At 25.5% G+C, this 144,179-nt stretch overlaps 4 protein-coding genes across 5 annotated transcripts in view; 1 reads left to right on the top strand and 3 right to left on the bottom strand.

Moving 5' to 3' along the window:
- The window catches only part of LOC145838590 (ATP-dependent RNA helicase DDX42-like), a 14,740-nt gene extending 5,633 nt beyond the window's left edge, over window positions 1–9,107 (bottom strand). Inside the window, exons 1-6 of the mRNA XM_082946207.1 lie at window positions 9,003–9,107; window positions 6,995–7,062; window positions 5,859–5,972; window positions 3,291–3,368; window positions 3,024–3,150; window positions 551–851 (exon numbers count right to left, since the gene is read on the bottom strand). Coding sequence (XP_082802333.1) covers window positions 551–851; window positions 3,024–3,150; window positions 3,291–3,368; window positions 5,859–5,972; window positions 6,995–7,062; window positions 9,003–9,057 — 743 coding nt within the window. The 5' untranslated portion in view covers window positions 9,058–9,107. The remainder of the gene's footprint in view (window positions 1–550; window positions 852–3,023; window positions 3,151–3,290; window positions 3,369–5,858; window positions 5,973–6,994; window positions 7,063–9,002) is intronic.
- Window positions 9,108–37,779: 28,672 nt separating this feature from the next.
- LOC145837830 (glutathione hydrolase 1 proenzyme-like) lies at window positions 37,780–43,924 on the top strand. 2 transcript variants are annotated; one of them, XM_082945283.1, is made up of 8 exons: window positions 37,780–38,040; window positions 38,519–38,597; window positions 39,179–39,274; window positions 40,060–40,207; window positions 40,397–41,271; window positions 42,128–42,269; window positions 42,588–42,729; window positions 42,869–43,924. In XM_082945283.1, the coding sequence occupies exons 1-8, from the start codon at window positions 37,807–37,809 to the stop codon at window positions 42,983–42,985; spliced, it is 1,833 nt and encodes a 610-aa protein (XP_082801409.1). In that variant the 5' UTR covers window positions 37,780–37,806; the 3' UTR covers window positions 42,986–43,924. The 2 variants fall into 2 exon arrangements, with proteins under 2 accessions (XP_082801409.1, XP_082801408.1); XM_082945282.1 differs by having other exon boundaries at window positions 39,155–39,274.
- Window positions 43,925–60,590: 16,666 nt separating this feature from the next.
- LOC145838280 (eukaryotic translation initiation factor 4H-like) lies at window positions 60,591–74,285 on the bottom strand. The gene is made up of 7 exons (XM_082945849.1): window positions 74,235–74,285; window positions 67,953–68,100; window positions 67,693–67,741; window positions 62,620–62,684; window positions 62,285–62,393; window positions 61,945–62,124; window positions 60,591–61,490 (listed from the first exon to the last, which is right to left on the bottom strand). Exons 1-7 carry the CDS (start codon window positions 74,264–74,266, stop codon window positions 61,255–61,257), a joined length of 819 nt encoding a protein of 272 aa, XP_082801975.1. The 5' UTR covers window positions 74,267–74,285; the 3' UTR covers window positions 60,591–61,254.
- A 10,020-nt stretch (window positions 74,286–84,305) lies between these two features.
- LOC145838886 (neurexin-3-like) lies at window positions 84,306–105,507 on the bottom strand. The gene is made up of 14 exons (XM_082946506.1): window positions 105,333–105,507; window positions 105,117–105,251; window positions 104,657–104,804; window positions 104,113–104,260; window positions 103,565–103,756; window positions 103,221–103,343; window positions 98,796–99,013; window positions 96,583–96,748; window positions 92,113–92,289; window positions 91,717–91,811; window positions 91,478–91,520; window positions 91,112–91,313; window positions 90,733–90,863; window positions 84,306–84,415 (listed from the first exon to the last, which is right to left on the bottom strand). Exons 1-14 carry the CDS (start codon window positions 105,413–105,415, stop codon window positions 84,306–84,308), a joined length of 1,971 nt encoding a protein of 656 aa, XP_082802632.1. The 5' UTR covers window positions 105,416–105,507.
- Window positions 105,508–144,179: the final 38,672 nt, after the last annotated feature.

The following is a 144,179-nucleotide window of genomic DNA, read 5'->3' as shown; positions in this document are numbered from 1 at the left end:
TTATTATTAAATAACTTGATTTGAAGCCTACATTCAAGATCAAATGTACTTTTTTTCGCTATGCTCGCAATCTTTAGTCTTTTTTTTTTTTAATTTAAAAATGTTAAACGAAATTTAAATTACGGATAAGTTCTAATTAAATAAGTACAAATAAGTTTTACTATAATTTTCTAATTTTATTTAGGTTTTTTTTAAAGTTTTTTTATTTAGATTTTATAAAACTTAATAAAAATTATAAAATTATTCAAAAAAAATTTTTATCATCATGTTGTTAAATTAATAACCTAGTTATAATTTTTCAGAGTTGCCACTTTTTAAAACATAATCAGATATGATAAACTACCAAAAATATTCCGAATTATCATTAACTAGACTCAATCAATTAATATTTTAGATTAAAACTACTAATAAACTGCTTCACTGACCTAAATTAGTTTTATCACAGACCTGTGTTTAACAACTGCTGAATTTGAAATATAAACTTTTCGTGCGGTGAAGTTTATTGTTTATTAGATAATTACTTTAACATAATAAAAAGTAAACTAATAACCTAATAGCAGAGATCAGTTTTTCTGGGAATCCAAAGTGAGCGAAGGAGCTGACAGGTTTGGGACATTTGGTGCCTTGAACCTTGATGTTCAGTTTGTGCCTGAGGTCTATAATTTGCAGCAAGTTCATATTGTTTATCTCTTCGTGTTCATTGTAGAAGTTCTTTTTAAACGGCTTGTAGTCGATTTGTGAGTGGTAAACTACTGGTAGAGGGTCGATGTTCTTTTTGTTTGTTGTTGAAGGAATTTCGTTTCCGTCCTCATCGTATTCAACTCCTTCTTCGCCCTCAGTAAACATCTTGCCTGTTGAGAAATGAAATTTTTCTTATCAAATAAAATATTTTAAATAAAAAACGGAAAAATATTACACCATGCCAATTATTACCATATAATAAACGAGAAAATCAAAAATTATTACTAAAAGAGATGTTAAATCACAAGGGATTTTAAAAAACTATTTAAATTTTAAACGTAATATTTGATTACTTTTAAGACCAATAAATTACACATCATAGCCGTTAAAGTAATCTAAAATAAGGTATACCAAAGACTGTCTTGGAAAGTCAGAGGGCGATAAGCTGCAAGAGGGGAAAAGGGTGAGGTAAGGGGCGTGACTACTTAAAGGGCCATAAAGAGTACTTAGACCCATTTTACGAGAAATAAGAAACTTGCACAAGTAGGGTACATAAACAAAATTTTGCAAATCTAAACTGTCATTCCTCGATTTAGACTGACATTTTCCGCAATCTTTGTTAGTCTAAATAATAGAGGACTTAAAAATATAAAAAATGATATAGCTTATTAGTGTAGTTGTTATGATGTAGCTTATTAATGTTGGATTTTTAACTTTTTTTTAACTATTGTATTAGATATGGCCCTTTAAAAAATATCATAACAATTTGAGTTTTCAAGACTTTACTTTTAGAATGATGGCTCTCTAAATCTTGAATTTTAGGATTAACTTAATCCACAGAAAAAAAATACTAAAAACAAATATTTTTTTCATAAAAAAAAACAAAAACAAAACTATTACAGAAAGCAACTATGCTTGGTCTGATAACTTTACTTCCAAAAGATTTTTTTTAATTGAAAATTTTGATTTAAGTCCCATAAATTTTCAAGAATTTGTACTGACAAACCCTGAAATTTTGCCAATATTGCCTTAATTTTAATATAACTTTTATTTTACTACACCATTCAATATTTTTTTTCAAATTAATTCACAACTAAATAACCTACTCAAACAAAAAAACTATATTCAAACTTCTTTTTAAAATTCGAAAAAAATTGAAGAATACAAAATGACAAAAATAAAATTTTCATCAGTGCGATACAATTGTAACAAAATAAAGAAAATTTTTAACTTTTATAGCCTTATGATTGCATCAGAAACTAGTTGATCAAGCAAAACACAAAACAAAAAAGTAATTTAAATTCTAAATAAACGTAATTAAATATAACATGAGAGCACTAATTAAGTAAACAAGGATAATGAATAATCAAAATTTTTCTACTTACATAACTTTGGTTTATTTAAATGAAGGTATATGGCTTCAATTTTGACCAGGTCAAAAATATTATTACATTTAATTATTGCAATTATTATGTTGAATTTGGTTTAATCATAACTTTTTCCACAAATTTAGATTTTTAACTAAATGTTCTGATATTGAAGATCTATTCATTGCATTTGAAGTTGCTTTACTAATTGTCTTTGGCTGATTGTTAATGTGTTCTTATACACACTTTGAAATGTGCTTTTTAATTTTGGTTTCAAGGTGCATAGAGGTTTGACCAATTTAACTGTTTGAGCAACAGCATTCAAACGTGTAAACCATGCAACTTTTATGTTTATTAGATATGAGGTTTTTACCTTTAGGACTCAAAACAGGACTTGATGAGAAAATAGCTCTAGGCTTAGCAACACAATACACTTTTTCCGTTAAATTCTTTATATTTCTTTCAATCTGAGTCGAGTTTTCACCTGCATAAGACAAAATTAAAAGAACTGGACATTTCTCAGGACCATAAGGTTTTATGTAATTTAATCTGCTAATTTCAGTTTTAAAAACTTTATCAATCAAAGGACTAGGATATCCGTTCTTTATTAGCATTTCTTTTATAACATTAAGTTCAGTCTCAAAAACTTCTGGAGAAAATATTTTTTAGCTTTGTTAAATAAGGTTTTAATTTAACCATTTTTTCTCCTCTCGCTACAAAAATATTGGAAATTTAGATATTGACCCGTGAATGAAGGTTTTCTAAACACCAACTTAATAAATTAATTTTCTTTTCTTTTGATCGAAGAATCCAAGAACAATAACTGATTATTTACTTTAGTTTATTTGGTGAACAGGATAGCAACATCTAGAGAATTCAAATTCTCTATCAATAAAGAGCTGAGTTTTTCACTGTCACTAATAATAAATTAAAATTATTATTAAAATATCTGTAAAAATATTAGAAATAGCTTACCAGCATCAGGATTTTCTTCCATGTATTTATAGTACAACTCTTCATCGTCCAGTTCGTCAACATCTGCTCGCACTCCCTTCGATTCCTTTCCTTTCTTTTGCTCTTTCTTTTCTGATAAACTTTTGACCTGAAGAATTCAAAAAAAAAACATTTTTTTGTTTAAATTAACAATTTATTACTTTTAACACCAAATTTATTTATAAAATATTTACTATCAATTTTATAACAAAAACTTTATATTAATAGTTGATACTTTTAATATTAAACCTCACTGTCGATTCCTGCCATAAAAGCTTCAAGTGGATCATCTTCTTCCTCTTCTTCTTGTTTTTTCTTCATTTCTCTCTATAGTATCATGAACAAGTCAATAACAATAACAGATTACTTTTAACACTTAAATAGCTGTTAGAAGATACTTTTAAGTTTTAAATAACACTTTATATTAAATGCAGATTTTCCCTGTTTTTTTTTTAATAAAATAAAACAAGTAATATAATGTGATTTAAATTTTTATCACTCAAAGTATATTTTTATATGATGTACTTGCTGTTTGTATATTTTAAAAAAATTACATTTAAATTAAGACAATATGGGCTTCACCTGTTTTTTTACATAAGTCTGTCTTATATTGTACACTTTTATCTCAGTTACTAGATGCTTTTTACAGCTTAGAATTTAAACTAGTTTTTGAAATATCAAAGTTGGTGAGTTCAATAGGTTCCGTATAGAAGGTACAAACTAAACAGGCAAAAAAAAACTTTATTTTATAGGACATAGAGACAAGCAAATTTCGATTCAAAAAACTTCAGACTGCTGACCTGAAAACATGTTAAATTTTTCTACCAGGAAGTCAGCATCAATCAAGGTTTGGGTTGCAGTATCAAAACTGGGAAACCTCCTTTTATTTTTGTGAAACATAACATACACAAATATGTACATCGATAACATTTGGTCCCTGTCTTGTGTGACTTATAAAAACCACTTTAAGAAAGAATACTTTACTTTCTAACACAAAAAGGCTCCTTCACACCTCAAACAAAGCAAAAGTTAGGTGTGAAGACTATTTTACACGGTCTTAGAGCTAGGAATTGTAGCCTGATTTCAACCCATTTAACTTCTTAAGTGTTTGATCCATGTTGAAAACATGAGTCTTTGTGCTAACCACACACAACTTTGTAGTCTTTGAAAGAATCTTTGAATAAAGCTTAGGCCAAAATACTGAAGAAATAGTTGGTTGTGTACAGCAGTTGAGAGTTTCAAAGGACGAATTAAGCAAGTAATTGGTGCTGAAGTGAGGGCATATTGAAAAATGGAGTGTGTTACTGTTTCGTAAAATTTCGAAGCAGATATGATACATGCAACTTCTACTTTTTGATTTTTTTTTTAGGAACATTTTACCAAAACTGTATACTAGTTTTATAGAAAATTAATTTCCCAGCTTTTAACTTTATGATTATTCACTCAAACAAAATTCTATAAAACTAAACAACTAACAAATTCATTCAACGTATACAAAAAAATACTAAAGTTTTAAACAAATAACTTGAACTCTTAAACATGTCTTTAAAGGAAAATGTGTTTCAAAGAGTTATTTTAAAAATTAGCTTTAATTGAATTAGTATTATTGATCGTGCAATACTTATATCATTTTGAATAAATTTTAATGTAGTAATTGACCCAACGGACATTATACTTTAAGTTATTTGCACATTGGTAAAAATATCTAATAATTTTTTTTTCAACAATATTCCATTGAATGAATTTTTTCATACAATACAAAGAAAGCAGTATCTGTATTGAACAAAGTTATGCTGTCCACATATGTTATTATTTTAGTTAATGTTTTTTTAAGTCTTATTGCAGTTAATTTTATAAAAAAGCAATCATTTTCAAAGTGTATATACAGATAATTTAGGAAAAAAAATTAGGGTTTGTTCAAAATATTTCATTTTTATTGATATAGAGACTGTATTTAATGCTGTCAAGAATTATTTTAAGAGTGCACAACTGTACAAATTCTAAAAATATATACAGGGTTGCCAAATGTTTTACAAAAATTTTCTCTAGGTTTTCAAAATTTCTCCAGGTTTTTAAAAGTACACACTTTTGGGTCAATTTTTAGCTTACAGTTAAGTTTAAGGTAAGAAACTGCGTTAAATAGTATAAAAAAGATGATGACAAAAATTTTGATAGATATGTTGATTTTTTGAGTCAAATCGAAATCTTACCACTTAACAAGTTAATTGTTAAAAATTTCAGGTTTTTTTAGCAATTTTTGTTCAAAACTCTAGGTATTTGAAGGTTTTTTTTTTCATTTCTCAAATTCTAGGTTTTTTCAGGTTTTTCAGCCCGAACTGTCAAATTCCAGGTTTCAAGGATTTTTGGCAACCCTGTATATATATTTAGTGCCACAACTCAAAAAGTAAAACATTTGTGAAAAAATATATATAACAAAAGTTTGTAGGTGTTGTTAATACCTAAAGACCATTTTCTCTTTTTGTGAAGTTTTAAATACTTTTTGAGATATGTCTAAAATTAGTTTTAAATTTTAGTTTTTTTAGTAATGTTTTTAAATCTCTTTTATTATTTATTTTAGTTTGTTTTTTACTACAACAACCTTATTAGTTAGATCTACAACCGCTTTTTTTTTCAATAATGTATTACTTTTTGAGATATGGTCTTATAACCATCTTTTTAAGAGTTTGAACTATTGGAATTTCGAGTTGTCCAAGTTTAAATTGTCATGTATCCGTATTTAAGTAGTCTCACCTTTAAAAATTTTTGAATAAAACTTTATAAAAAAATTACTAAACTATATAAAACTATTACAGTAACCTTTTCTTCTTCTGAAAGAAAAGGGTTAGCATCAATTATACTGGATTTATCTTCTACAGTACTAAAGTCATCAACATCATCAAAATAACTATCATCATTGTCTGAATAGTTTGACTAAAAAGTATTTGAATTAAGAAACAGAATAAAGTTATCATAGTAATCAAGTACCTAGCTTGGTACTATGCTGAAAATATAAAGCATTTTTATTTTGTGCAAAACAAATACATTTTTTATTCATTTGCTTAGAAAAGCTGTATTTTACTAGCAATAGAATACATAAATGCTTAGTTTAGTAGTGCTGAGAGATAATTTTAAGTTATAAAAGTGTTTCATAATTCTTTAGGAATTTAATTTTTAAAGGTTGTTAACAACAAACTTTAACTTTATTGATATTTAAATTTTATGATTCTGTATTTTACACAAACAAACAAAATTCTTAAATTCAGTGAAGAAAACTATAAAAATATAGAAGGAAAAGTTGGAAAATTTTTGATTAAAAAAGCCGTCTGAAATTTTGCTCTAAATATTTTTTTAATGTTTTATTTTGCAAAAATAATTCACTTCACAATTTAATCAGTATTAAATTTGAAAAAAACGAGAAGTCATGTAATGCTGCAGATTTGAAGAAATGTACAATGTTATGTGCCTGCCATATACCACTTTTGTACTACTACATACATTTTAAAACATATTTTCTTTTAATCAAAATCAAATTTTGCTATAGATTTTACCATTTATGTATACCTTAGGTAAATTGATTTCAATTAGAAAAAAATCTCTAATACTACTAAAGAAGTCATCTTTTGGAACGAATTTTTACTTAACATAAAAAATATTGACTAAGTATTAAACTTTTTTTTTGTAGTTTTTAAAAACAGTTATAAGTATTTATAAATTTAAAAATTCCTTCCATATACTGTTTTAAACTTAAAGAAAGGTAGGCTGAAAAAGTTTTGAAAATAGTTGGTCAAAAATTGTAGGATGAATTTTATGGTAAATAGTCATTTTTTGCCTTTAAAAATAATTTTAATTTTTAAGCAAATTTTATTGGTAACTGTGTGTAGATTATCTAAATAAGACTTAGTTATTTATCTGATATTTTTTATTAAAAATAATAATAGTTTTTTTAAACTTACTTTCCTTTTTTGACCAGCCCTTTGAAAATTAGTATAATTTGACGTAAGACCAACATCTCTTTTGTAACCTTAAGTATAATTTTAATGTTAGTATTTTATATTAAGTCTCAATTCTTAATAATTATTAAATTCAGTTTGAAAATTTAATATATTTTTAAGTTCAAGATAACGAAAAAATTAAATAAGTAAACTATTTGTAAAGTTTTAAATTCTTATTAAGGGCATGGCAGGTGAAACATTTTCTTTGAACTTTAGTTTATTTTCTTACATTTTGTACTTTTTTACTTTATAGATCACAATAAAAGCTTCCGACTTAATGATAAGGAAAATGATCAATTCAAAATGTTAAATTTTATTAACAAAACAATGTTTCACTTGTTGGCCTGGTGAAACAGGTAAAAATACTTCAGGTATTAGCAAACAAACACAAAAAAGTAATACCAAGCCATAAACAATATCTGACAAACACAATGTATTATCAGACAAATTAAGTGTGTTAGCAGAGAATTATAGTGTATCATTACTACTATTGGGTTTACACTCTTCAGAAATAAACTAGTCTGAGTGACTATTATACTACTAGTCAGGGTCAGGCTAGATCAATTTTAAAAACACTAAAAATAAATGGCTTTTAGTACAAATTCGTCAAAGCATGTGTATCATTAAACTTGACAATATAAACGACACTTGATCAACTTTAGTGCTTCCTTCTTGACTTATACTTAAACTTTTTTTTATAATGATCTACAAAAATCAAAGAGTAAAAACTTCTTTAATCTTTTAAGTCGTTTTGAATTTTCCAGAGAGACGTTTTAAAACTTAAACAAAAACTTGTCCAAAAAGGGTTATTCTGCTAGCCAAAATTAAGCAATCTTGGATTAGCGCTTTTCATTATAAGCATTTATTTTTATTTTCAACATAAATAGTTGTATAAAATTAAATTTAGTTATAAATATAAACATAATTAAATATTATATATAATACAAATTTGTAAAATATTATATAAATACAAATAAATATAAATATAAATAGTTGTCAAGTTAAATGATACACATCCTCAAAGCTGGTGTGTATTTAGGACTAGAAAATAATTGATTCTATTTTGTTTAAAAAAATAAAAAATACTATCTTTTTCAATCTATTTTTCATAGTTAAGCTTTAATATGTCATGCAAAAACTATCAAAACAACTAGTAAAAACACTTATGAAATTTCTGTAGTTTAGTTTGTTTATAAAAACTTTCATTTATGTGAAAATTATTGCAGTTATATTTTAAAAGCTATTAAATTACAATATCATTACAAATATTAATCGTGTTAGTAATGACAATTTCTAATAAAAAATTAATTGACATTATAGAAATGTCATGGTAAATAAACATTATTACTTTTAATTATACCATTAGCTTCAAAACTTTATAAAAAAACAAAACATAAAATAGTACTGCATTAATGTTCTGGTCAATAAAACGTTAATAGTTGAAAAAGCACCGTTGTTTTCTGGTAAACACATTAGAACAAGAAGTTGACACAGTTATCTTAAACTTCAATAAACAAGTAAATAATAAAATAAAATCTGTGGCAACCTGCTTTACTATAACTATATTTATTTAATGTTTTTAGCTAAAAATAGTTACAGTAAATGAGTGGTGTGAAGCTAGATGACAAATTTATTTCTTTTTTTACATTCTAATGGATATTAAGAAAGATTTTTATTTTATTTTGAAGAACCTATAAATCACAGCATATTATAATATACAAAATATATTCAAACTAACTCACAGAAAGCAATTGTAAATTATTTTATCAAACAGAGTTAAGATAAAAGAAAACTTGCAAACTTGGAAATATGGTTGAACAAAAATTGTAAAACTTTGTATTATTATTGTAAAAAATATTAGTTTTAATCTCTACCTCTTTTAAGACAAAAGTTTTCACAGAAACTATTAAAATTCAAAAAGCAATTAAGCAACTGTGCTTAAACTAAAAACAAGAGAAATACAACTTACCCTGTGAATTATACCCAGACTGGTTATAATTACTAGGAGGTGGATACCTGCTCATGATGAAAAGTATAAAAAACTTGTTATTTTCAATGGTCTAAAATATAATATACATGATTAAATGTAAGTTTTATAAGCTATTCAAATATAAAATTCCCTTTCAAAAACTTTTTTAAAACGAAATCAGGATCTTTGTCTGGTGCAGGAATACCTAGTGCTAATTGTATGATATATGAAACATCTCAGCTACAATGTTAAGTCATTAGCAAGAACAAAAATAAATAACTTTATTTTTTTAATGTGTTTCAAACTTTTTAGTTTATTTTTTAATCAGCTTCTTTTATCTAACATAGATATTTTTTTGAGTTTTGTTGAAGGCGAGGTTTGATGAAAATTTATTTAACACGGCTATAAACCAAATGAGTAGAAATAAATATATATATCTATATAAGATAAAAAAAATTATACAGTAGTCTTTCTTTATTACTCTAACACATGTCTCTGTGGTTTAACGGGTTGACAACACACTTCAATGGACCTCTGTAAAAAAAACACTGCAAGGAAAGAATAGAAGCTAAAGTAGGTATATACATGTGTTTATTAAAAATAAAAATAAGTACTATAGATTATTGAAGATTAACTGTTAATAATAGATACAATATATATTGTTAAATCCGACTGTTATAAAACTATATAATATTTGTAGTTATTAAGTCTAAATTAGATAAAGTAAAGTAACTAATTAACAAATCATAATATAAAATTACTTACATGAAAATCAAGAAACTACTGATCCAAAATATTTAGTCGTTACTAATCATTGAAAAAACATAAAATAATTACGCCACACAATATTACGCTTTTATTTATTAACATTTAAAACTAGTCGATTAAGTTACACTATAAACTAGAAAAATTGTTCATTATGTTTGGAAAAAGTAGTAAGGCACTTTAATTAAAAAAAAAAATTTTGCAATTATTGTGAAATAATAAATAATCTATTGTAAATAAAAAGAAGTAAAACAACAAACTTGAATTACTGAATCAATAAATTAGTTAACATTTAAGGTAACTAAAGCTATAGAAACTTAGAATAATATATATTTGTAAAATGTTTATAATCATTAAATCTAAATTATAACGAAAGTAAAGTTAGATACAACTTAAAATAACAAGTTAAACTTAAGTTGAAAAAAATAAAGCACAAAAAAACTTAAATTGTTTTTAAGCTTTCAAAGCCCTGACCAATAATTAAATTACAGCGCAACACATAAACACCACAACTTCAACTGCATGTATATTACATATTAAGTAAAATAATTAATTGTTGCTTTAGAAAAGAGCAGTCGAGTATTATAATTAAAAAGATATTATACATACACTTTAAATATATATTAAATTATATAATAGAACAAATTACGAATTCGTGTTTAATATGAAAGTTAAAATATAAAACATAAAACAACAAGGTGGCTAAGTATAAACCTGTTGTAGAAGTTCCTCAAGCCGATCTATTGGGCATATTAAGTAAAAAAGCACGGTTTATTTGTGATTTGAATACAGGTTTCCAGTTAAATTTGGAACTTAAAACATAAAGTAATGTTTTTTTTTTCAATTCTTTCAAGACTTTTTAATGCAAACTCAATTTCGATAAAAGACCTGATCAGTACTTATATAAAGTATCTATAAAGATATGTGATAGTCATGGAATACAGTGCTTAAACAAAAGAATACATAAAGGAATATGAAAAATATATAGTCGAGTAAGAAACAAAAATAAAGTTTAAAGAATAAAAAGTGACATGTATAAAAGTAAATATACAGTGATTATGTATTAACTTTAGATATACAATTATATTAATATATATGTAGTGAGTATGTGTGTGTATATGTGAAAAAGAAATGAAAGGTGAGAAAGCGCAAAAATGTTATTTGAAGAAAATCCGTCCGTTGTGTACACAGTTGTTTAAAATTTCAAGTCTTTTATTTAGTAATTGTTTACTATCTTCTGCTACAATTGCCATTCGTTCAAGGTTGCATGTTTGGCAGATTTTACTTGCGGCTCACGCTACTGATGTTGTTGTTGGTGTGGTGAAGGATGCTCCATTCCATTTCTGGTTTGGTACCATACCTGTCAAAATACTGCCAACTGAAATCTGACAATCTTGTGCTGTCTTTTTGTTTAGATGCTCAAAAGTATACTTATTTCCGGAGTGCCTAATGTCTATCTTTAAAATGACCTCCTGTCGAACCGATGTATACTTTATCCTTATTATAAACATCTTTATTTTATTATTTTCATCATTAAAATAACATTTAACACGCACCTTATACACGACATTTTTAATTAAGCATGTTGCAACAGGAAGTTTACTTTATTTGACTTACGACAGTTTCAATTTTAAATTCGATTTACGACAGTTATTTTACTTGTTTTTGGATTTAAAACCAGGTGTAACTACTCTATTGATATAAACATTAATGTCATTATTATGAATTTTATTATGATTTTTACCATTATATGATGATTATTATTATATATTTTTTTATTGTTATTATGATTATTATCAATACTATTGTTATTATTATTATTATTGTTGTTGTTATTATCATTGTTATTATTAATATTTTTATTAGTTTTAAGTATGTTAAACTAGATTTAAAATCACTTTTATCAATACAATTTCGTATTAAATTTTTATTTTGATAATTATTTTTGCGCTTGATGACAATGAACTTAAGCGTTTCTGAGTTATTGTTGGGATAGCATTTTATATGGCAGGGGTGGTCAGAATTTATATTGATAAAGTTATTTAAATGATTCCATTTTCGGTAAGGGCGAAAAGTACCATCAGATAGGTTTAAGGTGATATCTAAAAAGTCACTTACTTTATTGCCTAGATCTAACGTAATCTTGAAATCTATATCTGAAATTACCTTGAATACTTTTTTCCTTGTTCTTAACTGGGAAAGGTTTTGTTAGATCTATAACACCTTACCCATCGTATCAGTTACAAACCACAGTTAGTGAAAACTTTTCCCAGTTTACTAAGAATATATAATCCGACGAGGTCGCAATTCTCTGCACCATGGAAACTTCTTATAGGCACATCGAAAAAGTGTCGTTATTTTTCTTTTTCCAAACATTGTTGTCTGAAAAAAGTAAGGAATCACAAGCATATAAAATAACTTCTTTATCGGAATTTGCAAAGTTTGAGTAATTAGAAGCATAATTTAAGAAATTTTTAAAAGGTGTTCTTTAGTAATAGATAGATATAGTTCAACTATATCAAAACTAACAAAACGCTTAAAAAAACCGTTGCTCTTATCATTCAACGGCGAAAACCACTTTAACAGCTTACCGGTATTTTTCCATTAGATCAAACTGGTGGCGGCTCGGTTCTTACATCATTAATAATGCTTGCTAAAATTACTTCAGATATTTTACCAATATCTGTTTCGCTTGTAATAATTAATCTGCATTTTATAGTTGCTGAAAAGTTATCCTTATGGTCTTTTATAGTTATATACCACTTAGAATTAGCTAATTTACGGATACGTTTACCAGATATATCATTCTTAACTAATATTTCATGAGCACGAGAGTTAATTCGTTCGACTGAGTTTTTATCTCATTTTTGTTGTCTTGTGTGATGGAACTGTTGAATAACTTAGAGTTGTTTTTAGATCCGACTTCATATAAATTGTTTGATTTATCTGCAATAACTATTAATTTCGTTTAATTTTTTTATTGAATTTATTTGACTGCGTAGATTTCTTTGAAAATTGTTAAAGTTTTGTTTAAAGCTAAAACTGTTAATTAATTCAAACGATTCCGATTCAAAAGACAACAGTTTAGGGCACACTGGGACGCATTTATTGGTAGTGAATGGTAGTCTACCAACTACGCTAAGTTTACAATTATTTAAGAGATAATTACTTTTTTATTATTATAATTAGGCAGCTCTTACTGCTGGGTAATTTTTAACACTTTACAAAGTGCTTTTTACCAGTTTTGACCCTAATCTTTACTTTTAGTCATTAATTTTTTTTATCTTGTCAATATTTTATTTTATTAACACTTTTTGTTATAATATTACTGTTACCCCTAACTTTTATCTTTAGTCGACATTATTTTTGGTAATTACCTAGGATGGTGTCGCACCAAAATCAAAGTGAAAAATAGTTTAAAATCTTTAAAAGTTATATCTTTAAAAATTTTAAGTTTTTTTTTATGCATTTAAACAAAATTTTACTTACTACTAAGTTTAAAATAATGCAGGCACACTTATTATTTATTTATATGCGGTGTTTTTAGGACATTTATTAAATACAAAATAACTATAATTATTTACAGATAGAAATAAAGAAAAGCTGTTTAAAACAAAGATGGAATACTGCAACTTCTGCTGACCTTTCAACTACTTTCGATATTTTAGCTACATGCAAAACTTATGACACAAATAAAAAATTCTCACTATGAAAGAATTATTTATTTTACACTGAAGTTACAATAGTAAAACAAAGTTCTTAACTTTTATAACTTAAGCAGAATATATCTTACTATTTAGATAAAAATTACTTATCTAACACTTAAGTAAATAAACTTAAACAACTAAAATAAACAAACTTTTTATATAAACCGTTTTATTAATAAATAAATAAAAACCTTAACTAATACTAGAACTTTTTAAACTAAGATATATATTTTTCTTTTTTCAAATTGATAAACACATCGATTAATGCTTTACAAAGTTCTATCGTTTTAATTGTAAAAAGAAATAAAGTGTAAAGAAGTAATCAAAAAAAAAAGGAAAATATAGGTTAGCACACTTATTTTATGACATTAGCGGGGATAAAAAAAACAAAATCACTACATTATTAACTTACCTATAGCTAGTTGTTTATTATACCTTAAAAAGTCTACTTGATAAATACACTTTTTATATAATAAGAAATATTATCAGTGTACGACTCGATAATCGAAAGGTTTTTTCGTACACTAAGTCCTTATACCAAACTTTTTAAGCGCTTTTTTTAATGTTCAATAAACATATATATATATATATAGAATTAAGTTATTTAACTTAATAAATTAAATTTTTCACACTGAGCCCATTTTGAGGGCTTTATTAATAAAAAAGTTTATTTAAAGATGCAAAACTCAAAGGACTCGAGTTTCGTGACTATTCACTCATCAGCTTCAAAACAAGTTTAAAATAAAGCACAAAACAAAATCACTAATGAAAGTAAAAGATTTTTTGCATAAATAGATTATGACGTAATTTTGAAACTATCAAAAACCATGCAAAACGGCTTGTGCAAAAATTAATCTACCAACAGACAATAAACTAGCAAAAATTCATATAATTTCAGTGAGTAACTATATATTAGGACAGATAATTGAAGGAGATAAAGATAAAATTAAGATGCAAATTGAAATTTAGTTTATTTTAAGATGAAATTAAAACTTGTTAAACTTTAAAAGCGACTTTTTTATATGTCTACAAGACGATACAAACTCGCTTCTTTTGTTTAAACATCTCTTGTCTTTCAGTGCATACACAACGGCTGATGCTTCTTTGAGACACAGCCTACATATTGGGCTATTGCCGTCGGCTATAGGCTGTGCTATTTTTATAACTTCCCAGGATATTTCGTAGTCAATGCCGCTGCGCTTTAAGCCACAAACATACTTCGAAAGTTCAGTGTCATTTTCATATATGCCGCCTTTAAAAGATTTTTTATGATTGGCATACCTGAATCTAAACTGAGTCGAGCACAAGCCGACATAGAACCTCGTCTCAACGCCAGAGTTAACTGTGGCCTTGTAGACGATGTTCTCTGAACGGCAATTACCCCCTTTCAAATTAAATTTACAGCTACCAGCGCAGCCGCATTGACTTTGAATTCCTGAGTTTTGATTAAAAATTTTTTTTGGTTGTGTGCCTTAATGATATTCTCTAAATTTGCCGTGCACGAATAACTTATTCGCATATTATGTTTGTTGAAAATTTTTGTTAGCGGATTTTGTTTATTGAAGTGTTTTTTGACTAGATTTATAAATTTTCTTCCAATATTAGTTTTTACAGAATTACTAAAAGGAGGGTTGTACCAGATTACATTTCTTTTTCTTTTGTGTTTTTGATTATTAGGTTGTTGCTCAGGTTTTTAAAATTTAAGTTTGTTGTCGTATCCGCATTTTTTCATTATTTTTTCATATTCATCTTTAGTCTTTAGAAAATTTTCTTCTTTGCTTGATCGTTTATTTAGGCGTTGATTTATTATGTTAGGAATTTGTTTTATAATGTTTTTAGGGTGGCTTGATTGTTTGTTGACATACATAATTTTAGCGTTTTGTTTCCTGTAAGGCATAAAAGAGATATCATTCAAGTTGAGCTTCACATCTAGTAAGTAATACACATCAGCCGTTGTGTATGCACTGAAAGACAAGAGATGTTTAAACAAAAGAAGCGAGTTTGTATCGTCTTGTAGACATATAAAAAAGTCGCTTTTAAAGTTTAACAAGTTTTAATTTCATCTTAAAATAAACTAAATTTCAATTTGCATCTTAATTTTATCTTTATCTCCTTCAATTATCTGTCCTAATATATAGTTACTCACTGAAATTATATGAATTTTTGCTAGTTTATTGTCTGTTGGTAGATTAATTTTTGCACAAGCCGTTTTGCATGGTTTTTGATAGTTTCAAAATTACGTCATAATCTATTTATGCAAAAAATTTTTTACTTTCATTAGTGATTTTGTTTTGTGCTTTATTTTAAACTTGTTTTGAAGCTGATGAGTGAATAGTCACGAAACTCGAGTCCTTTGAGTTTTGCATCTTTAAATAAACTTTTATATATATATATATATATGTATATATGTATATATATATATGTATATATAAATTAAGATAACTACAACATGACAAAAAATGAAAAGTATACAATAATTAATAAACTTTATCTCAAGATCAACAACAACAGCATCCGAGACAACCTACGACTGCTTTCGTCCTAATTAGGACTCATCAGGCAGGCATAGTCGCGAGAAACCGCTGTTGTAATCTTAACCAAGCGAGCTTAACTACGAAGTACTGAAGCGACCATTTGTGGGTAAAGTTGAAAAAATTGCTTTGCCTGCCTGACGATACCTAATTAGGACGAAACCGGTCGTAGGTTGTCTCGGATGCTGTTGTTGTTGATCTTGTGGTAAAGTTTATCAATTATTATTGATGGCGCAAAACATCTCAATTCTGTTGATGATTTCTGTACTGTAATCACTACTGGTTTAAAAAATGAAAAGAAAATAATCAACTTCCGTTACAATGATGACAGGTCATCGTATAACTCATTTGTGTCTTTAACTAACTCAGACGGCCAAGTATTGAATTACAAACATGAAGCTATCAAACAACGAACATTTTGTTGACCCGGAAAACGAAGAGGTCCACACTCAGAAAGATGAAAGGTTCTGGGGTGACCTCAAGACAAGGGGATAAAAAGAGTGGTCAAAAACTTTGAACTAAATGTACATAGGTTTTGTTCAAACATTTCCAACAGCCATTTCACAATTTAATGTTGAAATCAGGCAAAGCCTTTCCTTTTTCTAGATTTATTGTTGAGCCATAGTTTTTTCAAATATTTTTTTTTGATTTTGATTATAAGGTAAACTTCAAGCTTACTAGTTAATTTGTAAACAAAGTGGTGTTTTAATATTAATTCCTTAATTTTCGGTTACTTATAGTATTTTGTTAGTAAGCAAGTTACTTATTTGTTATTTTTTGTGTTCATTTATAGCTTTGGTAAGTTAGTAAAAAAAAAAAAAAAAATTAAGTTGTCAATTGCTTATCATTAAAAGTTTTAGTTTGTTTATCAAGCAGACTTTTTTTAATGCATAACAAATAACTACTCATAGGCAAGTGAACTCATCATGTGGTGATTTTGTTTCATGTTATCCTCGCAGATTATATTGTAATACAAGTGTGTTGTTTATTAACTTTTTAACTACTTCTTTATACGTTATTTCTTTATACAAGTAAAACGATAGAACTTAAAAAAGCATTAATCCATGTGTTTCTTAACTTAATAATTTTATCTTAGTTTGAAAGCTCATGATATTAGTTAGGGATCTTTTTTCATTTATTAATAAAACGGTTTATAAAAAAAGATTGTTTATTTTAGTTGTTTAAGCTTACTTAATTAAGTGTTAGATAAGTAATTTTTATGCAAATAGCAAGATATATTCTGTTTAAGTTATTAAAGTTAAAAACTTTTTTTAATTATCGTAAATTCAGTTTAAAATAAATAAAAACTTTTAAAGTGAGAATTTTTTATGTATGTCACGATAAAGTTTTGCATGTAGATAAAATGTCGAACGTAGTTGAAAGGTCAGCAGAAGTTGCAGTATTCCATCTTTGCTCTAAAAATCTTGTCTTCATCTCTTTCTGTTAATAATTATAGTTATTTTGTAATTGATAAATATCTAAAAAACACCGTTAACTATAAATATTAGTGTGCGTGCATTTTTTAAAACTTTTTAATAAAATAACATTTTATTGCGTACCTTACATACATAAAATAAAATCTTAAAATTTTAAAAAGTTAATTAAAAATGTTTCGTACGTTGGCGCGGGTGGCGTACCTTACGCGGTGCGTTGCGTACCTTATTATAGGGGTTTACTTTAAATCTAGAGCTTTAAAATTTTATGATTTTAAAAGATTTAGGCTATAACATTAACAATACTTAAGTCAAAGCTTTAAAAATGAAAACATATTTTTTTTATATACTTTAGATTTTAGAAAATTACTGCAAAGTTTGAGTTTGTTCTAAAGTGAAAAAACTCTGAAAAAAGTAACTTTTAGCCTTTCCTTGATTTATAATTTAAACAGTTTTAAAATCTTTTAGTTTAGCTATACAAATCAAAACATACTTTTCCAGTATACTTCTAACCTTATTGAAAGTTTGAGTTTATTTATAAACAAAATATAAAACAAAAAACTTTGTGATTAATGCTGTTAAAACTGCAAAACATTTAAAGTAAGTAGCCTGCTTCTAGTTAGGCTACCTTTTACAAAGGTGAACTATAATGACCTTTTTGAGTAAGCTAATCACAGTAGCCTATAAAAAGGTAGTCTAGAAAAGTAGCCCAAAAAGACACCAACCAATTGTCACTGTGTTTATTTGACCCTATGTGTAGAAGTGTCTTGGTGCTTATGTGACCCATCCCCATTTAAGACAGTTTTATACCTTAAATTAAATTTGTAGTAAAGTTAACCCAAAAAACTTATTCTTTAAAAAAGGTAGATTAAATTTAGAAACCTGGATAAGTTTTTCAAAAAACCTTTGGAAACCTTGATAAGAGTTATTATTCCCTATTTATAGCAAATAATAGTCCTAGCTTCAGCAGATATGAATGTACTTAAATAATTTTTTATTATTTATTTGATCAAAGGTTTTTTTAAAACTTTTATATATTCATAATGAATAACTTTTTTTAATTTTAAAGCTTTTTACATTTTTTTGGGTTACAATTATGTAAAGATTTAAAATTTAAACTTAACTTTAGCTTAACTGCCAACTTAACTCTTAGAATTAGCCAAAAGACTTTACTTTAAACAAATAGTTAAGTATAATAAAGGTAATAGTAAAAAGTTATGGAAAGTTGTAAATAATATTGTCTCCACTAAATCTACTTCAAGCTGTAAAATAAATGGTGTATTTGACAAGAGTGGTAAGATTGTGAGTGACCTGAAAAGAGTAACTGATTTAATGAATAAAACTTTTGTTAATATAGCTGACAAGTTGTTAAATGAGAGAAAGAATGATTTTCATAATAATCTTGAGTTTTGTATTAGTTCAGTATGTAATGATTTGTATTCAAAGAATTTACTAATAGTGAAATTGAGATGTACATTAGGAATATGAGACCAAATAAAAGCGTGTGCGATCCGATGTGCCAAGTATACAATTTGTAAAACTAAGTCCAAAAGTTATTGCTCCTTATTTATGTAGACTGTTTAACAAATGTGTAGAGTATGGTGTGTTTCCTGAGTCACTTAAATATGCTGAAGTGGTACCAATTTACAAGTCTGGTAAAAAAAGTGATGTTAATAACTATAGACCTATTTCTCTTTTGTCTTGTTTTTCAAAAATTTTTGAGTCCTTAGTGTGTGAGAGGTTGAATAATTTTTCTTTGTCTAATGATGTTTTGCATAAAAATCAGTATCATAAAAATCTGTCTAAATATCTTTTGCAAAAGATATTTATCTTTTTAACACGATTCTATAGTTGGCTCCATATTCAAAGGCTAAGATTCATATTCAACACTATATTTTAATTTTTACTGATAGTATCCTTGTAATATTTCGTACAGCTAATCTAATAAACCTTTTCTCTTTGGATTATAAGTTTCAAAAAATAAAAACAATTGTTGACGTCATAATCGGCTGTTTAAGATGAAAATGCTGTATAACCATTATTTATCGTACTCTATTTGAAATATTTTAATTTTTACTGATAATATCCTTGTAATATTTCGTACAGCTAACCTAATAAACTTTTTCTCTTTGGATTATAAGTTTCAAAAAATAAAAACAATTGTTGACGTCATAATCGGCTGTTTAAGATGAAAATGTTGTATAACCATTATTTATCGTACTCTATTTGAAATATTTCAATTTTTACTGATAATATCCTTGTAATATTTCGTACAGCTAATCTAATAAACCTTTTTTCTTTGGATTATAAGTTTCAAAAAATAAAAACAATTATTGACGTCATAATAGGCTGTTTAAGATGAAAATGCTGTATAACCGTTATTTATCGTACTCTATTTGAAATATATTAATTTTTACTGATAATATCCTTGTAATATTTCGTACAGCTAATCTAATAAACTTTTTCTCTTTGGATTATAAGTTTCAAAAAGTAAAAACAATTATTGACGTCATAATCGGCTGTTTAAGATGAAAATGCTGTGTAACCATTATTTATCGTACTCTATTTGAAATAAATCAATTTTTACTGATAATATCCTTGTAATATTTCGTACAGCTAATCTAATAAACCTTTTTTCTTTGGATTATTAGTTTCAAAAAATAAAAACAATTATTGACGTCATAATAGGCTGTTTAAGATGAAAATGCTGTATAACCGTTATTTATCGTACTCTATTTGAAATATATTAATTTTTACTGATAATATCCTTGTAATATTTCGTACAGCTAATCTAATAAACTTTTTTTCTTTGGATTATAAGTTTCAAAAAGTAAAAACAATTATTGACGTCATAATCGGCTGTTTAAGATGAAAATGCTGTGTAACCATTATTTATCGTACTCTATTTGAAATAAATCAATTTTTACTGATAATATCTTTGTAATATTTCGTACAGCTAATCTAATAAACTTTTTCTCTTTGGATTATAAGTTTCAAAAAATAAAAACAATTGTTGACGTCATAATCGGCTGTTTTAGATGAAAATGTTGTATAACCATTATTTATCGTACTCTATTTGAAATATTTTAATTTTTACTGATAATATCCTTGTAATATTTCGTACAGCTAACCTAATAAACTTTTTCTCTTTGGATTATAAGTTTCAAAAAATAAAAACAATTATTGACGTCATAATCGGCTATTTAAGATGAAAATGCTGTATAACCATTATTTATCGTACACTATTTTAAACATCTCGCTAAAAAATTTCTAAACTTATTCTTTATTATAACTAACTGATATAAAAGTTTATCACCTTTCTCTTACGAGTTTACGTTATAGACCAATTTATATTAGACGGATTTCCAGGAACTTTAGATATAAACTTAGTTTTAAGGACGGATTTAAAGTCTAAGTAAAAAAAAAATACGGTTGAAACTAGATCCGGTTCCATGTAGTAACCTTTGATTTAAAACTATTGAACAAAACTCATATAAAACAATTTGTACTATTTATTTTGTACTATTTAATTTGTACTTATTTAGTCTAAAGAAAACCAAAGTAAAAGTAATGTTGTAGTTCATTCAAAAATAATGTGCCATTTTATGTATAGTACAAAAAGTTATTTTCTTAACTATTTTACTAAAATTTTTTTTATTATTACGTCACTATAGAAATACTAATATTTCCGGTTTACCATAAACTAAATGTTACATAAAAGTTATATCTATCAAATACTTACCTATCTTAAGTAACAAAAATGAAAAAAGATTCACCTATATCTAGACTTTTTAAGTCTAACAGGTCTATATTTGTTGATGCTGCAATAGAAGCAATGTTTTTAAAAAATTTGAAAGTAAATGAGAATGACGCTTTTAATTTGTATTTGAATAACATTTACAAAAATCGAACATGGACAAAAAAGCTAAATTATGACTATGTTAAATGTCTCAAGATTATATGGAAAAACAACAAAGATAGTTTAACAAAAGAAGTTTATCAGAAAAAAAAAGAGAAACAAAAGAAAAAGAAAAATGCCATTTTTTAGAGCAACGGCTCGTTGCAAACATTCGAGCTGCAAAACAAATCACACATTCACAATGAGAAAGTTGTAAGTTTTTGTTTTTTCTTTATTATTTTTTTAATACTATATTGAGCAGTTGTATATTTGCACAGAAAAATTGATGGTAAAACCTACATTGAATGTGTTTACACCTATAAAGGAAAAATATCACATCAGGTTGAAGAGTCTCATTCGAGACTCTTAAATAAGAGTAAACGAAGACGTGTCGCTGAAAAAGTAACTAACGAAGGCCAAACGCAACGACAAGTTGTAGAAGACAGCGTTCGTGTAGAGGGAGTAGAGGAACAGCTTCGTGGTGGTAACTCCACTGCTCGGTTATTAAAAACACATTAGTACTTAAAAATATTATTTTTATATTAAGTTAAATAAATTTATACATATTTTTTTAACTGTTCTGACATTTTTTAGTATTCACAATTGGCAACTAAGTCAAAACTTGTCTGAGCAACAAAAAAGTAAACACTACGACTGGTTTGATTTAGTTGAAGCAACTAAAGAGTTTTTTGAGAGAAATGACAACTCGAGTAAAATTCTGAAGGGATATATTCAACAGTTAAACAAAAAAACTTTCGGAATGTACATGTTTACAGAAAAAGGTATTAAAAATAAGTCATTATTAAAGTATAACACTATCTTTAACAGTAAAAGGTTAAATTCAAATGTTTTTTTTCTAGGTATCAAGATTCTGAAACACCATCTAAAGTCAGAAAACCTAAGCTTATACATAGACGCCACGGGTAGTGTTGTAAAAAATCCATCAAAAATGAAGGGAAATTTTTTTTACTACGCCATAGTATTGCCTGGTGCTGGAAGAGGCAGACCATCTTTGCCAGTAGCCGAAATGCTAAGCAACGGTCACACAGTGCCAGATGTTTCAGGATTTTTAAGAAAATGGCTATACAATATTAAAAAATTTTCAAAGCTGCTGCCATATAAAATTGAAACAGACTTTAGTTGCGTGTTCATACATTCGGTATTAAATGTTATGAACACAGAGTCATTAGATGACTATTTATTAAGGTTAGTAACTGTTGTAAAACTACTTTTATAAACTTATTTATCTTTAATTCTTTAACAGATGTTACAAAGGTGAGTACAGAAACGATAAAGTTATCGTTCACGTTTGCGGTGCTCATATAATGAAGGCTTTTATTTAGTATCAAGTTTGTATTGTGTTGTATTTAAGCAGTGTGATTTTTGTTTTTTTTTTTTGTTTACCGCCTGAAAATACTTTTTTACAATATCATTATAGTGTTAAAATTAGTTTCATTTTTTCTTGTTTATTTAGAAATCATCTTGAAAACAAAGAAAAGTTGTTAAAAACAGTAAATACATTCAAAGCTATATCAATAAACCATAATGAGCAGAAAGACGGAGTTAGCTGTGGGCTTCATGTAGTTGAGGTAGAAGTATAATATATAAATAACATGTAAACAAAATTATAGATGACAGCGTATGACTTAATTTAATAAAAAAGTAAGATTCTTTTAGTAATAAATTTAATGAACAGGCTGCAGAAGAAGTATTTCTCACTTATCCACAGCTTCCACTATCAATACAGCTAACAACTGATCCAAATAAAAATCATGAAAAAAGGCTTGAAGTGGCAACTTGGTTAATAAATGAAGGAGGTAAAATTACTTTTTACTTCGAAGTTACTTAGTTTTTTATTTTTATAGTTTAACATATATACTTAGCTTGTAATACATAACACTCATATTAACTAAATTATTTTTATTTTTAGTCATAAACACAACTATCTGCTACAAATGCTTTATCCATACTCCAAGTTATAGGAATTGTAAAGAAGATAATTGTGATTGGGTAAGCTGTTTACATTTTTATGCTTAGTTGATTTTCGTTTTAAAATAAAACCTAATAAAAGTCAATATCAAGTTATTTAGACAAGCAATTTTTAGGTACAATGCGACAACTGCCTAAAATGGTACCACAAGTGCTGCCTTAAAATGCTGCCAGAACAGTTTAAACAAATTAAAGACTTAAAATTGTATTGGAGTTGCTCATTATGTAAATTTATGTAAGATGGTGATAAGTCACAATGAAATTGTGATACGACGTAATGACAGCATTTAACTTTCTTTTTAATATTCTGTGTAGAATGTTTTTTGATCAATACAGTTTTTCTATCTTTTTTAGAAATTAAAACAAGTTTATGATTAGAATAAATTTAATTAGTTTCGCTTATTGTTTTTTTTTTCGTTGAATACTAATAAAAGTACAACAACAAAAAAAATTCTTAATTTATTTAACAGTTAAATACAAAGTACATTTATTATAAAGTTAAAATAATTACATTGTATTAAAACAGTTAGTTGAATATACAAAACAAAAACTTAGTCGATTTTTCTACGAAGGTCAAGAGGTCGACTGGTTTTTTTTTATAGTGTTTGTTTTTATTTATTGAAACTTATAATCCAAAGAATAGAGGTTTATTAGATTAGCTGTGCGAAATATTACAAGGATATTATCAGTAAAAATTGAAATAAATCAAATAGTGTACGATAAATAATGGTTATACAACATTTTCATCTTAAACAGCCGATTATGACGTCAATAATTGTTTTTATTTTTTGAAACTTGTAATCCAAAGAAAAAAAGTTTATTAGATTAGCTGTACGAAATATTACAAGGATATTATCAGTAAAAATTGAAATATTTCAAATAGAGTACGATAAATAATGGTTATACAACATTTTCATCTTAAACAGCCGATTATGACGTCAATAATTGTTTTTATTTTTTGAAACTTATAATCCAAAGAGAAAAAGTTTATTAGATTAGCTGTACGAAATATTACAAGGATATTATCAGTAAAAATTAATATATTTCAAATAGAGTACGATAAATAATGGTTATACAGCATTTTCATCTTAAACAGCCGATTATGACGTCAATAATTGTTTTTATTTTTTGAAACTTATAATCCAAAGAAAAAAGGTTTATTAGATTAGCTGTACGAAATATTACAAGGATATTATCAGTAAAAATTGAAATATTTCAAATAGAGTACGATAAATAATGGTTATACAGCATTTTCATCTTAAACAGCCGATTATGACGTCAATAATTGTTTTTATTTTTTGAAACTTATAATCCAAAGAAAAAAGGTTTATTAGATTAGCTGTACGAAATATTACAAGGATATTATCAGTAAAAATTAATATATTTCAAATAGAGTACGATAAATAACGGTTATACAGCATTTTCATCTTAAACAGCCGTTTATGACGTCAATAATTGTTTTTATTTTTTGAAACTTATAATCCAAAGAAAAAGGTTTATTAGATTAGCTGTACGAAATATTACAAGGATATTATCAGTAAAAAATAATATATTTCAAATAGAGTACGATAAATAATGGTTATACAACATTTTCATCTTAAACAGCCGATTATGACGTCAATAATTGTTTTTATTTTTTGAAACTTATAATCCAAAGAGAAAAAGTTTATTAGGTTAGCTGTACGAAATATTACAAGGATATTATCAGTAAAAATTAATATATTTCAAATAGAGTACGATAAATAATGGTTATACAACATTTTCATCTTAAACAGCCGATTATGACGTCAATAATTGTTTTTATTTTTTGAAACTTATAATCCAAAAAAAAAAGGTTTATTAGATTAGCTGTACGAAATATTACAAGGATATTATCAGTAAAAATTAAAATATTTCAAATAGAGTACGATAAATAATGGTTATACAGCATTTTCATCTTAAACAGCCGATTATGACGTCAATAATTGTTTTTATTTTTTGAAACTTATAATCAAAAGAAAAAAGGTTTATTAGATTAGCTGTACGAAATATTACAAGGATATTATCAGTAAAAATTGATTTATTTCAAATAGAGTACGATAAATAATGGTTATACAGCATTTTCATCTTAAACAGCCGATTATGACGTCAACAATTGTTTTTACTTTTTGAAACTTATAATCCAAAGAGAAAAGGTTTATTAGATTAGCTGTACGAAATATTACAAGGATACTATCAGTAAAAATTAAAATATTTCAAATAGTGTTGAATATGAATTTTAGCCTTTGAATATGGAGCCAACTATAGAATCGTAAATTGAGATGTACATTAGGAATATGAGACCAAATAAAAGCGTGTGCGATCCGATGTGCCAAGTATACAATTTGTAAAACTAAGTCCAAAAGTTATTGCTCCTTATTTATGTAGACTGTTTAACAAATGTGTAGAGTATGGTGTGTTTCCTGAGTCACTTAAATATGCTGAAGTGGTACCAATTTACAAGTCTGGTAAAAAAAGTGATGTTAATAACTATAGACCTATTTCTCTTTTGTCTTGTTTTTAAAAATTTTTGAGTCCTTAGTGTGTGAGAGGTTGAATAATTTTTCTTTGTCTAATGATGTTTTGCATAAAAATCAGTATGGTTTTAGGAAAAATAGTACAACTGAGCTTGCTGTGAATCAGATTGTGGATGAGTTGATTGAGGCTGGTGAGAAAAAGTTAGTTAATTGTTCTGTTTTTTTAGATTTAGCAAAAGCATTAAATACGGTAAATCATGAAATACTCTTGTTAAAATTAAAAGGTTATAAAGTTAAAGTATCTATGTTAAACTTACTACAAAGCTACTTATATAAAAGAAGCCAATCGACTGTTATCAATAATGTTGTGTCTGAGCGTGAAATTGTGAATGTTAGTATACCTCAAGGTTCTTGTTTGGGTCCTTTGTTGTTTCTTGTGCATATAAATGATATTTTTTCTTCTACTGAGATTAATATGAAATTGTTTGCTGATGATGCCTGCTTAAGCTACCAACATAGTGATCCTGCTTGTGTGAACAGTGTTATTAATGAAGAACTGAGAAAAGTTGATGTATGGTTGCAGGATAATAAACTTTTTATTAACTATTCGAAAACTAAATTCTTGCTTTTTAACAATACTTCTAAAAAATGTGATTTTAAAGTAAATATAATTGGATTTGCTCTTAAACAGACTGAAAGTATAAGATATTTAGGTGTAGTTTTGGATGAAAAACTGAATTGGAGGACTCACTTAAGATCTCTCAAATCAAAGCTGTCTAAAAGTTCTTTTGTGTTGTCAAAATTGAGGTACTATTTGGATGTGAGTACACTTAAAATGGTGTATTATAGTTTGTTTTATCCGCATATTCAATATTGTATATCTGCTTGGGGTGGTGCTGCTGAATGTTATTTGAAACAAATTGTTACTATGCAAAAAAGGATAGTGAGGTATGTTTGTGGTGTGCCTGCTTTGACTCCAACAAACCCACTGTTTGTGAAAACTGGTCTGCTGAATTTGGATGATGTGTTTAAATTGCAAGTTTGTAAATTGATGCAAAATAGTATGACTGGATTTGATGTTGAGCATAAAAGTTTTACTCTTGCTAGTTCTCTTCACTAACATAATACAAGATTTTCAAAAAAATTAAATTTCATAACTGTAAGACCTAGAACACAGGGTTTGTGCGCGTCAGGCTAAATCAGGCTAAGTCAGGCTAAATCAGTTTTTTTTGAAAAAAGTTGAAAAACGTCAGGCTAAATCAGTTTTTTATTTAAAAATTTGAGAATCTCGATTTTTCTCAGTTCAAATGCTTGAAAATTTTTGATTAAAAAAAATTGAGAAATCTTTTTAAGATCAAATTGAGATGTGAATTTATTTCTAAATAAAAATATAGTTATTAAAGACAAAATCAGTCAGTATTTGTAAAAATAAATGCTTATAATCTTTTGTTGAATTTAAAAAAAAAATTATAAAATTTTCATTATTTTGTTTTGAGTAGATTATATTCTTCATAATTATGAATATTTATAAAAAAATTCAGTTTAAATTTTACTGTTTAGTTCAATAACTTTGCTGTTTGTTTGAATTTGTTTACATCAACAATGTTTTTAAGAGCTTAGTCGGTTGAACTGTTTTGATTTATAATTTAAAGTCTTTATACCAAATACTTTTTAGATTAAAACTTTTAGCAGTTTATTCATATATTTTACTGTTTATTTAAAGTCATTAGAGATTATCACAACACTAAAACTTAGCTTTAAGATATAAGTACTAAATTTTTTTGGGAGTACAAATTTTAGGTACAATTCATTTTTCTTTACACGAATAAAATATTAAAGGTTTTTTTAACTTAAAATTAAGCTTTTTAAATCTGATACGACATCAACAATCAGTGTATCTATTTAGAGTTTAGGATTTATAATTATGCATCAATTTTAAGTATTAGTCAAAATACTATAAATTTTATTTATTTATTTTAATACTTGTGTAAGCGTTATATTTTAAATGTTAAAAAACACGACAATGCAGGTCGTTTTATTATAAAACTTCTTGTTATAATGTTTTTACTTAGTGCTTAATTAAATTGAACAATTGTGTTTAGTAATATATATTTAATTTTTACACTAGTAATAGATTATATATAACACTTATTTTAAAACTTATCACTGAATTTGTTATGTTAAGGGCATAGGAAGTCAATCACCTTTTTCACAATTTAGTCATATTTTTATTGAGTTGTAACTAAGCTATGAGTTGCTTTTTGCAGATTTTTAAAGCTAAAAACATTTTTGAGATAAAGCTGGTTGAAGTCAGAGACTACAATAGTACTAATCAAGACCCCCCCCCATTACCTAAAATGACTTCTAAAGGGGATTTTCTTTACTTTGAAAAAATGTCAGGCTAAATTGGTCTCAGTCAGGCTAAATGAAAAAAATTTCGCGCACGAACCCTGAGAACAAGACTTGGCCTAAACTCCATTAGGTATTTGGGTCCAAAGTTGTGGTCTAGTGTCCCAGAAAATTTAAAAAAATTAAAAAAAGATAAGTTTAAATGCGGTTATAAAAATTTTCTAATAACTTGCTACAAGAAGTGAAACTTGAGTGCTTATAATCACATGCCTGAGTATATTGTTTTATTGTCTTTTTTTGTGTATTTTTGTATAAACTAAATTAATTATATATTTAGTTTTCCTCGTTGATTTCTGTATAAATTTAAGTTAAATATTTTATGTTATTTAACGTATTTTTAATATATAAAGGAACATTTCTGTTGAGATTTTTTACTTTTTCTAATACAAGTTTGTTAAGAGAGAAATTATTTGTCAAGTTTTTAAATATTGATCAAGATTTGTGTTAACTTAATGCTAGCAATAAATTACATAAGATTTTCTTTTAGAGTTTGTTGTTTTGTAGCTATTGTTTATAAATTACACTGCATAATGGTATATTGCTGCTTAACTTTTCAATGGCTAGTTGTGGAATCACTTGGTGGCAGTGATATCATAATTTGGGGAGCCGATCATTTCTAACCCCCTATCATTTCTAACCCGATCACTTCTAACCCGATCACTTCTAACCCGATCACTTCTAACCCGATCATTTCTAACCCAATCACTTCTAACCCGATCACTTCTAACCCGATCACTTCTGACCCGATCACTTCTAACCCGATCACTTCTAACCCGATCATTTCTAACCCGATCACTTCTAACCCAATCACTTCTAACCCGATCATTTCTAACCCGATCATTTCTAACCCGATCACTTCTAACCCGATCATTTCTAACCTGATCGTTTCTAACCCATTTTACTTATGTTACGTTTTTATTTTTTAATCTAAATTTCATGCAAAAACAAACTAGTCTTAATGAAGTTATTAAAATAATAAAAAAAGAATTAAACTTCTAGTTACTTTAAACATAATGATTTTATTGTTTTACGTAAAAATATTTTTAGAATAAGTTTTAATTTTAGTATTAACTTAACATAATTTTAATATATTTTTATTACCTCATTATCATGCACATATTTTTAGTTTTTTTCTATTATTTTTTTTTTGTTTTTTCAATACACTTTAAGAGACGTTTTTCGTTATTCATATACAATTTTGTTTACCTTAAAGTATTTTGAAATCTTATTTGTAGGATTTTAAAATAAGCAGTGATAGTTATATCTTAGTTGAATCTTATTGTAATTAACGTGACTAAAATAGTTTTAACATAAGCAAATTTTAAAAAGTCAACTCTTAAAATTGTAATATTCAGATACAAAAACTTTTATATTACGTTAAAAAACTGCATTGAAAGTCTTACGTAAATGTTTTGTTATTGCTTACTAGTGTATTAACCTTTTATAGTAGGGTAGTTTAAAGTTTCATCTTAATAACTTATACAAATTGTTATGCAACTTGCATAGGCCTATTAAGATAATGGAATTCAAACAAACATTCGGAGAAGCTAAAAAACTTTTATTATATTAAGTCGAAAAGTATGGTTTTTAATAGAAACTAGCTATTAAAACAGTTATGTCATATAACTAAACCGCAAAAGTTGTTATGTCGATTGCCGTCTGGATTTCACATCATTAATAAATTCCTACTTAGTTTTAGAGTAAAAAAATATGTTTAGCACTAACAGTTAAACAGACAAGTTTATTTGTATAACAAGTTCGAGGGTAATTAAATCTCGCCTATGTTTTAATTGCGACTTAAATTAGTACTTTAATTGACAAACACTTCTTTAAAATTACTTTATTATGAGCAGTTGAAATAACGTAAGTAAAAGCAAAATAAGTATTAAAAATAAAACATTTTGAAATAGAATAATAAGGTAATTATAGTTGGATTAAGTATAATTATGAGCAGAATTTTATAAAAACTCCATTAAGTTCTTTGTTTGTTTTAATCAAATATTCTAAACGATTATTACACAAAACATATTTATTTTTTATTCATTACAGTAAAGCCAGCTTGCAGTCTATTGACTTTATTCTCGGTGGTTTTTTGCACCTCTAATTTTCTATAAAAATGATGAGTTTTTTCTTAATTAAAAATTTAAACCTATATAATCAAATACAATACATACTATATAATACAATACTATATAATACAATACAAACTGGTTTTATTATTTTGTTATAAGTTTTTAAGTTATATAGTTTAATCTAGTAATTAATACTTACATTTCAAGTATAATGATCGCTAAATATTCTAAAGTTTTTGTGTTTTTGAAAACATGTAAAACAATAACTTTCAAAAGATATCAAGAAAATTATTTTAGAAAAACCTACTAGTAGTCGTGAGAATAATCGTGTTTTTGCAAGTTTAAATTTTGAATACTTTTAAATTTTTATGAAAAATGTAAATTTATTTTGTTTCATAAATTTTATTTCAAAATAAAAAGTTAAAATGCGTAATAATAATTTTTCGACACTAAACTTTCATAGTTAAGTTTATTATAACTAAATATAATTTAATTACAGTTGATCTTTATATACTGTTTACCAGTTGATTTAAGAATAAAAATTAAATTTAAGTTCGAGTAAATGACAAGTTCTGAATATTTAAAAGACCTTCTACCTTTACTTTTGGCTTTGTATTAAACAGTACACACTTTTGTTTAAAAAACTTAGAATTTAATGATATTAGTTTTAAATTACTAAATTTTATTAACTATATTAATTAAAGTACCATAAACACTGATATTAATATTTTAAAAAGTTGTATTTCATATAAATTCTCCCTGAATTTTGAGGCAAATTGGTAATCTGGTTTCTACACTTAAAAAATATATTAACCATATAGAATCATTTCAAAAGAAAGTACAGAATAGACTTTAACCACTGCGATACTCATTATATTTCTTACATTGACGACTATCAAAACTTAATATTTAATCTTTAGAATACAAAAGACTTATACTTTTCCTAAAGCTTTTTAAAACTAATTAACTACACTTAATAAATAATCCAATTTTAAACCTTATTGTCAAAACAATAAATGAACCAATTAATATCAACAATTAATTTTTAACAAAAGCTATCTGAACATTTGGTTTTATTTTAAACAAAAAAAATTATACTTCAAAAAAAAAAAACAATTTTGTTGAGATTATTATTTTTAAAAACAAATCCTTATCTTTAAAAAATAATAAATTAAGGGCATAGGGGGGGGTAAACACCCTTTTTTGGTTTTTGATCTTATTTTATATAGTTTTTACTAAGCTACAAGATGCTTTTTACAGATTTTAAAAATTCAAAATAATTTTTTAGATATAGCCGGTCAAAGTCGGAGGCTACAATAGGATCCTTATGGGAGGCGCAAACTAAAACGGCAAATAACTAGAAATCACTAAAAATCTATCTCCTCCTACATTTTTTGAGCTAACTACCTCAAATTTTCAGGAAATGTTCCTTGCAATATTTAGAAAATTCTGTCGGAACAGAATTTAAAAAAATTAAAAAATAAAAATTTTATAATAAAAAAACTAAAAAAAAACTGTTTTTTTTGTTTATTTTTTTTATAATTTTTTTTTTTTTCAATTTTTTAAAAATTCCTTCCGACAGAATTTTCTAAATATATCAAGGAACGTTTCCTGAAAGTTTGAGGTAGTTATCTCAAAAAACGTAGGAGAAGATAGATTTTTAGTGAAATAGTCTATTTTTGCTGTTTTAGTTTGCGCCTCCCATAAGAAACCTATTGTTGCCTCCGATTTTGACCGGCTATATCTCAAAAATTATTTTGAATTTTTAAAATCTGTAAAAAGCATCTTGTAACTTAGTAAAAACTATATAAAATAAGATCAAAAACCAAAAAAGGGTGTTTACCCCCCCCTATGCCCTTAATATATTAATACAGATCGGCTAAATAAATTTCGGGTTAGATATGATCGGGTTAGAAACGATCGGGTTAGATATGATCAGGTTAGAAACGATCGGGTTAGAAATGATCGGGTTAGAAATGATCGGGTTTAATCGGGTTAGAAGTGATTGGGTTAGAAATGATCTTGTTAGAAATGATCGGGTTAGAAGTGATCGGGTTAGAAATGATCGGGTTAGAAATGATCGGGTTAGAAGTGATCGGGTTAGAAATGATCGGGTTAGAATTGATCGGGTTAGAAATGATCGGGTTAGAAGTGATCGGGTTAGAAATGATCAGGTTAGAAATGATCGGGTTATAAATGATCGGGTTACAAGTGATCGGGTTAGAAATGATCGGGTTAGAAGTGATTGGGTTAGAAGTGATCGGGTTAGAAGTGATCGGGTTAGAAGTGATCGGGTTAGAAATGATCGGGTTAGAAGTGATCGGGTTAGAAGTGATCGGGTTAGAAGTGATCGGGTTAGAAATGATCTGGTTAGAAGTGATCGGGTTAGAAATGATCGGGTTAGAAATGATAGTGAGTTAGAAATGATAGTAAACCCATAATTTGATTGTTGCTATTGCTGTTTTGTTTAGAACGTCGGCAGCACTTGCTTGGGGATTTGAGCTTCAGGATTTTCCCACACTTTGTGGTTTTTAGTGTTGAGATTTTAACCTTGTGAGTGTTTGCCAAATGACGTGTCACCAGGGTTTTTTTCAATAGAGGGTTAGGATTAGTTTTTTTTTTTTTTTATTTTTGTTAGTTAAAAGTTCTACTTTTTTTTGTTTATAGGTTTAGTTTTATTTTTTAAATAAATGGTAAAAATTTTTCTTAGTAAAATTAAAGATAGGGCAGGTGGAATAACACGTGATGAGCTCAAACTCACTTGCATGACCTTCAGAAAACGTTTATTCTTGTAGAGGGGAGAGTGAGTTAATTCTGATGTTTTTCTACTTAAAAAAAAACTTTGTAGTACAGACTAAAATAATTTTTTTGATATAAAAAATAATACTTTCCTTAAAAAAAAAATAGGGGATAAATCAATTATCTAAAAAAGTTAGTCTAAATTTAATATAATAATAAGCTACCAAATGTGTTTTATTGTTTTTTAACTTAAAGTATATTTTAAAATTAAGGGAGAAGAAATAAATAAAGTATCATTTGCTACCCTAAATATACTTCTAAATAACTTGTAGGGTCAGATTTTTAAACTATTTACTGGATTTCTTTTGCACATTTAAAATAACAAAATTAAGAGTATTAAATTTAACTATTAAGAAGAATAGAAGCTAAAGTAGATGTATACATGTGTTCATTAAATAAAAGTAATTTCTACAGATTAATGGTTAATAATAGGTGAAATACTTAATGTTATATCCGACTGTTATAAAACTATATAATATTTGTAATTATTAAGTCTAAATTAAGTAAAGTAAGTTAAAATACACAATAAAATAACAAATATACTTTACTTAATTTAGACTTAATAGTTACAAATATTATATAGTTTTATAACAGTCAGATATAACATAAAATATTTTACCTATTATTAACAATTAATCTGTAGAAATTACTTTTATTTAAATGATCACATGTATACACCTACCTTAACTTCTATTCTTACATTATTTATTTTTTTACAGTACCCAGTTGAAGTGAATTAATCTGTTAACACACAGAAACATATGTCGGTATAATAAAAGAAGTACTGTACAATTTGACTTTTAAATTTAATTGCAAATTTTTGGTAATTACCTAGGATGATGTTGCACCAATATCAAATTGAAAATATTTTAAATTCAATGTCTTTTTTAACCATAATTATATGCTATAAATCAATGTTTAAAGTATAATATGTTTAATCTAAAAAGGTACTTTATTTTAAACAAGCTATATAAATACATAGTAAGAATTTAGTTTGTTTTACAATATTGTAATCAATATAAATCATTGTATTGATATAGTGGCTTTATGTTGTCAAATAAAAGTGATTAAATATTTAAGTTTTATTAGTTAATAATAAATAAGTATATTTTTATTTATCTATTTATAAACTATTTATTTTTGCCAAAAATCTGTTCCCTTTAAGGTGATTGTAATATTTAAAACGATACTCAATGTTTGAAGTATAAGACAAATTTTAGTAAATTTTACTAAAAACTGAGAAAATTGGCTTGAAATGTTTAATTTTTCATACTTAGGAATCAGAAAATTTTAGTAAAGCTGATTGTATCTCAAAATTTAATTTAAGTTTTTCTGTTCTATAAAAAGTATCATACAACATAAATTATTTAAGCTTTAAAATATGGACCAATCTTATTTTTTGTAAATAATAAACTGTTGGTCTCCCCTATGACCTTAGTTTACAATTGTTAGTTTTCTAAGAATTTTTATTGCTAAAATATGTTTTTCTTTTACAGATATTTTGTAAAAAGACTATGGTTGCTTTAATACTGTCATCTAAAAATTTTTCAAGCTTCCTTAAAGATGGTGCATACTCTGATTTGAGGAAAAATGAACAAACAGATGAAGTCCTTGAAATTTTAGTAAACTATTTGGCAATACCAAATTACAGTTCTACATTTTTTAAGCCATTAAACAAAAATTTAAGATTAGTTAATACTGTCATAAATTTTAGTTTAGATAATCATATACTTATAAAACTTATAAAGAAAGTTTATAAATATGAATTACATGGTACATTACTAAACACAATAGAAGCTAAATCAATTTCAAAAGATAAAGAAGAAAATTCTAACATGCTACTGACTAGTTTGTGCTTACTTACTGTTTTAACAATATATTGTCAATCAAAAAACTTGGATGTTTTTACCAGAACTTTAAGTTTCATTAAAAAGTTAGCTGAAAGTGATTTAAGCACAAAATTTTCTAGTAAACAATTGTGCAGCTTAGAGCAATGCGTACACTTAATTGAGAAAAAATTAACATGTTTTACAAGCTTTTCTAGAGAAAAAATATTCAAAGCAAAGAAACTTTTTAAAGTTCTTGAGTCTTGCAATGATAACTTTTCTGAAACAAATATAAACCTTTCAAAACAGCTAAGTATACTTGAAAGCTTAAATATTGAACAAAGAGCTACAATATTTAACACTTCATTTTTGAATGAATCATTAAAATTGATTTCAGGTAAATTTGATATAGAAACAAATAAACAGGTAGTTTATGCCTTGTACCTTTTGCAAAGTTCTGGGAATGAAAAGAGAAAAATGTTACACTTAAATGTAGACCTGTCGGAGTCTGCATTAAAAGTAGCATCTAAAAGATATACTGAAGCTTCTAGTTATTTAGTACATTTTTTAGTTTCAGAACCTATTAACTTGGAAAAAGCAGAAAATGTCTTAGATATTTTACTTACTAATCCAGTAGGATTGTATGATCGTAAGTTGCTAAAAAAGTTGGTGTTATTTAATAATAGTCTCACTTTAAAGCTAGTTAAGAATAAAAGTCAAACTACAAGTAATCTTTTATTACTGTTAAAAAAAACAAGGCATATTTTTTTTGAAGTTTGTAAGAAATTACCAATGGCTTCTAAACTATTTTTATTTGAGTATGGTGTACAATTAGCAAAAGAACTTGATGTTTATGTAAAAATTGATTCCCAGCTTGATCTTGCTTTACCTATTTCAGATTTATTTCTAGGTTATAGAAATAGTATTATAAATAGTTTAATAAAGCCTACTTATAGCCTTGACCATACTGATTTTCAAAAGGTTATTTCAGTTGCATGTTTGTATCCATATGAGACTCTTAGCTTAATTTTGAAAACTGAAATTGGTAATAGAGAACAAATTGATTTTAGTACTAATATACTAATGACTTTAAATGCTTTTTTGGATCTTAAATTGCCTTGTGGTAGTAATGCTTTTGTAGAAGTTTGCATGAAAATAGGTCTTCATCCTACTAGTACTAGTCCATTAAAAGAAAGTTTTAGCAATAATGACATGTGTATACTAGATAAAATAGTTAGATTGCTGTGTAGTTTAGTAAGCAAGTTAATTGCAGCTAATAAAACAGTACAAGCAAAAACTATTGCACATAGCATATATTATAATCATATCAAGCAACTATTTGATAACCATTTGTACTGCAACAATCACACAAATAATAGTTTTGCTATAAAATGTGCTGTTTTACTATTTAATAAGTTTTTCAAAAGTAAGCTTGTTGCATTTGTTGATGAAATGAAAGACATTATTTTGTTGACTTACATCACTGCTAAACTGGTAGACTCTAATGAGTTTGAAAATACTTTACAGTCACAGATACTCGAAATTACAGAATTTTTAATAGAGGAAGTTAAGTTAAAAACAGTTTTTAATGACAGAAAAATAATGGAAAGCTTGCTTAAATGGTTAAGCTATTGCTTGGAAAGTCTTCAATGGACTACTCAACTATGTTTTATTGATATATTTAACAACGGATCACTATATCAGCACAAATTTCCTCTACCTAGGTCATTACTAAGTGTATGTAGATTACCCACTAACTGCCAGTTTTTTACCTTTGATGTTGTAAAGCAATATCCTATGACTAATTGGTTACTTTCAACCATTCAATGTCCCCAAGTTTTTCCATATACAAGCTGGCTAGAGGAGGAAGTCAAAGGAAGTGAGCGACAAATTAGTGCAAGTTTTACTATTGCAATGTTACAAGTTTTACCTGATTGTATTGAAACTCAGTGGATGACAACTTATCATTGTGTTGAAACTCTAATAAATAATAACCTTCTAGTTGTAGATTGTGATATTAATATACTTGGACATTTTCCTTTGTCAAAAGATTTTAATTACATTCCAACAATGCTCTCAATAAAGTTTTATGTTGACCTCTTACACAAACCTTTGATTGTTCATCAAAAAATTTTCGAATCTACTATTTTACCTTTGATTGATGACAGTTTTGTTAATAATTGGTGTATTGTTATAAAAGAATGTATTCTAAAGTTTAGAGTTCAGCAAATGAAAGAAAAAAGACTTTCATTGATTGTTTTCATTTATTGCTTTGCTATGTATACTATCCTAGATTTTTTCAACGAAATTAAAACTTACGGAGTAAAAGAAACAGTTCTAAATCCCTTGTTCACACTTGTAAAAGATATAATTAGTGGTCTTAAAACTTTTTATGAAACTTTAAGTGGTGATGAAGATAGAAATTTTGTAAAACAAGAAATTTCACACTATAAAGAATCACTTAACAAACTGTTAATTTCAAACAAAAAACTGAATGAATTATTTTTAGAGATTGCAAATAAGCTTTTTTTTTAGCTGCTGTTAAATTATTTTTTGGTTAATTGTGACTGACTATATAATTACTTAATTTTCGTTCTATTTTTGTAAAAAAATAATTTTCTTTTTGAAATAAATGATTGAAGTAAACTCTTTATAATCAATTTTATGTATTGAATAATACTAAACTTTGTTTTAAAACTTAAACAATTTGTTTTGTTAAAACTTTGTTTACTTTGTATTAAGCTTATGAGTAGAAAATATCTCTCACTATCACAGTTTATTAGAATATTTTTTAGATTTATTCATGATTTTTAGTTAATTGACTCAAAAAGGTCGCCAATAGACTAATTTTTTTAGTGTAAAACGTTTTTTATTTTGTTAATGGAGGAATATGAACTAAATGAAATTGATTTTAGAAGTGATAGTGAAGATGAAGAAGTTGAGTATGAGTTGATTGATTCATCAAGCCACCTTTTGTTGAGACCAAGTAAAAGTATTTTAAACAGGAAAAAAAATTCACCATGGAACTCGGGTTGCATAGTTCGTCTTATAATGCTTTTTTTCATGCTTATGATTGCAGTTGGCTTTGGCATAAACAGCATGTCTCCAATACTTGTAAGTTTAGTGTAATGTGATAGTTTGTTCTACAAGCCTTAAAAATTTTGGTGCACAACATTTTTAGTTCTGATAATTCCAAATTGTAGCAAATTATCTTTTTTTGGTATGTTTTTTCAAGTTATTTTACTTGTCATTATTCTTATAAGTTTTATTTACTGGTGCATTTATTTTTTATTTCAAATCAATTAAGGTATGAATAAAAAAATTTTAATTTACCAGAATATGGCTATTTTTAGCAACTTCGATTTATCACTTTTAGTCTAAATTTATTACAGTGTATTATTATTATTATTGTCTTTTTTAATTGGAACATATTTAATTTGTTTGTGATATGTTCCCTTGAAAAATTTCTCAAAATTTTAAATTGTCATAACAGAAAAACTTTATGCATTAAATAATATATCTTAAGATTTTCTTGTAAATAGTTAATAGTTATGTAAGTTTGTGAAAAAATAAAATACATTTATAACATTAGAATCACAATGAGCCAGTTCCTAATTATGACAGTCCAAATCATCATCATGAAATCTACAGAACTGCAGCAGTTGCTTCAGGTTTTTCTTCATTAAAAGAATTAAATATGCTAAAAGTAATCTTAGAAGTTACCTATATTTTAGATACTTTATACTTGAAAAAATTAGCTTTCAAATATTTTTTTGATATCAGCTACTTTAAATGACTTCGTTACCTTTTAGAAGACTTACTATATTTTTTGCTTACTGTTAATTTGCTAAATTAATATATTAAATCTAAAAATTAAATAAATCCAAACACTTTACATTAATGCTAACCAAGTTCTTGGTTATATTAAGAATTTATCTTCAAATAATTCACGTAATTATTTCGTCATAATGTAAGCCTGAATTTAAAATATTTTGATTAAAAATATTTAAGTATTTAAAATAGATAATATATTTCTTAATATAAAACATATATATTTAGGAGAAAAAAAAGAAAATTTAATTGTACTAAGGATATTTGGTTTAAACTTCTTTACAATAATTTTATTTGCTTCGCAATGTGTTGTAATATATTTTATACTTAAGCAATGCACCAAGATTAGTTGAATAATATATTCTCTTCACAAAAATTTGTTTTATAAATTATCAAGACCATCCCAACTGTTCAATGATAGGAACTAAGATATTAAAAGAGGGCGGCACAGCAGTTGATGCAGCTATATCATCAACATTATGTCAAGGTGTTGTTGAACCACATAGCAGTGGGTTAGGTTTGTTAACGTTTAATTTGTTTTGCAACTTAAGAGATTTTGATATTTCAAATTATTCGTATTTGACTGTATTTTTTTTAGTAAATGTCAAAATTCAAACAACGTTACAATTACTGGACAAACTTGTATACTTCAAAACATAGTTTGCAAAATTTACAAAAACAATAACTAATATTATTTATTAATGCTTAAAATATAAACACCTAAGACTGGTATAGATTTTGGTACTTTTTTGGTAAATTTGTTTATATCATATAAAATACTCTGTGTTTTGTACTTTGTTGTTATGAAAAATGCAAAAACTAAAATGATATATTGTAATTTATCATTATCACTTTATTCATATTAGTTCATTTCATGGTATCTAAAAATATTATTACTACAACAAACTAACTAAAAGTAAATTAAAATACTCATTGTCTTATTAAAACTTATGTCTAACTTAATTTACACAGAAAATCAATAAATTAATATCACATATATGCCCTTAAGATACCTATTTATTAATTCTTAACATTAATTAAATATCAATATGATATAATGTAAAGTAAACATGTTTGGATTTTTTGTTATACTGTTGCATTTGTTATAAAACAAAACTGATATTTAATATTTAGAACTTATAAGTTTTCAACATCATTATGTTTGTCATAAAAGTTTGCATGATTATATTACACATTTAATTAGGAATATTTAATTTATTGAGTTAGTATATTTTAGTATATTTGTTATTAATTTCTTAAAATAAATTGTTCGTACTGTTTTTTTACAATTAACAATTATAGGAGGAGGATTTTATATGGTGTATTTCAATTCAAGTAGTGGAATTAAAACAGTAGTAGATGCAAGAGAAGTCGCTCCAACAAATTATTTTGAAAACAAAAATAAATTTTCACAATTCTTTGGAGTTCCTGGACAGCTAAATGGTTTAAGGTAATTTAATTTTAATCTATTCAAATTAACAATTTTATATTGGTATACTTTTAGATGTTTATTTGAAACATTTAACTTTAATATTGTTGTTCATAAATAAAAATAATAACTGTATCATGAAAGATAATATAAAAAGAACTTAGTGTTATTGTATTTTAATTTTAAAAAGCTTAACATATTTTTTTTCAGTTACATTTATGATAAATATGGAGGTGGTGTATCTTGGAGTCGTCTTATTCAACCAAGTATTGATCTAGCTGAAAATGGCTTTACTATCAGTAAGAGTCTTGCTCATGCTTTGAAAAATAATGAAAAAAATATTCTTAACTCACAAGTATTGTGTGATATTTTTTGTGAAAGAAGCAGAGCCAGCGTTTTGCAATCTGGTAGTGTAGTACGCAATGTACTTTTAGCAAAAACTCTAAAAACAATCAGTTTAAAATCCAGTAATAGTACAACATACTTTGAAGATATTTACTTTAGAGTAATAAAAAATCTAAAAGACTCTTTCAACTTCAGTTTATCTATGCAAGATTTAAAAAACTACGAAGTTAAAGAAAACCCTCCGTTTGAAGTTTACCTGTCCTCAGTCAACAAACAATTATTGGTACCTTCAACACCTTCTGGAGGGCCTTTACTAGCTGCTATTATGACTATTTTTGACCAATTTTCTCTAAATAGCACTTTTTACAAAAACAAGCCTGAAGTTTTTTGGCAAAGCGTTGTTGAATGTTTCAAACACGCATTTGGCTTTAGTCTTGGTCTAGGTGACTCCAGTTTTGAACCAAAAGTAAAAAGTAATATATTTAACTACTTTAAAAGTGAATCTCTTAGCAATTTCAAACGTAAACTAAATGGAACTCGAGAAGCTGAATTTTATAAAGTTAACAATTTTACATTTAGCAAAGAAGAAAAAAATTTAGGAAGTCACATATCTGTATTGGGCTTAGAGGGAGAATCTGTTTCTATTACTTCATCAATTGGTTCATCATTGGGATCTTTAATAGCTTGTAATAACACTGGAATTGTTTTGAATGACGCACTAAGAATGTTTTCAAACTTAGGTAAGGTATTTGGTATACTACAAATAAAAAAACACAAAATTAGCTTAAATTTTTAATGTGATTTAGTTTCAATATTTTAATAAAACATAATTTATTACTTAAAACAAATATTTTGATAAACTGGTGTTTTAATTTTAGTAAACAAAGATAACATTAGTTTTTTAGATGTTTCTTGCTGAAAATAAATTCATTAAGGGCATTATTTTACAAACTTAACATTGATTGTCATATGAAATGTTATTACATATTCTATAAGTTTTTGTTTTTGAATAAATAATTATAATTAACTTGTTAAATGTAGTCAATATTTTAAAAAGTTTTTATTAAAACGTATACCACTTTTTATAAAAAAACTAAAAACTCATTTGATATATCTCTACTTGTTCATTTTTGAGCAAAAATCTTTGAATGTTCATGAAATCTTCTTTAAATAGTTTGAAAAGATTAAAAAATTGACTTTATTTAAAAACAAAGATTAAAATGTTAGATAAAAAAAATATCATTTTCATATTTTTTGAAGTTGAAAAAATATGACAGTACAAAAATGATTTTAATTGCAAAAATTAGTTATGTTGATACTGTAAATAAAAATTAAAAACTTAAAAGTTAATAAAGAACATAGACTTTAAAAGTAGTCTAACAACTTTTTAGGTTTCGCCTGCCATATAAACCTATTAAACTTGTCGAATTTGATTTCTTATATCTCAAAAGTTGCTTTGAATTTGCTTAGCGCTTATAAGTTTGTGATAACCGAAACAAACCTCTACAAAATTATACAAACTCGTTAAGAAACAACGTGTACCCTCTTTCAATACCCTTAATTAATATTGATATAATTTTTACTTAAATATTTTAGGTTTTAATCAAGTGGAAAGCGGTAAAAGGCCTATTACATACATGGCACCAGCTATAGTGGCTAGTAGAAATACATCTTATTATATGATAGGTTCGTCTGGTGGAAAGCATTCACTTACAGCGACTGCCTCTGCTTTAGTACGGTTTGTCAAAATACTTTTTTCTAGTGTAAACTTTTGAATGGAGTTTATAACTTAAAATTTATATAAGACTTCTATTTTTAAAGCAAAAACTTTGAAAAGAATAAGACTAGTTTCCCTATATTTTTAAGAATATATTCAAGTTATTCTTAAAGTACTTACAGTTAACTAATTTGTATGTACTTTATTTATATAACTACACTTGACTTTAACCTAGCTTGTTTAAAAAGTAGCTGAAATTTTGTTTTCATTTTCTGTAGCAACTTCAGGCATTTGAAACTTTAAACTTTGAAGTTATTTATGATTTTATATTTTTAAAAGGTTGCTATATCTTGGATACGATGATCCCGACAAAGCAATTAAGTCTCCTCTGTTTCACCATCAACTCCGTCCTAATTACTTGTATCATGAAGAAGGTTTTGATGAAAACATCTTGCAATCTTTACACAACTTTGGACATGAGGTTTGGATGACAGTGTTTATTTCATAACATGTTTAGTAGTAATTTTAACTTAAAATCATAAAATCTTGATTTTTGACAATAGTTTATTTTATCAAATTGAATTGATTTTTATGTATGAAACTAAATAAAATAAATGCAGTTAAAAGAAATGACAGTTTCACCGTCTCGAACGAATGCAGTCAAAAATCATGGAAATCACATTCATGCGTATTCTGATATTAGAGGAAGTCCAAATGCAATGGCTGATGGATATTAAAATTATTTAAATTGTCATTTTATTTTGCACAGGTAGCTAACTTTTATAGTTTTTTTATTGTTGCAAGTTGAAATTTCTAGTTTAAGGGCATAGAGGGTTTTTCAAACTAAAAAAGTATTGCATTGAAACGGTTTGAATATAAGCAATAGAAATACTTCAAAATTTAAAGAAAATCGGATAAACAATGAACGAGTAGATAGGTTTTTAGTGAAACCGTCAAAGTCTTTTTTTTTGGTTTGTGGCTTCTATAAAGATCCTATTAAACTCACTGACTTTGGTCGTATATTTTTAAATTTGTTTTTAAGTAGTTGAAAAGTATCTGATAGCTAAAATAAAACTTTGCAAAATAAGGTCAATTCGTAAAAATTTAGGTGGACCTCTTACGCCCTTAATTTGTTTTTATTTTGCCTCTTTATATATTTCAAATATTTGAATGTGAGATATGAGGTTTATAACTCAATAGTACTTAATATTGTAAGGTAGTTAATTTTTGACTGTATAAATAATTACTTTTGAGATTTTTTTATAGTTTTGCAAAGTAGCAGTAACGTTGCAATTGTGTTTACACCTCTTTGACCTCTTTTTTAATATGTAGCTTTCAATTAACGTACTCACAACCATTATTCAAAGTATATGCATTTTGTTTATTTTAAATCTGATCGTGACTTCAAACATTTTTTTTTATTGATCAATTGTTTTTTTTTGAGTAATCACAACTAACAAAACGTTAATAATACATAAATTCTGTAAAACTTAAGATTAAATAGCAATATATTGATATAAAAACCATTTAATTGTTGACAAGTGATCCTCAAATAAAAGTGTTAATGAAATTTTTAACAATCTGAAATCATGAACCTATTATATGGCAATTGTGTTAGTAATTAAAACTTTAGAATAACATTCTTTTTTATCTCTTTGCTGTTACCTTTCTTAATTTTTTTTGTGAGCCTTATATTTTGTTTGGTCAATTTACTAAAAAAATAAACGTCATTTATTGAACTACTTTACGAGGAATGGTTAATTTGAGATTTTTTGATAGGTTTAAATATATACTAAATAGAAATCACCGTATCATTTTATTTTTTTTAATATGAAGTTGACATTGAAAGTAATTTAAATTGTAATTTTTAAAGCAAATGATTGAATATTTAAGGATATTGTAATGAGCAACAGCTAATTAAGGTGAGAAAAGAAAGTCAGGTGTTATCATTCTATGAAATATTTGCTCACAAGCTACTCAAAATTATAGCTTTGGATTAGATGAATAAGTGTAGAACAAATATGTTAAGTGTAAATAAATTTTTAAAAATATTTCTTTGCAACAATTAAATCATTAAGAGCATGCAATATAACATCAAGGGCAAACAGTTTTCAAAACTTGTAATGGATTTGTATGGTTACTAATACCTTAAACTAAATTTATGTTATTTATTTATGCCCTTACTTGCAATAATTTATTACGTTTAAAAATCTGAAAAAGTTGACACAGAATTTAGAGTACTGATATGGCCTACTTTTGGAGACCAATGATTTTGCACGATAAATTTATTATACTGTAGCTATTGCAAGCTCGGTGCTTTCTTTATTTAGTAAAATAAGAAGTGGCAAGAACTATATAAACTTTTTAAATTCTCAAAAGACACTGTTTTCAATTTATTATTTTTTATGATTGCAGAAAGTCACTGTTCTTCTAAGTAACCTGGGTGTTGTATAGTGTGTATAACATTTTCCATATGTGCGTTCAGTTTGTATGGTGTTTTGTGCAATAACTTTTACCATATTTATATTATCAAAAAGTTCAGTCACCAAACGTTAATAAGTACGACTAAAGTTTCACTACCTTATAGCAGATCTTCAGGTATTTAAGTCGTACCAATAAACGTAACTGAATGTTTTGTTAATATTCTTGCTAAGATTAAACACTTTTTTGATAATTCAATAATTTGTTTCAAAGATATACATAACTCAAATAACAAAATATATTTCGTGCTTAAATCTTCAGTTGTTTACTAAGCAATGGAAATAAAGTTTCAAATCCTACCATACTTTTTTTGTAATCTGATATCGTAAACTTGCCCCCAGGTCTAATCAATGGTTTAGATATGAAAACAACTATCGGTTTTGCTGAGTGATAAGATTTACTTCTTAATTAGTTGATATTTTTCTCTATAAATCTTAGTTCTTATTGACAAAAGGTAATATAATGTAATCGTACATTTTCTCGGTCCTGCTGGCTTTGTTTTGTTTAAACTTTTAAGGTGTAAATTAATAATTTTGTTTACTAGTTCTTGTGGACTGTATTTTTACTACTTAGCAAACAACTGAAGAGTTAAATCAGAAATATATTAAAATTTTTTTTTTTAAAATATCCTTTATGAAACAAAGTAAAATACTTTAAGCCTTCAAAAACATATTTTTTTTATTGGAAGCAAAACGAAAACAGAAAAGTGGTAAGAATAAATAGACAAATAAAAAATAGTTTGATGTAGTTTCAAAGTTGATTAAGACCGAGAATTTTGGTATTTGTAGAATGTAGAGTACAGTGAACCAGCAACTTGATAAATTAGAAAGAATTCTCTGAAAATTAGTAGCCAGAAAGCTTAGATTCTAGCGCATTCAGAACTTCAAACTAAATTTTTAAATTCAATTACAACAGTAGTTATGCGGGTTTAGTAAGGCGATTTAAAGGGTTTTATATAGATCAAATTTAGATATTTATAAAATTATTTTACTTTAAAGTATAATATTTCTTCGTATTTTAAAGTTTTGATTAAAAAACTTATATAATTGTTAAATTAATTCTTAGTTTTTTTAGCTAAAACATTTTATTCAATTTTTGTCGTTTATCAAGTAAACCATGAAAAATTAAGGTAATTTTTTGACAATCTGGGAATATATACGTTTATATATTTAAACCTACAGTTTTGTTAGATTTAAATTATAGAAATATTTCCAGATAATCCGGAAAATATTTAATTTTTTAGACATTTCTAGCTAAAGTATTCTTCAGAAAAACTCTATAGGAATTTTTTGAAGTTTCGATGATTAATTTCAGAATAAAAAGTTCTTTTTACAGTTGCTAAATATATACAAAATGTTATTATTTTAAGCTTAAAGTTAGCCTATTTTTTATTACAACAAAAAGAATTAAAGCAAAAATTTTTCAGAAAGCTTCTACCTAAAGCCTGATAATCTTTGTTCTTATAGGAAATTTTTTACTTACTTTGAAAAATTTAATAACTTTGAAAATATTTACAACTATTGATTTTGAAAAAAGTTTCACTCCATATGAAAAGTTCAGCGCTATTTTGGTCCTTCGTGTAGAGATGACGGCCTCGCAGTTTTACAAAGATATTCAAAAATCTTTGTAACAATATCGAATGGAAAAGTTTAAGTAACTGGGGTTTCAAAATAACGGTAGCTGCAAGAGTAATAAAAACCGATTTTCTAGACATAGAACTAAACCTTAGTTATAAAACATGCATTAAATTAAAAACAAATTCATAACTTTTGTGTGTAAGTAACTAATCTTTTAACTAATAAACGAAAAAAATACACATCTTATTACAACTACGTATAATATTTAATAAAAGAGAAAAAAATTGAGTAACAAAGAATCCTTTAACCGCATAAAACAAAACTACTAGACAACTTCAAATTGGCTAACGACGAATTTTATTTAAAGTACCAAAAAACAGACAGCAAATATACAAAACAAACAAAAAGGAATACAAACTTTAATCAACGTTTTTCACTAATTGTGGCTAAAATAAAGAAGTTACAAAACCCACAGTGCATCCTTGCTAATCCGGCCATGTTGGGTAAGCATTTTGGAACTATGACCGGATAAGAACAAACTATATTTTTAATAATCTATCTCTTTTATATTATGCAATGCATATAACAAAACTCACTCTATATTTTCTTTAATTTTTTTAAACTTTTTTTCCACGAACCAAATAACTAAAACAGACATAAAAAATACGATAAAAATCTTTAACTAAAATTTGTAATCAATTTCGAGGAAAAACAAGTTACATCATAAACAAGGCTGAGAAAGATCATGAAAACTTGTAAATTGGTATTAATACATATGTTTATTGACTAAGGAGCGAAAACTATGAATTCTAGTTTTAAAATGTATAAGAATGATGAGGTAACATCAATCTGCTTGGATAAAATTAAAACTTAGTCCTGTATTGCAAATTGCTAATGGTTTCACATTTAGTTATTGAAACTGAAGAAGACATTTTAACGTAGTTAGTAGACTATTTTCATAATGGATTTTAAGTTTTAAAGTAAAAACATTAATATTATCTAATTTAGTTAAGACAAGACGTTAAAAGTTTCCGTGATGTGCGACTCAATAAATGAAAGGTGCTTCGTGCACAAGGTAATAGAACCAAATATTTTGAGAGTCTTTTTTGTCGTTCAAAAAAGCTATAACTAAATCTGTGTTAAACTTAAACCGGCTGGATTAGCGAGGGCCGGATAAGCGAGGATGCAATAACCAACACTTCGACATAACCATCCTTGTAACAAAATATTAAACAATCAAAAACTTTAATAAAAACTAAAAATAGCCTGCAGCTTTAGAAACGAACAATACCCATAAATTACAACTGCTTAGCAAACAACCTTATTTACAAAGCTACAATGAAATAAAAACGACCAAAACTTATTTAGGCTCGACTATAAATAAATGCAGCTTAGAGTTATCAAACTATATAAGAAAATTAGATTATATGAACAAAAATTACGACTTGAACTTTTCCGAACTATACTAAAACGCAAATCAAATTTTTTTATATTTTACAGTTTATAAAAGAGACATAAAAGATAAACAGATAAGCATTGCTTAACAATGGAAAATAAAGAAAAATACCCTGCCTTAACAACTAAAACATTTATTTTAAAAGAGTTGTTAACTTAAAATAAAATAAGTTAAAACAAAAAACACAGCACTTGTACTTGTAACTAGTATTTCTAAGATAAGCTACGTAAGGACTATCTTTATTTTATTAGTTTTTTTTACTCTTGTGCAAAAATGATCTAAATGATTATTCGTGCAAAAGTGACCCCTCGTGCAAAAAGGTTCTTTCATGAAAAAGTGTCTTTGTGCATAATTGACTTAACTAACCCGATCCTTAACTGTACACAAAGGTGTTTCAATATTAATTGATATAATACCATTCTTTTCAAACGGTCATATTTAGTTTGATAATAAATGGTAATACTGAGTTACCTAATTAGCATATATATTTTAACTCATCCGACCATCAATGGATTATTTTCTTAAAAAAACTTACATCAAACACAAAATGAAAATTTAAAAGTATATATGCTTCAATTATAAAGTCACTCAAACTTCATTTTTAATGTTAAAAGTTGCTTATTTCATCAGCATTTTTAAGAATTAAACAATAAAACAGAAGCATTTTTGCTTTAATAAGTTACGTAACACCAGCGGGCTGTGAATTTTTTTTTGAATTTATTATAAAAATACTTGCCTGTAGACTATAAATTTTTTTCTACTATTTAAGTTAAACAAAAATTGCTTTTTGTACTAAATATCTGTAGTAATAATTAAAATTTTAAACATACGACTTAAAAAACTGTTTAAACGTAAAACAGTTCGCTAGCTATAAACTAATTATAAATGTTGGTGGTCTACAAAATGACTAAAATGAAAATTAAAAGTATGGTTTTGTTATTTAAAAGCATAACAACTATTTTTTGTAATGATGTACAAATTTTTAGTTAACCAATGATTTTTTCACATGTTTCACTTAAAAAACATTGTAATTTTAACAACAACACTTTATAAATATTGACGAAGTATTCAACGAATTTAATTCAATTTGACTAAAAAAAGCGATTTTATACTAAATAAATTGGTAACTTGTAAGTTCTAAACTTCTCCATTAAAACTTTGGAATTTTCAAAACATTATAGTGCTGTAGATTTTTTATAAGTCTAAGTGATTCCAAACTTTTGCTTTCCAGCACCATAACATGATACTTTTGTTGAATTATTGCTGAAAGTTATAATTGTATTTGTTACCAAAACAGCTACTGATGTGTTCAAAAGCGATTCCTCTTCTATTATCGATAGTGTGGGTAGTCTAACTTCGGATTTTTTTTTGGAAAGTCTATCGAAAACCTCTTAAGTGTTTGTTGTGCCCCCAACAGCAAACAACTTCAAAGCTATCAAGCTGTGTTTAATATCCACACTGCAATAATGCTAGGCATTAGTGACCTTTCGTCGGCTACATGGTCGTACTCCTCAACAGAATTTGTTGTTACAAAGAAACCGTCTTCATCAACATTCTTGCCCCTTGAAGCTACGACTCTTCCTAGAAAAGCTGTGAGGCAGCTGAGCCATCCCTTGCTACTTCCATTTCTTTTATTTCACTTATATTTTTGGTTTTTGTGTTGAATAAAGCACACAATCTAGTGATGTCAGTGAAATCCCCATTTATGCCTCCTAATAAATATATGTTATCAACGGACGAACATACGCTACACTATGCAATTTTATAAGGGATAAAACCTACATTTCCAAACTGTTTGGTAACAAATGAATACTTGTCAGTTGATAGTGTTTTTCTTTTTCAATATAAAAATAATGTCAAGATATGCTTAATTTTTTTTACACAGACTACACTTAAACCATCATTATATTAAAAACAATCAGAAATAATTTCGAAACTTTTAAAATTTTTACCATCATAAGTTTTAATGGGCTAATAAACCGTAAAATATATCTTTTACTAGCTCACATCTGCCTGCCAAAAGAACATTTAATTTTTTCTGACAGCAACGCTTCACTTTGAAGTTTATCATTGATTTGTTTTGATAAATTTTGTCATTTTCTGTGAAATTTCTTAGATCAAATTTCGGGTGTTTTTAATTCTAAGGAACGCGCAAGAACTTCGTAAAGTGCGAGGTTTGTCTAGAGCAGCGATTTATTAGCTTGGGGTAAATTTCCTTGTTTAAAGAGTAATTTTTTTTTATTGCTAGTTATAAAAAATAAGTTTATTAATTGTATTTTTTATTTATAAGTTTGTATTTTAATGTTTTCTTTTTTATGTTGAACAAAGTTTTTAAATTTTACGATTTTTTATATTAAACAAGCTCAAAGTACAAAATATCCTGTTTTTTTCTCAAAATTAAAAACTGTTTTGTATATTGGGGGGGAGGGGGGTTAATTTGGTAATAACATTCCAAAAAGGGGTAAAAAATTAAAACAAGTATTGAGAACTGCTGGTCTAGAGTTTCAACCAATTCATTATCACGAGTCAATGCAAAACTAACTTTCAATAAAAGTTCATTTGCAGCCGTCAGTTGCCTTAAAAACTTCAACTTCTGAATCAATATTAAGCTTGGAGCTTGAAAGTACTTTTTTCACGTTGTTACTACTCAACTGAAAAAAGTTGTGAGAATCACAAAGTATTGTAAGGCAGCGTTCAATATATCTTAAAGTTGTATTTTCAAGTGCTTTTATTTTAAAATCTCCTGCTAGTTCGTAGTTGAATGACATGTTTTTAACTGATACTTCGGCACTAAGTTTTAAAGCTAATTGATTTCCTGCTGCTTTTTTAGACTTATTTAGCTCAAATTAAGAGAATGTAGGATTTTTTTTTCATTCTTGTGTCGTACACTCGAGGACGATATTTGTCCAGTGGGACAAGACCTGTCATGGAGTGCAGAGTATTGCGGGTCAATAGGCCGGGGAGCCTTGGTCTCGCTGTCGCTTACTGACTCGTCTTGTAAAGTTAAGCTAACTCTCATTACTAGTGGTATTACTGGCCATGATGTAAGTTATTTAGGGAATAGGGGAGCTAAAGCCACGCTATTGAATTACACTGACGATATTATTTAAACAGGGTAAAGGGGTGATAAGCCACACTATTGAACTGCGGGTATCAAACTAATATAACTTAGTTTGATAGGAAAAATGTTAATAAGTGAGAGAGACTGCTTGCAAATTATTTACTAAAATCACAATGATTTACACTTATTAATAATGGTAGCAAAAACTAAAACTTATTTAATTATAGCAGCAACTAAAGTTTTGAATTTCAGGCAAATATTCTTGATTGAAATAATTAAAATTGCCAATAATCTTATTCGTTTCTTTAAAGCAATCGGTACTTTGGTTCAGTTTCTTTCGCAAACGTGATTTGATTTTCTATAATTTGTTTGACCAGAATGTAAGTAAGAATTTAGTTTTGTTGATGGGAGTATGGTCGTGAAAAATTGTCCAACGATGTATTAATTGGGCTCATATCATTAAATGGTATTAGTTCATACTTTATATCCTCAACATAAGTTAGGAGTTGGTGCTCCTCAATTCGTATTAAGGAGCTAATTATTGGGCTGCAGTTTAGTAGCACATATTTCCATAAATGTCCTAGAGGTCTCCTACTGCTCAGCCCAGGTTTATTAACTAATAAAGTTGTTTTGGTTTGTTAAAGACATAAATTTTGTACTATTAATTGGTAATTTAAAAAATTAAGTAATTTCTTTTTAATAGTACTTTTTAAGTTCACAATTTTGGTACTTTGTTACCAAAAGTATGAACATTTTGAACTGATAAAATTAATCTTGAAATGTAACTTTTTACACGACTAGTTTTAGTTTAAAGATGATAATAGAGATTTAGCATGTAGTTTCTATTGTTTTGTTTACAATAAAAAAAATCAATACCCTTGCAAACAAGAGTTAAATTTTCAAAATACTTTTCTTCGCTAAATATTGTTCTTATAAGTTGCAAAGCCTTTATAATTTAAATAAAATATTCTTGTTTTGGTTTTTAATTACTAAAAACAACTGTATGTTAACACTTACAACTTGTTTTGTGTTTTAAAGTCACTAAATTTGTCAGAAGGAGAAAGGTTTTTTATTTTATAGAAAAAATTTAGCTTTTAGTTTAATTTAAACGCTAAGGAACCAAAAAACTCAGCTTATTAAAACCATTTATCTGTTTTCGAAAACTAATCAAATTTTTCGATTGTTAAAGTGTTTTTTATTTTTTAGTTACTGTGAAATAAGTATAAAAGTTTATTGCAGTTACATACAAAACTTAATTACCTCATGATGTTAACTTTTTAAGTAATAGCAACGGTTTAAACTTTAAAGATGTTTGTAAATTAATAAAAATTAGTTTTAGGTTATATACAATTAACTGCTTCGTAAACAAATTTATAATATAAAACTTTTTTGTAAGAAACTAACTTACGTTAGTGTTATCCATACTAGCTAGTTTGAAAACATTAGTTCAAGAAATAATTTAATAATTGTATAACTTACGATAAAAAGATAATCAGACATAAGATTTCATTTTCTTCAAATTTTCTTTAAGTAATTAATATCTTTATGTTAAAATAGATTTCTAGTTTAAATTGCATACAAATAAGATTGCAAATAACTAACATAGTTTATAGTTTATTGAACAACAAAAACAGATGCTCAAAATATTTGGTCTTAGGAACTGGTGCACGAAAAACTTTTCGGTTATCGAGTCGCACACCTCTTGGAAACTTTTTAACGTCTTGTCCTCAACATTATCACTTAAACAGAGAAAATTTTAAAAATGTTATGTTGGTTTATTTAAAACTATGTTTTAGCGAGTAAAGTAAGAACTGTTAACCAAATTATGTATAGAATATTAACTAGACATACTACTTTGGTGGAAAAGGGTTAAATTATTTGCCTACATAAAATTTAATTTTCAGAGTTTTAAAATATTTTAGTAAGCACAAGCTCATAACAATTTTATAAAATACTACACAAATTTAAACTAGAATTTATACATGCAAATCAATGAAAATATTAGAACAAATATTAGACAGGTCATATTACTATATGTACTAGTTTTATTTATTTACATAAAAGTATATTCGTTTGCAAGCAATAGTTTACCACACTAAAATATTAAAGTAATCCAAAACAAACTTGACAAAAACATACAGCAAATAAAAAAAAACAAATCTTACCTATAGCAAGTCGTTTACAATACTTATAAGTCTTTGAAAAAATTCACAGTCACTTGACTCCAAGCCATAACCCTCTAAGGCTTCGAGTGTACTTTGCAACCTTGCGCTATTGAGTTTTTGATAATTAGTTTTGTTTCAAACATTTATTTGTATTATTTCTTACTGTTAAACTAAGCAAAGTAACTTTTTAATTATAAATTATTTAACAACAGTTTATATATAATTATTTGTATTGACTATACAAAGTTTCTCAATTTAAAGAGTAAAGAAATAATAATAAAGGTGCGAATTAAGCATTCTATTTATTTATTATAAAATATTACTGAATTATACATTACACATTTAAAAGTTTTGAGTATGCAAAAACTTAGTTGTGTTTGAATTTTCGAACATGAACATATTTTATTTTTATTACAGAAACAAAATTGTTTAGTGCAAATTACTTTTTTGTTAATATTTGAAAAAGTCGAAATTGTTTTACCACTGAAACCAGGTAATAAATAGAATGCTTAATTCGCACCTTTGTCATTATAATTCAAATAAGCTCTTTACTCTCTTAAATTTAGCAATTCTGTATAGTCAACACAAATAAGAACAGTTTAAATAAAAAATCTAAAACTTTCTTTCGCAAACTAGTTTAATTTTAACTTATATACTTTTAAATGTTAATGCACTTGAAAAGGGTAAGCTTTTACCAAAAACTACAAACCTTACATGTTTTTATAGTCATAACTATACTTACGATCAGCTGTTTTAACAAGTTTGACAAATAACTTACTAAACTAGTACAAATATATATCTGCTATACATGACTAACTTGCGTTTTTAGCTTTGCCCTGAACGTAAGATGCAGCTTCTTAAGTTCAGCAGAGGTTCAAAGTATTTTGCGTTATACTCCTGTGCTAATCTAACGCAATCTCTTTTATAATTTATTTGTAGTGCGATGAGATGGCTATGAATAACTGTTAGAGCCTTTGAGCAGCTATCAAGTTGCTGTTAGTTTTTTTTTTTTTAACAATATAAAAAAGATAAAAAATGTTCATTTATACTTTTTAGCCTTTAAGATACGTTCAAGGACACAAAAAGTAAGTAGATTATGGTTAAAACTTAAATAACATTTGGATGTAAATGAAAATTAAATCAATTAAAAGTCTATTTTTTAAATTCTGTACTTACCATCTTGGCAACATCATCAGCATTCTTGGAAGTACTTGGCTAATAAGATGAGATCATTTTGTCCGGGGCAAGACGTTAAAATGTATCCGTGGTGTGCGACTCGATAACCGAAAGGTTTTTTGTGCACCAGGCCCTAGAACCAAATGTTTTGAGCATATTTTTTGTCGTTCAATAAACTGTTTTACTTGATTGAATGTAAAGTAATTGATTTAATATTAAGTGTACTTGAGTAATGGACAGATTAACTGCTTACTGAGAGTTCGAGCTACTTTAACGGAATTTAAAGATAACGGAATTTAAAGTTTAAAAACTTTTGTTAAGATGTTAACTTTTTGAACGACATCACTTAAGTTGTTATTATTACAGCTGTTTGAAATATTTTTTAAATTAAAAGATGTTTGTTATATAAGTTTTTATAACAAAACCTAAAAAATATAAAAAAGACAACAAAATACAAACACATGTATAACACAATAAAAAATGTTATCAGTCTTAAAAGCTTCGGCAAATTTGTAAAATAACTACCAAGAAAAATAACTACTAAGAAAAATATAAATATAAAATAAATATGATATATAAAATAAATATAATAATAAAATAAAGCATTTGATAGTGTAGATAGAAATATCTTACTAAGGAAATTAGAATGTTATGGTGTGAGAGGAAATATGCATCTACTAATCATTTCATATCTAGATGGAAGGAAACAGTTTGTTAGCTTTGGAGGATATGAGTCAACCTGTAAAAAATGTGAATTTAGGGTACCACAAGGCTCAGTATTAGGACCGTTGTTATTCCTTATACACATAAATGACTTACAAAATAGTACTAGTCTTAAAGTCCTAAACTTTGCAGATGATACAATGTTATACAAAACATTCAAAAAAGACATACCTAAATGACAGTAAAACTTTTAACATAGAACTAAATAAGGTATCAGATTGGCTAATGGGAAACAAACTTAAACTAAACCTTAATTAAACAAGAAGCATGATTCTACACCAATCAAAAAATAGTTTTTGGAAAAATATAGAACTTAATGTTAAAATAGGTAAAACAGTTATAACAAACACAGATAACTATAAAAATTTGGAAACAATTTTAGACAGAAATTTAAAATGGACAGAACATATAGAAGCTATAAAAACAAAATTACAAAAAACATTGGGTGTATTATATAAAACAAGACATTTCTAAATGAAAAAGCGTTATATTTAATCTTTAATTCTTTATTTATCAGAAATGTTAGATATGGTTTGTTGTGCTGGGGAAGGGCAAATAAAAAATTTATAAATGATATCAATGTTCTCATAAACAGAGCACTTAGATGCATACATTATAAGTAATATGATGATAGTGTAATCATAGAAATCAGAAAAAAATATATTAGATTTTTAAAGTCTGTATCTATATGACAAAGGTCTGTTTATGTTTAAGTTTAACAATAACTTGTTACTAGATAACTTTAAAAATTACTATAAAAGTGTAAAAAATGTCCATTGTTATCATACGAGGTCTTCAGAAACAAATTTTTTCCTACCTAGATTCAACAGCACAATAGGTCATAAATCGCTATCCTACCAAGGAAGTAAGTTATGGATTAAGCTACCATTATATCTATAAAATATAAGTCATTTTGGAAATTTCCAGGATGAAATTAAAAGTTATCTTTTAAATAGTGATTCTCAAGGTCATTGGTGATCATACCTACTCGTTTATTTACTTTGTTTAAGGTGTTAATAGTATTTGTCATTTAATATCCAAAATTTCATTTATTTTTTATACTTTTTTTTTTTTTGTTCGAAAGTTGATTTTTTTGGTTACATTAACATTGGTTTAGTCTAGTTTTTAGCATTTTCTATCTGGTTATGTCTAAAGATTATTCTTTAAGATTACTATTTTGAATTAAGTTCAGAACACTTAAAAACTTTTTTTTTGTTATGCTTACAATTTTTTTTTCTTTTTTAGTATACAAATGTAAACAAGTAGTTATAGATGTTTTTACTTTAGCAGAAAATAAAGTATTTAAACAGTAAGCTAAGATATTTGTTCAAAGCAAAATTAAGTTATTTTATTTATTTTTTTGAGAAAATTAAAGAAAAAATTCTTCTTTTTATGTTTGAAAATTTTGCTTGCTTTCTGTTATTACAGTTTTAGACTTTGAAAAGTATTCAAAAGAAATGAAAATAAAAATAATATTTGTTGTTGTCAATATCATTGTTGTTAAAACTATTATAGTATTTTATCTTTTTTCTTATTAAAAGCATGAACTTTACAGTATTTATCTTCATATTTTATAAAAGTTAAGTTCAGTTATTGTTAAAATCACTTCTTTAAAATTCTTGAAAGAAAAATTATTACAATAGTTTATTTAATTATTTAAATGTAAAATTGTTTTTACTGTTCAAGTTAAATTATTAAATAAAATAAAAATTACCTTTTTAACAAAAATACCTATAAAAAAATTTTTTTGTAAAAAATTTCAGTGTAACACATTTTACTTTCTTTAAAGAAGTTGTAACCTATAATTCAAGTATTCACACGTTTGTTATTAGTGTTGTTTATCCACTTTTAAAAGTTAATTTAAAGTTGTACATATACTTTTTACATCATATGTTACTAAATAAGATTCATAGTACATTATTAAACACAAAATTCAGTTAACTTTCGTTTAGTTTTATTTTCTTTCATTTTTCTTTTCGTTTAATTGATTGTTCATTACTAAATATCTTAATATATATATGATAAAATAAACTATGTGTAAAAGCTCGTAAGAAACTTTATAAGCATGTTGTGTACGACTCGTTAACCGAAAGGTTCCTTTGTACAGAAGGTCCTTAGACCGAATTTTTTGAGCGCTTTTTTTTATCGTTCAACAAACAATAATATAAATCAAATTTTATAAACTCTCAGATTAGTATGTAGTCTTTAGTTATGATTTATCACTTAAAAATAATATTAAGGTCTAAAAAACAAATTTTTATTTTTTTATTTTTTTTTGTTTAGTAACAAATGGTATTTTATAAATAATTCGGCAAACTAGTTTTAATAACGTATTTTAAAGTCAATTAGAAGATTTTTATAACTTTTGATGCAACAGCTTACTTATTTGTTAAACTCCAAGTTGCTGGTTAAAATAATTATTTCGATAATTTAAAGTAAATAACTAATGAAATTAAAACTATTTATTAACTTCTTTTCCTCAGTTTTGATAAAGTTTACAAATGTAACTCTTCTTATAGAACTAACAATTTTGTTCACATTTAAAAATGTAAAATCCAAGTAGTTTGAATATATTATAAATCTAAACAAGTAAATAAAACTTGGTCATTCCTATTAATATTGCTGTTTATTTTTTTTATTGTATGTATCTGCTATATCTATTTTAATGTAATTTTATGCACACTTAGTCTAACTTTTTTGAAAATTTAACATTGAAAAAGTATTTTTACAGTACTTTGCTTTTTTGACAACTTAGTTAAGTAAGTACCAAGTATTAAAACTAAAATTTTAAATTGTATATACTTTTAATAACTAATTTTAATACAAGCTTTTAAAAGTTGAGGCTTTTGATTTAGGATGTTGCTGAAGATGAAATACCGAAAGGTATAGTTGAAAAAGTTTACTTTATAGCATTTAAATGTTTTAGAAGATAAATCCTTTAAAAAGTTGACATCAATCCTAAAGATTTTTATTGACAACCATAAAAAATAAAAAAAAAGCTATCAAAAAAACAATAACCGTTCATTTGTAAAGCTCTTAAAAAGTAGACCGTTACAAATAAGTTTTTGATGAACATTTATTTAAGCAAACAGAGGAATATTTAAAAAAAGTTCCATATATTCACGCCATTTTAATGTCAATTTTTGAGTACGTTCAACAAGTTGAAGCTCGATCGAAATAATAATTAAACGCTATAGCATTTACGAGGATGATGCACTAACTGAGAATTGAGGCAAATACTAGAGAAAGTTTGGATCATTTGGAGGCAATAGTTAACAAAAGAACTCGGAGAGTTCGAAAGATTATCGAAGAAAATGCACAAGACCAGCAAAAAGCTGTGTATGAAACTCTTAGAAAGGTCGATGGTTGGTATAGTATGCTGAATGTTAACTTAAATCCGAAATGAATAACCTTGATTTGTTAACATACTTTATGTTTTTAAGAACTAAAATGCTTTTCTTATCCTATGGTGGTCAAGTTACTGTTTTGTTATTTATAGCCACCTTGCGAACATAAGTTTGAAATTTAGCATAGTTCAATGTAGTATATATATACGCTTTTTACATAACATTGTGAAAATCTTCTGATAGTTCTTTTTTATATATTTGTCCTTGACAAGACATTTAAAAGGTATACGTGGTGTGCGAGTTGATAACCGAAAGGTTCTTCGTGCACTAGGTCCAAATGTTTTGAGCGTCTATTACAATTTGTTTGTTTAATATTTAATTAATATTGCTGTAAATAAAAAATATTAAAAATCCGTTTTACTTGTTTTAAATAATTAGAAAGCAAAGAAGCTAATTAAAAATATTTACACTTTTTTTCGTTTTAAAGATGTTTTACTAAATGAAGTGAACTCCTTAAGAGTTGTTTAAGGCTGTAAAGAAAAATACTCGTTTATAAATAAGGAGCTTCATTAATTTAACTAAAAAACCTGTAAAAATTATTTTTCAAACATAGTTTATTTTCTTAAAATGTTAACTTTATCTACTTTGCTTTAATCAGATAAATCTATTTTATGGGTAGGTGTCAAATACGCACGAAGGGTCAACTTTTGTAAGATAAGCTAATTATCAGTTTACACTAGGGTTATCTAAAGCGTGCGATTTCGCCCCATTAATGGAATTTCGGCTACCATAGGGCGTTAACTAGTTAAGCAGCAAAAAAATGAATGAGTAACTATCTAGTAAAGGATCAATATCTAAAAAAGTAGGGGCATATATTTTTTAAACTTCCGCTAAGGGCTTTTATTAAAATGAATTTGAGAAACCCTATTATAAATACTTTACTAGCAGTTTAATATTGTGCTAATGATCACTTTCGTTTTATGATACTATAGAGCATTAAAATATTTTTATATAATATTTTTTTAACTAGTTCATTATCAAGTTAAAAATCTTATATTCAGCTTTTGTAAAAAATGTTTAACTTTAACAAAAAAATCGACTCCTTCAGTAAAATTCAAAAATACTATCTTTGCAAGGTTGCCAAATTTTCTTTATGATTTTAAAAGTACACATTTTTGGCTTTATTTTTAGTTTAAAGTAAGGGAACTGTGTTAAAAGGAAACTCTAAAGCTACTTTAATTTTTTTCTTTTATAAAAATTTTTTAATGATGACATTTTTTTTGTATATGTATGATATAATTTTTGAGTCAAATCAAAATTTTACTACTAACATGTTAAAAATTCCAGGTTTTTTTTTCTAAATTTCTCAAATTCCAGGTTTTTAGCCTAAATTGTCCAATTCCATATTGTTTGGCAACCCTGTCTTAGGTATAATGATAAAGAATAAAGGTTTTGGAAAATGTTTTTATTCACAACTTCTGTGGTTATTTACACCTGTGCACACTATTAAAATTTTACTGTACACAAAAAATATTGTTAAGTTTAAAACTAAATGATGTATACTTCGTTTCAAAAATCTAATCACAACACAAAATAAGGGCATAGGGGGCGAAACACCACTTTTTTTTCAAATCTAGTCTCATTTTTTACATAATTAGACAAACTATTTGTTACTTTTTACCACTTGTTAAAATTTAAAGAAACTTTTGAGATATAAGCGATCGAAGTTAGAACCTTCAACAGGTTCTTTATGGGAGGCGAAACTAAAATGACAAAAATAGATTATTTCACTAAAAATATATCCCTTCCTTCAGTTTTTAAAACTTTTTCTAGAATAATCTTTAATAAAATGTAAACAACTTGTAGGAAACAGATTTTTTTATTTTTGTAGAAAAAATTATTTTACTATAAAAAATTAACATAAAATAACATATAGAATTTTTTTTAATTTAGGTCAAACATTTTTTGTTATGATTTTTTTTTTAATTCGCTTCCTACTAGTTGTTTGCAATATTGAAAAGTACATTTCTTGAAAATTTGAATCAAACTGTTTTAAAAATATAGGAAAAGATAGATTTTTAGTTATTTTTTTAAAATTCCGAGAAAATTGCCCTTGAAAATTTTCGATTCCATACGGTTGTATCGAAATTTTATACAAAAATTGTTATATTTCAAAAGTTAATTTTTTCATTCTATAAAAAGTATCTTATAGTATATACTCTAAGCTTTGAAATAAGAGCCAATGTTAGTCTTTGTAAAAAAGTGTTGGAACCCCTATGCCCTTAACACATTGTCTATAACTTATTACGATAAATAGTGACTTGAACTTGTAATGTGCATATAAATATATTCCTTTTCCAATGCTGTTTAACTCTATTTTTCTGATACTTCACAAGTTTTTAGCAAATGATTTATTGATTATAAAAACTAAATTATACTAAACAGTAAGTTTAATAAACACAAATTTGTTTTTATATCAAACTGCCGTTTATTAAACCAAATTACATATTTCAAAAAAAAAAAAAAGATTTGTTTTTTACAGAGTCATAAATCAGACTTAGCATCAGTTTAAAAGCTAATGTTGTAGGTTTGAAACAGTTTTACTTGAAACATAGGTGATATATTGAGAAAATACTGCTATGTAAACTCAAGCTACAAACTGCCAAAAATATAATTACAGATAAAAAACACAATAAGGTCTAACGAAATAAAAAAAATATCGCTTAAAAAAAAACTTTTTACACTATTTGTAGTTTTAAAATTGACTAAAAACGTATTACTTCAAACTTTAAACCTAAAAAACTTGAACAATGTAGTTATTGTCAGCGGAAGAAAAAATCTGAGAGACAAAAACTACTGTTCTTATTTTGAAATCAACATACTTTTGCATTTTAGAAGGAAACACGCAGCAGAGATGGTAAAACCTATTAACATAAACGCTTAGCATACAAGGACCGCATAAATTTGTAAGACGAGTGAATTGTCGAGTCGCCTCATAAAAATAAGCTACAATCCATTCTTTAACATCTTTCTCCACCTGCATCTGAAGATCTGCTCTCCGAAGCTTTTCGCTCCCTCATGATCAACTTCTCCTCTACCTGCTTTTCCAAGTCATCCAGTCCTTTCTCTTTAATTACCTGTTCGCGCGGTTTCGCTCCTCCGAATATGGCTGATTGCGGATTCGCCACCTCGTTAGAGCGCTCAGAAACAGGCTTTGTGCGAGGTTTTAGGTTCAAGCGCGGTCTATTCGAAGATGCTGTAAATAAATTAGGCTGATCACAGAAGTATAACATAATTAAAAAAATAAAAAACTCACCAAAATTAAATTACAACACTTATAAAAAACTGATATTTTCAAAAACTTTTTTGCTGTTGTAAGGTCAAGTATATAGTCTATTAATATGTATCATTAGTACCTTTAATTAAAGTTTTTTTAAGAGTTTACGTAACTGTTGAGCTCGTTGGGTTAAAACGTGTTTGTAATAAATCTCTAAAAAATGAAATTTTATTATTGTTTCAATAATTTATTTAAAATTGAAGCTCTTAAATGTTCCGCTTTAAAAAAAAACGTTTGATAAAGTACATACTTTTAAGAAACTTAAAATAATATATTTAAGTATGAGCTCCGAGACTAATGAATGATAAATAAACACTATCAAAACTATCTAATTTTTTCACTAAAAAATATTACAACATCAAAAATACAATACCTTCTATTGGAGGTGGCATATACGAATCATCATTTCTTCTATTGTTAAAACCTCCTCCTCTGCCTTCCCTTCCCCTGTACCCCCTGTTCCCACGGAAACCTCTGCTAGGGTGGTTGAAATCGCGTGGTTGGTGGAAATCATGCGGACGGTTTCCTCGCCCTCTGTAGTTACCCCTACCCCCTACATGTTAAACAGTAAATAAGTTCTAAATAATTGACTCATAAGTATGAAAACAGTTATCTTCTGTGTAAGAACATGAAACAGCATATTAAAATTTATTTACTTAGTTAAATATTTAGATTACGAGCTAAAGACGGAATTAAAAAAAGTAAATACTAACTTCCTCTGTCACCATCATAACCACCCCTCCCTCTTCTACCACCACGCCCTCTACCCCTGCCTCTACTTGGATCTGCGACATTCACCCTTATTGGCCGGTTTTCCACTTTCTGTTTTGTTTACTTAATCATAAATAAAGAAGTATCTTATATATTTGAAAGTTTAATATTCCATTGAACATAAATACAAGTCCGACTTCTGATTATACTTAGTTACTTTTTAAGCATCTTAAATAACATTAAACTTTTAGAACATTATCAAATGATCAAATGTGCAACTAATTATAACAATTTGAAATTAATAGTAAATCATTGTATTTTTTCAATTTTAACTTACTGCACCATGTAGTTCCAATGCTTCTATAAGAGAATCCCTGTTTTCAAACTCAACATAACAGTAACCTGAAAAAGTTGAAGTATAATATGACTATCTAAGCCTTAAAATATGTATAACTACAAAGTACCAAATTAGTCAAAACAAAACCAATATTTTTTCTAATAGATGCCATTTTTATTGTCATTTTTTAATTTAAGTTTTTGAAACGTTAAAAAAATATCAAATACAAATCGAGAAAAACATTTAAGTAAAAGTTCTCATAAAAAAGGAAGATTCAGGATTGACAAAGGTTTTTTGCTTAAAAAGTTTTATCAAAGTTTGCCAAATTTCTTATAGGTTTTCTGAACTCTTCCAAGTTTTAGGTCCGTTTTCAGTATAAAATTACACTTAAGTAAATAGAAAAACTATCTTAAATAGTATAGCAACATTGAAAAGATACTTCAAATTTGGTTGAAATGATAAAAAAAAACTAATGTGATATTTTTTTTAAAATCCTTGTGATATATTTTTTGTATATTAACGCAATTTCATCATTTGACATGTAAAATTAGCTTAAAATTCTAGGTTTTTTAGTTATTTTGTTCAAAATTGCATGTTTTTTTTTCACAATTTACCAAATTCATTGTTGCCACAGATCAAGCTGAGAAAAATTTCCTGACTTTTCCTGACTTTTGAATAAAATTTTCCTGACTTTTCTAAATCTAAACTCTTAGTTAAACTTATTCTAAAATAAACAATCAAACACTTAAAACTGTATAAATCTTCCAATTTTTTTATACAGGTTAAAACAACAGTTTTTTATTGATGAATTCAATCATCTAACATCCATTACATCGCTTGAACCATCTGTGTATGATTGATGTATTTGCAATAAACAGCTCTATCAGCATAATACTGTACTTTCTAACTTGATGCAGTTCAAGTTTGTATGCATACATATAATCTTTAACTTTTCTTCTGGATGTAATAGTTTCTCATTTCATACTGTTTTAAAGCAAAGCTTTGTTAATACTTAAATTAAATCGACCTCAGCCTGGTCATTGTGCAACACAAATAATGGTTGCAACAACTTTCCGAGGGAAGATTTGGCAAGAAATTTTAATGTTTCAAAATAGAACTGGTCCAAACAATCTTCCTTTTGCTTTAAGCTCTTGAACTTTAATGCATTCATTGGACAATTTACCAAAGTTCTAAATTGTTCAATGCTAGTATCATCTTCAGAGTTGGAGCACATTTTTTACTATGTTAAGGAGTGCACAATGTTGGCAAAACGCTTAACAACAATTGTGACTCCTATTTTTTTCAAGGCTATGCAGATTTAGGCATGACATACTTTTTACAAATGTACTTCCAATAGCCATTCTGCTCCGGAGATTTTCACCCGCTTTTATAACAAATAATCTATATTTTTTGTTGAATTTAAGACCTTTTGTTCCTCAACTAGGTCTTTTTTCCTCAAATTTGCAAGCAAATTGGTTGCAGCACAACCAAGATCAAGGGGAAGTTTTAGGGAAGCTTGATCATTAAATTCAACCTTGAATAACTGGTTAAGCTGAGGTTCGTAACTATCACGCCTTTCATAATGATGCAGAGCAATTTAATTACCAGGCACGAAATTTTTTCATGCATAAAGGCAACAACAGGCTGGGTACTCTGGTTAAATGTCAAAAAAGGCTGCATAAGAGATATCACATAACTAAAGAAATGCAAGAAAGTTTTTGTGTATATATAACAGTTTCACTATGGAAGTGTTCTTGCCACAGATCATCAATATTAAAGAGCATAAGAAAACTGCTTGTTCAAGTAGGGTAGTTGTTCAATATGTTAATAGGAAATTTTTGGAGTTTAACAAAGGATATTTTATTAATTTAAACCAGATGAAGGCAAAGGAAATTAAATAATTTTAAATTTCTAGGAAAATTTAGTAAATTTAGTCTGACTTTAAAAAAAAATTTCAATTAATTTTTTACTATTTGAAGGCTTTGAAACCTAAGGAATTTGTTAATTAATCTGACAAAATCTGACCTTTTTAATCTGATCTAATTTACAATCATAAGCAGAATTTAAATACAGGGTTGCTTCAAAAGAAAATTCCAGGTTTTTCAAAAAACATATTTTTGCTATATTTTTGTTATAAAATTAAATTTAAGGTAAAAATCTGTCTTAAATAGCATAACAACATTGAAAAGATATATTAAACTACTTTAAATTTGTTTTTTAATCGAAAAAAATTTTAAATTTAACTTTTAAACTTAGTCAATGATTAAATAAATAGTATCTATTTCAGGGTTTCCCAAGGTGGGCACAAATTTAGGGGGAGCTTTAAAGGGGCCAAATGTGGAGGGGGGACTGTGAGCAGTATAAGGGCCATAGTTTTAAACTTACACTATATATTCTGGAGGTGATGCATGTTAAAGAACAAAAAAGTCTTCAGTGTGTTGAAGGTTTTTTTTTTTTGAGAAACCTTGTCTGAGGGGCTATAGCTTTTTTAATTTAAAGGGTGCCTTATGAAAAACATCATAAACCCTGATCTACATGATAGATTTGTTGTATCTAATCAAAATTTCTTTACTTTACATGTATAAACAATTTAAAATTCCAGGTTCTCTAAGTTCTTTTTGTCTAAATTGTCAAAATCCAGGTTTTTCAAGGAATCCAGGTTTTTTGGCAAACTGTTAAATATAACTAAAAAACAATGCTAACCAAAATTAGTCGTTTTTGTGCTTTAACTATAATATATTATCTTGAAACTATAGAAAAGATCTAACTATTACAACTTAAAAAAAATACTAGTACATTTTTTATATACAAAAAAACTACTAGTGTTTATGATTTAGTGCTTAAATTTAGTTTACAATGCAAAAAAAAAGTCTATTATATTTTGTCTTTTGTTGAACTCTTCATCAATTTTTATGCCTTTATTTTTTTAGCGTACAAAATAAAGTTCAACCAGGTCTAAATTCTAGACCCTAGGTCGGGATCGAACCAGTTTTTGATTTAAATAATAGATTAACTTCTGGTCTTGGCTGGATCTTGATTTCAAAAAATGATTGTATCTGGTTTCAGCTGGATCTTAATTTAGATTAAAGATCCAGATTTGACAAAGCTCAATTTAAAAATAAGTTCAAACAAATATGTACCTTTAATCTAAACTCAGGTCCAACCAGGACCGGATTCGAATCATTTTTTAAATTAAAATCTGTTAAATCCAGATTTTAGTAAAGTATGGCCAGATCTGGTAGAACACAAGTACAAAATTTTCTATTGTTTCTTGAATTAAAAATAGCTTTTTCTCAAGCCTTAGTTTTATTTTAATCAAAACTAACTTATCTTGAAATTACACACAAATCTATCTGCATGCACGACCAGCTTCTTTTTTTTTTGTTAATCTACTAACACTTATTTACTTTTTAATGACCCTGTAGCAATTACCACTCAACATTTTGCATACAAATTTATTTTTCTTTGAACAACTACAAAAAAGTCCTAATAAACAAAACTCAAATTTTATTAAAATGATAAATTTATATATCATTACAGCGTTTTTACAAACCTAGTTAACTAAGTATATATTATTTGTTTGTTTTATGTGTGTCATAATACTTTTATACAAATATTCGTCTTACTATAAACTTTTTATTGTTTCTGAAAAACATTTGTTTATTCAAAACCAAAACAATTGTAAAATAGTGTTTGTTTAAATTATAACTGTAATCAGGGTTGCCACTGGTTTTTGAGAAATTTCTTCCAGGCTTTCTGAATTTCTTCCAGGTTTTTGAAAGGACACGTTTTGGATCTATTTTTATTTTAAAGTTAAGTCTAGGGTTAAAAACCGTGTTAAGTAGTATAACAACATTGAAAAGATACTGTAAAGCTACTTTAAATGTGTTTTTTGATAAAAAACTTTTAATGATGACAAAATATTTTCATCTATATATAGATTCTTCGCGTCAAATTGAAATTTTACTTCTTAACATGTAAAAATTGTTTAAAAATTCAGGTTTTTCCAGTTTTTTTAGTGATTTTTGTTCAAAGTTCTAAGTTGTTTAGCCTATAATGTCTAAGTTATTCTATGTTCTAAGCTGTAAGTTATTCGAGGTTTCCAGGATTTGTGGCAACCCTGTGTAATAAAAATGAACTATTTAAAAACTAATAATAAAACTAATATTAGAGTTATACACAATTTAAATAAATTCTAGCAACAAACAAAGCTGAATATCAAGCTGCAAAAATTTAAAGAAGGTTAATTTAAAGTAAAGTTTTGGCAACGTATGAAACAGTGTAATTGTGTTTTATTTAAATAATCGTTTTCAATCTCCTTCTTGGATAGTTACTCTGTCAAATTTGATTTCAACTCAATAGTTAAACGTACGTATAAACCACAAGTAAAAATTTATGCTGGCAAAGTCTTTAGGATTAAAAACTATTTGTGCAAAACGAATAAAACTAAGGTTTTTTGTAACAAATATCTTTAGTTATGGTCTGCATTTAGTCTAAAGTTGTTTATTAAATAATTTATTCATTATAACTTAGTTTTAAAAAGATTTTTTGAATGTTTATAACACAATTTTTTAAAACTTTGGTTCGCAATTTTTTCTGAGGTAATTCAGGCCCTAATTAAAAGTTTTGGAAAAAAGAGATTTTAAAAATATTAATTTTTGCTTTTTAAGTTTACATCTTCCATACAGATTTTATTGAACTGACAAAATTAGACCTCAGATATACCACAAACTTAATGGATTTTCTTAAAGCTATTACAAGTATCTGATAGTTTAGATAAAAACTTGCAAAATAAGACCAACATATAAATAACTAACAGAAAGCTTCTGTTATGTTTGTAGTAACCATGTTCAAAAAGAAGTATAACACAAACTCAATAATTTTAACAATTAATTTATTAAGAAAAAAAAACATAGCTAATAGTTTAGATCCAGAGATAGAATTAAAAAAAAAATAGTTTGCCTCAACCATAATTTTTGAAGTAGAAAGATGACAATGATAAATAATTAAAACTAATTTAATCATAGAAACTTTTATAATGAAGAAATGAATTTATCTAACAATCTATTTTACCTTTAAATTTGTCAGTTTCTCTATCACGAACCATGCGAATATTTCTTATCTGAAATTTTAATATTATTAAAGTAAAGTACATATATAAATATCTTAAACCTTTTAATTTTAACTACTCAAACTTTGTTTAATTTTCTTGTTTTAAGTTACATAAAACTAACACTCAAATATCAACTTTTACTACAATAAAATTATAAAACAGCTTTATGTTTTTAATATATATAGCATGCTAATATTATATAAAAATTTTAGTTTATGACCTGCATGCCAGCAAACATGTCTTCAATATCACCTTGCAGTGTATGAAATGGAAGATTTCCTATAAAACAAGTAAAAGGTTCTTGATCTGGAATCATAGGAGGCTGAAAATGGCTATTGTCATCATCAGTAGACCTACCACCTCTATACCTTTGAAAACATAAATATATCATATACTTATATATCACAGAAAGTGCATGTAAATTTATTAAATTTAGTGTAATTTTATTCTTTAAATTTAATTTTTTTCATTTAATTAAACAATAAATTTTTAGCTGTATTAATTTTTTTTAGCTTTAAGTATGTTAATGTTTTCGAATTACTATTAGTTAAAGTTTATAAAGTATTGTACTTCTAAATAAATTAAAACTTAATTTGTTAGTTTGTTTAAATGTTTTAATTCACTAATTTTAAAGCTTTTTGTCAAACATTTTTTAATTTTAAACTCATACCAGTTAATTGTTATTGTATTTACTTAAATAAAATGCTCTCAATAATAATAACTTCTAATAACAGAAAGTTATTTAAAATGAATATTATATATTCATCAACATGCAGTTATCATCAATACTCATAATTTCTAATAATGGAAAGTGATTTAAAATGTATTTTATATATACATATATCAACATGTAATTAAAATGACATTACATCAGTAATATCTTTCTGCCTAGCCGACTTGACACTTTTTATATACTAAATCAAAACACTAAAAAACAGCAGAAGAATTTGCTTTTTATATTAGAAAATAAAGTACAACTTAACAGACAAAATTTACATATTTAGTGTAACAATGACGTCATAATACAACAAAAACAGTTGAAATGTCTTTAATTTGTACCTCTAATTAAAAGCTTTCATTTATGGTATAATTTATAAGTCTAAGAAATGTATAAGCAATTTTATTACTGTTTAAGTCGAAAAATCAAGAAACATATGATTTTTGGGGTTGAAATCAGTTTTTAGGCAGCAATTTTTTTCTTGCAATTTTTTTTTTAGATTCTTTCTAACTATGCAAAAACACATCCAAATAATATGTACTTATTTGAATTTTACAACATGACCAAAAAATGTGCAGTACTCCCTACCCCTACATTTTACAGACAAATTTTGCACATTTAGGGTGATTATGACGTCATAATACATCAAAAGCAGTTAATATGTCTTTAAATATATGTCAATAAGTATTAGCTTTCATTTAAGACATAAATTATAAGTCTAGGACTTGTATAACTGATTTTATTACTGTTTAAGTCAAAAAATCGAAAAATATGTGATTTTTGGGGTCAAAATTAGTTTTTTGGGCGGCATACTTTTTTTTTGCAAAATTTTAATTTTTTATCAGATTCTTTTTAACGAAGCCAAAACACATCCAAATCATATGGACTTGAATGAATATGAAAATATGACCAAAAAATGTGCAGTACTCCCTACCCCTAAGATTAGATATTACAAATATTTCTCCTGGCATGTTTTTTTTATGATATCTTAAAAGTTTACAAAATGAAAATATTAGTAATAGTACAATTAACTTATGGTATCTACGCAAAAATGACTGTGTTGTATAGTTAAAAACTCAGTACATATTTAGTTATCTATAAAAATTAATATTATAAAAAAACTTATATCCCTTTTGTGTAAGAGTTCAACCCATAAAGAGGAAAGCATGAAAGCTCAAAGAAGAGATGCTCTTGCAATATTTGTAAGGAATTTAAAAGCATTTAAGCAGAGAACCGTAAAGTTTGGACATCTTGATATAAAAGATCATCATACACTGCAAAATTACAGTGGTAATCAGCTAAAAAATGCAACAGGAGTGGAATGAAAAAGAAGGAGCTACTAAAAAATAAATTTACAGTGAAAATCAATCGCTTGCAGAGACTCACTTGGAGAAACAGGAGATTTCTGAGCTTATAAAATCCCATTTAACAAGTACTCCATGTCATTACGTATTTTAAAAATGTTTCAAGTACATAGATATGGAAATTTACTCAGCCATGAAGTTTGTGATTTTCTGAATGATGTTAATATTCCGATGGTGCATTTATCAGTAAAAAAATTAAACATATTTTTCAATAATTTATTCTCTAAAAGTTTCTAATAAAAGCCACAAACATATAAAAAGACAAAAATAATTCATTAAATTTTTTATCTTATTTCAAAAATTTGGAGCAATTTTTTCAAAACTTTTTCAGTCTAATCTTTAATAAATTATAAACAACTTTTAGATATGTATTATTTAATTCCTTTTTTTTTTCTTCAAAAATTTAATTTTAGTGATAAGTTTTTTTTTGGTTTTTTACAAGTTGTTAGTAATTAAAAAAAAAAATCCTGAAAATTTGATGTAAATTATCTTAAAAATGAAGTTGATATATTTTTAGGAAATCTTTTAAATTTTCAAGTATATCCATCATGAAAAATCTAAAGACTTAAATTTGTTTTCACTTGCTTTATAAAACATATTTCAGACTAAAAAAAATTAAAAAAAAGTGAAAACTTAGTTTTCATAAAATTGCTTAAGAAAAGAGGTCAGGTGGCATGTTATGAATTTTTTAATAGTTTAATAAACTATCTATCAGTAGGGGTAGGGAGTACAGCACATTTGTTTGGTCATATTGTAAAATCCATATGAGTCCATATAATTTGGATGTGTCTTTGCTTCATTAAGAAGAATCTCAAGAAAAATAAAATAAAATTTTGAAAAAAAAAGCCACCCAAAAAACTAATTTCAACCCCAAAAATCACATTTTATTTTTTAACTTAAACAGTAATAAAACCACTTATATATGTCCTTGACTTATAATTTATATCTTTTCTGAAAGCATATAAGTAAAGGCATACACTTAAAAATATTTCAACACCTTTTAAGTATTATGACGTCATTATTACACAAAATATGCAAATTTTGTCTGTAAAATTGTACTTTTTTTCTAATTTATTAGGCAAAATCTTCTGTTGTTTTTACGTTTAGTTTTTATTTATTTTAAATGTAAAGTGTGTGGAGTCAGCTAGCCAGAAAGATAATACTGATGTAATGTCATTTCAATTGCATTGTAATGAACTGCTGCAACTACTTACATTATTCATTGTTGAACTTAAGAGAATATTTAGAGCTTGCTACAGTTATGAGAAATAAGGCTTAAAATCAATGATGCAATATTTCATCAAAAACATAACAAAATACATTTTTATGTGTGCAGTTACTGTGTGTTTTGTGTAGCTAATAGAAGGAACTCATGAACTTAGAGATTAGCTCTCAAAAAGACCTTCTCAAAGTATTTCCTAAGCTGTATGAAGATCTCAGCAATGGAATAATGAACACTTTGGATACCTATGTGATATATTATCCACATAACAAGGTGTTAAAGCCAACTTCTGAGTTGTGTAATAAAATTTTTAACAAGATGTGTCTCCATGCCGCCCAAGTATTTAATTGCCAAACAGGTAGAGAACATGGATTTGGAAACTTTCGCTTGTCAAATCCACCAATAATCAGAAAGAAAAAATGAAGATATTTTGGTAGGGTATTATTATGCCACTTAATTAGTGAAGAATCATCAGACACATGGTATATTGCTACTTGTGAAGGTAAAATTATGATAGGATTTACAAGATGGACCACCTGATGAGAGTTCGATGGAAGTAATTTGAAGTGAAAAACCTACATAAAAGTGATTTGCTGAACTTGCATATAGATTATATTCTTGATTGTAAAATTAAAGGGGAAAAGAATGTTTCTAATGAAAGATCTATTACTTTTTCACTGAGAAACCATACACAAATAGATTTTTAGTAGAACAGGTGTCTTTTACAGAAAGTTTAATGATAGTTTTTTTAAATGTTTAAGAATATTATGTTTACCTAATTATTTCAAATAGATAGTACATTAAATTTTATCAATCATGTGACAGTTTTTTATAGAATTTTTTTTTTTAAGTATCAGTCATTTTGCAAAAATGTTAAATGTTAATACTAAATGATACATATTCGCTTTATTTTGCAATGTTCTTTTTTTCTTTGTTAAAGTCTTTATTTTGCAATCATTAACTTAATATTCAATACCATTTAACATAATAATGCCTATAATAAATCATAACTTTTTAATATTTTGTTAATTTTTTGTAATATTAATTGAATAATTATTTAAGGGTTTTTTAAACATTTAAGACATTAGGGGGGTTAGCCATATTTTTTTACAAGTTGATCTTATTTTAAAGAATTTTTTCTAAGCTTTAAGATGCTTTTTATGGTTTAAAAAAATTCAAAATATTTTATGAGATACAACCAGTCAAAGTCATGCTGCATAATAGATTCCCTATGGGAAGGGAAAACTAAAACAGCAAAAAAAAGACTATTTTGTTTAAAATCTATCTCCTCCTACATTTTTCAAGCAATCTTCTTTAAACTTTCAGTCTAATCTTTATACAATAACAAAAAAACATTATATGTGAATTTATGTGCTGAAATTGCTAATTGTCCCTGCTTTCTGATAATAGTAAATAAGTTTACCTATTAAGTAATTGTAACACTTTGAAGTTTAAACTTGTTAAAGCACTATGACGTTTGCTTAACGACCAATTTTTAATACAAAATGCTATTCTTGTTGTAGCAACTGTCAGTTACTGATGAACTCTGATGAATGACACATAACTTTCTATCACTTTGAATTGAATTGAATCTTTATGTGGAATATAGTTTAAACTTTTATAAATTTGTTGCTTTAAAAGAAAGTACCACATTATAGATTAAACTTTGTTGCTTATTAAAGAAAGTACCAAATTATTAAATTATTCTTTAGCTTCATTAACTTTTTGTTCAATTTCACTTGATTTAATACGCATTTTTTAAATAACATTTGTTATTAAATATTGTATATTAAACTGTGCTGTGTAACTTATAACCAGTTGTTTATAATTTAAGTTATTATTTAAGTGGTTACTATACTAATAGAAATTATTAAGACTAAGAAGGGTTTAAGACAAAAAAATAAGTTAACGGGACTTGCAGATACTGAGACATTAGTATCTGCCGACTTCATTAAAAAAAATTTGATTAAAATTTTTATGTTTTAGAAAAAAAAAAAAGACTTTTAAAAAAAAACTTTCATATTTTTTTTTTTCAAGTTATCAAAATTCATTAGTAACATTTTTTTTCTATAATTCATCTCCTGAAAATTTGAAGAAGATTGCTTAAAAAATGAAGGAGATAAGTTTTTAGTGAAATGATCTTTTTTTGTGTTTTTAGTTTGCGCCTTCCATATAGAACCTATTGAGGTCATGGACTTTGATTGCTCATATCTAAAAAATTACTTTGAAATTTTTCAAGATGTTAAAAATGTCTAACAGCTCAGATAAAACTCTATAAAATAAGATCAACTTGTAAAAATCAAAGTGGACCCCCCTATGCCCTTAATTAATATTGAATTGGTATGATGTAAACATTAGTTAGAAAGCCTCACTTGGAAGTCAACTAAAAGAAATTTAAAATTAAATTGTAATGCCATAAAGAAATATTTTTTTATTAGAGCCTATTTGTTAAAAGAAACTTTTTAGCATTTTATAGCAGACTCCAAAAGTTTGTTACTTTGTTTTTTTTGTGATATTATTTGATACTACAATTTATATTTTCATGTTTTGAATGTTCCAGTACAGAGAAAACTGACCATGTCATTTCAACTACTTGAACACGCATTAATACAATGACATTTCAACATTTTCAAATATTCCTTAACTAAAAATATTTTATGTAAAGAAATTTATAATAAAAAATATAAAGAATTTTTTTTTATACATACTTATGAGCTCTTTTAAGGAAATTCTTATCTACAAATAAATTTTTGAGTAGAATAAAAAACAAAGGTTGGTTATTATATAACTTTCATTTTATTATCACACACTTTTGTTTACATTATAATAAACAATCAATAATCTGTGCTAATCCAATTGAAAGTTCTAAACATGTCCCTGTTTTATCTATGCCATTATAGTTTCTTTTTTTGTAATTTTAGTCTAGTTGCAAAGTATGCTTTAAGGTTTGATAGTATTTGAAGTTTATCTAGAAAAGAAAATAACTTGAAAGTAAAAACGTATAATGTGCAAAAACGACTCTGTCAATTTTATGCAATATAATAATCTATTGATCAATTATCATATTTAAGTAAAAATACTTATCTAAATTACATTAGCTCTTTCACATAGTTTGCAAAACACAACAGTCACATAAGATATACTTTACATGTTAAATGTTATTGTTAACTGTTATCAAATTATAACAATACAACTAACCAACCACCCTGATTACCTTGATCATAATCCATTTTTTTAAATAAGAAACTTAATCCTATCAAAAAAATCAAGAGTTAAAGATCTTACCACTGTTGTAATAATGTTTTGGACATAATTGAAAAAAAGTTGCCTTTTTATTAGTATATAATAATATGAATTATTAAAGTATAACTCTGGAGTTTAATAATAAATGTTTTTGAATAATAATTTGTTAAACACTTTTGAAAATGATCATCTTCGGATCTAAAAAATGTTTTTTTTTAGAATTTTATACTGTAGGGTACATAAATGTATATTGTTATCTAATTATATAAATAGATTTATGCAAATTGTATATTTTATTTGCAACCGGCAAGAAATTGCAACCTTTTCAAGCAAAAAATAAAATATTAAACTGCATATAATAGGGATGGGCAACGTAAATATTTGACGGGCCGGATCCAGAAAAACATAGTCCTCAGCAGGCCGGATCATTTCAAGTTAGTGATCTTTTGGATTCAGCTGGATCCTTTTTTAGACCCGGATCCCATTTTAAACATATTATCCGGATCTGGCTAAACTCAAATTTTAGACAAAGATCTGGATCCGAATGGACGCTAATTTCAAAAAGATTTGGATCCGGTTAGATGCTTATTGATCGGGTATTTCAGAATTTTGAATCAATACATTAATTACCAAGGTTCTCAAGTACGAAATTTTATGTTAAATTAAGTTAAGTATTCATAATTCTATATATGTTATAACTCTGGACCGAATTAATAATAGTTAGTCCTAAAAAAATTATAATTTGGTTACTAAAAGTTACTTGAGCCTAACATTTCAAGCAAAAACATAAAAAAATTGCTAACTGTTCGAAATTAATTAATTTTGGAAATCCTTCTCTGGAGTTTATAGTGATAATATTTTTTCAAAAATTAACAAACAATACAATATTAAACTATTGTTATTTAATTTGATTAAGCTAAAGAAGATTTATTGCATTTTTTTGCATGTATAAAAGAAACAAACAAAAAATAATTCTGATATAATAAACAGTTTTACCATAAAAAGCAAAAAAAAATAAATAAAAGATCTCGATGAAACACTTAAGGGTGATCATGTATTAGAGTTGTTTAAATCTAGTTGCATGAAAGTTTTGGAAAATCTGCAAGTGCACTGAAATACCGATTAGGTTTTAAGATAGCTTATCCTTGTTAATGTTTATGATCAGAAATGTTTGTTTTTAAATGTATGAAGTATTGAACAACACAACTAGTTCCATGGTCATCTTTAGAAGTTGACAAACTTTGGCTCGATAAATAATACATAAAATCTATCTAAAAATCTTATAAAAGCAACAAAAATTATGTTTTATTTCAAATTTTCTTATTAACTTTTTTAAAAAACAGTTAAGCCTAGATAACAAATTACTTTGGCACTTTTACTTTCAAAATATCAAATAGTTATAACTAACTTACGAAATTTAACTAAATTCTGTAATTTAAAAATATTAATCAAACAGTGCACCTAAAATACTTTAATAAGAGTACTAACATAAAATAATGAAATATTGAAACAAAAAAGATATTAATATATATTTTTAGCACAACAAACATTTCAGTTTAGTAGACTTTTAGATTAAGATCAATTTCACTAGTGAAAATATTACTAAACGAAAAACTAAAACATAAAACCGTCACATTATACTTTAAATGTTAAGTTTAAAGAATTTAGCAAGAATAATTACACTAAAAAGAAATCAATGAGACATTTTTGGATCATAAAAGTTTTTAACAAGTTGTTTAAAATCTGGAAGTTTATTTGAAGTAGATATTCTCAGTAATGACTGCAAATTGGTATCAGTAAGATTTGAACGCAGCTTACTTTTGTTTATATACATGGTTAAGATTGTTTGTTTGCAAAAATATGTAGACTCAAACAGAACAAATAACTTCATTGTCATCTTTTTAAATTTAACAAATTTTTACTTGTTAAGTAAGTCATAAAATCTGTCAATTTTTCAGTTTTGAACTTTTCTTTTTGTGTACTGCCACATTGAAGTTCAACAGTTCTAACAATATTACTAAGTAAATTTTTGGTGTCAAACGTTGACGGTGATGAAATAGTGTCGAATTCTTCACTTAATTGTTAAAAGTCTGCAAAACGACGACCAAACTTATTATCAAGTGAAACTATTGTCATCAATTGGTCATCACTCACAAATCAAAAAGTCCTTAATGAAAAAACAATATGAGAAAAAGTGCAAATGGTAGTCTAAACTTTAAACATTTGACAAAAATTTAAATTTGAGCAGTTTGACTTAAAAATTTGTTGATGTTTAAAAATATTTTTTTTACTTTTTTAAACATTTAAAAAACAACTCAATACTTATCTTGAAAAGACAGCAATTTTTGACACGTCTATTTTTTATGAAAACATTATGGTAGGTAAGATCATCAAAGTTAGTTCAGCAAACAATTGCTTTTGGATAATTTTAGAAAGGATTACTTCAATTGACTTGAAACAGAACAAGATACTATAACAAAATAGTGTTTTATCACCACAAAATAATAAGCCATTTTAACAAACGTTTTCAGGGTCAAAGTATTACAGTTTTGTTTAATGAAATAGTTAAAAAAAGATTTTGTACAAGTTTTGTAATAATTAAATTGGCTAGCCGGATTTTATATAAATTTTGAAAATGCTTAGCGGGCCGGATCATCCACTTGCGGTCCACTTGCGGGCCGGATCAATGTTATCCACGGGCCGGATTCCATTTAAAATTTAAAAAGGTTTGGGGGCCCGTCATTTTCACTCTGCGGGCCGGATTCGGCCCGCGGGCCGTACGTTGCCCACCCCTAGCATATAACAATGTATATAAACTGCATATAACATTTTTATATGCAGATTAATATTTTATTTTTTGCTTGAAAAGGTCGCAATTTCTTGCCACCAAAACTGGTCCCGAATAAAATATACAATTTGCATAAATCTATTTAAATAAGCTCTTTACATCCCAGTAAATTGAGCATTCTTTTTTAGTTAAGGCAAATAACTATATCTAATTATATAAAAACAATAGTTTAGACAGCTGTTTCGTACATGTAATATAAAACTTCATGTACTCCTCAGTAAGCTACAGTTTATTAAAATAGTAAACAGAAATTTAGATTTTGAACTTTTCTTTATAATAATTATGACGTAGTAATTGTACAGTTTATTGTACAGATAGCTAAATTTGAAAAATATGCTGTAGTTGTTAATTTATGCATTTTGGAAAGTTTTGAAAAGGTTATTTTAGAAAGGTCTTTTAAACTATTAGAAATTTTTTTTAAACTGCTTGAAAAATGTTTAAAACTACTCATGTTTGCGGCTTAAAGTTTACTTTGTTATAACATTTATTTAGTTTTAATTTTGCTAAAAATGTATTTTTGGTAATGGATGCATATGTTTTGTCTTTTGCTTTTCTTGTTTATTGTTATGTTTTTAGCTGATTTATCAATTTCAATTTTTTTTAAGTTACAAAGTTTGCAGCCAAATTTAGATTTTGTCCTGTTTAATATTTCCTAATTTATTTTTGTAGTCTGTATGTATTGTTATCTTTTAAATTCCATATGTAGTTCGCTAGTTCTGTTGTATGTCTTTTGTTAATATTGTTGAATGATGATTTGTGGTTTCTGTATCTTTGTTTGAAAGTGTTTCCTGTGGATCCTAAATACTGCTCTGTTGTTTTGTTTGATATGTTTGTTGTTTTACATATTATAACAGCTGTCTAAACTATCGTTTTTATATAATTAGATAAATATTTAGCTCCAATTAAAATTGTCAAGCACTATCGACCAGAACTTTTCATAAAATCTTTATTATATATATGTACATACATACCACAGATGTTTTTGTGTCAAAACTTTATTCCGACTAAAGGCGTTTCACTGCTTTCAAAAAAATTTAAGAACAGATCTACAAGTCTCAAAAAAGCTCTAAAAATAGAGCTATTCTTAGAGCTTTTTTGAGACTCTGTAGATCTGTTTCAAATTTATTTCAGAGCAGTGAAACGCCGTTAGTCGGAATAAAGTTTTGATACAAAAATATCAGCTTAGCATCCAGGATTTAACGCCTTTTAACGTTACATCTTATATATATATATATATATGCTTTAATAGAGTTTGTTAGTTTTATTTGTATTTAGTAGATAGTGTGCTGCTATAGTAAGAAAAATTAAATTAAATATCATTCAAGATAATTACCATTAGATTTCATAACACTAAATAAGTTTTATTTCAATAAATACCTGCTAGAACGCACTGCTTGATACAAATATTTTAAATTAGAAATTAAAGTTGTTAAGTAAATTTGTGGCTGCATGTACACAAACTTTAATGAGCTGTAATACTAATTTTTTAGGACATACTTGGTCACAATTTACTTAAAATATTTTTGTTGATAGTTTCCAAAAATTCATTAAACTCGGTATAGATACAAAACTAAATAAATAATAATTTAAATAATTAAAAAAAAAAAGTATTTACTCCACAGTCTTGTGTGTGTAGAATTTATTAGTTTACTTATCTACTGTACACAGATTAAGAGCTAGAGAACCACTGGCTTAACTTACTATTCTTTTTTTTTTATGTTTTATCAGTTAATACAACTGCATTGTGTTCATCATAGATTTAAAGTTTACTTTTATAGAATACATTTTGATTTATAATAACTTTGGTAAACGTTCCATACAATTTATAGTGTCTATAATTACACAAAATAAAGCAATTTCTGAAAACTGTTTTAAACTAACTTCAGGAGCAGCATCATTTTAGTGGATCATCAGTACGAAACAAAAAGATATAACGTATATTCAAGTAAGATATTAAGATATAATGCATTTAAAACGTTTTTCACACACAAACTAAAAATCCTAAGTAAAAAATGTGCTATTTTGTATACTGGACTTAAGATAATTACAATAAAGACTCAGCTTAATGTGATATAAAAACTTTTATTGTAAATCCTTTGTAGACAAATACAATAATGTATTTGATTATGCATACCACACAATTTTTTTTTTAATACTTTTACATTCTATTAAAAAAATATAGTTAAATACTTTTCTTGGCTATTATACTATTTACAAAGTAATATGTTACCACATTTTCATACAAAATATATTACTTTTCTTTCATTATTTTCTTTTATGTTTATAAAAAACAACATTAAAAAGTATCTGAAAGTTATTTGTTTATGTTTAAACTTTGAAATTTTAATAGGATAAGAGTTTATAACAATGAAACCTCTTGATTATTATAGAGTTACCAAATTTTAAGGCTAATCATTCTAGTTGAGTGATAAAAACTGGCCTGAGTTACTAAGCTAGTCTCAGTTTATGGAAAAAAACTTAACAACATTGTGTGCTAAAAATAAAAACTGATTACAGATTATCAAACATGAATATTCAAATATAAATCGGAAATAGTAAATCTGGAATTTGAAGGAAATATAATTCCGGAAATGAAAGAGAATACGAAAACACTAAAAAACTAATCTTGTACACTAACTCTATAAATAAGTTTAGAAATGTTAACTTTTTTGCTTATAAATTGATGTTTTCGTTTAAAACCTTTATACTAGTATACTTGTACAGAAAACAAATAAACATCATCATAAACAATTGTACATGTAAATAAAAATTGGTGGAACACTAGGCAAAACAAAAATACAACTTTTTTTTTGGAAAATTGAAAAAATTCAGGCAAATCAAAAAAGTAAAAAAGTTTTCATAAGAGACAATTCTAATCAATTTTAAACATATTTTTGATACTTTACCATAGTTATATTCTTAATATTTTTATAAAGATCTACAAATATTAAAGAGTATCATAAAAACATGGGAAATTTAGGTAATGGAATCACTGAAACTAGCTTGATAATTCAGAAAATATCAAAACTAGCTAGAGTTTAGCAAAAACTGCAAACAAGTCAGATTAATCTGAGTTTTGCAAATTACTAGAAATAGTTTAAATTTACCCTGAGATTTTCTAGCCGAATTGTTTAGCAACCCTGCTCATGGCAGGGTTGCCACATACTCAGGATACTTTGGTGTTTTTAAAAATATCAGGATACTATGATTATTTTTACTCAGGCTGATTTAGGATAGTTTTGTTTTTATAAAAATTCAAGATAGTTATAAGACTTTTTTAAACCTCAAGAAAGTTTTGTTTAGATTTTGAATGAGATTTAGTTGCAATATTTTGTTTTTTTATAACCAATTTTGTTAAAGAACTTGATTTCTTTTAGTTTGAAAAAGTTTTTGTATTAAAAAAATAACTTTAGAACTAAAAAAATTTAAGATGACTCAAGACAGTATAAGGTCACCCAGGACAGTTTTTAGTCACTCAGGAAAGCCTTTATGACTTAAAGAGTGGCAACCCTGTTATTCATGTTTTTTAATTTATGTCTTTTTGGGGTTAAACTTTAAAACATAGGTCAATTTTTTGACATACTTATTATTGCTCAAACTTTAGTTGAAGAAAAATTGAAATTTACTGCTTAGATTAATTAAAGATTTAAATCAGAGGTTCTTAACTTAGAGTAAATCCATTTGTTTTAGGGGGTAAATTTTTTAGTATACTTTAAAAATCCATCGGATTTTTTTCTTGATTTATTTAAAATATTTTTGCACTTTTTATATTTATTACTTACTATCACTGTTACCCCTAACCCTCAATTGGTAAGCAGTTCACGAATTTGAATGGATAGATTTTGATCGGGTGGATTTTGAATGTGTCCTATTTTTTTATTAAATTTAGGTAAATTAATGTTTATTAGTTGTCAATTTACATTATAAGTTAGTATTTAACTGAATTTATTTTAATATCAAATTTACTTAAAAAATTTTACAACTTTAAATATTTTTCAAGCTTAAAGTTCAAAAAACTTAGTCTTTTTCCTCAAAATTTAAAATTATTTTGTATATTGGGGGTAGGGGTAAACTTGGTAATAACCTTTGAAAAAGGGGTAAAACAAGAAAAAAGGTTAAGAACAGCTGAATTAAATAGACCAATTTGAAATCATTGATAATAGAATTACATTTATAAATAAGTTTAAAAAGTACTTAATCAGAAAATAATTGAAACAATTTTTTCCTTAATTCTAACTTTGTTAAGTTTTACATGACACTTAAGTTTTGTTATTACAGTGCAAATTTTTTGAAGTGTTTTAATTATTCTATTTAAAAATTTTGTTAATCTTAGCAGTTTCTTTTCATATATCAACAACTAAAGTTTGCACAACAATAAGTAAGTCAAAATATTGAGCTCTAGTATCCAATGTTTTAAAAACTTAGCTTGAAAATACAGCAATGTTTTTTTTTGTATTGTGTCAACCACTGGGTTTCAATCTTGCAACATTCAACTAAGAGTTTTTGAATTCTTCATTAAGACCCCCTATGCCATCAGGTCACAATTTAAAACAAAATATTTTACTTGTTTAGTCATTTACATTACAGAAAACAGAAGTACTAGTTTTATAAAAATAATGAAGTATAAGTCATGAAGGAAGCACTAAAGTTGATCAAGTTTTGTTTATGTTGGTAATTTGAATGATACACATGTTAAAACCATTATCAATGACCTCAAGTTCTGTTAGTCATATGTTTAAATAAAGAATCAATAAACAAAAGAAAAAAATTAAGAACATTTGGTTAGAATGTCTATAATTTACTTGAAAATATGTAAAGAAAGAAAGAAAAATGTGAACGCTCACAACTAAGGTCAATGGATTGGTGTGGAGAAAGACCTTTTGGTCATCGAGCTGCACACCATATAAAATACAAATAAATTAATTTTTATAAGCTAAAAAGTATGTAATATACAGTAATTGTTTTTATATGTGCTGACCATTGAGTTTGATCTTGCAACATTCAACTCAGAGAATTTTTTAAGCCATCATTAGGACTCCTACACCATGAAGCCACACAAAGTACTTACTAAAAGTAGTCTAGTTTTTAGTTTAAAAACATTCACTATATCAAGATAGTACATAAAGTAAATAATTGTTTATTGGTTAACATTTAAAAAAACTCAAAATATTTGGTCTAAAAGTCGAAAAAAACTTTTGGTTATGACTCATGCTTCAAATAATGCAAAAACTATGATATTTTTCAATTGCAAAAATTTTATACTGAATTTATCATTTTTTTAACTACATAAAAATTTACAAAACCCAACAAGCTTTATTGAATGCTGCTTATTTTCAATAAATCATAGTAAAATTGTAGAAGTTCTATTCATTTTCTTATATTTCAAGATGTTAACAATTGGTTAGTATATCAGTGGTTTATAAAACCAGCTAGCAGTGCTATGGAATAAAACAGTGTTTACTATGAAAATTAGCTGGTACACTGCATCTTGCTATCTGGCTATGTTGGGCAAGTTTATTTTTTAATTTTGGACGGCTTAACCTTTGGCCAAATAAGAAAAAAACATTGTATTTTTATAGTCTACACTCTACATCTATTATATCGTGCAAAGTAATAAATAAAGCGCATACTAAATTATATGGTAATTTTGTTACTTAACATTTTTTTAATGAACCAAAAATCAAAGCAGACAAAAAATAAACGAAACAAGTTAGAGTAAACATGCATTTACAATAACCACATTGTTTTTATCGCGGTGTTTAAGTCTTTAAGCCAAAACATTGATTTAACCGGACCAATCAAAGTTTACTTTTTGTTTGAAGCCGGCTTGATAGAAAAGGGCCGGATAAGCGACACTTTTAATTTTTCGGCTATCGTCAGCAAAGATGGTGTGTTTTTTCAATCATACTATATAAGCTATAAAGGAATGACTTGTTAAAAAATTCAGAATGTCTCAAAGTACACATTTTTTTAGAGAGAGAGATAGAAGAATTATGCACCAAGTTTAAATACGATTATAGGGTTAAAGGATAATTAAGATTTTTTTCGACAATACTTTTATATTAATAAATCAGTTTAAAACTTTTTTTTAATACAACATTTCTACGTATTCTTACTATATTAGAAATAAACTTTTATTCAAATATTTTAAATAATTTTATACTACTGTTACTGTACATAAATACTCATTAGTTTTAAAAAATACTCAGTTTTGTAAAACTAAAATTAATATTCTATTCATGGAAGAAATTTTATAGTGTTTAAATACTGCTGGCAACTTAATTTAACTATTATTTTTATTTTAGTAAGTTTAAAAACTTTAAACCTTTTAGATGTTTTTTTTTTTTTTTTTAATATTAAATTTAATGCTTTGAGAATTAATAAACTGAGCTAAGATTAAATATGAAGTAGTTACACAAAGTTATAAAAAACAGACTTTTTAAACGAAAATTTATAACGAAAACTATTTAAACATATTGTCAGTAAAGTTATCTTTTTATTTTTAGATAATTGCGTGTTTAGTTTTGATTTTTAGTATTCAATTTGCATTGATTTTGAAATGTAGAGCTCATCTAGAACACAGCTCTTAAGGATTTCGAATTTGTTTTAGATGTTCGAGTTTTGAGTTTGACCTGTATACAATGAAGCAAGTGATAAAAAATAGCACTGCGTTTGTCCTTTTCTTTTGTGCAACTTTTCTAAAAATTTGACGCGATGACTCCCCAACATAGGAGATGCACTAGTATACAGAGCAGGTATACCAATATATATTTCTGTAGCTTAAGTGCAAACATTTTTATTAACGAAAGTTTTAACAAAATAAAAACTTTCTTGCAACTTAAGTTTAAAAGTACTATTGCACTTTTTTTTGAACTATATGATTAATATTACCACCATAAAGTTATATTAAAGTGACTAGTTATATCTACAGTATCTCTAGGAATTGAGAAAAAATCGATATTATGATAAACCATAAAGTAACGTTTTACTAACCAAGCGCAAACAAAGACCCATTAGAAAACAGTTTTGGCTATTAGGGGGCGATAACTAGCAAGGGACAAAAAGGTGCTTTTGTAATTAGCTAGTCAAAGGGCGATATACAATAAGTTAGGCACATTGATTTTAAAATTTCTTCCAAGGGGCTTTATAAAAATGAGTTTGTAAATGCAGGCTACCCTCTACATGAGTGTGATTGCTCCGTAGTTGAGCTTCAAATTTACCTGCGTGGCCGATTCCCTTATCAGCAGGAAGCCTTGCGAGTACGATATTATCTTGGCTGCGTACAACGCTTGTGCGATTTGTTGGAAAATTGTTTATGTTTGTTAGTGCGGATATTGTCGTTTTACTATGTATTTATTGAAATTTCATGTGAAAAATAGATAACAAATAATTTAAAAATGAGTTTTGCTTTACAATTCAAACTATGTATTAAGCTTTAGTATAAATAAAAAACTAATTTATTAACTAAAACATAAAAGTATCATACAAAGTTTTACTTTAAAACGCCAGATAATATTTTTCTTAACAAAATTGATTTCAATTTTTTTCAATGGAATTTCAGCACAATACAACAAAATTCTGCTTGAATAAGTGCTTTGAAAACATTCAAAAAACAGTACTCAAGAAGTCATTGTATTATTATACATAGCTTTAAAATAATACAAGTATGTTGAAACGCTTCAAAGTTTTTAGACGAAAAAATAGTAAAAGTTATCATAAACAAAAGATAAAAAAAAATATAAATAATAAATCAATTTTAACTAGTAGAAATGTTTAGAGACTTAGTTGTATATTTAAAATCAAATCATGTAATTATGTACTCTATTTTGTATCGACTATCTTTAATGCGTAGATAAGGTAAAACTAATGGATGTCGTTTAGTTAATATTCTAGTTCAAAGGGTGCTTTAATAACTTTAATTTCTGTCATTCTGTATGAAAAGTAAAATTTGAAAGCTGCTGTTGGTAGCAACTATAGAAAGCTGTTTAACTTGTTCGTCTTTAATAGTTTTAAAGATGTCTTGAAAAAATTGCCAACAAAAAAAAATTCTCTTCTAAACCTAAATGACATATTACTTATCAGAAACATTTACGAGGCCATCTATTATCAAAAACTAAAATAATTTGCACAACTTTTTTTTCGTTTTGTAAATAAACTTCAATATGTGTACCTTTGTAAAAGTTTCAATAAAGGACTAATATTATTAATGAATTAACTTTGTGTGTTAATTATTACTGTACTGTAGTAGCACTATACAATTTTTTTTTATTTTTATTTAATTTTACTTTTTTTAAAGAAAATACTTAAGTTTAAAACTATCTTAAACCATTAAGTTAAAAAAAAAACTTGAGCACAATAAGTTTCAGCTTAAAGGCGCGTACTTAAACGGTATTATACTATTACGTACTAAATTTTCAAGTTGCTCTATATTAATTAACTTAAATTCCATAAAAAATGGTATGCAATTATATGCCTTTTGAACAATCATTACCAAATAAGTACGATCTTTTAAAGTGTGACATCTAGATAAAACGAAAAGAGTTTAAAAAACATATTTAGCCTTTACAATTACATCTATTGTTTGTCTTTGTTTTTAAATCTGTACTATAAAATAAAAACATATGAAATTGTAAGAGTATTATTAAAAAATCTCGACTGTGTTGACAAATGTTAGACGTATTTGTAAAAATATTTTCTTAAAGTAGTTTGATTTTTTTCCGATTTACTCAAAAGCGTGTTTATAACTGGATTATGTATCCTTAAAACATTCTTATATCGAGCCAAAAAATTGCAATATAGGTTACAGACCAGGGTTTCCTAAAGTGGGCCAAGTGGCCCCCTTGGTGGCCATGACAGATACTCATGGAACCATGAGCAGCAAAGGGACCAAAGGGGGGCCATAAGGTCATAAATTGAAACTTACACTAGATATTCTGGAGTTGCTAATGAAGAGCAAAAAATAAATAAAAGGTCTTAGGTGTTTATTATGGTAGTTTTTTAAGAATTTTGGTACAAGGGGGCCATTTGAAAAAAAGTTTGGGAAACTCTGTTATAGACAAACACTTATTTGGATATATTTAATTTAAAAAGTATTAAAAAAGTGATTTAAATTTAATGTAATATTTAGTTTACGGGATGTAAGAAAATAACAACTTTAAATAAGTTTTGTGCTTCGTTATTTATTGGGTTACAAGTTTATTAACATTTGTTATTGGTATAAGTAGTAGGTATGTTCCTACAAAAAAAGTAAGTATTAATTTAAGTCTAAACTTAAAGTAGTATAAGTCTTTTAATGTTTTATTCCTGCATTATTTTTTTTTACTATAATAATTTTAAAAAATACTTACTTCATTACTATAACAACAATAACAAAAATAATACTAGTTTTACTGATAAGGATAAATCCTAGTTGTAAAATGCTTTAAAAGTTAACTTAACTAAAATTAAAATTATTTTTAGAATAGTAGTTCTCAACAGCTTTGCAACTAGTTTACTAAGTTATTTGTTTACATATAGAGTTATCTTATTATAATTGAGCTTTACTTTCAAGTAAATCAGTTTATAAAGTAAGGTGAGGTAGAACGTGTACGTTTTATAAATAGACTTCCCTGTTTATTATAAACTCTGTGAAACTAAATTAATATGTCATCTATTAGATAAGTTCTAAAAGATTTTTCAAGTTAAATTACCAATACAAATATGGATGTGTAATTTTTTGTAGTTTCGTAAAATAAATAGATTGAGCTATGTCCCTCGTTCACAGTGTTTAAAATTTTAAAGTTCAGTTGGCATAACTAATTGTTTAGTTACATAAATTAAATTTTCATTAAGATCAACGTAAATATACTTTGTTTTTCGACAAAAAAATTAAAGTGTACGTAAAGTACATCAAAGTTGCCATTGTAAATTGATTTGGTTAACAGTTTTCCACTAAAAATACTTATAAAGGCTTTCTAGAAATTATTTAAGTTAGTTATTAATATTGTAAATAAATTGTAGAGTGTATTACTTGTAGGTTTGAAAACCATTAAAAAAATCAATTGAAACTTTATTCTAAGTAAAGTATAAACCGCATGAAATATTTCAATACCCTTTAAGCTTATTTAAACTCAAAATACTTCGTAAACTAGCTAAAATATAAATAACTATTCAAATTATAAATTTAAGCGTTTGTTAACAAAAGGTCATAGCGAAACAAGTTCACTGGAATATATAATAATAACAAATTATACAGTATCCTTTTTTTATTACTTTACTAACAGCTCTGTAAAAATAGATACTGTAAGGAAAGAATAGAAGCTAAAGTAGGTATATACATGTGGTGTCTATTAAAAATAAAATTAATTGCTATAGGTTTTTATAGTTAATGGTTAATAATAGATAAAATACTTAATGTCAAATCCGACTGTTATAAAACTATATAATATTTTTAATTATTAAGTCTAAGTTAAATTAAAGTAAAAATATAAAATAAATTAACAAATCATAATATAAACTATTTATTATATATTTATTATATTTAAGCACTGACGAGGTCTTTGACCGAAACTTAATTTGTAAAATAAATTCATATAAACTATTTACATGAAAATGAAGGAAGTACTAATTCTAAATATTTACTGGTTACTAATTATTGAAAAGATATATCTTATAATTACGTCACATATATATGAACACTGGGACTAGCTACTTAATTTATACTACAATATTAAATAACTTATTCTTTATGCTTGGAAAAAGTAGTGGAGCGCTTTAATTTTAGAAAATAATATGTGACCTATTGTCAATAAAAAGTAAAACAACAAACGTTAATTATTAAATTAATAAATTAAACAATAGTAAAGGCAATAAAAACCACAGAAAATTGGTATAATGTCTATTTCATTTATTGATTGCTTATAATGGTCAAATCTAAATGATAACAAAATTAAAGTTAGATTCAATTAAAAAGCAGATTGAACTAAAAATCAAAAATTGAAAAAAAAAAAAATAATAAAGCACAAAAATAAAACTTGTTATCAAGCTTTCAAAAACCCTGACCTATAATTAAGTTACAGCGCCATACATAAAACCACCATGACTTAAACTTTAATATATTATATAAAAAATAAAATAAATAATTTAATATTGTTTTTGAAAGGAACAGTCGGGTATCTAAATTAAAGAACTTGTATAGATGTTTTAATTATTTAAAAATTAAACTATGTTATAAATTACGGGTTTGTGTTTAATATGAAAGTTAAAATGTAAAACACAAAACAACAAGGTGGTTATATGCTAAGTATAAACCTGCAGTAAAAAGACCTCTAGCCATTCTATTGGGCGTAGTAGGTAAAAAGAATGGTTTATCTGTGATTCGTATACAGATTTCCAACTAAAATTGGAACTTAACACATTAAAAAAATATGAAGAACTATAGTCGAAGAGTAAAATTAATATATAAAATGTCGGAGAATAGAAAGTTATATGTGTGAAATAAATATCTAAAAAAATAAAATAAACTATATTTTTGCTTAAGATATATAATATATTAATATATATTAGGTGGGTGTGTGTGTTTATGTAAAAGGTAAATTAAAAACGAAAAAAATTGAATGGAACATCCTTCACCAAGCCAACAATAACATCAGTAGCGCGAGCAAGATCTACCAAGTATGCAACCTTGAACAATGGCAATTGTAGCAGAAGATAGTAAACATTTACTAAATAAAAAACGTGATATTTCAAACCGACGGTTCTTCTTCAAATAACACCTTGGCGCTTTCTCACCTTTCATTTTTGATTTACCTTTTACATAAACACATACACTCACTTATTATATATTAAGTTTGATGATATAATAAGGATAAAATTTGTTTATTCTTTAATCACTATCACCATTTGATAGGTTTAGTTTGATGGTTAGTTTAAAAAAAGTTAGCATTTTTCTTTATAAAAAATCAATCATAATTGTTATACTATTGCGGTGCACTACGGTAGTTGTGCACTTTTTGAGTCTAAATTCTAATGAAGTTTATGAAATTAAAAAAGTTTTCGTGATGGAGTTTTTCATCAAAGCCGGTACACAATAGTTTCTACGGCACTAGATCCCGGCTATGCATGTTTGGTATTCGAAAAGTTGTTTAACTTTTCGAATACTACATAAAAACAGTTTAAAAAAACAATTTAAGCAGGGAAATTAAAGTATAAAGATAAAACATTCTTTTTTTTTTCTTCTTCTTTTTTTTAGGTGAGTGTCTCTCCCCACCCTACGCCCCTTGTATATACCTAATTTAGCTTCTATTCTAACAGTATCTATTTTTCTACAGAGCTCCGTTTAAGTGTGTTAATCCATTAACACACAGAAACAACACGTGTTAGTGTAATAAAAGAAGGATATTTTATAATTTGTTATTATTAAAAGATAAATATGAAATTTTTAGATTAAAAATTGTATTATCTAAAAAATTTAGACATTTTACAAGTTTAAACTGATTCAAACTTCTAAAAAAATTATTTTAAAACTAAAAAAATGTCAATCAAATAAAAAAGCTTTATAAATTGTCTTTAAAATGTAAAAATGAATTGAATCAAAAAAATTATGAATAAAAGTAATTGGTTAAAGTACTTTAAAAAGTTTTATTAAATTTATTTATTAAAATATACAAAGATTTTATAACTATTACGTATTCATTTTTACATCTCATATAGGTAATTTAATATCAACACAACTTTTATGTTAAAATATTTATTAAAGAGCACTTAAAAGTACACGTTCAGTAGTTAGTATGAAAAACTGTACAAAAAAAGGCACTTTATACTAAAAATGCTACAGGTTTTAAAATGAAGCACTTGAATAGTGAAATAGCTCAAGTGTAAGCCTTCAAAGATTTTAAAGAGTGTAATATTAAATTCAATGTACTATATATATCTAAGTTTTTTTTAAAAATCTGTTGTTCAAACCAAGTTATAAAACTTTATACATAAAATGTATATAACGCAAATGCAAGTTTGTTTATGTAAAAATAACAACTAAAAGTTAAAGAAAAAGTAGAGATTATCTTTTTAACTGTTTTCGAGAATCAACTTAAATGTTTTTGTACTAAGTTTATTCATTTAGATTTGACCACAAATTTGTACATTTTCTGACTTTGAATTAAAAAGACATTAGTATTTCAAAATATACAGTTTTTTTACTTTTAATTAATACTTTGTACACAAAAAATCATATAAAAGTAATAAAAGAAAATATTAAAACTATAAAAACCATTAAAATTACTTTTTAAGAGACTGAATTAAAAAAATCTTAGTTTAAACTTTACCTTTTCGCAGAACAAAATAAATTAAATGTAAGGAATAGTTGGCCTAATCTTTTGTATTAAATAAGGTAAAAATATTTTGATTGTGATAGAAACGGTTAAATTATCATACTTTTAGCACAAACAGTTTATAAGAGAAACTCCGTATATATAATACATCAAACCAATGAATTAAGAGCTTTATAGCGTAACATCCATATTAATTTTTTTTGAATGTCTCCTTCAAGTTTAAATCAACTATACTTTGTACTCCCTCTACGTTTTTACAAATAAATTTTTCAGACATAGTACTCTTTTTCTATTTCACCTACTGGACTTTTTCTTAAAGTTGGTTGAAGGTTAGCACCATTTTTTGGAAGGTTTGCAAAATGGTTTCCATTTAGTTTATTATTCATCTCATGATGGTTTTTTTCTCCCTCACCTACTCTATATACATATCTGCGTAAAAATAAGAGCTTTTAAAAAAAGTTATTTCATTTAACATAATATTAAAAACTTTTGGTGTGTTTTTAATCCAAAATGAGTTTGAATTTTAAAAGCAGAGCAATAAATTAATTTTAATCAGGATAAAAACTTCTTTTATAGTTTGTCTAAAAGTTAAAAAAAACTGTTTTATAGTAGAAATTTTTTGAAATATAGATATACACAAGTAAAGACTCAATACAACCACATTAAAAAAACATTACTTCGCTGCTCGCCTTCGTTTTGCTTGCTTGCTTTTATAGCAGAAAACTGAAGCGACAATGATGATAATGAAAAACGATGCAGATCCAACAACTCCTCCTGCTACCAATGGTAAACTCATTCCTGCTATTAGCGTTGAGTTATTGTCAAGTGGCGGATATGATTCTACTGAAATATTGTTGGTTGTTGGCATCTGTTCGGTACCTGCTACAATTGCAATCTTTATTAATAGAATTAGTTGTTTATTTGATTAAGTTACTTTTAGTAATACTTTTACTTATTTTTTTATTTTTTCAATGCGATGCCTTTTTTAACCTTTTGCTAAAGTTTAAAACAAAAAATTCTGAATTTAGCTAAAAACTACTGACCATACAGACCTTGACATTTTTGACTTTTGCATCTTGCTGTTGCCTGAAAATAGATTAATTTATGTTGTTAAAATTATAGCTAAAAAAAGAATTAACTGCATAAGTTTAACACTAAAGGTTTAAAGTTTTAGTGTATAAGTTTTTTTTTTTGAGTATTTTCGTTTTCGTAATACGACTGTATAAAATATTTACACTTTAACGTCAGTAAGGTTTTAGAAGATATTTTCGAATTAGCTTACCTTATAAGGTGATTGTGTAGAAGTATCATTTATCGGGTAAAAACTATTTACACCAATCAACTGTACATCTCCATATGCGAACGTTCCACTGTGATCTTAAAGTTAGTAGTGTGAAATTAATTTTATTTGTAAAACTTGTCAGGATTACTTACATAAAATTAATAAAATACAAACAATTAAAAATTTCACAAAAACGAAAATAGTTTATTTAAAGTATATAAATAAATATTTAAAAAGGTTCTGAAAAATCTGTACAATTTACGCTATAAAAATAAATTAAAAAAAAAATTCTGATTAAAAAATATCTGAAGCATAACCTTAAAACATTTTTTAGCTTCACTTTAATTTAAGTTTTTTAAACTTGTAAGGCTTTCCTACGAAACTTTAAAAATTTACTTTGTCTGTAAAGTTTGATTGGTTCGACATTGTTAAAATAAACTTTAGACATTTTTCCAAAAAATGGTTGGTCTATTCTGTATTTTTTGTTTTCATCGTTCTTTATTGAATATGCAGGATTCAAAATGCCACCAACTTCAATGCTAGACTGTGAGTTGAAGACTGTGTACTGGGCATCTGTTTAAACAATAATATAAGACCGAAATTTTGTTGATTTAGGACAAATTTAAAACGAAAAAAAGGAAGCTTCACAAACAAGCAAAAGACAAAACAAATAGATATTTTGAATTGGTTTTAATTATTTTATGTGGTTGAAATAAGTTTTATATATTACAAATAAAAGTAGAAAATGTTAACATGTTCTTTTTACATGCTTTTAATGATTTTTTATGGTAGTGTTTTTATTACATCGATAAAAAATTGTTGTCTAAAAGTCACGCTTAGAATAATTAATGTGCAAGTAAACATGCAATGGTTTAATATTTTTTGTTCATGCTTTTCTTAACTTTAAACACTAAATGTTATTTTTGTAGTTTAACTTTGTTACGTGTTGTAAAACAAGTATATGCTTCAAGTATTTTTTGATTTTATACTTAAAAAGAAAAGCTAAGTTGTAGGTTTTTTGTGTTATAAAATATATCTTATTTTCTTAGGATGATTTTAAAAATATTAATCTGTTATAAGAAAACAAAATCCCATCAAAGTATTAAGTAAAATATTTATTTTTTAATTATAATAAAGTAAAAAACATATTGTAACGTCTGCCTAGCAATTGTAAGAAAGCGCGATTAAGCAAGGCTAGCAAAGTGCAATGAAGCATAACAAGTCATGTTGATCGTACCTCTTTTTTTTAACCATTTCGTAACAAGGTTTCTTGAGTCGGTTGGGACATTGCTCATTAGCATACTTAGTGACTGACTGCCTCCTAAATATGATACAAAAACTGATATTCAATATAAAAAAGCCCAACTTTTGGTATGTTATTTATTTCAAAATTCCAGCATTGAAACATAACTGAGTAAAAAATACTTTCTTATGAAGTTAAAAAAAAAACGGTTTTAATACATTTTACTAACTTATTAAATATCTAGTTGCTTAAAAGGTCAAGCTTTTGTATTGACTATATAAATATATTTTAAAAACAATAGAAATTATTTAATCAAGTTTGTTTAATTTGTGAATTTTCGCAGTTTTAAAATATAATAAGTGTTCGGATTTGGAGAGTAGTTGATAATTTAAAACACTTTAAAGCTGTTTAGAAAAAAGCTTCTTAGTGTTGAATTTTGTTAGTAAAATGATATAAATTTCTGCATTTTCAACAGAAAAATTAGTTATCACGATCTAAAGTGGTTAAATGATACTACTTATGATTGGTTAACGTTAAAATGATATACTCTAAGACTGAAAGCACCAATAGTAGTAATGTTTACAAAAAGAGAGTTTTGTTAATAGTCCGATGAAATTAAATAAAAACATTGAAAGTTTACTTAAAACAAGTTATTAGGGACATTAGAAAACACCGATGTTCATTTAAAACAAAATTGATTCATTTACAATATTAAAGCTAGACACACTGAAATAAATATCCCTAAAGTACTTGAAAAGACTCAAAAAATTTTGAGTAAATACCAGTTCTGTGCATATAGTAAAGCCTTTATTAATTTTAAGTTATACTATAAAACTATTTTAAACATATATTTATAGTGCAAGCTTAAAGAATTTTATACTTGGAGAAAAACCTCTTAAAAATGTATCATTTTAAATACTTTTACTTACTTAAGTTATTAAGGAAAAAAAAATTGAGCAAAAAGACTTAACGTTGTAAATAAATTATTTCATTTCATTAGAAACTTATTGTGTTAGTTAAACTCAAGCAGTTTCAATACAAAAACTCAACAATAAAACATTCAATAACGACTACACAGTCAAAGTTGTTGTTGTACATTTCTTCAATGATATTGTTTTTTTATTCATTGTAAAGACTTTAGCTTTAAGGTTTTCACCTTAAATTTAAAGAATAAATTATTATAATGCATTTTAAAATAAATATGGCTTTTACTTTTATATACATTATTTATTTTAACTATGCACAGTTTTTTGACTTTTTACAATACTTTCTATACTTCAAAATAATTTATAAAAAAAAATTCGAAAGTACTTTCATAATAATGGAATAGCTTTTATTACATGATGCTAATCATTTAACTTTAGAGCATTAACAACTAGTAAAAGTAAACTGATAGTTAAATAAAATATGTAGCTGAACTAAATTAAGATAAATTTCTTATATAATTAGAAAGTATAGTTTATTAATTTTTGGTTTGTCAGTTTGAATATTACTAAAAAAGCTGTTCTTGATTTTTTTTTCTACCAAAAAAGCCTACATAGTCTAAATTTCTGTAGCTTTTATAAAGATTTTGTACAAAATACTATTTTTATACACAAAAATAAGAACTAATAAGTACTGATAAGAGTTATAGTATACTTTTAAAAGCTTAAAGTATGAGTTCATTGTATATGATTATCATATAGTAGTACTTTAATAGTTGCTGTAATATGAATTTAAGTTTAGATTAAAAGTTGAGATTCAACTTAAAAATTTAAAGGTAAACGTCATGAAGTTTTTCTAATAACTTACCGAATCATTTTTAATCATTATCACTTTACTTTAAAAAAATGTTTTTTAGTTAAAAAGACGTAAATTTTTTTTCAAGTTGATTTCACTTTAAAGATTTTTAACTTAGCTAACAGCTGCATTTTACCGTTTTGTAAAGTCCAAAATAGTTTTTGAAGTATAAGGGTATATATTCAGAAAGTTTAATAGGTTACTTAGGGAAGGACCAAATTTTAATATCAAAAAAAGTTTTTTTTATTGAAAACCGATCTTTTCAAATAGTTTTTAAGCAATTCTTCTTAAACTATTTCAAAACTATCTTGTAAACAATTCTGTTATGTGAAGTTTAAAGTTTTGAGTAAATATGTATTTTATTGAAAAATAAAGTTCTTCTTTTAATTATAAAACACTTATTTTATGATTTAAATCTTGTTAAAACGTTAAGGTGTTTCCCCTAATATTTGCTGGGTCAGCCTTTTTATTTTATTATTTTATTATTTTTAGTTATTAAAAATTCAACTTTTAACAAATTTTTAATATCTTTGTGTAAGGTGGTTAGGGATAACGGTATAAATTAAAAAAAAAAAAAAAAAAAAAAAATGACTCAGCGAATATTAGGTCAAACACCTCAACGTTTCAATCGGACCCATTAAAAGTTATCACAATACGGTTTTTTTAAATTCAAGACGTATCAACTACTTTAAAGTTTTAGCTTTTTTTATTAGAATCATACACTTTTAACGTATGACAAATTTTAGCTTGTAGTATCACTACTTAAAGGAATTTTTTCTTAACATTTAAAAAAGTAAATGGTTTAATGTTTAAATACACGTTAATGTAATACCAAAATTGCAAAAAACTGAAATATTTTAAAGGTTATAAAAAAGAAACTAATCAATAAAATTAAAAGATAACAAAAAACAGTTTAAAATGTACAAAGCAATAAAAAATATATTAAACAAATACTTTGCATGGTACTATACTATTACATTAACTGAGATAAATTTATAACAACATAAACTATTTTTAGTAGATAAATTTTGTTTTAAAAAATAAAAATCTAGTGATATGTATTAAACCTAGGCCTTTCAAAAGACAACAATAATAAAACTCTAAAAGAATATTTTTAAAGCTTGAACAGTTTTTCTAAGAGTAAGATTTTCATAATTTATCTTTTTTTGTTAGTAATTTTTGTGCTGCTTGTTTTTGCTGCTGTATTTTGAAAATATATCATCTTAAGTTTTAAAAAATTGTTTTAACCAATTTTTTTGTTTTAATCTATTGAACTATAGGAATACAAAGTTTTTTAACTACTACCTTTTTAAACTTTAACAACATTCTTGTTGAAAATAACTTTTAAGTATTTCTTTACTAAAACTTATGTTTTTATAGTTGTAGCCTGAATTCAAAAGTTTACATTTACTTTTTAAATATTAAAAAAAATAATGTGTTGGAAGGTTAAATATCTCGAAAACTATAAAGATTTTAAATTTATTATCAAATCAAGAATTTCAGAGAACATTAGCGAAACTTGGATAAAATACTTACTAAGACTTTATATATGTTTATAATTTTAGTAATAAAAGAGTACAAACAAGTTTGTATTTGTAAAATTTTAATGTTTATTTGTATCATATATTTAAGTAAGTTCAGTTTTAATAGCCAAAAAGCTAAGCAACTAACAGTTTTTTAGTTAAAACATAGTTTGTTTAAAGGTAAATAATTTTTAAAAGTCCTTTTATTAGGAACGTTACTATAACGCTAAATAGTGGTTATTAAATTAGCGTAGTACCTAAATAAAACATCAAATGTTTCATCATTCAAAAAAAAATTATAAATAAACATGCATTACCAACCTTGTTTAGTTTTTCTAATAGTCCAATCATCGACGCGCATTGTAGCATTTGTCATTTTTCTTTCAATCACAACATAATGTAGAACACCATCAGTGACCGGTCGGGGTTCAGTTAGAATGACGTCTTTTGCTCCAACGTTAAATTTTAAAGTCAGTTTTCCGTTTTCCTGTATTACAAGATCTTTAAAATACTAAAAGTGACTTTTTACTAGTGTATAAATAGTAAAATGAAGTGTAAACATAACTGCTACCATATTTAATGTTTTTATTTAAGTTATAACTTTAAAAGCTTTATATAGCCTTAGCAGTATTGAAATACTTTTGAACCTTATTAACATTGTAAAAATTACAGTCAATCGTTTATTAATAAAACTCTTATAGTTTTTTAAATACACGAGAAACGTTATCTTATTTGAAAAAATAGGATTTTTTGACTTTACTGAACGAACATGCTGAACTTAATAAACTGAAACACAGTTATTACGTTTACCATAAGAGCTTAACTAAAAAAACTTTGTAAAAAAAACGGGTTTCTAATCCTTGTAGTTTCATACTATTTTGCCATTTAATTTTGTAACTATGAAAATAAATGAACACATAAAGTTATTGGAAAAAAAAAAGCAAAAAACTATAAATATTTAGTCGAGTAACTTATAAGAGATGTTTAAAAACTTCATTAAGTACCTAGAAGTACGAAAAACATAGAGAAATAGCTTTTTTTGACTGCTTTAAAGTTTTATATTTATTTATTTTAATCTGAATGAGTACAAACTACACATGATGGTAAGTTTCTATGAAATTTGTTAATAATAAAAAACGTTAGTGAACTGTAAAAACATAGTTTGTCAAAATGTATGTATTTTACTGCAATAAATCTAAGTATTTGATCAGAACATTTTTTATATACATTTAAACATGCAAAGTAACTTAAAAGATCTTTTTTAATCAGTTTAGAAAATCTCATGTAGCAAAATCTTTTTTTATTTAAACCATTAGAAATAAAATAAGTCTTCAAAAACTACAATATAATAGGTCAGGAACAGTATTTTAAGTGAACTTTGGTTTATAAAATTACGATAGTAACTCGTTTATCTAGTAGTTCAGAATTTATAATCTGTAAAAAACCTCTATTTTTCAATATTGTCTTGTACTGCTAACTCTCTTGTTTATGAATCACTGTATATTTTTCTATTAAAACTGTCTTTGTCTTAAGTTTAGACTGCTTTACTAAAAATTATTTTGATTTAAATTCGATAAAAATGTTTCGTTTTAATCGAAAAATGAAGGCTATAGCAAAAAAAAAAAAAATAATGGAATTTTTAAGATTTGATAATTTTACAAGCAGTTGTAAAAAAAAATGTTTCAGACTAAACAATTCCACCAGTAATCTTTCTAGAACTTAGTACTGACCGATCTTCTAAAGGTATCTGATATGTCGAAGGACTGCGAGCAACAAAATTCACCATTTAGTTAGAGTAATGTTAAATTTTATTTTGCAGGTGTCTAAAATGATCAATCAACTGAGCAGCATTACATGAATTGCGGTAGATTGTACAACGACTTTGCTTTAAATGATATATTAAAACTGCTATAGACTACAACGAAGCGAATTATCAGCCGCGCAGCATGAAAACACAACAATTGCACAGCTCAGCCACACGCCAAAATAGCAGCTATCAAAGAAACTTGCTCACTATTGAAAGCTTCAGAAACTTTTCACTAGATGCACTTCTTACATATACCAAACACATATTGGAACTTTTGTAGCTTGTAAACTCGACTTTAAGGTAGTCACGTCTTTTACTTCTATACCTTTTATTGCTAGAGCCTGGATTTTTTTGGGCAAGACTTGAAACAATCACACCGCCAACATTTGATGAACAGTTAGTTTTACCCGAAAATATAACAGGAGTTGATGAAAACAACTTTTCGAGATTTTGGGATGATTTTGAGCTTCTTTTAACAACTGTATTTAAACAAAAAGTTTTTAAAGATTTTAAAGAACTAAGAGTTAACAGTTCTTCAACGATTAAATATAAACTATTAAAAGTAATAGACAATACAAAAACACAACATATATCATGCTAGATTTAAAAACAACAAGACTTTGCGATCAACCACTTGATCGGTCAAGCATTGAGCTCAAAGTCTTGTAAATTTTTAACACAAAATAGTCCGTGCCCTCCGTACATGATTGTATCTGCTCCGACTTACAATTATTAATTTCAAGTAATCCGCAATCGACTGGGGACTCTCTCCTCTGACTTGGATCAGTGTTGCATCTTTAGTCGTGGTTTGAAAAGTTAAGCTTAGCAAGTCGCCTCTCGTGCTCGGTAAAGTACCTTCCCATGTATACACGAGTACACCGCCAAGCGGCCTGCCTTTGTTTTGGGAGGACCCAAGATTGGAACCAAACAAACAGGCAGGACCATCTGCATGGGTTGGTAGTGATGCTTTTTGCAAAACTTAAATAACTCTAGTTGCTTTCTTAGTTTAAAATTACCTTTAAAATATATGTTTATAGTAAAAAAAAACAAAAATTATCAAAGTCTGAAGTTTTATATACACTCTCTTACTAAAACTGTTAAAAATATTTTAAAATTTTTAGAATAGTTACTTATTTTCGCTAGTTTAATGAAAACAAGAAATGGTATTTTTGTTTATATTTAGTATACTAACAAATAAAAAATATAATGTGTGACCAAATAAGATTGTTTATTTTAAAAATAACTATTACCTAAACTGAGCTAAAATTTGAGTCTTTTAAACTGTTAGTTCTACTAAGTATATAAGTTTTAAACTATTTATATATCAATGCATTAACTAAATAAGTATTAACGTTTTAGAAATGATAACGTTTAATATATTTTCACTCTTAAAAAAACGTTTGTACACTAAATGCCATAAACTGTTAATGTGTATTTGATAATAATAATACAAAACTATAAGTAAAACTACATATAACTCAGTTTAGATTAAATAATACCTATTTAAATACATAAAAAAGACTAAAAACAAATTACAATTATAGCTTTGGAAAAATTTGCTTAAACTAGCATAAAATCTATGTATAAGGATTTTGTTTTGTTTAATGAATTTTTATTGCTGTTTAAGATTTGTTACCAATGAAAATAATTCTTAGTAGTCTTATTAAAAAAAATTCAAAACTATTTTTGTTTGTAATAAATAGTTTGTTATTACTTATTAATTTATAAAATTCTTATACAACGAATATATTAATGAAAGATTAGTACGAGTGTGAAGTTAGCTTGAATAAATTTTTAAAAAATGTCCAAATTTTTGATCCAATTATTTTCCATATCTTAGTAGCTAATTAAAAACTTTTTTATTCTAGAGAACGGTCCTTAGTCTAAAATCTAAAAATATATCTTTTGGACTGGGGTTTCGTTATTTGTGTGGAGCCCCTTAGAAAAATTGGGTTTTTTTTATTTCTTTTTTATTTTTTGAGTTTGAGTGAAAAAAAAAAAAAAATATTTTTTAAACCTTCTTAATAATATGTATTTAAACGGCTATAATTTTTTTTTTACTAACTGTCAATATTTTGTACAATTTGGCCTTAATTGGGTTTTTTTATGAATTTTATGAATTATGAACTCAAACTCATAAAATAAGAAAATTCATAAAAAAACCCAATTAAGGCCAAATTTTACAAAATATTGACAATTAGTTAAAAAAAATTTATAGCCGTTTAAAAACATATTATTAAGAATAGTTTTTAGACAAAGGACCGTTCTCTAGAATAAAAAAAAAGTTTTTAATTATCTACTAAGATAAGGAAAATAATTAGATCCAAATTTTTGACATTTTTTTAAGATTTGTTCAAGCTAACTTCACACTCGTAAGATTAGTACTATAAAAGTTTGTATTTTGCTTAAAATTTTGTTATACCATATTTCAAATTAAAGTTTTATCAAAAGTGTTTTAAACTCTTAAAATAATATTTATATTTAAGTTAAGCTTTACTGTTCTCCTCGAGAAAAAAAACTTGCAATTTATAATTTTACTACAAAAAATATAGGGTTAGATATAAGTTCAGTTTGTTTTTCTATACATTTAAACTTAAACAAAATTACAAAACTAAATACTCATACTATACAAATGAGGTCTACGTAGAACATCAATATAAGACTTACCAACTTTTTCAGGGTTTCCCAAAGTAGGCGATATCGCTAATTTTTGAGTATTATTAGTTGGCAGATGAGCAATAAATATTAAATGGGAAAAAAGAGTGCTATTTTTAATTGTTGCTGTTTTTTGCATTGGTAGGAACAAAAAACTTAATGTTCAAACTAAGTTTATTATTTATTATTTTCTAAGAAAAAGCTTAAAATACTCCATAAGATACTACATATAAACTTTGTTGTTTGTTTTCACTTAAAGAATAGGCATTTGTTGTAAAAAAGAATTAAGTAAATGTAATTTAAATTATAGTTTTGATTAACACCATTTTGAATAAATTTTAAAGTTTTGTAAATTTAGGGTATTTAAGTGTATTTATTTTGCCGGTTTGTTATATGCAACAAAAAAATTTTTGTAGTTGATTTTAGAAAATAACAACTATTTTTCAACTATTTAAACTGTTTACCAGTATAAGAAATAAATGTTTAAATGTAACAATAGTACCAAAATTTAAATTATAATAATTTTACAGGATGTTAAACGAGTTAAATTATTTTGCTAAAAGAACACTCAATAAAGGAAAAGTTTTACTAGTTTAATTTGAAAAGCAATTTAGTTCCTTTATTTAGGAAACCCTGGGTTACTTAGAGACGTTAGTTCTACATAAAATTTAGTCATGCAAAACATATTTGTCACAGTTTGTTATACTTTTAAATCTTTCTGTTGTAAATACTTTAATTTCTTATACTTAACTTGTTATGTGTCTAATAACTACAAATAAACACGCAAAACATATAATTTTTAGAGCTGCTAGAATAAGAACCTTAATTTATAAAGTCTCCGAATAAATTTTTTAATACTTATTTATGAATTGCAGCCGAATAACATCTAAGATACAAATACACAAATTAAAAAAAATATATATACATGTTTATATAAATTCTTATATGTATACTGTTTCATTAAAAACGTAGACAAATTCAATGTACAACATTTATCTAATTTAATTCAGAAGTATAGTTAGCACAAGTTTTATTTATTTTTTCATTTAGCTTTTGCATTTGTTATATACGGAACTTTAAAATAATATAAACAAGACTTTTATCATAAATAGTTTGTTTCTCTTATTATATATTTTTATTTTAATTGTTATAATTTTTTGCAAAACCAAATTGGAAACTTTTTTTAAACTACTATTGTCAATAGAAGAAATATTAACAAGTCAGTAATGTTTAAGTACATTTGTATGAACAAGCTTTTAGTTCTTAACTTTTTAGATAACTTTTAGTTTAAGATTAAATAACTTTGTATATGAATTAAAATAAGGTATATTTTTAAAAAACCTAGTAAATTGATTTTTATAATTGTAAAAAGACTCTAAAACTTAATAATAATTTCAACTGTTTTGGTATTTTCAAAATATTAATTTTAACATAAATTGTATTAATTTTGTTTAAACTATATTTATGTATACCTGCTTTGGTAAGAAGTTTTTGTTTAAAACATAAAAAAAAAAATAATTTGTAGTATTTGCTACTTAGAACTTTATCTGAAATCTTGAAAAAGCATCACACAAACACTCTAAATAAACTTTTGAAGTTTTTCATGCAGTATTAGTGAGAGTAACAAAATAAAACATTAAACATGAATTTCCTTACCAGTCAAATTTCCTTTCAATATGTCTAGTAAATACAACAGTTATTGTAGTAGTTAATAAAATGTTTGTTATATAAGATTTTAAATTAAATTAAAATATATATACATATTTTTAATTAACAAACTTAAACAACTTTAGTTTGTAAGGAGATTTAAAAATTTAAAAATTTATATTATGAAAAGGTTATAAAATACTTATTATTAATGTTAAAAACTGGAAAATATTTTAAACTTCGTTACTAAGTCTACATTATTCAAAACATGAAAAAAATTAATAAGTTTTTAAAAGCACTTTAAAGAGATTTTAAGCTTTAGATATATTTAAGTACCTTGTAAAATAACTTTGTATTTATTTTTAAATGAAATAATAATTCAAATACTTTTTTAAAAGGTTTATCTTAGTTTTATATACCATAAATATGAGTTATATGAGCTTGATTTAAATTCATTTAAAGAGTTCGTTAGTTTATTAAGTTTTTCAAAGGACAACGCAGAACTATAATTACATGCTATTAATTTATACTTGTGATTCTAGTAACGATAAGTAATGCTAGAAGTTTGAGTTTATTTCAGCAAAAATAGTAACATACATTTATAATAAAACTTATGGTTGTTTATTTCTTTGGTGAGTTTATTTTGGTAAGTTAAAGTAAGTAGAATGTTCTCTTGAATTTATAAAATAATTTGTATACTATTTTGACACATTTACTTAGCTGTTGTACTAAAATAATGTATATCTAGCACAGCTAAGATTTAACGATAGTAAACTCTAAACTAAGTGTACTTCTACTACTACTACTACTATTATGGGACACAATAGAATAGAACTTAAAAATAACTTACGTCTTTCACACATATTTCCAGCATAAAAGGTTAAACTACAATCACACTTAAATCCAGTCCATCTGTTAATGCAAGTTCCGCCATTTTTGCACTGACATTGAGACTGAGGGCTACGACTCGGTCCTAAAAGTTACTTACTTTTTAATATTTTGGTTTTAAATACTATGACTATGCTATCGTCTCAAACTAAACTAAAAAGCATTGTTTACAAACTTTTACGTACTAGTCTAACAGTTTTTAAAGTAGTGGCAGCACAGTATAGAATTAAAAATCATTAAAACACTTTGAACAACATAAGAAAATCATAAATATTTACAATATCTACAAAAAATACAAGCAATAACCATTACAGCCTCGTTTAAAGCTTTTATCAGGACGATTTATTATTTGTGGATCAAGAGCCATTAAATCGTACACTTTATCCTCGATAACAATTGATGCCATACAACCTTCATATCCGTTTCTTGAGTACAAACTTGTTGGTAACAAATTGTTACGAAATATTTCTTGTTTTACTCCTCCAATATAGAGCAATCCTAAATTTTTACAATTGAAAAAAGAAACTTTATGGTGAGGATTTAAGTATTCTTTAATTGAATTAAGAAAATTACAAAAACAACTTAATATATTAAACAAACGATTTAGCTTACTAAAAACAGTAATCCTCAAATCAAATTCAAAAAAGTTCTCAAATATTTTTTTTGTTTTTTTTTACACTTATACATTTTATACATTTAGTACTAAACTTTTCAACTATATTTTAATTGTAGTTTAAAAGTAAAAAACTAAAATGTTTTTAAAACTTAAGTTTATTTTTTTATTAGTTTAATTCTAACTTGTAATAAACTCTAGCTTACAACGTAAAAAATAGCTTAAGTTATTATCTACTAACCTATTTCTGGACAAGACAAACGAGAATCTACGTATTCAGTTGAACTACCATCTATATCTAATTTAAATTTCCCTGTAGAATACAGAACTATAGTTATGTCATGCCATCTGTTGTCATTCACTAATCCAGGAGGTGATGATGTTAGAGGCTGAATCATTTTTCATTATTATAAATAACTTGTTTAACTACGGTCCTTAAAGTTAAATTTTAAGTAAAGCACCCTTGTTAAATAGTAAAAATACTTTGAACTAGAGTTTTTTTTTGATACAGCAAAGTTTAACATTCTTAAAATGATTAAACATAACATAAAAATAGTGATAATTCAGAAACTAAATAGGTACAACCTTAATAAATTTTATATATTTTATGAAATAAACCAACAATTTATTTACTTTACAAGTTTTCTAATTTTGTATAAACTTTTTTTTAACTCGTATAACATGTATTAAGCTAACATTTTTTAAGAATTTTTAAGAGGCAATAATAAAATATATTGCTAATGTTAGTTAATTAAACAACAAGTAAAAGAAAAGAAATAACAAACCTGCTTAACACCTCCGGAACTAACAAACAAATGTAGGCTTCCCTGCATTAATTCTACAGCAAGAAAGTTCTTGTTTTCACTGGTATGATAAAGAATTATTCCATCGTTCACTATAGTCTTCATCGTAAACTTTATTGTTATCGAGTTTCTGAAAACCCATATATAAATTTTAATTTTTTATTATGTACTGATTTAAATGTAAAGTCTAGTTCAGAAGTTTAAAAAAAAACAATTTAAAGTTTTAAAAATAGTACTGTAACTTAAGTGAGAAGAAATTTCATTACTTACAACTGCTTACTCAACAAGTTTTACCAAATTTCATAGTACTTTAGTTTAATAAATGTTTAATACAACATTTAAAGCTTAAAAGCTTTAAACTTTGATACTTAATTCTTAAGAAACTTAGTTTAAGATTTAAAATTGTATAGTTCTTGCTTTTAACAAAATATATTTTATATACCTTCTAAACAAGCGCGGTCTTACAGAGACAAAGTTTTCTGATCTAGCAAATGTGATTGGAAAAGCGACTATTTTTTCTGATGAGTCTCTGTAGGAACAATTTTTTTCACAGTTATAGTTTTGATCCAATAGACATCTGAAATAAAAAAAATAACTAAGAAATTTCTATAACATATAAGTTAAAAAAAAAAAAAACTAACTACTTAATAAAACTAACTTATCTATCAAGTATTCTTCGTTAAATTTGACGTTTTCAATATTTCCAATAAAAGATTGATAAACTCTAGTAGGATTTTTCATTGTTTTGTTTGTAAGATATGGATCATAAATCTTACCAAGATGAACTAGGTCATAGGCAAGAACGCTATGGTCCCCCGAAATAATAACTGTAAATTTTTATAACAGGTTTGTAAGTTTCATCAGATCAAAATTGTTATATTACATGTCATAATATTTTGTAAAAACAAGTTATTAGCAGTTAATGAGATTTGTTAAGAATAAAGTTTTTATAAATATCTTTTAAACAAATTCAACAAAGTTAATCTAACAGTCTTTTTTTGTTTGATCCACAAAAAGTTCAACTGTTTTATCGCGACGTGAAAGTTTAATAGAATGCCATTGCCCATCATTAAGTTTAGATCCAACTAATAAAGACGACGGGCCTGCTCCTATATTTAAAAAAAACTTTAAAACAGTTTAGCTTTTTAAAACTTTAATGAAGAGCTTGCAACGCATCATTACGTTTAAACTTTTATTAATTATTTATATGTTTATCTTTGTATCTAAAAAACTATGCAAGTTGAAAAAAATACATTTAAAAAAAACTATTTACGACAATACTTTCTTCCTTAAAACTAGTAGTTTGTAAGATAAAAAAAAAGATCTTATTCAATTAGATAAAAATTTTTTTTAAAGCATTCCTTATGGAAAGTGCTAGTACAATTTTTCTATTTCATTTAAAAAATATTTATTATATAAAAACAAACAGAAGGTCATTAGTAAATAATAATAAAAAAACAACAAGAAGTTGACCTAACTTTACATTAAAACTTTACTTAACTAAGCTTTCTAATAAAAGTTAGTTCACATATAACAAAAAAAATTGAATGTTAGTTTACATAACTTACGGGACTTTACAGACATTTTTAGTTCAGAAAAAATATAAACATAAGGAGGAAAATACAATTTTTCTAAAAGTTTAAATCGTTTAAAATTAAAGATAAAAACAAAATCAGCATTAAGTTTATTGATCAGCTTTCAACAGAAAAGTTTAAAAATAATTTTCCCTTTACTCAAGAGAGTTGTTTAGCTAAGTTAATCAAGCTTGTGAGTTAGGTTTTAATAAAATGTAATTAGATATCATCGATTGCTGCTAGTCTGTCAGGTTTTAATCATTAGTAGTCTGAGAAAGTTTTATAACATTTTACCGGGAACTAGTAAAGCATGACAAACTTTATTGACTGCTATTTAAAATGTAAATTTAGTTTCAATACTTAAAATCACTCAGATTAATAATTTTCAACATCATAAAGTTTATTTTAGACAATTTTTTTCTTATTGTTCTTATTTATTTTTCTTTACAGTATTAAAACAGTCTTATCTAATAACTACTACTAACAAAGTATAATATAGTTTATTAATATTAAGTTTTCTAAAAAAAATTCGAAGAAAAAAGTAACTGAACAAATGAACTAAGTTGCGTTTTAGATTTAAAGCACAGTTGATACTCAAACACATTTATTTTAATTTATAAACTTATTTTTTAGGCTATACTAGTTACGAATCTTTCTTCAGTACAATTAGAAAAATTTTACAACATGTTAAATGAATTTTAACTATTCTATGGCTGTTAATATAATTTTACTGAAGTTAATTATGTGTTAATTATAATACTACAATCTTTTTCATAACTTAACATGTTTGTATTACTAAAGTTGCTGTAGAATACAAGTCTATGTTTCTATTATTTTTCTAACCTATTTTTTTATTATAACTTTTATTTAAATTAAATAAGAATTGAAATACATGTTGTAATTATTTACATTTAAATGTACATGTCCTGGACAATACATTAAAAGGTATCCGTGGTGTGCGACTCGATAACCGTAAGGTTCTTCGTGCACCAGGTTTAGGACCAAATATTTAAAGCGTTTTTTTTATCTTTCAATAAACTAAACTAAATAAAATTTAAACACACATAAATAAATAATTTAAATAAATATGCTTAAACAGTATAAATTAAAGTTTTTTATTTCGAAATTTGTTCAAAATAAATTTACTTTGTCGAATACAATAAATAATTTTTTTTTTGACATCTTAAGATTTCTTAGTTTGAAAACTAAACTTTTAAAACTTAAATTAAAACAAACAATGAGATTTGTTAACTAAGCCACAAAATTAAAAACTATCATTATACGAAAGTATTTAAAGCAATATAATTATTTAACTTAGCTCAATTGAACTATGTTTTCAAAAGTTATTCTAGAAATAAAAGGTTATAAAAAACAAATGCATTTTATTAAAATCAAAACTTTTGTTATCAAACTTATACAAAGTTTGATTGTTTAAAATATCAACAAGAAAAGCATGCAACAAGTCTTAAATTTGATTTCAAGCAAGAGAAGACTGACGTGATCAACAAAAATAAAAACAAAAAGAAATAAAACCTAACTTACGAGCAGAAGTGCATTTTGGCAAATGGCAATCTGAAAATGAAAATGAATTTTGCAAGCATTTTGAAAAACTTGTTTCTTTTTTGTGCAATTATTTACTTATTTTTTTGTGGCTAAGCGCAAGCAAGTATTTACAGTTTAGAAAAAAAGTTTACTGGCTGTATATATATTTTAAACTAAGTGTATTTATAAGTTGTAAACTATTTTTTTAATCAAATACTCTGATTTTAATTTAAATTAGAGGTTATATGATTCTATACTTTTGTTCTTCTAAGTTTCATGATTCACGCTTTATCATAGCATTACTGTTGAACTTTCAAACTGCTAACCCAGGCTTTGACAAGCGTGACTAAAGATAGTCTGATAAATTGATAAATCATGAAAAAGGAGTGCAAAAGGTATCCGAAGCGTCACGATCAAGTGACGTTGTCATGCAAGAAAATAACTTGCACAAACTAACCCATGTTGATTCGAACACGGATGCCTCCGTTTGAAGTGAGCTCGACCCGAAGCTGATCTCTCGTCCCGTTAGACGTAGTTGCGAACAGTATACCTAGAACGAAACAAACTGTTATGCTTTAAATTTATTTATTTCGTCAATAATGATAATACTTTAAAATATTTTGATGTATACTTGGTAAGAATGATAAGCATATTTTTTCTCTCGTTTACCTGTAATATTTTAAAGTATCATGTGAAATAATAAAACTTGTTCTACATGGTAAATAACGCGTGTTATAAAGTAAATCAAACACAAACTAAAAAAATTATGACAAAGATATTTTTATTAAAAGTCTTATCAAACTGTCTAACTAAACAATGCTAAAAATACAAAATAGTCATATTGGAACCGAAATTAAAATTGTCTTTCCTTTTTTGTAAGCTTTATTATAGAGCTATACATTAAAATATTTTTAAAATGTCAATAGATTAACTAGTTAATGTTATGGTTACTTTTTCAATTGTTATGTAGTATTTGTTTGCTCACTTCAAATACTTAATATATGTACATTTTATTTACAAAAATCATAAAACTTGCTTGACAAACCAGTAAATTATTTATTTTAATAATATCTTTTTAAAGTGTTATTAAAAGTGCAAAATAACTTTGATTTCTACTATGAGTACAGTTAGAAACTTTTTATAACTAAAAATAGTTCGACTTAAGTTTTTAAAAGACTTCGTATATGTACCTAAACCAAATCTAAGTTTATTGACTTCCGTTCACCTCGTGATAGATTGAATCTTTTGTTTTGCTAACGTGCTTTCTTTTTATATATTGAACAGAGAAATCTGATGTGTAGTGAATAATTAATGATTTGATAATGCTGATTCTTCACTACAAACGCGTTTAAAGGTTCCAAAACGCTACAAAATGTGCGATTTAACACTAAAACTGCGAAGTAAAAACAAAGTAGAGGGAAAATGTTATCTATTTAGTCTACTTTTGCTTAGTGTTTGTTTTTGGTAACATCTGTCTCCCCTCAGTTTAGTTTTTTTGCTTTAAAATTTGTCTAAGTTTTCTATGTTAAACAAGTTTGTTGAAAAAAAATACAGACTTTTAGATTTAAAAAAAAAAACTAAACTTACTTGTGTACACGACTTTGATCAAAAAACGCTAATACTTATTTAATATATTTAATTATATTTTGTGTTTTTAAATTTAGTTTAGGTTTCTAGTTGGGTACATATTGTTTTTAGAAGTTATCGCTTGAATTAAAAAATAGCGGATATTAAATAAGAAATAACAATCTAAAACATTTCAAAATAAAAACATGTTCTTGTTTACATTAGTTCAAATCTTCACAACTTACCAAGTATATTCCTTTCTCAACATTTATAAATATTAAGTTTTTAGGAAAACACATAAAAAATTTATTAAACATTAAATCGAAATTGCTCCTAAAATTAATAGCCTAAAATAAAGCTTTGCTACCAAATCGTTATTTAAAAAAACAATAGTATTTTTTTGTTTATGATGTTACCTCTTGCGTACTGAGTTTTGAATCGCAATGATAAGTCTTCACCATTGCTTTGAATTTGTGTTTTTTGTTCAAACTTCATGTAAGTTGTACCATCAAACATAATTTTTTTTGTTGCTGTTTAAATGGATATATTACTTTACTTACCATCAATTTTTCATGATAAGTTAAACTTTTAAAAGGTATTTTTTTTGCACTAATCAACTTTAAAACTTGCACACACTTCCTACTACAAAAATTACAAAAAAAAAAACAAGTAAAGAAGATTTTATAAAGTAATTAAAACTATTGATAATCAAGTACGAAAGGTCCGCACCATTTTAGTTTTTTTGGTTTAAATTTCATTTTTAAGTAATGTTGATATTTAATATTTATTACCAGGGCTAAATAAACACACTTTATTACTACTTGTAAAGGTTAATGTCTTTATTACAATAAAAAAACATGTTGTCATTTCAACTTCTAATAACACTTTAACTGCTAACTTTAAAATATTTTTATTCATAAGAAAGACCAAACTCTAACTGTTTGAATGTTAAAATAAGCTTTAAATTATTCTTTTAAACTATTAGTTTATGACTATAATGGTACAGTTTAACAGATCACTTTTTATCACCGAACAGATTACTTTATTTTCAACACTAATATTTACACGTAAATACTTTAACAGTTTTTAAAAATTTAAAATTTTGCAGTAAAATGTTCTTTCATTGAAAATTGAAATAACATTATGTACTTTTGTAAGAAACTCACCAAGTTTACATGTAGTGAGTGATAAAATGTACTTATTTGTCCCAGTTATTAAGCTAATAATGAGTATCAATACAAAAATTAATAGATATCAAAATAAAATGCGTGCGGACGTTTCGTACTTAATAACCAAACTATTTATCGTTTTAACTCATTTTTAAATCAAAACTTTATTAAAAAGTATTAAGTATGACTATTTGTTTATTTGAAGTATTGACTAGTATTTATTATTAAAAACATGTAGTTTTATTAAACTTGACTGATATTTCCTAAAAATGTACTTGAAGGTATTTTTTTTAAGTTACATAACAAATTAACAACTTAAAAAACTTATTTTATATATTGTTGTTACAATTAAAGTTAAGTAATACATTAGTATGTAAATACTATTAGTTTTTTAATTTTGAACTATTACAACTTTAAGAAGAAGATGCTTATTTTTTATTTATTCATTAGATAATTTATAAATGGAAACTAAGTACTTAAAACTTTTATCAACAAATTATTTTAGACATAGAATTAAGTGATTTAAAAAAAAATTAGTAACACTTAAAATCTTTGTTAGTAATGTTTTAAAGTTGTTTTATGCTACTTTGTTCAGATGCTCAATATTTTAATTTTAGGTTTTTATGAAAGCTTATATTCAGATCAGTATTAATTCACAATAAAGTTGAGTCAAAGTTTATTAGAATTAGTTTTTATACTTGCCATGACCTAAAAGTTTAAAAAAAAAAAATTGTAAAAAAAACGTGCGTTTCCTGCTAGTGAAAAAGAGAATAAATGTTTGTCTACATCTAAATATATTTAAGTATCAACTGTTTAAAAACAATCTAGTTACTTTAAAGATTTTCATCTAAAACTATAACTTTTAGAATAAAAAACATAAAACTAAAACATTATTAAGTAATGGCGATTGATATCTGATAAACTTTTTATTACTAAATATCTTAACACTGACCAGTCTCGCAATTATCTCCTTTGAAACTTGTATTAACGCAGTCGCAAGTAAACCCGTACATTTTGGTTCTGCAAATTCCTCCATTCTTGCAACTTCCATGCTTGCACGTGTTGGCCAGAACATTTTCGCAACCCTCGCGTATTAGCTTACTCCTGGTTGATACATCCGATCCTTCAAACTTAGCCTGTAATTAAAAAAAAACTTAATTAAAAAATCCAGAAAGTGAAACAGATAAATTTAACGAAAAAGTTAAAAAACATCATTTAGCCAATCAAAACCAACCTTTTCTACAAAACAGCAGTTACAAGTATAGTTTTTGTAATCAGTTTATGTTAAGATATATTTTATTGAATAAAACCATAAGTATAAGTAACTACTTTTATCTTAAAGAAAAGTCTAAGTTCTCATTAGTTAACGTTCATTATATACGTAACCGATAAACTTATGTATAAAGTATTACTTAGTTTTCAAAAATTAAGGTAAGTAGGCGTTCGATAATCGACAATTAATTCTATTCTATTAGTATTTAATTATTGCCGCTTTATTATTTAAATTTTTAAACGATTAAATTTGTTTACAAAATGTCCAAGTACAATGTCGCGTGTACGATGTTATGTTAGCACTATTACAAAAAATAAATTTAGGGCATTTACATATATTTGAAGCTTACATAACAACCGCTAATGAGTTGCACATTACATTGATAATGCTCTTTGTCAAAATCATTCAAGAAAGATGATATAAGAAGAAACTTTTACAGGAACTAAATGCCTTTTCACCGATAAAATATTAATAATATACTATAAACGCATATTACTTTTCACTAGATACCTTGTTTGTTCATTTCAAAATGTTATTCGTTGTAAATGAAGACACAAGTTATTTTTCATTCGCACATAAAAACAAATGCGTAAGAGAAAGCCGCCATGAATTTTTCATAGTCGTAGCAAATTATTCGTGACATATGTTACCTGGTTGCTAGGTGATAAAGTTTCAAATAGGACGCTGTTGCTATTTGTTTTAAATGCCATGTACGACTTAAAGTGACCTTTACTCTTGTTCATAATGTGAGATCGTTTTTTTTTTGCATCTTATTGTATACTGTTTAGTGTTTTCTCAGAAATATACAAAAAAGCTTAAAAAGCTTGACGCATAGGGTTACCAATGAGTTAAGTGGTTTTCGTAAAGTTAAATCTGCTCATAATTTTTATGTACTTAAGTAGTACGTCAAGATTTTTTTAAAAAGTAAAAGTTTAAGATCTTAATCAACCGTGGATTTTAATGAGAAAAGGTATATTTGAAGTATTACTAAATTGGTTATAATTAGGTTAAGTTGAAATTTAATTTTTTTAATAAACTTTCATACTCGATCACTTATCTATTTCATACACAATCTTTCACTCCAATATAAAAACATCATGTTTTTTTAATGATTAAAAGTTAAGGTTTTATAGCTGTAATTGCTTGCAAAAATCTAATATAATATGAAAATTAAACTTTTATTAGACTTTGTATACGTAAGTACAACTTAAAACGCACTGCCTTGATGCTTTTAGTAATTTTGTTAATAAACAATTTCTTTCATTACTATATAAATAAATATTAATCTTTAAACACTTTGTTTTAAACACTTTAATACTTAATTAGAATTTCGTTATAGTCTAATTAATTTAGAAAAAAGTTGATATTTTAAAGACAATTAAAAAAAAAAAGTACAACTTAAAATATAAACAAACAAAATAGTATTTTTTTATTGTGTTTTACCTTAAATGGGCGTAGTAAAGAGCATATATTCAAAGATGGACCTCTCAGGTTCATACATTGATAACACAAAAGAGCAAGTTGAATCGCGCTGGCTACAGTAGGCATATTGGACTTCAAGATTATGTTTTCATGTCTAATACTAGTTTTATTTACTCTTAACTTAACTAAATTGTCTTCTGTTTAACATGACTAAGTTTATAATTGTAGTATTAACACAAACACTACTCAGTTTAAACTACTATTATGTACTAATCGTTTAAGGCAATAAATTTACATGACTAAATCGAAATACTTAAAAACATAAACTTTAGAAATTGATGATAAGTGTGTAATGTCGTTGTTTAAACAAAACCTGTTTAGAAAAAAAAAACATATAAATAGACTAAATAAGTTGTTGTATTATATATGAAATTATTTTCTATCAATCTACATATAAACTGGTTATAGTCTACTTAAATCTCTTGCTTCCTTACAATATGTTTTGCTTTAGTTTCTACTTTATAAGAAAATAAACAAAAACTGGTTATTGTAAATAAGTTTTTTTATCTACGCTTTTATAAAACTAGTAAACTTAAAACTATCTTTATTTAAAATTTCAAAAAACATTTTGAATTTTTTTTTTCAAATTTCAAATAAAATATGCCAAACATTAACTGTTTTTTATTTGATTGATCAACACAACTTTAAATTTGATTAAAAACTGTCCTTAACGGTTTAGCTATCACTAGCTTCTGTCAAGGACATACCAAAAGATGAATAGTGCTTAGTGCGAGAGAAATTGCCTTTTTTAGAACCAAATAAACTTTTACCGTGAGTGTTACTTTGACAAAGTAAAAAGGCGTGAATAGTGAAAAACTCATGAATATTAAAACAGTCTTTATTTACTGTAAACGAACTACTGTGCTTAACTTGATAACAATGCTTTGTTACAAGGTTTTTATAGCACAAAAAAGAAAATCAACAGTTTAATACTAATGAAACTTACAACGATGACAACAAAATTTCACATTTATTACAAAAAAAGAAAGTTACCACAACAACCGAAATGGTATTACTACTTTTGTTGTATAAGAGCTGAAAATTTTAAATTTTCGACACAAGTTTTTAAAAAAGTGAATTTTTGTTTACTCTTTATTTCAAGTTTCCGAGTAAAACACTCCGTTTTTATCAAAAACAATAATCTAAAAAATTTTTTACTGTAGAAAAAATTATGTAAAGGTATAAGTATATGTTTTACAAGGCTGATTTTAGTTTTAAAGTACCTATATTTTTGATTTTAAATTGATTAAAAGCGTGTAAGTTTTGTATAGACTGACTCTTAATTTAAGTTAGTTTGTTCAAAAACGTTTTTATAAGTAAAATAACATATTATTGTACACAACTCATACTTTTAATAAATAAAGATTTAACTCGAATACATATATACTTTTTATTCTTACTTTTTACCACTTATGATTGCTAGTAATTTTTGTAATAAAATTGCTACTTAAATTCCTTTTAAATATGAAAATTTTTAGTTTGTATTATTCAAACTTGATATGTTAAAACTTTTTTTTAGTTATCAGCTGAAAATATTAAGACTTTGTTTTAAGATGTTTTAGTAGAAAGTAGAAATATGCAAGTACAATAAGTGAAAGTAGTTTTATATATACTATATTAACTTATTTGTATAAAAAAATAATCAAAAAGTACTTACCAATAATTATTATGTACGAGTTTTGTTATGTTTAAATGTTCAAAAACATAATTTTAAAATGGGATTAATAGATTTAGCTTATAAATCAAAAAGTCTAAATCATAAAAGAATCAAGTTCGTTTAAATACAACAAAAAATTCAAAAAGTACTTAATCTATTGAAATTTAGCGGCGTTTTTCTGTGTTATAACTAGTTCAGTTCTACAAAGTTTCATAAAAACATTGATGTACTTTTTAAACTGCTTATATGTATGACTGTTTAACAAAACTTTAGAATTTTAAATAAACAAAATATTAAAACATAATATAAGTAACTTACAAGTAGATTTGTTTTAAATATTTAAAAAGGAAGATTAACATTTCATTTATAGATATATAAACACAGAGAATATCTAAAGTGGGCGATATCGCTTCCTTGGGGCGTGGGTGATCTTGGCTATAAGGCGACAATAACTAGTTAGGAGAAAATAGGTAATAAACTAGTAAAGGGACGATACCTAATAGAGGGGTGCTAATAATTTGTAAATTTCTGCTTGGGCTTGGAAAATATGAAAATGAGTTTGGGAAGTTTGGTATACACAGTCATAACTAAGTATACTAAAGCCTTCGTAAAATGGTCAAATTTTAATATATTTTATAAAGGTTTATGCTGCTACTAAATATTAAGGTTTTAACAAACATAGAAAAAAACAATTACATCTACTTTAAAAAAACTTAAAAACAAAATTTTACAATTTAACTTTTTTAATGTAGCTAAAAGCAAAAAAGTATATATGTAATTAAGTTATAAACTTTTCATAGTGCTCTTAATAAACAGAATTTTGATTTTGTTCATCGTATTTTTTAAGTTGCTGGCTTTGAGAAATTAGCTTTATTTATGTTTTTTAGTTTATTTTATATTTTATTATAAAAGTTGATTAGTTTCTGGATAAAACAAGGGTAATTGGTTACAAAAATATTAGACGTTCATTAAACTAAGTTTATGTAGCTGTCTATTTTACTTTGCTTTTTTTTAAAATTAAGTCTTAATTTTTATATACATTTGTTGTGAAAGACAGTTGTCATTATGTCAAAAGTATACTTAACCAAAGAATGAAACATTTTTTTATCTTTTGAGACTAAAAAAAACTAGTAAAATTTTATTATTTGAAATAGTTTTTTAAGTTCAATTAGCATTTTAGCTTATTTTATCATCATAACTGATGCAATATTATGTCTTAATGTTGCGTTTTTTAAAAACTTTCGTGATAAGAGTAATTTTTGTAGGACCTTCTAAACAAAAAGTCAAAGGTTTTTGACAAGAGACACGTTATCTTGCAGCAATAACTTTATATGAACTTATTGATACATATTTAGCATATTAAAATTAAAATTTTCAGCAAACTATAAGAAAAAAAATATATATATACGACAAAACTAATATTGACAAGACTTAACTCGGAAATAAAGAAATAAATATACCAAAAAAGATCTAAATTAAAAACAAAAATCACTCTGTAGTTAAAAGTTAATAATATAAAACTATATTTGTTTTTCTATGTTAGCCAGGTATAAATAAGATACATGTTTTTTAGTTTTCAAAGCACAAAGTTAATTTTAACTATAAAATAATATGTTTCTTAGATATGATATTAGGCATTTAAAATTTATATTAATTAATTTAATTAAATAGTACTTACAAAAAATTAGAATAACTTTTTATTTTTCACAAAACTTTGTAATTTTTATAAAGTCTTTAGTTTTTGTTTTGTATTAAATACTCTGTTTATTTAAATTTGTGAACAGTTAAAATACAACCTTTAGTAACAAAGATATTTAAATTTTCACAAAAGTTCTCAATAATGCTTTTAAAGTAACAAACTGTACTTTTTTCTTTAGTAACCCATTCTGCATAAACATGGGATGCACTAATTTTGAGTATATTACCTATTTCGATGGTACACTAAACTTTTACAGTTTTTGATGAATCATGATAGTTGTCTGGATAAAAACATAAGTGCTTTATAGCAATTTATTTGTACAAGCTTTTTAGTCTAGTGCAGTAGCCATACTTGTGTAAAGTTTTTATAACGTTTTACAGTGAGAAAACACCTATTTCATAATTCGAAAAAAAAAAATAATAAGAAACACCATGTTAAACTTTGAATTATAAAAAAGTAAGTATAGCGTTTTCAAAAGCTTTTATTTTAGTTAATTTATAAAAAAAAACATTTAAAATGCTTTTATTTTGTGTAAAACTATATTTGTAAAAACCAATAGTATGATTTTAAAATACAGATGAATATGGTTTTTATAAATTATATACTTTTTACTGACAGATCTTTTTTAATTATACATTACTCTGCTGTAACACAACACTTTCAAAAAGTCAGTACTAAGTATTTTGATTATTAAATGATGTTATACTAAAACTAACTCTTTATTTTTTTAATGTGTTGTTTTTAAAAGCTGTTATTTGTCTATTGATTTTTTTTTGGAAAATTTATTAGGCTGTGTGATTAAATAGCTGTCTGAGTAGCTCATAATAGAAATCAATGGAGCTTTATTGATTTAAATTGTGAACTTTTTTAAATAGAATGGTGCTTAACTTTGTTTGTTTTTGATGCTTTTACAAAGAAAATTTGTTATAAAATAGTTTTTTGTTTACATAATTTTAAGTTTAATTGTAAACCTTGTATAAGAATTTAAGTACTATACACAAAAAATGCAGACAAAAACCACTGACTCAGTAAGACATAATTTTAGCGAAACAAAGTCGTAAAACGTAAGCTAATGACAAGCATTAGAATCAAGTAACTTAATGAGCTAGGCACATTTTTTACAAACAGCACATATTGTTATGCAACTGTAACTAATTCTTTTACTACAATTTTACTAAAAGTTTATGTCCACTTGTTGATTAAGATATATCTTTTTCGTGGTTGCTACATCTTTTTTTAAGTATTCTCAAGTCAGCTTAACTAAACTTAATTAGTAATTTAACCACAACTTTTCTTAAATTTTAAACAAGTTTTTCATACCAAGCAACATAAAAAATTGCTGTTAAAAAATTTAGAATTTATATAAGTATTAAAACTATTTAAAAATTCTTTGTTAAACACTAGAATTCCTTAGGTTATTTGTTTCTTTAGTAATTTTTTAAAATAAGTTTAGCGAGTAATGTAATAAATAAACATGCTATAAATTAGCTAAATATTAGTTTTACTGGTTATCAAATGTAAAAATAACTTAAGAATTAGCCTCCTTAATTTTCTTTGAATTATGTACATTTGTTTTATATAAAGATTAAACTATTAGTCAAAAGGTTCTTCATTCATCTGGTCCTGGGACTAAATATTTTGAGCGTCTTTTTTTTTCGTTCAATAAACCATAATATATTAGTCTTTAATAACCACCTTAAATCTCGTTTTCAAAATTGTACTTTAAGCTTTTATGTTAAAAGTTCGTCTTAAGATATTTAAAAAAAAAAACGTAAGACAACATTTCTCAAATAACTTCCAAAGAAATCGTTAAACATTATTATTCAATAACATAACAGATATATTACCTAAAAAGCTTTTTTGTTTTCTATTAGTTCTTAATAAAACAAAATTTTTGTCTATATCTTTTTTATCTTTTTTATTTAAGACTACATAAACTAAAGAAGAAGACTTATAAAAGTTCCTTAAAACCTTTAAATCGATTGCTTTTCCATCAATTTTAACGTTGGAAATGCATCCTATAAAGCCCTCTTTCGATGGCGCCGTCTTGAGGAAAGAAATTGTGTTAAATCCAGATAAAAATTTAGTTCCACCTAGATGGAGTGCTTGCAAATCTAATCCCGTGTTTCCACCCTAAAAAGATTTAAAAAGTAAAAATTAGATAATTTATATATATTCTAGTTATTTCAGGTTCTAAAGTTATTAAGCTTATGTTAATTAACGTAGAGAAAAACACTTCCATATTCAAAATGGTTTACCTATGTAAGTCTACTTAAAGTAACAAAAGTTTGTTTTCCTAAATAACTTCCACTATTTAAGAAAGTATAAGATTTTTTTAGAACTTAGTTTTTGTATGGTATACGCATTGTATAATTTAACTGAAATAAAATTACCTTAATGTTTATATTTGTTAGTTTACCGTCCAAAGTAATATTTATAGTCTTCTTATTTCTTTTAAAAACGATGTTGTGCCAATCCTTTTCACTCAGTAAAGAATCTTTACCGTCTTTACTCTCTTTATCGTCTATTGGTTTTAAAGTAAGCAGCTCCTTAGTAAATGTTTAGTCCATTTTTAAATTACAACAATAAAAGCAAATATTTGAAACTTTGCAGTAGTAATCGTAAAAATTTAAGGTGATTCACTAAATTTTGTTTGAAAATTTATGTTTTTATTTATGAACAGTAATTATTCAAATGTTTTAGCATTTGTGAAACATTTGGACTATCTTTTTGACAAAAATAGAAAGATTGAATTGTTATAAGTAAGTTTTAATAAACAAGTTATAAAAAAATTAGTTTTTAATACGAACTATGTTAATAGTCTAATTAATATTATGTTACTAAAATTATGCTTAATTGTGTTGATGTTGCAACTGTTGTTATATGTTTATAAAAAAATAGATTAAACTTTTTTTAAATCGAAATTGCATAACTTTTTTTTATTTTTTTTAGTTCATACAACAAAACTTAGTAGTTGTAGAAACTCACAAAAAAAAACATTAAAATTTGGTGAAGTTTTTGACAGCTACAGGGTACTAATTAATTAGTTTTCTTCAAATTTTAAATGTATCGAACATATAAGTTGAAACTTTAGAATAATACATTTATTTATTAAAAACACAAGCACAAACTATACAAGTATGAAAACACAAACAATTTTTAATAATTTTGTATTTTTTTTTAAAAACTAAAAAAAGTAAACAGATTGAATTAAAAAGAGAGCTTTTCTTGTTTTATTTATTAAAAGTTTTACCTTTGTTTCATTTTTACTATCACAAACAACAACTTACTTGGGTTTTTCCAGCACCAAGATCAATAGTAAGGTACAATTTTCTTTGATAGATTTCAAAGGCTAAATGATCTTTGTTTCCTTGTCCAACTCCGAACAAAAGCAACCCGTTCTATTTAATAAATAAAACAAAATTATAATAAAAAATAGTTTTTATATCAACATGTTTCACCAACCTTTTCGCTAGTTTTAAAACTCAATTCAATTGTACCTCGTGTGACATCTTTCCACTTACCAATGTCTAAAAAACTATCTGATGTTTTAAAAGTTATTGGGCTTGAGGTACTTAAAGATTGGTCACAAGTGTATTTCACTTTAAGTTCGCTAGTTTCAATTGAATCGTCCCTATTCATTGCCAATCGGGACAGTTGTATGACATTAGGAGAGTCAAATTGACCGGGTCTATTGGTATACGTTACCTAAAATCGATTCATCTTTTTATTATATTAAAAATAAACAATTTTAGATACAGAAAAAAATTGCATCATTATAAACTAACAAATTAGTAGAACAAATGTTTCCATTTTCTTTGATTATAAAAAAGTGATTACTTTATCATTTCTTCAAATTGTTTGTTTTTATACTTATTTTATAAAATAATTTATAAGTACTAATTATTAGTTGTTACAAAATATTTTTTTTATCCACTTACTACTTAGTAACTTTCCTTTAGTTTTTACAGAAACAAAAACATATTTTAATTTTTAATTTTTATAAACTTTCTAAAAAGGTACAAAGTTTTATTACAACCCTCTTGTACTTTTCTTGTTATATTTCTAATTTTTAAAAACGTAAAGTATATTTTTATCTGTGTAAAATATTGTTAAATATTTTATTCTTATAAAACAATAATACTTACATTTCATAATTTTAAGCATAAACTACATATTAAAACAAAACTTAGCTAAAGCGTTGCTTGATTTAAGATTAACAAACACTTTTAATATTTAAAACCTATTAGCGAGTTTTAAATTGTAATATTTAATAGAATATTACATACAATTAAGGTATATCCACTGAAAATAGTTCTTGAGTACACAAGAAACGAAAAGCACATTTTAAATATTTTATAAACTATATATTTTCAACTTTATACTGTTATTGTACGTTTATTAATATTATTTTAATATAGTTATTATTATAGTTATAATGTTATTATAGTTAAACTATTTCAAATTGTAGATCTAAATTAAGCAAATAACTAAGTCTTAAACATTAACTTTAAGATACTACATAGACTTAAAAACAATTTTTGCTGTAAACTTTACAACCTAGTTTTTGTGTATAACCAGAACAGTAGTTTACGTAAATTTATCTTAGTTTCACTAGTTTATCTAAAAAATATAGAGCACTATAAACGAAACTCAAATAAAACATCATAGTGCCCAATAAGCCAATTATATAATAAGTAATAACTGTTATACCTCTTTCAAGCAGCCTATAAAGTTGAGTTTAGAAATTGCAGATGAAGTCCCTGGAAGTTTAACGCTTTTCGGTTTTCCTCCGATGTAAATCTCGTTGTTTATGTTTATGGTTTGATAATCCGCATTAACTAACCCGGATGCCACCGCTGATGCGTTGTCAACTTGAATTGTTACCTACAACAATCAACTTTTTTATCGAACCTACTTATATTTACTGAGTAATAAGTATGTTTTGGTTACAATTAGTTATTATATAATTATTTTTGACGAAAAATGTTAATGATACCAATGAAATGAACTTATTAGTATTTGAAGTTTTAAATATATAATAACATGCTTTTTATTAGCAGCTATATATTTAATAAAAATTTTCAAGTAGGATAATTTCAAGCAGTATTTTTTGAAATAATATATATCAATGTCATATTATTTCTGCACATAAGCAACTGTTTTTTGTTTTTCAATTATAAAACTTCAATTTTAATAAAAAAACTACCACGAACTTCTAAAATTTTTAAGTACTATAAACTAGGTTTAATTATTTTATTGTGTAAGTTAAGTACCAAACTTAACGTCATCAGTCAACTACTGTCGTCGTAAAACGTACAAAACTATTTTAATCGATTTTAATTAAAACAAAATTTTTGATTGTCATAAACTAGTATACAATGTTGTTTTTAAACACTTACACAAACACTAGATATATATTTTTTTCAATTATTATTATACTGATGGAAAAATTAATACATATATTTTAAACTATAAGAAAAATATAGAAGTTGATATATCTATCATTATATAAAAGTATTGTTTATGCTTGCTTACCTGTTTTAGGACAATTTTGAAATTTTAAGTTGAGATTCTCAGTAAATTTTAGTTTAAAGCGAAAAATAGAAACCAGAGTTTAAGACATTGACCTATTTTCCTCTATATTCAAATAAAATGACTAGTAATGTTTGTCTAACTAATTAAACATTTTACATCTATAATTCATTTGTTTTCATTTGAACATTTTTTTAATAAAAATAAACCGATTAAACTTATATTTGGTATTTATTTTTAAATTCAAGTAAAAATAAGATAAAAAATAACAGTCATATTTAAAACATTATTCTAATCTAGCAGACTTTACTTTTAGTCTTTTCTTTATAATATAACATAATGACATATTATTCAAAGTTAAAAAAACAAACCATATTGTTTAATGAGTTAACAGCTAAGTTTTAAAAAAAGCTTAGATCTTTGTTAAGAAACTGTTACTTTTTAGGTATTTAAAAGTTAGTTCATTTTTTATTCAAATTATTGTTTCCTTAATAGTTGGTGGCCGAACTTTGAAAAAAGAAATATTAAACGTAAAAGATGAAAAATGAAGAAAAAAATAACAATGATATTGTAAATAGACTAATTTAAATCTTTTGTTATGACACAATTTTAGTAGAATGAAAAGCTAAAAAAATAGTTTAATAAAATTTTATGTTTAAAAAATTAAACTAAAAGTATAACAAAAAACCAAGTATAGATTTAAAAACATAGCAAGCTTTAGAAATTAGTTAATCTATTTTTTTGTGATTTAAACATAACGTTACTAACCTTAACTATGGCAAGAAAATAATGTATTTGTCTTAGACTTTGGTTTCAACTTTTTTATTCCTTATTATATTAAGTTTATATCAAGCCTAATTTTAGATAAGGATCTTTTGTTTGTTCATGTTGTTGACAAACTGAACTAGAACAACTACTTTTTAATTACTTTTAGTTTAAAGGTTAATACTTTTGCTTCTTTATTTAAAAATTATTAGAAAAAGGTTTTGATTTTGCTTAATTAGATTGAAAATATTAATATAAAATTAGATATTTTTTTTAATCTTAATTAGACTGTCACCAACAAAAATAACTTTTACAAAAACTTATTTTAATTCAAATATATGAAAATACTTTACAGAACATATTAACAGTTTTTTTACTAAAAAAAGTTGATATATGAATTATTAAAGGTAGCTAATTAGAAAAATAACTACAAAGTTTTTTGTTTAATTACTTTTAAACTAACTAATATACTCTTAAATGCTTCATAAATTACTTCAGCACTAACTTTTTACCATTAGTTTCTACATAAATCACTACTAAAACATCAAAAAATTAGTAATTTGTCGTTTTGAATTAAGCACTTTTTTATTACAGAATTAACTACTAATTAATACTTTATAAAACAAAATTTTACATTTTATAAATGTCATGCGTGTTAATTTTTGATGTAGGTTTAAAAAAAAGTAAACCGTCGGTAAAATATGAAACAACTTATTTTTCAAATATTTTAGTGTTGATGTCAAGTTTGTAAAAGCTTTTCTTAATTTTAAAACATCTATCTGTTCATATTTTATAAATATAACTTCTAATTTTGAGTTGTAAAAAGCAGTAGCGAGAAAACTTTTATTATGTTAACTTCGCGAAAAACAGACAAATATAAATATAAGATACAATCACTAAGGTTAGTATTTACCTTACTTACAATTATTAGTCAAGAATTTGTCAACACATTTCTCAATAAACACAAATAAAAATAAAAGAGTTAAACAAACTATTTTTCCTTACAGACTTTTTATCACATAACTCTACTATACTTTTGATTTACTTTAAAACTTTTGGTTTTAAAGAGAAACTTTAAAAGGTAAAAACCTAAATAAGTATAACAACAAATTATATAAAAGTTAGTTCTTCAGATATTATTACAACAATAAATTTAATTTAAAGGACTCTACAATTGTACTAGCTCTTAAAAATGAATTTGTTATGGCTTAGTGAGGTAGGGGTTTGAATGAGCCAATAAAAGACTACAATAGTTGAGCGTTGTATATTAAAACCCACTAGATGACCATATGTAATAAAACCTAAATTAATTTGAAGTAAGTAAAACTAAGTTTAAAATATGTATAATAAATCATAAATAATAATGATATAGGCCAAATTAAAAAAAAATAGTGATAAAAAATACTTCGTTCAATTTACTAGTAGTAAAATTTATTACATTTTTTTCTAATAATATGGTTTCGTAAGCTAAGTTTTGTTTTAAAACATGTTTATTACTAACCTTAAATAATTTTTAGCTCTGTCATTTGACACTAATAATATTATAATTTTTTTCTTTTAAATGTTTTATATAAAGCAGTAATTTTTCATAGCTAATAAAATGACTTAAAAAAAATGAATTAGTGTTTACAAAACGAAAAAGAAGCAAGTAAAATTTTTTCAAAAAAAAAAATGAAAATGTATAACCTAGTTATTTAGTTCTTTTAGAATAATGTAACAAAAAACGACTTTGTTTTATGTTAATTTATATTTTTTTTGAATTTTATGATCTTTTACTAAAATAAACACTGATTGAATTATTTATAAAAGCATAAAAAAAGCGTCACTTACAGCAAACACGCATTCTCTGTTATTGCCTAACTTAGCTTTCTCAATTATAATTGTTTTTAAAATTACAACTTTTACCTCTATCTCCGACCTACCTCATTTTGAGTTTAGCATCAACAATTAGAGTACAAGTTTAGCTTACTAAAGCATAAAGGTCTTAATAAAGGGAGTTCTGATGAATTTTTGCTTAATTTAAGTTAAGGATAAGAGTATGAAATTTTAATTGAGAATTAGAAAAAAAATTGGTGAAATTACAGTATCTTCAAATAAAATGAAGAAGAAAAGATAGTTTTAAGATAATGAGGTTTCACAAAGTGCAAAGTTTTAAACATGCTTAAAAAACTGTTGTGCATTACTCTAAAAAATAATTAAATTCTTCAAAGCTTTTATAACAAAATTTCATATAACATACATTAGTTATTAATTTTAAATTTAAATTGTTTTATTAATTTATTGAATATTTTAGTTTTACTAACGCTTTTTTATAGGCTTAAAAATATATGTTAAATACATCTAAAAATGTCTTTAAAAAATTTATTGATATGCTAAAAACCATCCTTTTATTTAATGTTTTTAAAAAATATGAATATTTTTAATGTAATAACTTTTTTCAACAATATACTTTCTACTAAAACTTGTAAGTTGTACTGAAAACTATAGTTGGTTATAGTTAAACAAAAAAAAAAACAGTATGTTGAAAATGTTTTATCAACAAAAAAAATTATTTTCAGTAATTTCATATCTTTTCAGATACTTTTTAAATGTGTAAGTTTAGAATCACAGTCGTGTCATATTTAATTTGAGATTTTTACTAAAGCATGTTTCAAACAAACGTGCAACAGCAACCCAACTAACAACGAACACAAAAAGAAAATCATGCAAAACTCGTACCGACAAATAAGGGCCGGACTCTCCGGACCTTTGAACTTTTTGTACGTCGGAAAGTTTGGCCAATGGCCGGATAATTTCCCTGACCTTGGGGTTGATTAATGCCGCGGAGCCAACTGCAACCTGCCATCCATCAACCAATCAGTGAGTTGAAAATATTTAAATCAACAAAAAACATCATTCAGTAAATACAGGCAGAATAGAAAAGCAGAGAACGAAACAAATTAAAGAATGTTGTGTGCATAAGAAAATTTACATATATTTATAAAGATTGCTATAAAAAGCAAGAACATTATTTTGAATATTTATTTTCAACTTTTGTTAAAGTGCTTTATAAACTAATATTATATTTAAAACAGTTATGTCTATACACTTTAGGCTACTTTGTTGAATTATTTTCTGGCTCATAATTAGAAAAAGTATAATCACAACAACTAAAAAAACATAGAGTGTGATTTTTTACCTATTTCTGTCAATGCAAACTAAAAAACTTACAGTCAAATGTGTTAGAACTGTGGTAGGTATGAGTTTTATTTAAAACTTTTTGTTTAAAATAGGATTTAAAGGAACAGTCAAATATTTATGATACTGTGTACTTAATGAAAAACATTAAACAAGTTTGTTATTAGTTGATTTTAACTTTTTTAAAATAATAACATTTTTAGAACTTTTATATTTAATTAAGTAGTATTATTTAAAATAGTTTTTTAGTGAAAAAAAAGATATCTTGAATACGTTTAGTACTAGTTTAATCTTGATTACTTAATAAAAACCCTAAAATTCTAAGAGGTGTAGAAACAATTAAAGTCAATTTTTTTTTAAACATTAGGTTTGAATAAGACTTTTTTTAGATGCCATATTATAAATAATAAGCTAAAAAGAAGTTTAAAAAAAAAACCTAAACTGTTTAAGTTTAAAAGCAAAGTATTTTGAAAAAAAAAATAGTGCATTAAATTTACGAAAAAGATCTTTAAGATTGTTGCTTATGTAACTTTTTGTAAAAAAGTACACATAATTCAAATAATTTGAACACTAAGGAGTAAAATTGGTTCTGAGTAATGAAATTCTTACAGGAAATCTTAACACTTGGATAAAAACAAAACTTTTAAACTTGGCTCAGCGCAAAGTTCTAAACTTTTGAAACATATAATAACAATTTAAACATGAAAGTTACATTTTTTAGCTTATTTCTACGCACAATAATTAGTTTATCAAAGTAAAAAAAAGTGTGTAAAGGCTGCACAAAAACAGCAAAAGTAACCAAGTTTTCAACGAATAGTACTAATTTGTGTTCTGCGTTTAAGTTTAGCATGCATTTTTCAAAGAAAGTCTATTTTTAAGTTAGCAAGCATAGCTTATACTAAAGTTATATATTTGTAATTTCTATGTTTTCTATATTTAAATTAACCATAAATAACTTTAAAACGATTTTGCATTAAAAAGTCTTAAAAGAGCAAGAAAAGTATTTTTTCTCCTCTAGAGTTGAGACCTTATTATTTGTTTTCAAAAAATCTAAACATTTAAACCATAAGTCCTTCAGTTTCCAGAGTTTTCTGATACATATAACTGTATTTTATCGAGTCATACTTGTACGTTTTTATACAGCTCTAGTACAATTGCTGTTTATCTAGTTTTTATTAATAAACAGACGTGGTAAAAAGTAAAAACTGTATTATAAAATACCTTCATAATATTTAAAATATCATCTTTTGAGGTTTTAAAGTACTGGAATGTTTCTAATTAAGTAATTTTTATGTATTATTTTTCATAATGATTAGATAGCAAACAAATGGGTTTACTATGATCTTTTGTTTTTGAGAGAGAGTTCAAACTTCTAAAATATATTATGGAAAAACATACTAATTAAAAAGCGAGCTTTATTTTATTATGTGTTTACTTTCAGTTTTTAAACGATAAGTTTATTGTGTAATTATAACAGTAAATAAGTAATTTTTGCTTTATATTTTCATTTATTTCACTAATGTATGATAACGTAAGTTTGTCTTTTAATAATTTTAACAATTAACTTAGCTTGATTGGTATATAACTCGTATCAAAATAGCCTACATAGTTTAAATAGTTATTTTTTGAAAACAATTTTACAACAAAATTTACTAAAATGTCAAAAAATCTTGCAAACACTTTACTAGCTAAAATCTGAGTATACTTTTCTATTTACAAGCCACATATAATCTTTTTATTTAAACACACAAAATACTGATTTTTTTAATCACAAAATAAGTCTAAAATTAACTAATTTGGTTTACCTTACAAATAAAGTTTTCGATTTTTTAAAGCTTATTTTTACATACCAATACATTAAATGTTATTGATGTTAGACGAAAGCATGTTAGAAAAAAAACTTTGAAGTTTCTTTTACTTATTATTTATATTTATTTTATTTACAATATATCATTAAGACACTTTACAAATTATAACTATTTGACAGCTAAGACAAAAAAGTTATTCTTACAATATTTATAGTTTTAAGACAGGTTTAAACTTAAAAAATAGTTGTAAAACATTATTTTCTCCGAATATAGTTTGATAGTTTAAGAAGGGTCTACAACAAGGTCTATTTGTATAAAAATTTATATTAGAAAACAAAGGAATTGAGTGGTTATATACACTTTAATTTCATAAAGAAAGATTAATTAAACATAATCAATAGTATGTTTATTAATGTTAATTTACTAATTTTAACAATTAAAAAAGTACTACAATAAACTTTCAAGACTAGTAGTAAATTTAACAGTATTTTCTAAAATTATGTTAAAACTAATTCTTTTTGTTATTGTAGTCAACCTTTTTTGCAGTTTCTCAAATTAACACTTAAAAGATATAGTTTTATAGTTTTATTAAATAGTTTAGCTATAAAAAGCTAGATAGTTGTTTAGTTTTTTTTAAATTAAAAAATAAGTATGTAAAGTTAAACAAAAATATTTAACAATTAATAAATGACAGTTGTCAATAAAGATATAGATATACTATATATGAATAGCTGTTCACTAAAGTTTTTACTTTAGTTTAATATACAATTTATATACCACAATATCTAACTTTAACTTTTTTAGTTATAACTTAGATTATCATTGTTTTATAGTAATTGGCCTTAACAAACTGACAACTTTTTTGTGGGACGTCGTAGTTTATAAAAAAAGTATGTAGACAAAGTTAAATAAGAACTTTAAAAAATATATCCGTCTATTACTATAAATTCTTGCTATCAACTAAATTTGCAACATATTAGTGTATTTTATATAAAAAAAGGTAAATATTTTTTTGTAGTCGTTTTTCAACTTAAAAGATAATTCGCGAGACGAAAGTTTCTAATTGACGGATCAGATCCGGCCTGTTAGCCATAGATTGTCGACCCAAAACATCAAGCTCATTAAAAAATATTACTTTTGAAGATAACAAACTAAGTTCTTGTGAAAAATATGCATGTTCTTTTGTATTTTTTATTGAAGGTTCTTTTTGACTTCTAGAACAGGGTAGGCAAACTACGGCCCGCAAACAAAAATTTGAGACTCGTGATGTACTTTTCAGCTAAAAACTTATTTTTTTAAAACAATAAAAGAAAATTTATTGTGGTAAAAATTCACAGTTAGGTTTTCAATTAAACAATTAGTAACTACAAGTGCTTTATTATTGCTTATTTTTAAAATATTGGTTTAAAATAGTACTGTTTTATTAATTATTACAACTACATGTTTTACTGTAGCCTGCAAAAAAATTTTTTCTGTATATTGCAGCCCTCGAGGAAATTTTTCTAAAAAGTTGTTTCGCGATGAATAATAGCCTGCCGACCACTATTCTACAAGTACCATATTTTTAAAAGCTCATAAAACTTTTTATCCAATTTTACTCAAAGCCGTCATAGCTAGTATAAATTGTAAAACATAATTTTTTTATTGCACCACTTTTACATATTTTCCTTTGTAAAATAAAAACTTTATATTTTATTTTACCTTTTGAAGTTTTCTTGAAATGGTTACGTTGTGCCATTTCCCATCATTAAAACTTCCAGTCAGTGATTCAAGGTACAAGTCAACATCTCCAACTCCCAAGTTGACTACAAGTGCCATCTTGCCACTAATCATGCTCAATATGATATAGTCAGACCCAGGCCCTTCAAAAAGCAAGTATTTTGTACAGACATAGTAAACTGTTGTAAAACCAGCTATCAAAACTTGAAAGTAGTCAAAAAGTAGAAGTATTTTACATCAACATTTTTAGTGAGTGCTTTCTTGTAGTAGTACGTTTTATGGTAGCATAACTTACTTAGCAAAAAAACTATTTTATTTATTTTGCATCTCTCTGTTTTAACTTACCAGTGTGAAGTAGTAAACCGTTAGCATGTTTAGTTTTAAAAGCTAGTGAAATGTCGTCTTTTTGGCTTCTCACTCCTCCTCTTCCAACTTTGTACTTGAACCATTGTAACCCATTAAAAGAGGCTACTGCGTCTCCACCTTCTGATTATTTGATATTGTTCGTTTTGATTAAGAAATTCACCATGTAAATATACAAAATAAATAAATAAATTTAAGCAATATATGACTTTTTGTACTTTTTTCGTGGTTCTTTATTAACTTAAAACAAAACAAACTCTTTTAATTTTTTAGTAATAAAAACCCATGTCGTTTATAGTTTAAAAACATTCACAATCTAATTCAGTTATTTTGTTTATTACTACATCTTATATATTTCTCATCTTTTTTCTTTTAGTAAGGTATTATAAAGGAAACAGTAAAACAACCAATAATTTAAGTGAAATAAATAACAATATACTAACGAACGAAGCTTAAAAATAGATTATAGCTAGTAAAAAGGTGCACAAAAATTCAAACTTAGACAAATTAAATTGTAACTATACTGAATTGTAGTGAAACATCTCTTTTAATAAATAGCTTTTATTTTTTAGAGTCTTTTAATCTTTACAACTAGACCTTCATAAAAAATTATTTTCTTAAACTTAAAACATTTCTAAAATGGGGATTACACGAATGTTCAAAAGTTACTATGACATGAACAGTTTTAGTATATATATATATAAAATTATATCATATTTGTTTAATTTTTTTTTAAATCATATTTTTATTAGTTAGATTTACATTCAAATTTCTTTTTTTCTAATTCAAATGATCTTTTGAAATAAGGCATCTTAAAGTTTTTTTTATAAGAGCTTAAATTATCAACATTTGAATTTCTGTAATTTGAATTACAATGTAACACTAGTAAAAAGATAATAAGATTATTATTACGTTTGTAGTTTAGCAACAAATCGAACAAACACGACAAATAATTTTTTTTAGTTATAATTTTTAATACATTCAATTAAAAAGAGCTGCGGCATAACAAAATTCATTTTAATTACAGAGTTTTGGTTTGTTTAAGTAAATAGTTGTTGTCTTTATATTAACTAAATAAAATTTATTTACACACTGTTAAACAATTTGAGGTATTAGGTTTTTTTTAATTTTATTTTGTACAATTTACGTTGTTTGTCTTTACAGTGGTTTACGACTCGATAACCGAAAGGTTCCTTTGTACACCAAACTTTTTGAGCACTTTTCTTTTATCGTCCAATAAACAATATATCAGATGCTCAAAAATTGCTGAATTTATAGAATATTTTATTAGTGTTTTTTTTTTGTTTGTATTTTTTCACCGGTTATAAAATTCAAACACACCTAACGAACAAAATTTTGTTTAATTTTATTCTTGAAAATACATTTGCTTTTTCAAATATAGGCTCTGTGCACAGACGCACTTGTTTTGTAAACAGTACATTTTTTTCATAGTTCAATATTAGTTTCTTTTACATCAAGACTTACATAACAAAACAGAAGGGAATTGAATTAAATTTTATGCAATACTAATTAGAAATACTTAAGGTAACACTTGTTTTGTTGAAAAACTTATTATTTCTAACTTGAATAAATATTAGTAATATAGTTTTACAAATAACAAATATACAAAACTTTTTGTAGATCACGCTAAGTAGCATTAATAAGTTTCTTTGAAAATTATTAAAAAAACTTTTTGTTATAGAATGCTTGCTTTTTATTTTTTATATTTAGTTAAATTCGTTTAAAATTTAAAAATTACTTCTAATGATCAAAGTAACTTGTTGAAACTAAGGATTGTGTTTTAATATTTCTATATAAGTTTTAGATTTAAAATATATAACCTGTTGTACAGTAAAAAGTAGATTTTTTCTAAGATTTTGGTTTAGGTAATGTTCTTAACATTATATGCTTTTTTTTTTTTACTTTGTCCTAATTGTTTTTTGAGTGAAACTTATCACAAATAGTCATTTATACATGATTTAATTCTATTTATACTTTTTTTTTAAATTTTACTTATCCTTAAAGCGTTTCAAATAAGCGTTGTTATATAACTTGTATCGAATTAAACTTTTGTTCTACAAAAAAGAAAATAGACATTGAACATCTAAAGACAACTTTTTTTTATGTTATGAGCTGCTTCACTATAAAAAAATTATTGCTTTCCGTAGATGTTAAAGAGTTAATATAAAATTATTAATATATTAATAAAACTTTTAAAATTAGTTATTCAACCACGAATACGAGTGTTAAGTTAGCTTGACCGCGTTTTTCAAGAATTTTTAAAAAATTTCCAAACTTTGGACCTAATTATTTTCCTTATCTTAATAGCTAATTAACTTTTTTTTTTCTTCAAGAGTCTAAACGGTCCTTTGCCTTTAAATTAAAAAAAAATCCATTGGATTGAAGTTTGGTTTTTTGAGTGGGGCCCCTTTGAAAAACTGGGTTTTGTTATAAATTTTTTTATTTTATAAGTTTGAGTAAAAAATAAAAATAAAAATACTAATATTTTTCTATCTCCTTATTAACATGTGAATTAATGGCCATATTTTTTTCTTTTTACTAAATGTCAATATTTGGTACAATTTGGCCTTAATTAGGTTTTTTTAGGAATTTTTTAGGAATTTTTACTCAAACTCATAAAATAAAATTATTCATAAGCTAAAAGTATTCTTTTTTACCAGATGATCTATTCATAGCATTCACAGTTGCAATGCTAACAATTGAAGCTGATTTTAAACATGATTCCGGACACAGTTTGGAACGTGTTCCTTTATTATATTTTTTTAAAGTATCGAGGTCTGACCTACAAAGATGTATAATCAGCAGAACTTAAATGTGTAATTTACACAACTATCTCTTTTGTTAAATATAAGATATTTTCTTCTTAGACCAATAAAATAAAGTAGAAACTAATTTTAGTTTCATTGCAAAGTAATTTTCAATGAGTTTTTTTTATATCTCTTTTACACTGTACAAATTTAACATCTTTATAAAACAGAACTGATAAGTTCTTAGAGTTCCAAAAATTACTTATTGTTTGTTCTTTTCGGTACATTTTTAAAAACTATTTCAATAAAAGGGATTTGGCATCCAGTCCATTCTTTAGTAATATATAATTAATAAGAATTGAAACGCTTAAGGTGAGCAGAATTTTTAGTAAAGTTTTTCTTAGTCAAGTTTTTCTTCATTGTTGCAGTATAGCTAGTATATAAAATGTTTTACAGTAAAAAAAGGCTTTCTTAAAACTGAAGCTCTTAGTTTGTCATATCTTCTTTTTACCTTAACCTAAGAATGAAAGTTTGTTATCTACGTACCTGAAAACTTTTAAGTTTGAATTAATGTGTAGTAATACCTTATACTTTATATGGTGCATGAAAATATTAACCATTGTACGTCCTAATAAATACCCATTGCTATACCATTAACTGGTCAATAAAGAACATTTTTGAAACTTAACTCTACTTCTTCCTTAGCCGATATTTATAGTCAATAAAACTCCTTTTTTTTAAGAATAGGAAATTTTAAAGGTTATAATGATTCTTCACAAATAATTCATAATAACTAACTAAATAATGTTCATTTAAAGGTACACTTATAAAAAAAATGTTTTATATCAAAACAGTATGTCATAAGGTGTTTTAGTTCTCCCGAAAAAGTAAAAATAAATCTTTAATAAAACACTTTAAAAACCACCTTAAACTGGTTCCAATGAGCTACTTAAAAACTAAGTCAAACCAGGTCAGAGAGATCTATTAATATATAAAACCTGTCTAAAAGGTATAAGTTATGAACTAGGCCATATAGAACATATTGATCTAACTAGATCAGAACTTTCTTGTACTTAATCTTTGTTTTCAACTAATCAAAAAATCTTTGTTTAAGTTGGGTTGTTGCTAAATTTTCTTTTACTGAGCCGAACCTTTTATATTTGGATCTACCATTAACTATTTTCAACATTTTAGAAATATGTTGATGTTTGTTTGAAAATATAATACCTGATCATTTATCGGATTTTGTGTTGACAACCGTCTAAAAAGACTTAATCTTTATTATACTACGTTCTATTTCTTTTTTTATCAGTTAATTTAAATGTAATAAAGTTTACAAAAATTGTGTTTTGTAGCTTAAATTTAGAAAATAACCTATTTTTAGATGAACTTAAGTTTAGAAAGCTGATTTAAATATTTCTGAATATATAATTCTTTGTTAACATTTTTAATTGGATGCGAAAAGTTTATCCCAAAACTTTTTATTCAGTTCCTTTTCACCAAATTTGTAAGATGACAACTTAAAATGTTTTAAAAGTCAAATGATCTAGTTTCAGTTTAACAATTCTGTCTGTCTTTTTAATATTTATTCATTTTTGTTTTAAATGTATTCATTCTCTTAAATACTAACAATATCACTTCAATAACAAAAAAACATTTATTTAATTTTATTTTAAATGATCTTTATCTGACGTTACCAAATTTATTACCCTGGAAAAACTATATTTTATAACATCGATAGAAAAACGTACAACCAACATTTCCACCTTTTAATTGTACTTGAATTTCGAATTTTAAATTATAGCTACCATCTGTTTTGACCGAACTATTTTAGTCAAACAATTGTTTAAAATACAAGTAAAAAAATTACAGTTTTAAAATTTGAGCCTAGAACAGAAGTAATTTATCAACACTAGTTAAAGTTGTGAAAAAATGTAAAAAATGTTTTTCATTTGTACACAGAAATAGACTAAATAGACAGAAATAGACTTTAGTAAAGCTGTTCATTAAAAAAAAAATAAAGTTATAACGGGTGTTCATAAGAACATACTTTTAAGTGAAGTAAAATAGTATTTCTTCCAATTTTTTTCGTTAAAAGAATTAGAATTATTTACTTCTGATTAAGCTTACTTATTTTTTCTTTTAAAACTATAAATCATTATATTTACGAAAAAGTTAACTGCATAATTACATTTTAACATGATAAAAACACTTATTTCAAATGCTTACAAAACAAGACTGTTTTATACTTATACTAAACAAGCCTTTAAACTCAAATGATTTAAAACTATCTATTGATGTTCATTATCTCAAAACTTTTTTTAATATATTGTTAGAGTTTAATGTCAAAGTATATCTTTTCAGTAAAGTTTTTTTATAAATTAAGCGAACTTAAAGCTACAATTTGTTTTTCAAGAGTCCTAAAAAGTAAAATACTCAAATTTCTAGCTAACTTGACTTATCTGTTAAACTACATATATTGCTAATTTTTATGTTACTTCACCAGATATTGAATCTGTAAAGTAATATTTACAAAGAACATTTGTGAATCTTTATCGTTTTTTTTGAAGTAAAATCAAATCTAACCTTTGTTATGCAAACATAATAAAGTTATATATGTAACCCATAGAAAAATATATGGTTAAAACACTAAATTAAATAAATTATTAATAAAAAAAGTTTCATCTCTATCGGTTTCTAAAAAACTTACCTAAAATAATATAAATTGCAATTGATAAGCTAAACTATTTAAAACGTGTAACTTAGTTTTGACAATTTTAATGAAAATAAATGATTACAAAACAACAAGTGCTTTTATATGGTGAGTGACTGAAATATACAATTAAAATTCAAAACATTGTCAGACAATGGTAGTATAAAGATACAATTAAAAGACTTATAATACAATTTCTAAGCTTTTGTAGTTGCAAGTTCTCTTAATTATAGAAATTTTTAGTTATTGATTATCAAATTAGGAAGCTTATAAGTTTAATTAAACCAGTTGTAAAATAATATTTTTAATATTCTCATAAAGAATGTTTTTAATTGAAAAGTACAACGTAGGCCGCAGTTTGCTTCCCCTCTTTAAAGTGAAACGTGAAAAATATTTAATTTACTTTTCATTCTTTTTCTAGCAATAGTGTAGTATAATAAAAAAAAAATACTAATAATATACAGCTAAAATTGTTTTAAAACTTTTTCTATAAGTCATACAATTTAATTTATTAACTATTAAAAAAATTTTTATCAACTTCATTGTAAGTAATAAAAAAAAATCTTTAACAATTTAATGAGAATCGTTAGATGGGAAAGGATCTAAATTGCACGAATGCACAAAATTGCACGAAGCCAAATTTGCACCAAGGGTCAATTTTGCAGGAGATACATTTTTGCACGAGAGTAAAAAATAAAGAAAAAAACAAAAAGAAAAACAAAAAACTAAAAAATAATTAAAAAAAAAAGTTACTGACCGAGGGTGAGGGTTAGGGGAAACTGTGAAAATAAAAATAAGTGCAAAAATGTCTCCGTGCAAAATTGTCTGCTCGAGCAAAAGTTTCTTCGTGCAATTTTGTTTCCTCGTGCAAAATTATCTTCGTGCAATTTTGTCCCCTCGTGCAATTTTGTACGCTCGTGCAATTTAGACAGCTAGCCCGTTAGACAATACAGATGAATATTTTGACCATTTTTTTTTACAGTTTGGTTTTTACAACTAAGAAATTTGTTTTTATAATGTTTTACAGCTTACTTCAAAAACATGCTAGTCAACAAAAAAAATATTTTGTCGAAATAATGTTTATCAAATATTTTATATTCAGCTAACAATGGAACTTGTAAACATTGTTAAATATGTTTGTACTAAATAACTAAATTATAAATTATGTATTGAATCTTGAAAGGTGAATATATAGCCTTTTTAATGGATTTAAGGTCTAAAACATGAACATAAACGATCTTTTGAAGTTAATATGAATATGTTTTTTGTTAAACAGCACGAAAGTTGTTAGTTTCAGAAATACATTATTAAGTATAATATCATATAGAAACGTTTACTACTTTTAATTAACAAGTTTACAAGTGGCTTATGACAGTTCGTGAATTTTGATGTTGTTTGTTAGATGGCTGTTTGCTTATAATGTAAATGTAAAATTAAACAGAATCTTATTTTTATTTTGAATTGCGACACTTAACGGATGATAATGAGGTTTCGTGTTTACAGTGATCTCACCTGAAGTGTCTACCCTTGGCATAAACAAGCCTTGGGCAAGGCTTACTTCGTTTGCCCCGAGTAAGATAGGTGCTGTAGGTTTATAAAATCAAAAATGTATAAGTCAATACTTTTAGACTACTTAGTAGAATTATAAACAAGAATAGTATATTGTAACAAACATTCTGTCGTTTTAAGTATCGTTTAAAATGTGCTGTATTAAGCTTACAAGTTTATTTTTAATATTTATATAAACTTAAGTATCTTAATAACAGTAGTTTTTACAAAATATTGTAGAATAATTAGACAATTGATAGTTTTAGTGTTATTCTATAAGAACTTATGAATTAATTTAAAAGATATATATAAGTATTGATTTTCAAAAACAAAACTTAAAGTTAAACCTTTTTATATACGTATATGTTAAATGTTTTTCACAGTTCTTATATTTTATGTTATAACTAAGTTAATAAAACAATGTATTTTATACTAATAGTTCTAAAAATACCTTTATCACAATAAGGACCAATAAAGTGTGTTTTTGAGCAATCGCAGTTTACTGTATTCTGTTCAACTTTGCATATGCCATCGTTTTTGCAAGGACTTCTGGAAAAACTTTTGTTAACTTATGTAAACAAAATTAAGATAAAACTAAGCAACTTTGTACATAACTCACAGTTAACTTATTTAATTTGTAGTGTTCGTTAGAACACTTTGACTATTTTAAAATAAAAATAACTTTGTTCATTGACCATACGACAGCTGAACAAATCAAAAAGTTTATTAGTAAGGTATTATATAAGTTTTTTTGTTTGTTAAAAAATTCTTGTTTTAGTTTTAAAAATAATTAAATTTTGTTTTGACTGAAAAAACGTGAAAGCTTTTTTTTTACACCAGTTTGAATTCTTATAAAACTTGGCTTATCTATTATTTAATTTTTTTTTAAATGCAACCGTAGATAAACTTTACATTTTAAAGTATAAAATAAAACAAGAACATTATTTTAGGATGATAAAGCATTAAAACATTTTTCTACGTTTTGCGATTGCTATCTTTTTTTTCAAACGAAACTTTTGTTGTAAAACAATCGATTTCTCTCTAACTCACTTTTTACACAAACAACTGACCGGAAAAAATCAAAAAACTTAACTAATTAAAGTTTAAAACAAAAATATCAGACAAAACATAAACTAAGCAAAATGTCACATTATTAAACAAACTTTGACAGCTTGCAACGTAGTTTAAAAAATAAAGTAAACAAAAAACAGCGTTGCTTTAGTTTTTAAAATATTTCTGCTGCTAAGTTGCATCTTTAAATAAAAATCTATGATATTTAACTTTTTTTTAATAAAATTATTTATTTAAATGATTATTTTTATTTCAGTTTTTTTAAATTCACTGTTTATAAACTTTGAATGTCTTGTAATGAAAGTCTAAATATTCTATTAGCTAACGACTTTAGCTTTCACAATACAAATGTAATAGTTTTAGATTTTCAATTTTTTTTTTACTGATATAGAAAACTGTATAACATTAATCATCACTTCTCTTTAAACTTAGTTTACGAAATAAATAAAATTAAATTTAAGTTATTTAATAATATTCATTGAAATACAATACCCGTTACTTAATTCTAAAATACCAGCTGAACCAAATTAAACTATCTATTTTTTTCTAGAACTTTTCCATTTATCATTATTGACTTTTTTAAGTGATTGTTCTACAAGTTCTGCCGTCTAGTTTTTCCTTAAACAATGCTCGAAAACTTTATTAAAAGCTATTATAGAACAACAAGTTGCGAAAATGTTAAAAATAGTTTTTAACTTTAAGTTTAAAAAAAATTATTCACATAAACATGAACAAAAGAATACAGCATTGTTCAGTCGTGCTTTTGTTATCTATTAAAACTTTATTGAGACATTTATCAAATATTCATAAGTCTTCCTTTCCGCAACTCTTTATTGACAAATATAAAAATCTGCACTGCTAATGCCTCTTTATTTAACCTTTTTTGATTTATTCATACGTCTTAAGTGCTGCGAACTTTGTCTTAAAAGACTTCTTAGTGTTTGTTGTGTGTTTTTTCTTTTTGTTTTTTAAACCATATTAGGGATCTAAAAAAAACCATAAACTCACTCATAGAAAAAAATTAATCAATAAGTAAGATTTAAAACTGATTAGTCCAGTCAACTGTATATGAGGTGTTATATAAAGCTCTCATTATTTTTATTTGTTTCTGACTAGAATTTTTTCCAATAAATCAATGAATTTCTCCTTTGCTAATTGTAATTTACGCATCGCACGTCTGATTTCTTATTAAAGAACCTATAAATCTTTATTTGCTTAAAACTAGTAAATTTAAAATTCAGTCAATTTGTTCATTTTTTATCGATAAATATATACTTTGTTTCAATATAACTTTAATATTCAATCAAAGATACTTCAACAGTCATATAAAATTAAAAAAAGTCAAGTGTGTTGCTACGAAAAACTGAAAAAAAGTTATCTCTTAGAAATTTTTTTTTGAAGTTTGATAAAATAGTTTTTGATATTTTAAAAAGTTTAACAACTAATTTTTATGGACTTTTTTTGCTTATATGTAGTGATACTGTATAAAAATATTTTTAAACTTTTATAAAACTAATACTACAATTTATTTTTCTGTTTACATTTTCGATTTAGATAAACTTATAAAATCTGTCTATTTATGCATTTTATAACTTCTCAGACATTAAACTTTTTATTAATTTTTACTTAAAATAAACTGTTTCAACTTGTCATTTAAGAAACAATTCAATATCAAGTTTTCTTTGAAAAATATGAAATACTTATTCATTTTTATATCTAATTTAAGAATGTTTAAATATTTACATACTTATGGTTTGCTTGAAGTATGAACATTTTGTCATAATCAGCGTGTAACTAGCTGATATATTAACCATGTACAAACCTAAAAAAACTTTAGAGACTAACAACCCAGCCGCAGATGTATAGTTTACTGCAAAGCAGTCTCGCATTAGCACAAACTTTTCTATCCTACTGCGCTGAACTCTAATGCAAACGCGAAAAACAGTCACCAATCAATAAGTTTTGTGCGCTTTTACTCGATCTTTTATCTACTTTTTATAACTTTAAATAATTAAAGTTTTTTCGTAACCGTATCAAACATGTTTTTAAAACTTGCAAATCTTGTTTAGTTATCGAAAGATCTTTTTAAAAAACATTAGTTGTACATTTTGTCTTATCATGATCGTAATTCTTTTATTTTAAATATATACAAGTACACTTTATTTTAATTATCATGTTTTAATCCTTACTAATTTATAATAAAAAAACTATCTGGAATCCACTATTTTAGATTAACACTTTTTACTTATCAAATTGTTAAAACTACCACATTAAATTCTTATTTAAGTCAATCTTTTTTGAAGTTATGACAAAAACAAAAATGTTTAATTTTCATTCGAATAAAACATATTTTAGTACATTTTAAGGTAAATTAACTTTTATTACTCAGTTATTTAAGAAAAATAGTAACTGGTAAATCAAAAGGTTTACTTTGTTAGATTATGTTTTTCCTTAGTTTAAAATTAGTAGATATTTTTTAATCAATAAAGTTGAACAACATACCAAAACACTTTGTAAAACAGCTTATGATAGTAGTTGTTTCTCGAATACGACATACAAAATGATATAAACAGTTTTGCTTAAATCTCTTTATATTGAGTTATCTTGTTTTAGTAATTATTAAAACTTGATGTGGCATATTTTTCTATAAAATAAAAATAACCAACTTTATACTTTTTATGTAGTTTTTTGTTCTCAAAAACGATTAATAGTTTAATGCTACAGCATCTACTACATTACCATTCAGTCTAAAACACCTGCAAATACAAAATGCTTTAACAGACTATTTTTTAATGTACTTCAGATTTTTTTAAACTAAACTATAAGTGTGAGATTATAAGTAAAGTTCCTGAAGAGCTATGATATAAAATGTCTTTTTAAAACTGCCACTTTAAACTTTATAAACTATTTTCTAAATATGATTTCTGGCTTCTCAGTTCATAACTAGTCTTAAGGCTTATTTACAAGTAGTTTTACCATAAAAGAAATTCCAATCTTGTTGCAACTTAATAAGAAGGCTGTATATGAAGTGAGGTTATCTAAAGTTCTATACAAATGTTTTTAAGTTTTAAGAACATACAAAAAACGTGCCAAGACTGTAATTGCTGTGATATATTTACGCATGTAAAAAAACTATATTAAACATAAAACGGTTGGAAAAAATCTATCAAAATCATTTATGTCATACTTTTAAATCTTTATTTGTATATTAATATAAAATTTTGATTTTTTATCAAAGTATACTATATAACTTAAAGTATTTAATACACCTATAAGATATTGCATATACTTCTAAATGCTACACTTTTCGATAGCTCTCTTACCAGTTTATAAATCAAAAAATTTCTAACTAACTCTACTTTTTAGTTTTAAAATCTCTTCTAGTACGTCGTAAAAAATTCAACATTTATATTTAAAGTCAAAGCGTTTAGTTAATCAAAGTTTGAATAGGTTAAATTTAAATGGAAACTTTATGGTTATACAGTAAACTTTAAGTAATAATAGCTATTTGTATATTTGGGGAGGCATAATTCGAAACCTAAGCTTTTTTATTTATGCATACGAATTTAATTTTTTAGCAGAAAAATATGTTTATACAAATTTGTTATACTTTCAAACTAAATTAACAAAGTATCAATACGTACCAACCTATTTATCACAAGAATTACTTATCTACGCTTGAAAAAAAAAGGTATTTTAATTTCATAATTATTTATTGACGCAGTTTTATATGAAAAGGAGAAAACAAAAAGTTTTATGTATAAAGTCAATAAGTATTTTTTTTAATTTGATCTAAATGTTAAAAATTTATCATCAGTTTTATATCTTATCATCTTGTCAACACTTCATAAACCTTTTTTTCAATCTCCGCTTCACCTTCTCCTTATTATATCTTTGAAAACTCAAGTAGGAGCTCTCTTTAGAGACCGTGTCAGGGTGAAAATTTGAAGGTTGAATAATTCATGCTGACTTTCTATTACTTTAAACCTCTCAACGCCTGCGTTATTTACCAGTCAAATATTTCAGTGAAAATAAAATCTCAAATAAAACACAGGCTATACTAAGCTTTCATATAAAGTATAGTATTTTACAACAAAACATATTTCTAATCAGTAATTATGAATTTTTAAGGTAACTTACTTATTTTGATTTAGAAATAATATAAAACCAAGATAAGTTATAACCGTAAGTGTAAAAATTTTCTTTTAGATTTCACTAATTAAAAGAAAATTATAATTAATTGATAAAACCTTTAAAAAAAATTAAGCTGACTCCGCAGGTTTAAATTTGTCTAACAATTTTTAATTTGAAATATTTTATGGTTTATTGTAAAACTATGAAAAAACTATGAAAAACTATGAAAAAACTATGAAAAAACTATGAAAAACTATGAAAAAATATGTTACTATGAAAAACTATGAACTATGAAAAACTATGTTTCAATTTCTATTCTAAATATTAAAACTGCCTGTTTTATTAGATTTTTTAATAACTTGTGTCATATTTAATAAGTATTTAAGTTGAAATAAATATTTTAGTTTTAGTACCTTAAAAGTTTAATTTACTCGTTATTTCATATGATTTTAAGTTTAATTGTATTTTAATTATGTAAACAAAAAATTAGCTAAGATAAAAGCCAAACTTCAAATTTTAAGATTTGTTTATAAACTTTTTAAATTCCTCATTTATAAACTTACCTTTTTATTTAAAAATTTTTAACAAGTAACTTTATTCCCCAGTAAGTATTTACAGTTTCAGTACTACAAATTTAACAGAAAAAATTTTAAAGTCAAGTACGTTTAATTGTTTGATTTAAAACAAATTACAATATTAAATTTAATTACACCTATAATTTTATAGAGTTTTTTAGCGAATATTTCAAACGCAATTAGTTAATACTTTGGTAGGCAGCAAATTTTAAAACGCAGGTCAATTTTTCTAGAATAAGTTACTCGCGGGCTGCACTGTATGTATAAAAAACTTCCGCAACACCTATTTGAAAAATTTGCAGTAATCTACGAAAACATAATACACTAAAGTAAAAATGTGACAAAATGAGCAGTACAAAGGCACTAGTAATTAATAAGTATTAAACTTAGATCCTAACTGTAAGTTTTTACTACAATTGTTTTTTTTTGTTTTGAAAAAAATAAGTTTTCACCTAAAAAATACACCAGGAGAGTAGATTTTCGCTTTGCGGACTGTATTTAGCTCGCGCGCCACAGTTTGACCGTTAAAATAAATAATTAAAGTGTAAGGTACTTTTTTCTAACCAAACTTAATTCTAAATAACTTACTTAAAGAACAAAACAAAATAAATCAGTCTGGTTAAAGGAAACAGTAGTTTATTAAAAATTATTTATACTTCATGAAATTGTTTAGTTTTATATTTTATTCGGTATTTTAGTTTACAAAAAAAAAAAAACTGAACAATGCGAGGCATCAGTTTAAATTAAAAACTCGCGTACTATACATTTAATACGTCACTAAATAATTAGGACACTTTTTAATCTATAGCATCCTTTAATATTAAGATGTTTTTAGTTGTTTTTTATCAAAATAATGCTTCTACGCAATCAAGTTTAAGAATTTTATTGTTTTTTACTTCTTATAACAGTTTTTCGTATAAAAAGTGTGTTTAAAACAATTTTTGTTAAATTACTTTATAAAAAATTGTTTACCATAACTTTAAATTTATAAAAATGTTATTAATATAACAAGTTTTTAATCTTATTTAAAAAGCTATGTCTATAATTGTTTATGACTCGATAGCCGAAAGTACACACTGACTTTTGTGGTGTACGACTCGATAACCGAAAGGTTCCTTTGTACAACATATCGTTAGACCAAACTTTTTGAGCGCCTTTTTTTTATCGTTCATTGAACAATACTATGAACGACATAAATAAAACTCTCAAAAATTATTGTCGTAGGACCTGATGAACATCTTTTGGTCAAAAACCACAGATACAGTTTAAAGTTTTGACAAGGACGAATTGAGTAATAAATTCAAACTTTGTTCTTACGCATTTGTATTTAGTAATAACTAAATTAAAGTAAAAGAAAAAAACTCAAT

The sequence above is a fragment of the Thalia democratica genome, chromosome 6 (assembly GCF_965202585.1).
Source record: "Thalia democratica chromosome 6, ktThaDemo2.hap1.1, whole genome shotgun sequence".
Taxonomy (NCBI): Eukaryota; Metazoa; Chordata; class Thaliacea; order Salpida; family Salpidae; genus Thalia; species Thalia democratica.
This window is presented reverse-complemented; position numbering and strand designations above follow the sequence as displayed.

Coding starts and splice junctions, on each gene's coding strand:
- LOC145838280 (XM_082945849.1), bottom strand. CDS start 74,266: ATGGATTATGATCAAGGTAATCAGGGTGGTTG. Junction 68,101..74,234: donor CAAGGTAATCAGGGTGGTTG/GTTAGTTGTATT, acceptor ATGTTTTCAAAG/GTATAGAGGTGGTAGGTCTA. Junction 62,685..67,692: donor AGAAACTGACAAATTTAAAG/GTAAAATAGATT, acceptor CAACTTTTTCAG/GTTACTGTTATGTTGAGTTT.
- LOC145838886 (XM_082946506.1), bottom strand. CDS start 105,415: ATGAAAAATCCTACTAGAGTTTATCAATCTTTTATTGGAAATATTGAA. Junction 104,261..104,656: donor GTTCCGGAGGTGTTAAGCAG/GTTTGTTATTTC, acceptor AAAATGATTCAG/CCTCTAACATCATCACCTCC. Junction 91,812..92,112: donor AATCAAACTTTACAGACAAA/GTAAATTTTTAA, acceptor ACTAACTTTAAG/ATCACAGTGGAACGTTCGCA.
- LOC145837830 (XM_082945282.1), top strand. CDS start 37,807: ATGGAGGAATATGAACTAAATGAAATTGATTTTAGAAGTGATAGTGAA. Junction 38,041..38,518: donor ACAGCATGTCTCCAATACTT/GTAAGTTTAGTG, acceptor TTATAACATTAG/AATCACAATGAGCCAGTTCC. Junction 41,272..42,127: donor AAGAATGTTTTCAAACTTAG/GTAAGGTATTTG, acceptor TAAATATTTTAG/GTTTTAATCAAGTGGAAAGC.